Raw genomic sequence first — 140,648 nt, 5'->3', positions numbered from 1 at the left:
GATGGTCTGCCTGATTGATTCTGGCTAGTGTGGAGATCCCGGGGATCCGTGCATTTGTGACCAACATGCTGGCTGTTAAGCAAACCCAGCAGCCGCGATGGTTTCAGCTTTCCTCATTGTTGGTGGAAGAGAGGTGGTTTTGCAAAGTAAGCCAGCTCTGGATCCTATTTACCATACCCTGCCCTGTTGCTCTGGAGCGTGCAAATACTAATAGCCCTGCACTCAGCTCTTCTCTGGGAGCCTGGAGTGCTTCCCTGGCTGCTGGTCCATGCCGCTTGCTCAGGGCACTGTGGCAGAGATGCTGCGGCAGCCCATTCATCTGGAGCATGGTACTCTGAGCTGGCTTGTTCCCCTGTTGCTTCCCCTTTCTCCGCACTGCCAGGCCCCTGCTGTTGGTGGCAGGCTATGCTGCTACGCACATAAGCTCATGAGTGGCTCCAGGTGTTGGGTGCGGGGGCCACGTGCCACTATTCTGAATTTCGATGATCAGACCTAGAGCCTCGGAGCAGGAATCACCTGCCTTCCTAGCCCTAACTCACCCCTTAGCAGCAAGCAGAAATCCACCCGAGGTCTTTCCACCCTCAAATTGCACACGCTAGTCTCAGCTTTTCCACCCCGCCAAGTGAGACAAGGCACCAGTGGTATCTTACTCTCTCATCTCAGCGCAAAGGACATGGCTGCCAAGTGAGATTCGCCTTCAGCCAGGCTGTGGTTGGATACCAGGGTTTTATTCCGCTTTGGCCAGCAAAGGAAAGAGAGAGAAAGTAGAAATCTTGTTGGCTGTCGGGTGTGGGATGGAGCAGCATAAAGAAGGCAGATGGATCTGTTCCCGTGGCTCATCAGTATCTAAAGCTCATGCCTCTGATCTAGTTAGTCTATCAGGTGCATCTTGACCCTGCCTTCTTTTCTTTTAGGGAGGCTGCCGTGAGCATATTAATACCTCGGAGAACACCCCGTGAGCAGGACTCAGGGTAGCTTCTCAGTGCTGCTCCCTGCCCTGGCAAGACAAGGCAGCTCCATATGCCCTGAGCAGTGCCGGACCGCTGGAGTGCATCCGTGAATCCAGCCTTTTTTTCCTGGCTTTGCACATAATTTAAAACTGATGATACAGCTCCAAAGACAATGAATGCAACATCTGCTTCTCAGGGAGCAAAGCTGCAGGACTGAATTTGGTTAGAGATCTCTGGAGCAAATGCTGATCTCTAGCATAGGCTTCTGAGAAGGGTGGAGGCATTGGCTCAAAAAATCGACTCGTCCCTTTGGCAGCCGGCTCGCTGCGGTTTATGCTTAGATCCAGGGCTGGAAGAAGTCACAGCAGAATCAGCAGGAAGCAGGAATGGTTGGGACTAATGTGTCTTTCAAAGTAGGGAGGGTGGCATCAGCTCTAGATCTGGGACCTCGGGTATAGCCATCTCTTGTACTGAAGAATGACGTGGGCATTGTGGTGAAGGCAGGGGAGCCTCACTTTTGCACGTAATATGGAAGTTTTCTTATACAGTCAACTGTATTGGTCTGGGGCTATATGATAGAGCAGGGGCGGGCAATTATTTCGGGTGGAGGGCCACTTACTGAGTTTTGGCAAGCCACCGAGGACTGCATGACAGGCAGCCAGGGCAGATAAATATTAATTTTCTAAATTTTTTAGGGCCCCTGCAGGCTGGAGAGAATGGCCTGGCGGGCCACATCCAGCCCCCGGGCCGCATTTTGCCCACCCCTATGACAGTGTCTTTTGGTTTTATCAAGTTGATATCCAAGTTGCTTTAATAGAAGATCTCAACTCAATAAAACCAGAAGACCCTGTCTATCATTTTTGCACATAATATGCAGGCAGGAGCCTCAAATGGAAGAGAAATTGGACCGGTACTTTTGCAAGCTCCTGCACATTCCCTTAGTTTGATATCCAGGCGGCACTCCTTTGGCGACAAGTTCTCTCCACAGCCCCTGCATTTCCATCCAGAGCCTTCACATCATTCATATCATGAAGGCACTTCGGTTCTCATGTTAATCCCCCTGCTCTGCATGGAATGAGCTTTCAATTATTCTATTAAATAATGTTTTCCAAGAACAATTAAAGGGAGACGCATCTGTTTCAATGCATCTCCCTTGGAATCCCCTGCGAACACTGTGTAAAAGTGCCTGAGAGCTGGCTGTGACTGCAGCCGGTTCGGTAGTGATGGCAGAGTGGTTGTATGAAGTCCCGTTTTTTGCTGAACCCGGAATAGAGACAGGATGGGATACAGTCCCCTTCCAAGCGTGTATTTAAGTGGACTCTGCTTAACAGTTATGAGAGCACTCCAAGTCCATAGCCAATAAAATGAGGGCCCTAAAGTTAGGCTCTAAAATCCACATCTAGCCCTATTAGACACCGTGTGGTCCAGCAAAGCCGGGGCTAGGCTAGGACTCAGGAGACAGGACTTCTTCCCAGCTCTGCCACTGACTTGCCACGCACCCCAAAGCAAATAATTTCTTCTCGGCCTGCCGTTATAACCCTTCCTTCTCCTTGCCTGCTGGGACTGGGAGCTCCTTGGACGTGGACTGTCTTGGGCTCTCTGCGTGCATGCAGCATCACTGTCTTTTCTGGAGCCCTTAAGCATTAGTGGGATTATGCAGAAGTGATCTGATTTTCAAATGTTCTCACCTGCTAAATAACTGTTGGGTTACCAGGCAACTTGTATCTTGATACGGACTTAAAGGTACCTGATTTAAAAAAATCTTAGATATGTTATAGACATGTTTTTCAATGTTACCTTAAAGGGAAAGGCCTCCACATTTATTTTTTTTTTTTTTTGGCTTTGCTCCAGTACTTCCTTCTGAGAATCTGGAGAAAAAAAAAATCTTTTTATTCCTGTTTATATGGGACTATCAATAAATCAAGGCATATTTTCAAGAGAGCTCAAAATGCAGCTCACCTTTTTCAAAATGGTAGCTACTTCATGCGGGTGCCATCATGGGAGGATCTTACCTTCCCCTTATGGGAGAGCTCAGGACGCTTAAAACCCCCCAGGCGTTTTGTTCGTCTGTGCTCCCTCTGCCGTCGGACTCTGCAATGCCGCTCCTTAGCTCTGCCTGAACAGCGCTCTCGATACATCCCTGCCTAGTTGCCTATGTCCATACACGTACACAGAAAGCACTGCCTCCTCTTTAATGTCTGTTCCAAGAGAAAGTGCAATCATAGATCTGAAGTCCTGAAGGGTCCTTTGCCAAGCCCCTAATCTAACCTCCCATCAGACACTGCCTATAGATTTCCCTGAATTAATGCCTCTCCAAACAAAAGCAGATCTTTAAAGGGGGGAAAAAAATCTTCTGCATCCCTCAGTGAGCTGTCCCTGGGGTTAAATTCCCTTCCTGTTAGAAATGTGCCTTTTAGTCTTAAGGCACAAATTTAGTGGAAGAGAACAGAAGATTAGTACTGGAAGGAAGGCTATATTCAAGAAATGGCACAGAAGGAGTTAAAAATCAAGATCCTGCACCATGGTAGCTAATGGGATTATTCTTCACAAATGGAATAATGAAATCTTCAACTGCGCTCATGGACTGCCCACATAAATTTTCCATTACATGCTAATGGAGAAACACATACTCAGTGACAAGCCAAGCTGGAGGGGGGGTTGGGGGTGGAGATTTTAATTTTGATTCATGTCCGATGGGTGCACGATGTAAATGCTGTTGTAGCTGTGTCTGTGCAGAGTAACAAGGTCCACTTGAAAGGTCCCCTCTGCTTCTGCGTTTGGCCTAGCCCCACAAGGCCACGTCATGCTCATGTCAGCATTTAGGGCAGTTGGCACAAGGATTGTATGCGCCTTTCAAGTGACAAGCTCAGCACAGACAGACGTTACAGAAATGCTTTCTTTTGATACATCTTCATCTGGCCCCAGGGATCAGATTTGCACCTGATCGGCCATTTTTTAAGCTGTCTGCAGCCGTGCATTTGTGTTTGGTCACAGCTATAAACTGCTTTCTGTGGCCAGATCAGGTGCAACTTGTCACTTCTGTCTGTGCCCACAATGACCATCACAGGTGGTTGGAGAAGGAGTGATAATGGCCCTTTGAGGCGCCTTGCTGACATAGTATAGGACAGGGGTGGGCAATTATTTTGGGCAGAGGGCCGCTTACTGAGTTTTGGCAAGCCATCAAAGGCTGCATGACAGGCAGCCCAAGGCAGATAAATATTAATTTTCTAAATTTTTAGGGGCCCCGCGGGCTGGATAGAAAGGCCTGGCAGGCCGCATCCGGCCCACAGGCTGCATTTTGCCCACCCCTGGTATAGGAGCTGGTTAGTGGTGAATAAGCTCCAGGCAATCCTCAGATAAGGACCTATTTCTGCTCTTGCATTGGGGTAAATCTGAGGCAAGCTTACTAAAGCCAGTGGAGTTACTCTGGATTTATAGAGGGGTAAATGGCAGAAGGTATTCACCCTAAGAAATGCATGCAGTGAATGTCTAGGCGACTGGAGACCAGGAAAGATGGATAAGCAATTCTTCTGCCTCCAGCCTTTGGCCTCTGAGGCCAAAGGGAACTCTAACTGGAGTGCTGAAGCTGCTTCCCAGTGCACCCGGTCAGCCAGCTGGGTTTGGAGCAGCACAGTGTGTGTTGGTCCATCGAGTCCATCAATTCATATTTCCTGGGCACGATACTGCGCCTCCAGCGGATGCCAATGCAAACAGCAGGAAGACAATAGGGACAAAAAGAAACTGAAGTGAAAGCCTCGTTCCTTTGAAGTTGGAGGCAAAACACCCACAGGTTTCCAGGAGGCCAAGGTTTCCCTCTGCATGGTAAGGACCACGAGGGAGTCTCCTGGAATTGGCACTGGCTTAAAGAAAATAAGAGCCATCTGGCTCAAGGACCAGCCTCGCTTGGGCTGCCTGCACAATACAGCAAGACACATCCACCAGCAGAGAGGGATGGGACTGTGTTGCACAGCTTCCTCTCACCCAAGGTCAGAGATGGCCCAGAGGTGACTCCCATTTGTCCCCCTGTCCTCCGAAGCTCTGGTTCCAGCCCAGCTCCAGGGTTGGAGCCGGCTGGGAACATGCCAGCCATGAAACAGACCCTGAGAGGTGGCGACCCACACACCTCTCCCATCAATAGCCATGGTGCATGGAGGGCTCTCCGGGTATATCAACCTCAGACAGGACAATAAGGGTTAGAAGAAGCTCATTTCCTCCCCTGAAATGTGTGCCAGCCTCAATTCTGTATCAGACTGGCTGAATCCAAACCCAGGGCAAGGGGAAGTGGCTTATTTGTTCTTCTGGGAGGCTTCTTGCAGGACTTTAGGACCAGCCTAGGAAGAAGAGTGAGACTAGAGGAGTGCGGGAGGGTGGGTGAATGTTGCAGAAGACTGGATTGGATGCCGTGGTGCTTGGGGCAATGATGTGCTCCAAGGGCTGGGGCTGTAGAAGGACCTGGCTGGGGGCCAAGTCACCTCTCTGGGACGGTGAGTGGTGGCAAGACCACAAGGAAGCTGCTGAGGTTTGCTGCAAGTAGGGATAAAAATGCATTAAGAGGGAACTGCAGATGTCCCAAACCTCCTGGGATCTGGCCTTGTCACTCCACTAAAACAAAGCCACCGATTCAGCCCTTGCAAAGTGCCCTTAAGAGACGGATTGCTTCACTCAGCGCCATCGCAAGCAGATGCATCCGGCAATAACTTTGCATTCCCCAAGCCCTTCTTTATGCTAATAAGGCAGGGATCTACATAGTAACGTAATTCCTTTGACATATGCGCTGGGCAATCGCTTTTGCTTTCTATTTATGATGCCAAATACTTCCTTGTAAATTAAATGTCTTCGGGGAAATCTTCCTTGTCTCTCTTTTGTCTCCTCTCCTCCAGGCTGAGCTAACCAGGCACTAATGATAGTTTGCAACAAAGCGGCTGTATTTATCATTTGATTACAACTAATGAAAAGGAGGAACCCCCGCCAACAACTAAGAAGGAGTTAACGGAGTTATTTAATGTGACTTCATGTCTTATCAGTAGCTCTTATGAGTCCAGAGTCATTAATCACATCTTCATGACGTTCTCCCTCTCTGTTTTAAAGGGACAGGACAGCTTTCCAAGACTGTCCATATATCTCTCTTTCCATCCCAAAGGTTTTTATGGCCTGAAAACACCAAGAGGTAAACTGTCCACATCAAGTGCTTTGCCTGCTTCTGCAATGCAAGTAGCTCTGCGCCGAGACACAGAAGCTGGCCGATATCACTGCACAACTGTTTAGGACAGGACGTGAAAATCACAAGGAATAATCACATCTTGAGAGAGAGATGAGATGGCCTACCAATTTCTTTAGACCAGTGGTTCTCAGCATTTTTGTAGACCAAAGACACTTCTCCCTAGACTAAAAGCAGCCCTTGGAAAATGGCAGCTTGTAGTTTTCCCTTTTTTTTTTTGACTACAGAAAAACAATAAAGCAATTCTTTTCCTTCAAGACCTCAGGAAAATCACAGCAGGTCAGAATGTTTTTAACACCATATAGATTCCCATTTGAAATCTCTGGGTTTATCTGGTGAATCGTATGTGCCCACCTAGCAGTGCTAACATTGCGTAGCACCCTGTGGCACCCTTGAAAAGTCTCGAGGCACTCCAGGGTGCTATGACATCCTGGTTGATAATCACTGCTTTATGCCATGAAGTTTACAAGGCAAGTGTGCATGCAAAACTGAAGGCAAAGAGAATTCAAAATTAATTCCCGAGCTCATCCACCCAGGACACCGGTGTTCATCTCCATGAGAAGGACAATGACAGTTATTTGCTTGGACTGATTTTTGCTTAATGATGAGGCCTTATTTTGAGTGACTTTTAGTTACTACAAAAAATCTATTACCTTGGTGGGAAATGTGATCTATAGGCAGCCTTTAATGTCTCTCTGAAAGCTAAGGGATGGACACGGGGCTGTTCGTCCTCCTAGAGGGATGTCTTGTTCTCCCTGATGCTAGGCCAAAACTGACCCAGTGCTGGGATTCACTTCAAGACAAACCAACCGTGGCACTTTAATCAATTATATTCGCCTGCCCTACGGGGATGGTAAGAGACACTGGCAATAACTAAGGACAATGACCTCCGTATATTAGACAGGAAAGGCTTGATCCACTGAAGCCCATGATGTTCTCATTAGCTTTAATGGGCTTTGGATCACAGCACACGACCCTGCTCCAACTAAAATCTAGGGCAAAACTCAAGTGTATGATGGAGGATCAAACCCATAACTTAGTCATTTTGGTCAGTAAACACGGTGAGAGCTGGGCGTTAATGAGGGCGTCTCTGCTGCCAGATCTTGTGGTTGTATCTTGAAGTAGGGGGTGGTCTCCAAGCCTTGGCTGCTGGACTCATGTGACTGCCAGACACTCTCCACTTTTATCTTCACATAAGGAACAGTTTTAGCCTGCACGATTACGCAGAGACACTTGAAGATGTGACCCGCATGAGCCATGCCTGAAGGCTCAGGGTCAGAAGGCAGAGGAAGAGCTCAGCATTCATGATTTGCAGGAGCTGACTTGTGGCTTCTAATTGCTTATGGTTTGCAGTCCTGCATCTGAACATGGCTTTCCTTGGGTTTGTTTTAACAGCCACGTCCACGGGCTAGGGATGATGTGGGGGCAGCCCCAGGCATTTGGGATCTAGCCTTGATCAGAAATCTAAGTCACTGGGGTGCAGGAGGGAGACTTGCAGCAATGGAAGTGCAGTCTCAGAGGAGCAGGCAGTGGCCCGGGCTTGTGGAAGGGGGCTGTGCATTCCTGGGAAGTGCCCACTGGAGTGACTAAGAGCTTCTTACTGAAGCAGAGGGGTAACTTTAATTGCTCTGCTCACCTTTCTCCTGTAGGAGCGGTCATTTCTCATGTTATACAGTCAGCCTAACTCATGTCTGTGAATCCCAGCTGCAAGCCTGATGATGATGAGCAAACTTCAAGTCAGTGTCATCTCTCCTTTGCCAAACCCCAGGCGCTGAGCTTGCCCATATCTCCCTTCCCAACTGAGCAAGACTGTCCTCCGCTGCGATGGAGATAGGATTCCTCCTCATCTGCCTCAGGCAGCACTGCGATAGCATTAGCGTGCCATTAAACATTGGCTGTGTTCTGCCCCAGAGGTGGCTGCATTCATGAGCTGGTTTTTGGGCCACTGTGTGAAGCATGTTGAAGGCAGTGAATACAACTCAGCTACCTGGAACAGAGTATCTTATTTGAAAATACATAACATTTCCAAGGCAAAAGAAAACAAACCATCTTTTCCAGCCTCAAGTTGGCCTGTCATAATATATCAAGAACCTTTTTTTGGTATATATATATATATATATATATATATATATATGTATGTGTGTGTGTGTGTGTGTGTGTGTGTGTGTGTATACACATACACACACACACATACATATATATATATATTTACATATACACAAACACATACATATATATACATATATATACACAGAGCTTTATATATATATATATATATATATATATATATATATATATATATATACGCACATAGATAGATAGATAGATAGATAGATAGATAGATAGATAGATAGATAGATAGATAGATAGATAGATAGATAGAAACACAGCTTTATATAGCTCTCTCTATATTGAGATATATATAAGGCTCTGTTTCTATTGTATGTGTTTAAAAATAGAAAACTCTAATTTTATTTTATTTTTTCTGGGGCACCTTTATTCCAGCACTTACAAATCAACGAGCCTGAAAGCTTCACTTAGAGAAAGTGCCTTTGGAAAGTGCCTTTCCTGAGAGATAGGGTCGCCTGAACTCCATTAGGCAGAAGACATTGCATTTTGATTGCTTTTGCCTATTTACTGTGGAGCTGGGAGAAGGAAGATGTGTTGCCGGAGGTTTTGTCTGCAAAATGAAAGCTTCCCTTATAAATAAGAGAATCCCTCTAGCGTCTCCACTTATCCGCTTCTCGCCGGTCCCTGACTTCAGGGCAGAACCGCGGAGCGCAGGCAGCAGGAATGCACGTAATGAAATTCTTGCTGGTAATGGAGTTAATCTGGGCTTATTAGAAGGAGAAAAAAATAAAGAAATGAAATAACAGCGGTACAGGGAGCTCCAGAAAAAGCTTGTTTTGAAAAGCCCTTCAGTAGCTTCCAATTTTGCACCGTCTATTCCCCTTTGTAATTTGACAAGGAAATAACCATGGTGCCTGGAACAAAATGTTTCTTATTCCTTCACACCTGCCAGGGAGATAGCAGAAGACAATGGTACTGGTGATGTATGGCCCTCCAGAGACCACGCATTAATACTTCTCAACCTTTTGCCCAGCCAGGAGGGGAAGACTGTGCCACTGCTAGGAGATTAGTCTCTAGGATGTTGAACTTCATGGTTTTTCTCTGCCAGCTCCCTGAGTAGCCTCAGGCAAGTCACATCAACACTCTGTGCCTCAGTTTCCCCTCTGTGAAGCAGAAATAGCACCTGCACCTCCCTTCCCCTCCAGGGCACCTCAGTATATACTATGAGCTAATATCTAATGGGGACTGAACTCTATATGACATTCAGTTGCCACCTGCAGCCTCTGGGCATTGTGGCGTGGGTCTGCCCCATGCAAAGAGTGCAAGGATACTTTCTCCATCCATTCTCGTTGTGGTGGCATCAAGGCCCCCAGCCAAAAGGTGAGGACTCCATTGTGCAAGGCCCTGTACGGATACATTGCCCTGACGGACACAGCCCCCCGTTGCAGAGAAGGAATTGAGCTTCAAGGTACCTTAAAAAGCTATTAGTAAGGAGGTGAACTTACAGCAAGACACTACCCATGGGCACTAAAGCAGCCTAACTACAAGCCAAAGCCCCGCAGAGACAACACCTGATGTTTGCCCCTGGGAGGGCAGTGACGGCTCTGCTCAACAGCTGGGAAAGCCAGCCTACGGAGATGCAGGCTCTGTTTGCAGAGCAAGCAGACATTTATACACATGTGAATATTGCTCCTAGGACACGACTCCAATGTACGTTTCCAAAGAGCTGTGTGTGTAAGGACGGCAGGAGGTCATCCCAATAAAAGTCAAGAGCAAAGAAAGAGAGATGTGAGGAGGATAAATCTCCGCAGTCTGCTTGTAGACAGCACTTCCTGCCTCTTTGCAATGAGCAGAAGCTGGGGAGCTGATAACTCGGGCAGCGCCAAGCCTCCAGGATTGATCCGTGTCTAGCCCCCCTGCCTGGGCTGGACAATTCAGAACTCAGGGAGAGAGAAGTTGAGGAAAGAGGATGGCGACCAGGTAGCCTTGGAGGGGGCAAGGAGCCATGGAGGATCCTGTTATGTGGCTCCAGCAGCACTGTCAGGGAGCCAGACGGTGTCAACACCCCCAGCACCTCACCAATCCCCTAAGACCCCCCATGAATCTCAGGGGATCTACCAGGTTTAGGAGCGAGTCCTCCGAGGGTGGATGGACAAACTCCCATGAGAGGATGCAAGGCATCCGTTTCTTCTATTCCCTATACTTCTTACCAAAGGAGGGATAGTGCTGGGCCAGTATTGTCCCCTCAACATGCCACGGTATAATGGAAGAGGAGAGCCCAAACTGGCCGATCAGAGGCATCCACGTAGGCACCCCATCCTCTCCTGCCCCCTCTCACTCATCGTGGCTCAGTTGTTCGCAGGTGCAGAATGGAAGCACTTTAGGGTGGCAGGGCCCTCAGGAGGTTGTCAAGGAGCATCCCTGGCTAAAGCACCGGGCCACAGATGGAAGCACCGGAGAGGAAGGAAGGCTCTCCTCCCACGAAGCACAGAGCTCGGAGGATGCCATTATGGGGAGTGCGCGCCTTGGCAGAGCCCAGGGATAACTGCGCCGTTCTTTCTCAAGTCCAAGTGAGCCTCGCCCACCGTGGTACAAATGCAAAATTACGCCGAGAGCAAACTCCAGTTGCTGACTCTAATTACCAGCTTCAGGTGTTGCCTGACACCTCCAGGGAACAGGCTGTGCCTGGGATTTATGATTAGTTCTCCTGGCAGCCGCTCTGGAAAGCCTGATGTCAGGTACTTGACAGAGGAACCTAGCTCATCTCCGAGGCACTAAGCACCATCGGAGGCGGCTGAAGTCAACAGGCACTGTAATAGTCTGAATGTCGCAGCACGGCCCTTCTCCGGCAGTGATTGCATTAGTACAAAAGTTCTCAGGAGGCAGCTGAAGCACCCCAAAGGAGAGGGATGGAGGAGGGAGAGACCTTGCACTCCCTCGCAGAGATTAGATATGGGTACAATGGACAGAGGCTTTTCATTATTGGGCAGAGACAAACAAGCAAGTCCAGTGTAGCCGTAAGCCACACGGCAGAGTTTTCCAATTACCGCTGATAGGCATCCTCCAGAACGAGGCATTATCAAAGGGAAATAATTGCTGTGCCTTTCAAGAGGGCGGGTGAAATGACTTCCTAATGGCATCTGATTTCTGTCTCTTTCTGCTCACGTGGCTCTCATCCAGATGGGAGTTTAGAGCCCCAGAGACATTTTCCAGCGGGGCTTTGAGGGTCTTTTTAGGACTTCTCAGTCCTTGTCTCTGTCAGAGGATGGCTGCCTCCAGATTAGCTCCATTAGGATACTCACTGAGGAATAAATGAGTGTTGCAACAGCCCCGAAAAATGACCATAGTGCAAGCAGCTATCTTGGGAGTCACAGCACCAAATGCTGTGGGTTTGAAAGAGAAGTAGGCACCTCAGTGCCGTGGTGTGCTTGGTTTATTGTCTGTGCTGGGCTGGCAGAGACCAGCACTGGCAAGCTTGAACAACAGCTGGCTCTTTTCATTCTCTCTCTAAGAAGGCTAAGGACAGGCTCATCGCTGCTCAGCCCCAGAGCGATGAGTTAAAAGCCCCCAGAGGTGGTTTTCTGGGGTAAGAATTGCAAACACAGCCATTGAAATCTGCTGACACCATCCACATAGGCCAAGAGATGGCACGCTTACCTTCCTACATAGAGTCTGCGGTCCATGACCACAGCACGATGCCTCTGCGGGACTCTGGAAACGTGCCTGTCCAGGGCAAGCGGGGACCTGAATTCAGCCCTCTCAGCTAGATGGAGCATGATGTTGAAAATGATAATGTGCTCAAACAAGCCAAGCTGTCCTGCCGAGGTTCTCCATCTCTGAGGGGGCCGTACATTTATGATTAGGGAAATTGAGGTACAGCGAGATGAAGTGGCTTGCCCTGAGTCCCATATTCTCACCAGAAACAGCCTCCTTGCTCTCAGGGTCCTGAGGCTGCTTTGCAGGATACCTCTGAAAGACAGCCCATGGGCTCCTTGGGCATGAGGGTCTCCAGTCACTATCAAATCGAGTTTCCAGATTGATCGTAGCCCACGGAAAGGATAAGAGTCGGAAATCTGGGAAGGAAATGCTTGGGAATGACTCTGAACAGTGGATCAAGTCAAGGCTGCAGGCTCCTGGCAGGGCTCTCGGTAGTGACAAACAGCAGTGAATTATAGCACGCAAGGAAGTGCATAGCCATAATAATAGTTAGTGCATCGACACTCCCAGCTTGGCTCTTAATATCTTTAGCGGATGACAAAGGCTGAGTTGAGTCAGAACGAGTCTGGAGTCTGTGTGTGCATGTGTATGTGCAGTGGGGGGGCTTGGGCCTTGCCTTGCACCCTCACATTGCCGCATAGGATAAAGCCCCCTGCCACTACAGCTCAAAGGGGATTCTCCAGCTGGAGGAAACGTGCTGTGCAGATGAGGTGCAGATGCACTCGCGGGGTCAGGAGGATGTCTGCGTAGAGGGGATTTGCACTGTCCTCAGGTCTGGTGAGCCACATCGGTCTGTTCCTTTCGTGAGCACCGTATTCCCTCCAAGAAGTAAGAAAAGCAGTCAATACGTTAATTAAATAAGGGATCCAGTAAACGATCGGATGGGCTCCCCTTGCTAGCAGAAGCAGCTCCGAATCCCAGCCTGCTGATTGGTCACAGGCGTTGCGCAGCGTTGGTTCTCGTCCCTGATTGGAGGAGCGTGGCTCTTAGATTAAGTTTCTAACTATGATTCAGGATGCAGTTTGCTCCTTTCTGCTCTGTTTGTAGCACAAAGGAGTCTTAAACTATAACGAGCTCCTAGAGACTACCCCAGTGCACATAGGGGTCTGGGACATACATTGCAGAAACCAGTTTGACCCAAATCAGTTAAGTCTGATACTACATTCAACCAGAGTTAGCTCAAACCTGTTTCAGCCATTTACAAACTGGTTTGTGTGCACTGAATGTCTGTTCTCTTATAGGTTTAAACCAGTTTCTGATCACTTAAACCAGTTTATGTGTAATGTCTGTCCCTAGCCAAGGTGAACATCACCTGGGAGATAAGCAAAGCCAGAGAGAAATCCTTTAAGACGGTACTCAATGAAGCCTGGGTTGTCTTTTAGGCCGTTTGCCAGCTCCGTTAATTAACAACCGGTGAATCACCTTGAGTTCTAAAAGTGGAGGTGGTTGCAGAAGTGCAAGGTATAATTAATCGCTTGCGCTTTCTTTTGATCTTGTCTGAACAGGCCTCCCTGAGTATTGCCGGCAATGTTTAGCTAGGGATGGGATCTTCAAGGGGAACGAGAACTCTCCTGAAGCTTCACCTAAAGCTCAGTTCCAAATCTCCTTAGAAACTGGGGCTTTTTAGCTCACTTTTAATTTTGTTTTGCATTATTTTCCTATCCTTCCGAGACCACGTGAGGAGGTGGCTTGCTAACCGTTTTTAATTCATTTGGATAGAGGATAATCTAGAATATAGCATAGACAATAAAGGGAATAATTTAAGAAATTGACCTGTCTGACGATTAGTCCTCTGAGCCAGAGCTGAAAATGCTCCAGGCCCAGGAATCCATTAACAATCACCTCCGGGGACAAAGAGTTGTGGCTTTGTCCTCCCGTTGTGCACTGGGACTGACCCTGGGCCTGACCCTGCAGCTGAAAGCAAGCCACCCCCGCAGCACAGCTCCTGCAGAGAGGCTGACAGCGAGCATCACCGCTTGGCCCTGTGCCTTGGCGGCTGGCGTGATGCTATATGGGGATGCCGTCATTCCTAGGACAGCGGGCATTGTCCCGGGAGCCTACGTAATGCTAGGGAATTTTGCAGCCCATACAAGGAGTCAGTCACAGGCCTCTTGCCAGGTGCTGCCCACTGCCTGTTTCCAGTAAGAGAAAGTAAGCATTTTGGACAGCAACAGAGAAGCTCCTTTTTCTTGTGGGAAGAGCCAAGTGCATCCTCAAAGGTGGCTCAGTCCCTGCAGGCTTTCTGTGGTCATCATTGCTTGGCTCTGTGTCATATCTCCCCCCGAGTATGTGAGGGCAGGGAAAACTCTGGCTGCTGGCATGAGCTATAGGGGTATGTCTATAATGCAGTGTTGGGGTTTGGGGTTTTTTTAAGGAATTTTTTTTGTGTTCCAAACCAAATCAGCCAAATTAATTCCAAATCCACGAACCATAGACGGCCCGACTACTGGCAAACATCGTCCACCCCAACCGGTGGCTTCAGATGTTTCCAAATCATTTGGCGGGCATCCTATGTGCAGACCCAAGCCCAGAGGCCTGGGGTTCGGATGCCTCTGGGTTTTGCTTGCCCTCAGCCATATGACCACAGAAGCAAGCTAGGGAAGAGTCTCCCAGTTCCCTGAAGTGGGCATAAAGCTAAGATCTTCCCACTGGAAATGAAAGTGGGAGGGTAACTATACATTACCTCCTCCTGGGTACTAACCCATGCCGGAAGGCTGGTCATTCCCTGTCCCTGGGAAAGCCACCATGGTGATCATGGTATTGCCTTTGCCAGGTACTGCAGTGTGATATAGAGATACCTGAGCTGGCTGGAAGCAGCCTTGCTTGGGTACTAGACGTCGGCTGGCTGCAGCAGGGTAAATTAGCTAGCTTGTTATTTCTACACAACAGCATGGTTTGCTGTGCAGGCAAACCCACGGAGATGGTTTCCAAGTGCAAACAGAACAACAAGGCCCCTAGCTCTAAGTCCTGTGCTTGAAGCCAAATCCCAGGGCTCTTCCTTTTTCCTTAGAGGCTACCAAAGCAGCTTGCAAACACAAGCCACAAAGAAGTTTCCACAGAGGACTGCCTCTGGTTTCAGCACTTTGGCTCAACTGAAATGGGGACATGCTCCAAAAAAGCTATCCTGGCTCTTATGCAGGACAGAAGGCAGGGTCTATTTGCGCCTTTATAGACTAACTAAATGAGAGATGCATGAGCTTTCTTAAGTGGAGGGCTTACTTCATCAGATGCTGCGCAGAGGCTGCTTTCTAAGAGGACAGACTCCAGCGCTTGCTGAGACACAATGCCTGGGGAGTGTTTAGTGTGTTGTGCATGGCTGCCCTGCTGTTTAATAACAACGCTGGCTCTCCGTGTGAATCCCAGGCTGCAGGGACACAACATCAGGCTGGGAGGTTAATGTCTTCTTCCACTCCTCCAAAAACACAGCTGTGCTTCATCAGCAGGGCTCATTATCGGCCACATTGCTCCTCCGTAGCTCTGTATATCCAGGCAGTCCTCTTGTGTGTTTATGCAGCATCGCTTATGCAGCATCTCATGCACAGGGGCAGCCAACTGTGGGAACTGCTGTTGTCCGGACAAGAATATTACAAGTGAGGCCTGGCAAGGTGCTACCCATCCCTGCCATGCATGCTCCCTCGTGGTCATCCTCCCTTCCCTCTTCCATGCTGGCCTCCCTCCCCAGCTAGTGCTGGCATCCACTGAAGGGGTCAGGGCTTTAGATAGCACCAGGTAAAAACTGCAAAAGAGGGCCCGCTCAGCCTGTGATCTGAAACACAAGGAGACGGCAGAGAGAGACATCCATCCATTGTTACCCTGCGGCCCTTTCCCTGGACAAGTCAGCTCTTGGAGCTGATGGGCGTGAGCAACAGGCATGCCAGGGCCCTGGCCCGTGGATGGGTGTGACGCTGTATGAGAATCCAGCTTGGGTCCATGGGGAAGCCACTCGCTGTCCCGGCACTTGAGAAGAGGTGGGATGTGGCAGTGATTAGCTGTCCTAGCTGTGCACCTCCCAGACAGAGAGCTCAGCATCGCAGAACGAACGGCCCAGGCGAGCAGCCAGAGGGGCTCTGTTTCTGCCCCTGCTGGCATCTCAATAGGAAGTCTATGCTGCACTATTTAACCTCCCCAGATCAGGGTCAGGTCTCAGGTCCTGGGCTTGGCTGAGGTCAGAACCTGGCCCCACATCCCTTCAATCATGTCTACATGGTAGAGTTGCTGTGCCAGGCAACAGTGCCCCCGTGCAAATAAAAGCCACAGAGAAGCGTTGCTCTGCACTGACTGCCTCCCAAACTGGAGGGAGCGCAGCATAGTGGGAGGTGGGCTTGTTGTTTTAGACCAGGAGACACACTGCAAAGTAGAGCTGCATCTGCCTCCGGCTCCCTATGAAACCTCACAGTGCACAGGAAGCGAGGGCACGTCTGAGGACGGTCATGTTTTTCAAGAGCACCCATTTCCACGAGACTTTGTGCCCTGTCTCACGGAGATGCTCTTGAACGTTTTACCCAGAGACCTTCCAAGGAGGTTGCTCAAGTGATCTTGAGACTCTCTGCTTGCAGGAAGAAGTGGACGTTAATCCTCCCGGCATCCCTGGAGCTCCCGGAGCAGATTACTATCCCATCCTGTCTAACGAGCTACACAGCAACGTGGTTCACAGCGCGAGGCTGGTCTTGCTTGGGTGACGTGGCACCGGGTCCAGGGCCTTGCTCCCAGGCTGCACCGATATGCTGCGAGGGGCAGGAGTACAGACAGGGGCTGGGAGGTCTGTGCCCCTGTTACATGCTCTAACCCTGGCTCTTTGGCTGACCTGTTTTACCCGGTGGGGCTCACAGAGATTCCCAATGAGTAACATCAGTGAGCTTGTCTCTGCTGTGTCCTATTAGGGAGGAGAGTCGTCTACATCGGTGCATCTGGTCCCACCAGACCCAGGTAGTTCACTTCACACAGTCCCTGCGGGTAAAAGGGAATTCAGTCTCCAGGCCTCTTCATCCCACGGCCTTCAAAGCTTCCAACAGGAGAACGCCTCGAGGCAATGATTGAACAGGACATGGGTCCCGGTCCACTAGGACCACCAGCTCATTTGACCTGAACCAACAGACAGTCAGGACCATGGGCTGCCATGGACCTTGGTGGCCCTCCCAGAACTCGCTGCCAGTCTGCAAAGTGGGGGGCGCTCAGAAATGCAGAGCTGACTTGCTACCCAGGCTCCACCCGCTGCAGGGCAGGTCCTGGGATGCTGTATTCAGCTCTGCTGCATTGTGCCCCTTGGATTTTCTCTGATGTCCCTGCTCCCAGCGAGCTGCTCAGCAAATCTCTGGTGTCTCGAGGCCAGGAGACTGTGTGAGAAGATGACAAGTGAAAGCTGTCAAGAGTTTCCCGCGGGCCCGAGCCCTTTATGGTCCCACCGTGACAGCGCTGAAGGAGACTCTTTGTGACAGGTGGCTGGGGGTGGATTTTTTTCTCCTAGTCTCTATCAGGCCAGCTCAGCACAAAACCAATCATCTCGGGGAAGACCCAGGTCTCTGAACCACAGCTTCCAACAGGCTCTAGTAGCCTAAATTATTTCAGGGGCTATTTAAAGTATAATGTAAGAGCTGAGAGACCTGGAGTGAATGCAGGCTTCTGCCATCACAGGCCCCCTGCCATCACCCAGACCTAGCTGGACCCCAAAGAGCACTTGAACCACCCATGTTACTTGCTATCCTTTGGATTTCAGGATGTCACGGTGTCATCTTTGGTGACCACCCAGCAAACCCTCGTGCTCACAAAACCCTACTAGAAAGGAGAGACTAGTTCAGCCAGGAGCGACTTGCTTGAGATAACTACAGTAACTGGCTGGGCAGTGGGTGTTGGAGCTCCCTCCGAGGAGAAGCAGGAAGGATGGGCAGCACCAGCTCCATTTTTCAGTGCTTTGCTTCAGCCCCAGGCAGCAGGAAACAATGACACTGTCTGGTTTGGCTTCTCTGCTGTTCACTGTCGCCAGCCTCCAGCCTCCTGCTTTCATTGTTTTCCAAGCACCCACTGTCTAGCAAAGGAAACCAAGCCCTGACCACTGAAATGATGAGGAGCAGTAAATATAGAAACAGGGAAACAGGCTTCCTTGCAGACACAGGCCTGCTGCCGGTGAAAACCAGAGGCCTTCTTTCCCTCGTGCATCTGCCCATGTTGCAGGCTCCTTCCCCTTCCTCTTGGTAGCATCAGGACTGACATGGATGGTGGGAATTGTCCCTGCTTTGTGCAGATTGTCGAACCTTGGGATTTGTAGTTACAAAAGAAAGGAAGGAAGTTTTCTCTCCCATCCTGAACTGCTCAGATATGTTTTGGTGGCAGGCACTGCAGTGTTGGATTGTAAGGCATATATTAGTGTATGTGTTACTGGATTAAAATAGCACCCATCAATAGCTGAGTTGAGTAGATATCAGGAAAAACTTGGGCTGGGGATTTTGACTGGGCTGTGCCAATGCTCCTGGCTAGAGGGTCTTGTCTCTCTGCTCAGGGTCAGATTGATCGTTATATTTGGGGTCAGGAAGAAATTGGTTTGATTGGTACAGACAGTGGGGTTTTTGCCTTCCTCTGTAGCCGGGGGGCATGGCCCTCTTCCTTGGATCTCTCTGGAGCATTTTAACAACCCTTGCAACAGCAGGACACTGGCTGCCATTGTCCCCTTGCTTTACCTGTGGCAGATTAGGGTAGTATGCCTTGTGGTTGTGCCAGGGTTAACTGTTAATTTTCCCCCGTGCCAGTAGAGTCACAGGAGAGCTGAACCAAGCCCAGAGATCATTGCGCTGGATCGTTGCACTCCTCAGCCCTCTCCTCCCGCTGTTATGATATTTTGCAAGCCACCGTCCATGTCGGAGACGTCTGAAACCAGATGTCTCGCAGCTTGCTCGGAGACCCATCTCTCACTCCCGTCTCCTGCCATGATGGACAACAGTTTGGTTATCTCTGAAAGCAGGGCAAGGCCTGGTGTGAACGTTATTATGGCCTGAAAGAGCCTCCTGTCTCAGGGGAAGACAACCTCCATTAGCCCCCACTGCAGCCGGCTGGCTCAGAGCAGCCTGCCATTAGTCATCCACAGGCAGCACAAATGTGCTCTCCCAGGGAAATCTTTATCGCTGCTCCTTCATGGCTATTTTGTGCCTGCAAAAAGGAAAAGAGGGCCTTTTTTTCCAGCAGGATAACTAGCATACATTACTTATCCCTCTGCCAGCCCTGGTAGAGACAAGGCATGATGGTGTTGCCATGATGTAGCCAGGTGGCATCAGCCACAGGTAGTGGTACAGTGTTGATCTGGACTAGTAACATCAGTAGATGGTGCTGAGAAGACAAGGTGTTGTCTTAAGACCGATGCACTTTGGGGAAGGGTATATATATATATGCATGTACCCAGTTTCCTTTGCCCCGCCGTCACAGCCAGCTCTCCCGTACAGACTGATGTGACATCTAAAGCAGCTACATTGTGCTGGACTGTAAAGCCCTTCAGGTTGTGGTCATGTTTTACTCTGGGCTTGGGAACATGCTCTGTACTAGCACAGAGCTCTGCAAATGCTTATAAATAATTACAAATGTAAGTGCAGAGCAGCTAAACGTTTAGCAGCTGTGGACTGTCTGAGGGACTGTAAGGATAGGAAGGACTTCCAGGAGTCCTGGACATAGCGCCATCAGCGTCTCTGTCTCCTTTCACCCCAGGATCATGAAGCACGTTGCAACCTGCAGCTAATCCTCGCAACACCCCTGCAATATTGCACCCCCCTTTTGTTACTGAGGAAGTAGGAGGCAGTAAACCGAGCTGTCCGAATGAGGCAGTGGCAAAGCTGAAAGTATAGGCTGCCTGGAAAACAGCAGATATTTCCCAGGAGAAAATTAGAAAGAAAAAAAAAACATTTTTCAGCAAATTGCTCGCCTTTTATTGAAATAATTAACCCTCAGGAAGTTGGTAGCTAATGGAAGTGTACAGGGTGTTGTTGAAGCAAGGGAACATTTTAAAGAAAAGGGCTTTGGGCACCAAGAAAACCATTTTAAAGTGAAAGAGGAGGTCATTTGGAGGGGAAAATGCTTGTGGGAATAGAAGCCAGGAGTCACACTGTCAGCCCCCAGCTCTAACCACTGCACTCCAGGCGCTCTCTCCAGGCTGCTGGATGGTGGCTTGTAAAGAGCCCAGTTACTGCAGCACATACTTTTCCATAGTCACTGGGAGCTTTTCACAGGCAACTGGAAAACTCACGGGATGCTGCTGCTGAGTGTGAGATTCAAAGGCACATTTAAAAATGATGGCCCCGCTCTGGTCTGAGTCCTGCGTGAAGCACAGGTGGTAGCGAGACGGCAGAGAAACAGGCAGCAGATGAAGAGAGCGAGGAAGAGGAAATGGAGACAGGTGGCTGGAACAGCAACTTGACATTAAAACATCCCATAAGCCCAGTGTGAAGTCAGGATTGGCAGCTGCGGGCAGTCTTGGCTTCCAAACACTCCCATTCATTGAAAACGTCTCGCCCACCTCTCTTTGTCTGCTCCTGGAGCCATTCCCACCTAGCAGGTGTTCATGCCAGGAATGATGGAGCTGAGCTCAGACGCCAGGCAGTCCTGCCCTCCTCTCTGAGTCTTTACAAACTCACAGCTCTGTGGACCCAAAGTAAAAGCATGTCTGTGCCAGTGCCTACTGCGAGCTGCTGCGGATGCCCATGAGTACAGAGGGATGCACGAGGGCGTCCTTGCTTTTGTAGCCCAGCCTGGACCAGATGGCTGTCAGTGCTTCCTGACAGGGGCCCCTGTTCCTGGCTAGGCTGCTGGGGAACATTTTGGCAAAAGCAGGCTGCACTGGTCTTCAGCACGTACCTTCCCCTGACCCTGCTGAGCTCCCAGTTTGTTGGGTTGGCCTTCTCCCTTCTTTCTGCTCTCATCAAGGCCTCTTATCCTCCTCCTGCTTATCCCAGTGTGAATTAGGAGTGCCCCCACTGAAGCCAGTGGACTCGCTCCTGGATGCGAAATAGGGGTAAGAGAAGAATTAGCCCCAGGTTTTCTTTCCCTTTCTCCTTGCTTTAGAGTGACTCTGGCCTCTCTTACACCTGCACAAACCAGGAGTAAAGCCTGCGAAATCAATGGAAACGCACTGCAGAACTGCAAAACCAGTGTGAGGCCAGAGACAACTCCAGCGAGTGTCTACACCAGCCTCTGATACGCAGCTAATTAGATTTCCCAGGTTTGGGCTTGCATTAACCAGACAAAGGAACCATTCTTTGCAGCTCAGTGTCTTGCCAAGTTAGGAGCTGTTAATAAACACAGGCTGCTGGCATGTGCGCTGTGTTATGCTCTGGGGATCATCCTGTTAGACACCTCCTCCTTGACATTTGTTAATGGTGCCAAAGACATGCATGCAGTCCAGCTGGATTGATGCAGGCTGAAAGCTATGGCAAAAGGGCTGCCATCCTCTGGAGCAGACAGAAAAAACTTGAGCTTTAGGGCCAGAAGCTCGCCTGGTATAAATCAGTGCAGCTCCAGTGAAGCCAGTCAAAAAGCAGCCCACTTGAAGAGCTACTGCCCGTGTGAACACCTGGCCCCTTTTACCTGTATCAGTCCCTCCACTTGATGTAAAGCTTCATTCAATTTGGTTTGGCAGCTGGAGATAGAGTTAAGCTTTGGGTTTAAATCTGGGACAAGGGGATATAGCTGCAGTCCAGTCTGAGGAGCAAATGCAACCTCGAGAGAATCCAACCAAGAGGCAACTCAACCTTTCTGCACTAGTCATGTCCGTACAACAAAGGACCCCAGTATCCCTGGATGGCCTGGCACCTCCCAGTGTGTCATAGAAGAGTGAACACTGCCCATGGCCTGCCCATGGAAAAAGTGCTACAGAGATGAAAAATATGTTTTTTTTCTATTAAGGTCACAGAAGAGATGTGCAGTTCTACTCCAAGAATGATATCATGAAAGCTGCTTGTGCCAAGGAAATGCATGGCCACTCTTTGAGGAGAATAATGGCCATCCAGAAGAGCTTGAGGTCTTGCTGGAGGACTGTACTGGGGAGTATTGACATTGCGATGGTGCATCTGTTGTGAAGAACAGCTGTTTGGGAATGCAGACAGTTGGGCCTGAGAAAAATGTCTCTTGTCCTTGTGCAGTGCTAATTTTCTTTCATTCTTCTCTCATTCAACCACAAGGCAATGTTTTTGGCACTTCAGGAATGATCCTGTTGACATCTGTAAAGCTGGGAAACGTCACGGTTCAGATTATACCAAACAATGGATAGAATGGGGAAGAATCTGTCCCTTGCTATGGGCGTAGGAGTTGGGAGCAGCATGATGGCTGGAGGGTCAGCTTTCACCCTGGCGTCTCTCCCGGTTCACGTTCATGCCATCATTCTTTCTGCCATCGCAGCATTGAGCCTTTCCCATGCAGAGACTGCTAATGGTGTGATACGTAAGCAATGGGGGTGCGATGGGCAAAAACAGCCCCTGAAGACAAAAGGCACGAGAGCACTGCTGATTTGAGCCCAGGAATCAAGCAGTGACAGACCCATGCAATAGCCCTTTTCGCCAAATCACCAGAAGCTTTTGTGCCCTTTGCAAACCTAAGTACATCGCAGTTGACCTTCTGCCTTCAACCCGGCTGATTGTGAGGAGTCATTTGAATAGGCTTATTCAATCTAGGGTTTTCCAGCCTTTGGAAAGTTTGAAGAAATTCCCAACAATGTTAGTTTGATGAAAGCATAATAATTCGCCATCCTCAATAGTACCACCATCTTGGTGTACAATGTTGCAGTGTGAATCTGAGCTAACGGCAAATCCCATTGTCTCCCTTGTTACAAAAGGTATTGGGATGAATTCATTTGGCCCACTTGGTATCAATACAGTTGTCCTCAGCTGAGCATTGCGTTGACGTTTCAGTCAGCTACAAGGCTAAATGTCTATTATTACCGCGCTCTTTCATTGCTTGTATATGCTACAATGATATATGGTGGTGTTGGTTTTAGTTCCAACTTTCCTCTAAAAGATTGTGACTTTATGAAGGACACACAAAGGCTATGAGATAGCACCATGGGCAATTTTACCCCTCGTACTAGAGCACTGAAGTAGGTAAGAGCCACAAAATAGTCCAGTCTGTATCCCAGGTGGATTATAAAGAAATAGAAATCAAGGGACCAGATTCAGGATCAACGTTTAAAAATACCTTCAGATAGACCCAGAATCTAAATGCAAACTGTATTATGGTTGGAGACTTGCTAGCAACAACCTGGTTTTCTGGGCACTACCATGCAGGGGCTGAGCCACATACACACAAAACTGTAGACATACTATAAATGCAGGCCTGGCTGGCAGCAGTGGTCTAAATACATGGAGAAAATATGGCTTTCAGAAGCAAAACACCATGTTCATATTAATCAATGCTTGCATGTGGCAAAGACAGAATATCTACCTATCTACTTACCTACCGATCTCCCTATTATCTATCCATCAGGTTTGTAGCATGCAACGGGATTTTATTATTGGTGGGAATGAAGAAAGAAAAGCAGTCAGACTCCAGTATAACCCAGATAAACTTGTTGCCCATAGCTTGAATTAAAACCTCTTTGGATCTGAAGACGTCTGACCGACTGACTTCCGCTCCCCATGTCTATTATTTCTCATTTGTGTTGCTGCTTCTGCACGTCTGGGCTCCAGCTGGAGCAGGAAATGGAAGTGCCAAAATATCACAAAGCAGACAGCTTGCGTGGAGGCAGGAAGCACCAGCAATCCCAAGAGTATGTTATGCTCACAACATGTCCATCCTGAGGTCAGAGGGCCTCGGGAGTTCAGGTGATGCTGAGAGGCAGAATGGCCCGGGGTGGAGGGGAAACCTGGCCCTTCAACTTGAAGCAGTTCTACCTCCGTCCATGGTTATAGAGCCCAATTAGCAAAAGGAAGTGGGGAAGAAAGTCCCTTTTCCATGTGCAGCTCCTAGATGTCCAAGACCTGCCTGTCAGAAGGAACTTGGACCCTTGACTCCAGCAACCAGGGACTGCTAAGCTGTGCTGAAACCTCTCTTTCTCACTCTCCCAGACTGGCTTTGGCAGGAAAGTCCCCCTCTGAGCACAACGCACATGAGAGCTACTTTTCCAGAAGATGATGTTTATCCTGGGCTTGAGCTGACTTGGTCCTGTGCTGCCTCGCTATGTCCTGGCAGTCACAGCAAGTCACACTAAGCAGGGTTCCCCATTTACCGCCCTGTATCAGATATGGTGTTTGTGGGTGAGAATCTGTTGATCCCAGCTTGGCCTCATCAGCCATCTGCAGACCCACGGATAAGACAATCATCCTCGACTGCAAGGGATTGCCGAAGAGGAGACCAACGGGCCATGGGGAAGGATCCAGACAATTGTTGGGGTGCATTGCACATGTGAGGGGAGGGTCTGGCAGTCATAAAGCAATATGGAAAAGTCATGAGTCCCGGCAGAAACAGATTGAGCCAGCTGTCACCTCAAATACTGCCTCTCGAGGGCAAGTCACGTGCAGGGGGATGTGAGGGCTCTGCGAAGGGCAGGTTTGCTCTTGGACTGGGTGAGGCCATGGCAGGTGTCAGGGAAGAGCCCTCTCTGCAACGCTCGTCCTGGTTAATATGGACACGGTGCAGTCCCGCGTGGAACGAGGCACTGGAGGGAGGACGTGGGAGCGGTGGGGTTCGTTGGAACAAATCCACCTTGTTCCTGGGATTCACACAGCTCCTATGAAAACCGCTCTCAATTAGACACTAACGAATCTCTGCTGTGGCCCAGGGACCTGTCTTCAAGCGCTTGTCTGCTAACAGCAAACAAGCCGTGGAGCCTCAGAGATTTCTACATGTCCTGTAGAAAGGGAGTGATGCTGCAAGACCCCAGGTTTTGCAGTCTTCCAGTTGCATCCCTCACCAAGGATTTTATCAGCAGACATTTGCAGCAAAACTTCTCTGATGGGCTTCCAGCTCTGGTCTGTAACCTCTGCTGACAATAAAAAAGTGCCTTACACAGAAACTGTTCATGCAAAACAGGAGAGTTGGACCCTTGGGGGGACAGCTGCCGTTGTCTCAGAAGAGTAAGCACATTAGTGCCTGGCTTAGTCCACTGTGAGCAATGAGCTACGGTGTTGGTTGCATTCAATAGTCCAATAACAAAGGCAATGAGAGTTAAAATGATCTAAGGACCAGCACCCGATGGAGCTGGCTAATGAGCCTCTTTGATAACCTTTCTTTTCAGTGCTTGGCTTTGGAATAGATCTGTTACATCTGGCTGCAGTAGCAGTGGGGAATTATGTGGCAGGCACAGTGGGGTATGATACGCAAGACACCTCCCTGCCACCGGTAGATGGTGCCTACTGATATCCTATCAAATATTTACAATGCTCACAGAGCTTGTTAAGCTGACTCTGCTCATGAAGCCAGAAATAACAGAGCGATTGTGAAGCTAAAGTCCATTGGTGCAGCCAGCAAAATGTTCATAATGCCACCTGCAACCCTTACTCTCAAGTAGATGTATTCGGAAAGAATGGGCTGCAGCCTGCTGTAATGGTTCTGGTCACAAAACCCCCAGCTAGGGACCTGCCAGTAATTACCCTATCAGTAATAGGTCTATAAATGAGACAGGGCATGATTCATTCATCTCTCATGCATAGCAGCTTCATCCTGATAGCTGCTCTCTATTGACTTTGAAGATCAGCAATGGAAGGAAAGTCACACCTGGTATTTCAGCATAAAAGATGGAAATGCTTCTCCATCTTGCTTCCGTCTGGTGAGGAAATCACAAAGACCAGGTACAGACATTACACACAAACTGATATAAGTGATTGGAAACTGGTCTAAACCTGGAACAGAATAGAAGGTCGGAGCACAGACTGCTTTAAAATGGCAAAACTTGGTCTAAGATCTGGATGGGTGTAATGTAATATCAGACTTAATTGGTTTAGGTTAGATCAGTCTATTGAACTTCTATATCTGATCAAAGTCTCTAAGGTGGGGTTTGGCTCCACTTAAAGTGAAGGCAAAGTCTAGCCTAGGAAATAGGCAGATTGGAAAGCAGTGCACAGGCCAGTATTACTGTCCTCCAGGCTGCGCTCCAGAGGGAACAGCTTTAACAACAAGGGGGGGAAATGGAGTTTCTTCCCCTGCTCAAGGCCACACAGAGCTTGGAGGCCGATGGGGAATTCTGTGTAGGGAATACGGTGCTCAGGCCTGCCTCCACAGGATGAGGTCTGGAAGGAAATGCTTTTCCATTTCCCCCACAATGCAAGCCCGTGCCATGACTGTTTTCCAGATGTTTTCTTGCTGCCTCTGCATCTCACTCCTGAGCCAGGGATTCTCCTGACAAGCCAACAGTGGCCCTTCAAGAGCCCTGCCTGCAAGCATCACCTCCTGCAGGAAGATGCCTTAAGGTCTCATCCTCTGAGCACCCTCCCTAGGGAACACACCTCAGCAACAGGCACCAAGGGAGAGCACAGGGCAGAGAAAACCCCTGCCTGGGAGAGACCTGCTAAGCTGAACCTGTCAGACTTTCCATGCATGACAGACACACAGAGCAGGAGCTGCGAGCTCCGCCACAACACGGGGCCGACACTGCAGCACTCATTCTGCTCGGAGAGAAAGAAAGAGTGAGCAGAAGGCTAATGGGCTGGCTCTGGCTGGGAGATGCAGTGTCTCACCTACTCCTCTGCACCCCCACATAGTCCTGCTCTGCAGCATCCCAGCTGTCCTGCATTATAGCATTGCTTTCCATGCCTCAGTTTCCCCACCAATGCAATGGGGATGATGCCACTCCCCCTCCTCTGCCTCCCTTAGAGACCTACAGGGGAAAATGGCCATGGATCAGCTCCCTTCAGAAACGAACATGGGGCTTAGGGAGAGCAGAGGATAACACTGCAGAGCTATGCTTTTCATTTGGGGGGGTGTGTGTGTGCGTGCGTGTGTGTGTGTGTGTGTGTGTGTGTGTGAGTGTGAGTGTACCTGCCTCTTCCCTACAGTCTAGCAGAGTACTCAAGTAGCTGAACTGTATCTTGGTAAGCAAGCCAGAGGAATGAGGAACATCAGAGGGAGGCAAGTTGGCTGCAAGCCTGGAAAGCAATATCAGCAGTTTTGTTTTCATGCAAACCCCCCCAACCTCCGTTGAAACCTCCAGCCCTTCCCATTGCCAGGGTCTGATATCCAGTCTGGGGTTTGGGTGCCAGGGAAGTCTGACAAGCTTGTCTCTGTGCAACAGCTTGATGGGGCAGTCTCCAGCGACATATAATCATAGACAACAAGGGCTGGAAGGGACCTCAGGAGGTCACATCAGGTCTAACCCCCTGCTCAAAGCAGGAACAGCCCTGACTACATCATCCCAGCCAGGGCTTTGTCTAGTTGGGTCTTAAAAACTTCCAAGGATGGAGAGTCCACCACCTCTTTGGGTCACCTCTACTACCTTCCTAGTGAAAAAATTCTTCCTAATATCCAACCTAAACTTCCTTGCTGTAGCTTGAGCCCATTGCTCCTTGTTCTGTCATCTGCCCAGCTCCATCCTCTTTTGAACCTTCCTTCAGCCCCATGTCACTGGCACATGTTATATGCATATCACGTTAGGCCTTTAAACTTCAAATGTGGAACAAAACAACTGGCCAGGTGTCCCCTGGGGAACCAGCCAAGCTCTGTGCTGTGGCTCTTGACCAGGGGTGGCTGACAGTGAGAAGATAACTGAGTGCTTCAAAACATGGTTTTCATATCCGCATGAGGAAACTGAGGCAAACATGTTCTGGAATGGGGCAGAGACTCTTTCTACGCAAGAGCCAGGGTGTTTTATAGGTGACTTGGTGATTTTGGGTGCCCAGTGGAAGGCACTTCAAAGGGGTTTGGGTTCGAGAGGAAAGCTGCTCAATGGCTTCTGAAAGCCAGGTCGCTTTACCTTGATCCCTCAGAACTGGCCTCTTCGGGAAGTCTTGGCCAACGCTGAAGGAGGTGTTTCTGAGGTTTCAATGTGCTTCGAGATCCTTTCAAGGGTGCTGTGGGGTCCACACAGTGTTAGCACTGTTAGGTGTGCAACAGGATGCACCAGATAAACCCAGAGATTTCAAGTAGGAATCCAGAACGCTAAAAACATCCTGATCCACTGGGATCTTTCCCAGTTCTTTGCAGCAGACAAATTGCTTTATTATTTTCTGTAGTTCAATAATCACATGGAAACTCAGCACTGACATTTTCCAAGGGATGCCTTGTGTCTATCGAAGGATGCTTTGAATCTGAAAAGGTTGAGAACTGCTGGTCTGGCCCATAGAAGAAAGGGGTCCCAAAATGGTGCCAACTCACTGCTGATGCCTGCCCTCTGTTCCTTGCACCCTCTCAGCATCCTATGGGGGTTAGCACCCCCTCTTTGAAAATTCACCCAGACCTTCCCATCTTATTGGCATGTCCTGCTGGCCTCAAATGCAGCAGCCCCACTGAACCAACATCCAGGGCATTTAAAGAGAAGCAGGAAGGTCTCCTAACTCATGCCTCATTAACCAAATGAGTGGCTCTGTCCTGATTCCAGGATTCCTCGTTCCTGGGGTGGGCAAACCGAAAAGGGCTTTGGGAAGCCAAGGGTCCCAGCTCTATTAACCCTGGGCAACGAATCCCTCTGTGCCTCAGTTTCCCACGGCAATAACAATGCTCCTTTTGTCTTGTCTATTTAGACTATAGGACAGGGATGTGACCAGCCAAGCTCCACAGAAATGGCTCTCAAAGCCTAAAGAACCATATGGCTGGCAAAATGGCCCTTTCCCCTGCAGCCAGGGTTGAGATCAGGGACCAGGTAACACCCCATGAACTGCTGGAAAAGACCAAGCATTCAACTTGTGCTCACAGAAGCAGGTAGGCTTTTTCAAGAAAACTCAGGTCAGGGGGAAGATGCTGAGTTTGCATGGAAGAGTTTTGACCTGGAGGCACAAAGCTCCCTCCTCAGGAAAGGGGCTGAGCTCCTGCCTCAAGCAGAAAATAATCTTCTAACCATTCTCCAGGAGGGCAGGACTCCCTGTCCAGGGGGGTGGAGGATTGCTGGGGTCACAGTGACCCCATGCTCTAGTGCTAGCCAGCTGCTGGGAGCAGGTGAAGCTAGGGCCCTACCACCTCAGGGCATGATAATAATTTAGGACTGGGATAGACTTCTGAAGAGGTGCCTCGGTGTAGTTGCACTTGTCCTCAGAGCAGTTTACTACGGACCACTCTGCTCCCGTTTGGATTCCTTTGCTGCATTTTGGGTGCGTCTACACAAGACACTAGAAGCTCAGTAGGCTAATTTTACTGCGCATTAGCGTGTCACGGCAAAAGCCACGCTGATGCACGAATGCACAACAGAATTAGTCTACTGCATATTAGCATCACATTAAAGATATGTGCTGGTACTACAGTGCAGTAGTGCCGATTACAGCACATTAAGTTAGTGCCTGTTATTACAGGTACTAAACTTAATGTGCTGTAATTACGGCGCATTAATGCACATGTAGACATGCCCTTCGTCTCCGAATTACCTGTAGTGCCTTTCTGGAGGCATGAAAATAACGGGCCTGATTAGGGTCTGGGTGACACTGTCCTCGCTGGAGCTCTCTCTGAGTAGCACGAATCAACACCTTTTAGCCCCTGTTTCCTGCAAGGCTCTGAAATGCCAAGTCCTCAGATTTAAGTTCATTTCCTTCTAAGGAAAGAGCCACATGCAAAATCCAGCCCTGAATGTGATGGGCCTCCATGAGTCTCAGTTATGTCAAAGCCAGATGCACGGCTATAGTCACTGCTGGAGATGCAAAGAGCTTCCAGCCAGGGGTGAGCACGGACTGCCTGACCCAGGCATCATTCCACAGTGTCTGGTCGGGAGGTTAGGTGTGAGCAGCTGAGCCGACTGTCACCCTGCCCAGACAGGCGCTGACCAGCTGGTGTTTCCCTGCTTTGCCTTCTGCTGTGCTCATGCTCTCAGTCAGGTTACATTAGTCATCACGTGCTAGGGGGATGTCTGCTTAAGCACAAGATGAATGGACAGCTTGGCTGAGCCAGGAGGGCAGTAGGACAGTCATCTTTGCAGCCGTGTCTCCCTGCCTTCTTACTGTCCTAGCACAGGGAAAGCACTAGACAGCAATGCCCATGCAACAGAACTGTGTCAGAAGGCTCTGGGGAGCAATGGGCACGACTCCATCCGCTGTTACACCTACTAGCGGGATCTTTACACCACTTACCCCTGTGCAATTGTGAGCAACCTCCTGCCACACCCGAACTCCTTGTTCCCCTTGCGCTGGGCTCAGGGCAGGGGCGAAGCAGGCTTGTGTTCTCAATGCCTCGACTCTTATTTATAGAGCAGTAGTACCAGGCAGCTTTCATCGTGGGCCAGGACCCCAGCATGCTCGGCGCTGCACAAATTCAAGGCCAAGGAGTTGAGCACACTAGCTGTGGCTACAATCCACCTACCTTGTGCTCCCTTAGCAGCAATCAGAGCTTGCCAGAGCATGCTTCTCCCCACGCTACCTGGAGGATCTACTTTCTGGCAGGAATGCTGTGGGGGTATCAGTCTGTGCCAGGAAAAGGTGAAACAGGGGGTTGAAGAAGGGCCTGGAGCAGAGAGGGAGCTAGAAGACAGAGCAGAGTGGTGGGAGAGTGCCAGAGGTCCAGAAACCTACCTAGATTTATCTGGCAGGTGTGATTTTGGGCTGTTATCCAGCTCTTCCTATATGCTTGCAGTTTACAGTGTCTCTTTCTGCTCAACCTCCGCTTACTCCTTGGCAGTTTCTCCGGGTCATTAATCCAAGCCATTGATCACAGAGCATTGAAAGAGCCAGATCCCGTGCCCCTACCTGCCACGCTTCAACCCCACCCAGGGAATTTCCACACAAGAGCAAGGCTGTATCGCTATTGGGAAGAGAGGCACAGGGAGCTGGGTGGGCTCACCCCAACTCATGAGGGAAACTCATGGCCAAGCAGATGGCAACCACATCTCTTATGCCCTGAGCCAGAAGCTAAGTCACATCAGGGTCCTCCCATCTGAGGAGCACTTTGCCAGTAAAAAGTCTATTCTCACTTGGCCCTGGACCATCTTGCAGCATTTCCAAGAAGGAATAATTCCCTATTTCTAGGGCCACACATTCCTAGCATTAACCACTGTTCACCAAGAGATTTTGGCCCGTGATTGAACATGGGAATCCAGCATTTCTAAGTACAGTGGTGAGATGCAATCCAGAGAGGTGCTGAACACCCTCCTCTACCGTAGTAACCCTGCTTTATCGTGGTGACCCGCCACAGGAAAGCTATATGGGGATTACTAACCCTCCAGCGCTTGCATGGCCTCAGGCCTTCCTCACTACGCTCTGCCTTGCAGCTTGTGCCAGGGTTTTATAGCACTCTCCTGCCTCGTGGTGGCACTTGCAGGATTAACTGGTTATTTTCTGCAAAGCTCATAATGTCACTGCTAACTCCATGGCTTCGAGGCTGATGGAACATGGGCTCTTAATGCCACTCAGAAGGATGGAGCAATTAGCAAGGGCAGGCCTGTGATTAACTGTCAGTGGGTGTTTTATAGTAATTAGTTCCCTCTGTAATTATGGTGAAGCCTATTGGTGCACCTCCAGGCTTTTCCAGGGGGGTTCAGAGGAGCTGTAACATCCGCTCCGGCTAAGCGGTGTGTTCTCACCGTTCACTGAAATCACCTCAAATCTGGCAGGAGCTTGGAGACCTCTGTGGGGAGAGCAGACCCTAAGGACCTGTCCCCCTGGCTGGAATAGCCTTGTTTGCAGCTGGAGGCTCCATGCAGTGACATGGGAGGAGAAAGCACATTTAGCTTTGCCAGCGTCGTTGAGCTGATCCACCGCTCTGCTTGCCCACTTGCCAAATCCAGCTGCCCCCGACTGCAGCGCGGTGTTTGGACTCCAACCCGTGATCCAGCTTCAGCCTTCGCAGCTGGTCCCCCTGTTTATAATGGCTGAACCCAATCCCACCATTTCCCACCACTGCTCCCTCTGCCCGGACGCTGGGATTTTTGAAATCATAGGCATGGGTACAGTCTTCTTGATTTGAGCCCTTGCAATGAAAGGGTTAATGCTCGAGGTCCCTCTTGGCTTGGGAGCAGCAGTCTCTCTTCTGAGTTACCCTGCCCAACTTGGGATGAACAGAGCTAACTGCCTCTCTCCGAGCCATAGATAGGGTTTGCTCTGTGCTGTTAATAGGGAACGAGACATCAGCCCCAGGGACAAGCAGCTGCCCGGGAATAGGGAATGTGACACCTCGACCATGAGACCCATTAACTCGGGTCCTCCAGACCTTTGTGGCTGGGGTTGAAAATATCTGTGCCTGACCTAGATGTGAAAATAAATGGAGGCATTGCCCGTGGGAAGCGGGCATCCATGTCGTCATGTGTCCTGAGGTGTGGTTGGTGTGGCTGGGCTCACTTGCTAAACTCAGGGTCTGAGTCCTTCTCCTTCCCTCGCTTGCTCAGAGCATCAGGTCTTGAGTGAGATGGGGAGCGGTTTGTGTGAGTCATTTCCCCAATCTTCTCCCGCTGGGACCAGACACGAATCCCAAGCACGGGCCAGACTCCAGCGGGGCGGATATCTCTCCCGGCTGACTCCCCGCAGCGATGCACCTTTGCCCTTTTGCAGCCCTAGAGAAGACTGTCCCTTTTCATGACTCTCTCAGGGGAGCTCCATGTGGCCCTTTCTTTCCTGATCTTTCTTACCAGGGATGATCGGAGGTACTCTTGGGCAGTGCAGCTGGAGCCGCTGTCCACGGGGAGTAGCTGGTCAGTGCGGGGGATCTCCATTCTCACGGCCTCTTTTCTGTGCAGGGCAAAAACCATGTCTGACCGGAATCAGAAACAATCTGCTCTTTGGGTTCCCAGTTGGGACTCGTCATGCTCCAGCCTCTTCCAGTATTGCACTAAACACTTTCCAGTGTTACACAAGCAGCCCCTAGGAGGATTTTTAAACAGCTCAAACCTTTCCCTGCCTCCCCAGAGCTGCTGGGAATTGGAGGGTGGGAGGGGATGAGTGACATGGAGCAGAGGCTGTTTTGGTTTCACAGTATATTAGCATCCACCCTGCAAACAGGCAGCCACAGAGTTTAAAAAAAGGGCATGAGTTAGAAGGAAATAAATAGCAGCAAACAAGCAGGGCTTCAAAGTGGCCTAAAATTAGGACTGGGGCTGTGAAAAACAAGGTCATGAGCAAGATGGAGATCTGCTACAGCCTGAGGCGTTCCACTTGCCTGCCCCTTGTCCTGTCATCTAACACGCTGGCCCTCCAAGCGTACAGCAGGTACATAAATGTTTGCAAGTGTTAGGACACAAGGCAGACAGGCAGTAAGAAGCCTGCGTGTTCCCATTGACTATGGACCTGCTTGCAGTTGGCCATATGCATGGCTGGTGGCAGGTCCGAAGCCTCAGCCTGGAGGTAGGGATGGTCTCCACATCTGTGTAGGCACAGGGCCTGGTGCAATGAACATCAGGTGATGCTTGAGCCCTGCGGGTGACAATGAACCATTTCATGTCCATCCACAAACTGGATGTGGCTATCTCTGAAGGACCACAGACTGGTTAGGGACCAGTTGGCTTCTGCCTTGTCTCTGAGAGGGGCTTCAGCCTTGCTATGAGTAGAGTTTGCAAGAATGAGCTTCCTAGCCCGGGACCCCGGTCTGCCCAGTGTGTGGTAAGGCAGAACCAGGGAGAGCATTGGTCTTTCCAGTCTCTGCCTTTGGCCCTGATTTTAATGAGCAGTCATGCCTGGTGGGAGCTTTCCATGGCATGGAGCTCTGGACCGGCTCCAAAGATCTGAGCAGCTGTTTCCATAGCACAGGCCAGTGCTGCGGGCCTTTTTCCTCTGTCTCTCGCATACGGCCATGAGTTTGGACACCTCCATCAGCACTTCTAGCCAATGTATTAGAGGGCTTTACATGGTGGTGTGAACTGAAGCTTGGTGTGAGATGATGGCAGCCCCTCACACTTCACTCTTGAGAGATACGTGGACTTGGCATGGGTGAGAGTTGGGGGAGTTCATGAGCTTAACATGCTCATGTAAAGACCTTGCTAAGCCAGAGCCTGGCCTTTCCAGAGCGCTCGGAGCTGGCCCAGCTCTGCTCCAGCTCCTGTCAAGAGTTGGCTCGAATGGGAGGAGAATCAGACAGACACAGTGTCCTTTGCATGTCCCAGCAAGGGGCCAGGTCATCATTGCACTGCAGCCTTATGGCAGCGGCAAGGCCAGCGTGCAGGCACTAGACCCCGGTGTGGGAGCCCTTCTCCTCAAGGGTGATTCACCTCCCCTGGCTCGGCGCTGTCTCCACAGGAGCCCCAGGCATGGTGAGGACCAGGCAGGCTGCACAGGAGCAGCAGGCCAGACGTGGGCTGGGGTGGCGAAGCAGACTGGGGGCTGTGGCCAGAACATACCTGTGTCCTGAAAGTCCAGGCAACCCCTTTGGATCTCCTTAGTCTTCACCAAGGACCATGAGACTCCTGGATAGGACAGGAACCAACAGTGTCCCTCCTGTCCCAGCAATGGGAGGAATCTGCCCCCATGCATTCTGGCTCTTGACCGTTCCTTACCTCCTCCTCCGCTGACCCAGTTACCCTTTCTCCCACGCAGCCAAGCTGTGACAGATGCGCTTTTAGGAGAACACAGCTCCAACCAGTCTGGGAAAATGTGGGATTTATGCAGAGGCACTTGAGGCTTGATAAATATTTACAGCCAGGAGAAACCCTCCAGTAGGAGACAGGGCTCCCATTTCATCGCAGGCAGGCTGGAGGGTCCTGTGCATTGGGCTAAGATGCTCTGTGAAGCTCAGCAGGTAGAGCATGCAAGGCAAGGGGACTTTGCTGGCCACTTTGTCTCAACCAGCATCACTTGTCTGGTAGCTGGAGCAGGATATGGAGAGATTTTTTGTCACTGTCAACACCCTTTTCATTTGGGGCCAAACATGACGACACCGAGCTCCAGAACAAAAGTCTTTTTTCTTTGCAATAGATGGGGATTGTTCTGCCTCTCCCCTCGCGCACCCAGCCTTTCCTTTCTCTCCATGCCTTCGGAATGGCAACTATTTCCCTGCTGCAGCATGGGAGGAGCGGAGCCGGGGGAAGGCCTGATGGCACAGGGATAGCTATCAATGGTAGTGCTTCCTGGCAGGACCCGCCAGCACTTCCCAGAAGAACCCTCTGTCTGCCTGTTTCCAAGACCAGGTGGTTTTGTCTAACAGGATTTCCCAGCTGGGATCCAATCCTTCTCAGCTTTCCTCTTTCCCAGGTCCAGCCTGCCTCCCACCCACCATGATAAGCTGAATAAACTGAAGAGCCCTCACCCTCTGAAACATCCAGGCAGCTTTGATCCCCATCCAGGTCTGAATTTTGCAGCTTGCTCTCATGTATAGGAGAACGCCTTGCTGCTGTGTTGCGCTTGCTGGTGCAAGGGACCCCTCCATGCAGGCAGAACCAAGAAGCCACCGTGTCAGCGGTCAGACTGCCACCGCCCTGGCTAAGGGAGGAATGAGAGAGCTAGCCATGTTAGTCGGACTCCACTCGCAATTAGTAACAGGATCTCGGCGGTGCTGGAGCCAGGCACTAGAGAGAGATTACTGGCCCGCACAGTGCTGTATAAACATTTGTTTGTCTTCCCCGTCGCCTATAAGGAGTGGTATCATTTATTCCTTCCATTGTAGACAGGCAAGATTGGTTGCTTATAGCGCACCTTGTCCCAAGTCTGAAAATGGGGCTGTGGCAGAGCTGAAAGGGGGCCTGAGCCTTCTGCTCCTCGGTCCGAAGCCTTAACCTACTTCTCCCTAACCTGCCACGAGCCGGGTCACGCTGCACTTGTGCCAAGTGCCTGGACTCGTCTCACCTACGCTGCTTTACACACTTCAGCATCTGGGGTTTGGCGCTGCCCTTGGCTAGAGAGCTTTGCTCGGTGAGCCAGTTCGGCTGAGTTCCCGGCGCGGCCGGGAGAAACACAATCAGTGTTGTGGATTGAGCAGCTACAGGCTGGGAAGCATCTGAAACCACAGAGAAGGGGTCTGACGCTCTGGTTCGAGCCCAGCTTTGCTCAAGTTTCATCCCACGGTGCTGACTGCTCACCACTGGCTTTGGCCAGCAATGCGGTCACCTCCCATCTAAACCAGAGCTCCCTGGGGTTAAAGAAAAGCAAACTCTCTGTGCTGGCTTGGCTTTAGAAGGAGACTACGGGGTTCCCAGCAGAGCACCCCAACTTTTTTCCAGCCCAGGCTTTGCTTGTGTGGTTTGTCTTCCCATCTGGACTCTCACCCAGCTGAACTGTGCCCAAAAGACCTTGGTCCCAAAGACCGGAGAAGACCTGCCTTTTTCTAGGCCCCAGGCACATTTGGCATTAACAGCAGGTGTCTCATGGCAGCTCAGCTTTCCACAGGTTCCCCCCAGCATTATCATCAGCCCTTTTCTGGTCTGTCTGCTGCAAGCTCCATTCCTGGCCCACGACATCTAGGATCGCTCCCTCCCACCTCAACTACCTCTGGGGTACGATGCACCCAGAGATGCATCGTGAGCACCAGCCCCATCAGTCAGTGTGTGCACACGGCATATACTCTCCAGGAGTCCTGGCATTACCTCTGAGCTTGGGGGAGGAAAGCCGGGAGGGCAGCACTCCTCATATCAACCAGCCTGAGAAAATACACTGTAAACATCCCAAAAGGTCTGAGCAAGGCCACAGCAATTGTGGCTGGATGCAGAGTCCTCACCCTGCTGACTAGGCAGTGTCCACCCCCCGCTCCCTCCTACGCACCCAGCGTGGCTGGAGCCTTGCTCGGTTTACAGCAGAACGAGCGGTTTGTTCTCCGTCTGTGGGTTTGTGCCCCGTCAGGAGAAGCGGGGGGGTCCCGACTTGGCATCAGAGCAGGAGCCTGAGAACCGCCTGCAAGAGACAGATCCCCAAACTCTCCCCGGGACAGCAAAACCAGGGAAACGGCTCCCAAATTAGGGAACCCACATCCCAAAGCCTGGCTTAGCTGAGGTCACACGTGGCTATGTCCACCCTGGTGCACACGTTTCAAAGCCATAGGCACCCCTAGCCCAACCTGCCTTCCTGGGGTCTCCCACAGCACCAAGGAGAGGGAAAGCTGCAGTGCCCAGGGCTCTCCTCTCCTTCCTAGTGGGACTGCAGGACGCCAGCAGTGACCTACATCACAAAGGCTGATCTCACTCCCATCTGCCCTGCTCCTAACTCTCAGCTGCAAACGAGCAGCTTAGCTCAGCAGCCGCCCATCCAGCGCCGGAGGGGAGCCCACACCACCTCTCCTGGGAGGAATACATGTGCAAATGCATCCTTCCCTTTTCCTGTTTCCACTGAATGGGCTCTAATGAGCATGCAGAGGCACGCCTGTCAATATTTCTGTGCTCCCTGGCCAGCCAGGAGCCCGGCAGGAGTGACGGGTGTCTAAAAATACCATGCACCTGGAAAGGGAGTCGCTTTCCCAGGTTTTTCCCCTCATAAACCAGTCCTGTCCTCTGCTGCGCAGCATGTTCAGCTTCCTCCTGGGCCTAAGAAAGCATCACCCCCCTGCATAGTAGACCCAAGGCCTCCGCTCCAAAGGGAAGGGGAAGGACTGCATGTTCTTTAGCCGAGCTGAGCTATCCCAAGCAGCTGAAGGGATTTAGGAGCCTGTTAAAGGTCCCTGCGGTAAATGTACCGGCCTTTATCTTCCTTCTGACTCTTCTGCTCTGATACAAACAGAGCAGCCGCAACTAGACCAGGAGCTGCCCCCAGCAAGCACCAGTGTGTCCTAGCAGAGCTGCTCTGCCTGCCCTGGCAGAAAGGTTTGGAGGCACAGCAGTGCCCTTTGCAGCCCTAGCCTGGCTTCCCTGTCTTACTATTGCAGGGTCCCCCCCACTATGCTATAACAGCCACTGATGGGTTTTATCCTCCCAGACTCCCTCTGAGGCCGGGAAGTGTTTCCTTCATTTTCCAGAACAGGAACTAAGACAGGAAGCAGCGCTGAGCATTATCTCCATGGCTCAGTGCAGCATGGCATAGCAATACCCATGCCAGCTGTGGGGCTGGAAGCAGGACAGGTGTCCTGGGGCTGAGATAATGAGCCCCAGCTCAGAGGCAGGGTTAATTACCCCAGAGACATGCCTGTGCTGTGCTGGAGCCTCTGCCCGGCGCTGTGAAGATCTTTCCTCTTGCCGAGTGCTAAGACGGCACATAGCACGCTGCATTGTACCGTGTACGCATAGCCTGAGTGACTTCAGTAGGTGACTGAGCTCCGGATCTGAGCCCTGTCCCGCAGACTTTCCTTAATGAGCTGACCATGAGGCATCCGATTTTGACACCCATTCCTGAGTGGAATTGCTCTAAATCAAAGGAGTGAGAAGCCACCAGGTACAGGGCAGGGGAAGAGAGCTCACTCCAGCTGGGGCCTGGGGCTGGAGTATCAGCAAAGCAGAGAGATGCTGCAAAGCTGTTCCTGACGGGGCGGTGCGAGGGAGAAGGGGCTTGCAGCAATGAGGGGGACTGCAGGAAAGGAGTTGGTCCTTCCAGAGTCACTCACCCCCAAGAAGCCCTCAGGAGCACACAGGAGGTTGATGGCTGGATCCCCCCACCTCTCTCTGTGGACAATACCCCGTGCACTCACTACCATTGTGCCCCTTTCTAGACCATGCATTCATTAAAGTGATGTTATCTCCTACCCCTTCCCCGCTGGGCCCTGCTATGTGCCCCCAGCTAGAACAATCCCAAAGGAGAAATGAATACAAAACATCAGCATCAGACTGGCTGACTTTGAGCTTTGCTCAAACCAAGGCCCCTTCAATCCCATGTGGCAGCAGAGAAGATAGGCAAATAAATAGCACAAGGGAGCAGGGATCAAAGATACGCTCTTGGCTCAGACATCCCCTCCCTGGCCCAGTTTGGTCTCATGGCCCCATGGTTGTCCAAGCCCCAGGGGCTGGTGGAGGATGCACTTCCTAGGGTGGGCGGTTTGTTTGTTTGTTTGTGCAGGTTTCAAAAAGCAAAGGGATGATGCCAAGCTGTGCTGGTGAGTCCCATGTCGCCGGGACGGCTGGCCCCATCCCAGCAAAGCCCTTCCAGCCCTTTGGGTAAATATTGAATTTGGCTGAGAGAGATTTCCCAGGTGCATGGTGCTGACATGCTTCCGCAGAGACGGGCCCTTTTCCGAGAGGCTGACAGCACCTCCCGTTAGCCACATATAATGATCAGCTGTGGAGCAGGTCTCCCGGGTCCAGCACAGACTCGCCGGTGGGCTGCAGCTGAGCTCTGGAGGGATTGCCTCTCCTCCCTGAGAGCGGATGTCAGGAGCCCCTGAGGGGCCATTCCCAGTGAATATCACCGTGTCTGTTGGGTCCACCGGGAACGATGCTTGAGTGCTGTCCGTTGGCATCTTTTAATGACGCACGCACAGCATAAATCTACCTTTCTTTTTCCCTTTAAAAGAACTGTAACAATCACACACTCCTTATACAGTCTTGCCTTTTGTACTTGTGTACGTGCAATGAAAATACCAAGTCAGAAATGTTTTTCCAAAGCCATTTGAGTCCTTTTCATGGTTATTTAATGTTCCTGTGGGGATTCTGTACGGGCAAGAGCAGTCCGAGGTCTTTTGCTGCAGTTTTTTTGCTGCAGTTTTTAAGTTATATTTAGGATAAAAGCCGTTTTCCCCCCTACCATTGAACCTGACGATCCGACTTATATGCAGGGTTGATTCATAATTGGAACAATACAGTATCTATGAGCAGAGTACCTCTGTATTCTTGGAGTGAGGATCGAGTGCAGCCTTTGGCTCAGAGGTGGGCAATTATTTTGGGTGGAGGGCCGCTTACTGAGTTTTGGCAAGTCATCGAGGGCCGCATGACAGGCAGCCAGGGGCAGATAAATATTAATTTTCTAATTTTTTTAGAGGCTCCGAGGGCCGGGTAGAATGGCCAGGCCTGCGGGCTGCATTTTGCCCACCCCTGCTTTAGCTCTTCTGCCAACAAAGGTGGTATCCGCTCCAACTATCTATCCCAGGCTGCCCCTTTGCCATAGGCCTTCCCATGAGGGCAGACTGACAACTGGCTTATAACATGCAGCCTAAAATGCTACGACTTCCTAGCTTCCTTCCAGCCCCTGAACCATAATTCCTCTCTCAAAGCCGAGGTCAAGGAAGGGACTCCGCATAGAGGGACCGCATAGTAGGCACAGTCCCTGGCTATCAATGGGAATGATGTCCAAGGAAAAGGTGTGGGACCTCAAAGAAGCAGGACCCATGACTGTTCCTGTTGCCTAGAAAAAACCTCTCTGCTAATTTTCCCTCTCCTGAGGCTCATTCCTCTGCTAGCTCCTCTCTCACATCAAGGACTGGTGGCAAACCAGGGGTCAGGCCTCAGCCAAGTGACCACAGCAGCGTGGAAGTTAGAGACCACACGCGATTGTAGCCATGGCTCTGAAGAACCAGAGCGACGAAAATATGCTGTGGACCGGGACTGATTGATTGACGATGCGGTGAGCATTCAGGCTGTTTTCCCAGAAATTTGAGGACTCAGGAAGCTGATATGAAGCTCTGCCAAGGCCCCGCAGGGGGGATTTTTTCTTCATTGTTCTGTTTCTTGGATGTTGCAGCAGTCACCGACTCAAGAAAGGCAGGAAATGACAAGGGCCCAGTTCCAGGATGCAGCTAAACAGCATGGAGAATGGGGTTGGGGGGTGGAAGCTCCCCCCACTACCCTGATCCTGGTGCTGCCATTTCCCCTGGTCTATTCTACACCATGGTCCTGGGTATGACCATAAACTTCATGCAACTGGAGGGCCTGGTGGCAACATGGTGGGGCTACTCGTGGTGGGGGAACTCCTATAAAATACCACAATATTGCAACCTCCAAAGTAAGGTGAGCATTGGGCACCTCAAAACCCTGGCCTCCACTGCCTTGTGCATTACTCCTTGGTTGGAGGAGACAGAAACATGCCCTTGCTGAGGCATTAGGCAGTCAGCAACTGTTCTTCTCTGTTCCTCTCTGGCAGAAGCTGCAACCATCAAGGCACTGAGCGTCTGGACTCGGTCTGGCCTTTGGTTTCTGCCTCAGTGGTATAAAGGGAGGGTGGTAGGTCTTGGGCAACCTCCACTCCTCCATACTCTCACCTAGGCGTATGTGTCAAAGGTCTCGGTGTAATGGTTGCGGTACATGCCGATTCATCAGGCACCTGACATGGACCCTTATGTGTACACTATGATCCAGAGGATGGATGGTTGCCTACTACTACACCAAAATGAACACACCAAACCTGCAGACTGGGCCCTGAATACAAGAGCATTAATGGCTTAACCATCCTCCCATCAAAGTCTTCCATGGTAGAGGAAGGTGACACCCCATAATGCATGCAATGGGCTGGCAGAAACTCCCTCTGATACCCTGGTACTTGGCAGGTGTCATATGGATTCTGCTCTTTCACTGAGGCTGGGGGTGGTCTTTATCCCAAATGGATGCAGAGAAGAGTTGGAATTGCTGCTAAGAGAGGATTGAAGGTATGGGCTGAGCCTTGGAGGAAGGGCTGGGATAAATATGCTGAGCCTGGTTCTTATGTGCCCTATACCTTGAGTCCTTGACATTGGTGAAAAATGTAGGGCAAAGTGAAGCTTTTTTTGCATTCACTTTGCTTGGATGTACGCACTAGCACAGGGTGAAGGGCAGGTGAGACTCAGAAGGCATGTTGTACTGCTGAGTTATTAAGAACAAGCCCTAATAAGGGGCAGGTTGGGATCCTCGAGAGGGGATGGAATGTGTCTGGAGACTAGGCGGGGAATGTTACACACCCAAATCCCTGCATGCAGGACATGCTGCATCGCCTGGACACGTCCAGCCAACCGACACACACACACGCACTTCCCTCGCACACACACGCTCCTAAACAATGATGTGTCTCACGCACAAGACCTTTTAGATGCTTCCTCCAGCTCAGCATGTCACAAGGCTACCGGACTTGAACTGGCCAAGACCGCATTGTTCAAACGGAAGTTTAGTTTCTCCGATGACCGTGCTTTGGCCAGGAAATGAAATTCTGCTGCGGTGTACTTGAATTTGGCCTTTTCCAGACTGCTGATCTTTGTGAGAAAGCAAGGCCAGTTTCCCAAAGAGCACCAGACCTTGCTTTACTCTGTCCAGAGAGATTCAGGTCCTGGTTAAGATTAGTAGGACCAGAATCTAATCCAAAAACATGAGGCAAGATTCCTGGGAGATCATTTCTGGCATGGAGTAGACTGGCTCATGGAAGATAAAGCATCGGCATCAGGTGACAGACGGCTGCTCTAAGTCCAGGGGAATATAACATCAGTCCAGATATGTGAGCATGAGAAGCTGCATGGATTATAAACCCAAAGCCTGCCCAACCAGTTGCATTGGCCTCGCTGTTGTTGTGGACTTCACCGAAAGCTGCAGCACACTTTGGCAGGAGAGAAAGGAGCCTATTTCAAGATAAACATGTAGAGTACTTTGTTCTTCCAGGGACCTTTCCCCTTCGTCAGCTCAAAATAATTGTTCCCTGGGACAAAGTCCAAGCCCTGAAACTGGAAAAATGCCTGCTCAGAGTTCCTGGCCGAAACCACGGTACCCAGCACGCCCGCAAAGGAATGCGGCTGTTGTTGAGGAAGAGAACTGGAGTTGAAACTGGATTAGAGCTGTTGAGTAGGAGCCAATCTCCCCAAGACGGAGGAAATGCGCATCTCAGGCTAGTGTCCCAGGAATGCAGAGACTACGTTTGTGAGAGGCACATACAAAGGCTTAGCGTCTCCTCATATCTCAGTCTCAGTGAGCAGGAAAGGCGCTGTCAGTCTGGGGCACAAGTAAGGACAGAAGCATCTTGAGGGGGTCAAGTAGCGGGCAGGGAGTCAGGACTCTAATCCTAACTCTGCCACTGATCTGTGCTGTGGACCTGTGGAAGTCACCTAACTCTCTGCCTTGGTTTCCCTATCTGTGAACGATGGTGATGAATCTGATATTACCCATGAGGCTAACACCATCAGGCTGAGCTTTAGGCTACGTACAGTCAGAAAGCCTGAGTCTGAATTGATTTAGTCTTTGTAGGTTAGTCTAAACTGCACAGATTAAATTGAAACAGAAGTGAACAGACTTTTATTAACCTTTTGATTCAAGAAATGCAGCCACATGCCTGCAGTGGCTTAGGCCAGAAGCTGGGGGCCGCTAGAGCAGGCTCTCTGGCTGGGTGTTCACTTCCTCTTCCTGTTGTTCCTGAGGTCTTTGGCATTTGCTGTCCAGCATTACAGCAGCAGGACTCTGCAGGGTTGCTCATCACCTCTTCTTCCTGCTTCCAGGTGCCTCTGGGATTTGTAGTCCACAGCTGCAGCTGGCAGTAAATTTGAATGGGAGAAAGGGTGTTTAACCCCCGTTCCTGGCCCCAGACCCCAGTTGAGGTTTGCCTGGTGAGGGCCAGTCCTGCCCTGCAGACTGGGCTGCATCCCCAGCTAGTCTTGACCCCCTTCAGCCCCTTGTCAGCCAGCTCTCACTGCTCCAGCTAGGGAGCAGAGGGGCAGGGCCAGCCCTGCTCTCTGGAGCAGAAAGTCCAGCACAGCTCAGCCCCAGGCTGCAAAGCATGCTGGGATATCGGGGGACTACGATTTAACTTGAACCAGGAAGGGCTCTGGGACAGAAGTTTCATAAACTGGTCTGACCCAAATCAGTCAAGTCTGATACTACATTCAACCAGGTTTATCTGAAACCAGTTTCGGCCATTTTGAAACTGGTTGATGTGCACTGAACTTATGTTCTGTTACAGGTTTAAACCAGTTTCTGATCACTTAAACCAGTTTATGTGTAACTTCTGTCCCTAGCCCCAGTGATTGGTAAAATGCTTTAACGTCTCCCAAAGTACTTGATATTTTTCTTCTCCTTCCATCAGAAGCCTTGTATTAAACATTCCTCTGGAGAAGGGCTTTCTTCCATCTCAGGCACACATTCACGGTCATGACCATGAATGCCATGTGCCTCCGGAGGCTGGAGGGGCATGGTGACTGCCCGCAGGTGGCAGCGGTGGCAAGTGATGTCAGTGGCGGGGGCCGGCAGTGACCAGCGGTGATTGGGGACCGCCTGCAGACACAGCCAGCAGTGTTGGCAGCGAGGGGGGGCAGCTTTTCACAGGGGTGCACTGCCAATCCCAGGGGGTGCACATGCACCCGCATGCACTGCCTATACATAGCCAATGGTGCATGGCTGCGACTTGGCTTGTGGAATGTCCTCTCCCCCAAGCACCCTGAGGCACTCTCTGTTCCCTGCCCAGATTGAAAGCATCCAACCACTAAAAACCCTTGGAAGTACAGAGGTTTCTTGGCAAGGATTTCCCTCTTGCTTGGAAGTGCTCAAAGCCCCCAGTTGCTCAAGAAGGACAGCCATCCAGCAGGTCTCCCACCCACCTGCAATTGCAGATGAGGGTGAGGTTTGCAGAGGAGCCCAGCTCTCCTCTATATGCAGTAGGAACTGGCAACCTCTGTTTTGCAGACTCAAAGGGTTGTTGCACTGTAAAAAGATGGCCCTATTTCAACCCAGGCATACCCTCCCACCCCCATTTGGATTGGGACCGCTCTGGGAAGTGCTGGCACCATCTGATATAGACTGCAAATCTCTGGGGTGAAATCCCCAGAGCTCAGTGGGTAGATCTGCCAGAGGCATTGAAGGCACTGGGTATTCACCTTGCTGATTCTCGTCTCCAGGAGCCAGGCGAAAGCTTGATGATTTCAGCTTCTATACGCAACAGAGAGAAGCCTCCTGGACCTGAGTGTTTCAAGAAAGAGGGTCCTTAAAAGCCTTGCCCCCCTCTTTGTAATTTAGATGTGGACCCCAATCTTGTCCTATGGGGGCAGTCTTGACTCATGAGGTGTGACCGCTTGAGACCAGCTGTGGTGTGCTCATCTGGCCTGTTTATTCAGGAGTCAATGACTTCCTTGTCCTTCTCATCCTCCTTGGCCAGCGTGTGAGCAGAGCCAGGAGAGCAGGGCTGATGCTGGGATGCCAGAGGCTGCCAGCTCCTCCTTGGCAGTAAAACTGATCTGTGTGGACAACCGCTAGCATCTCCTGTGGGGAATGGGAGACGCCGATCTGCTGTGACAACCTAGCAGCTATTAACTCAGCCTGCTGCCTGCAGAAGCGAGGCCTGCATGGTAATGGGAAGAGATGCTGTCAGCCAAGCTGGACTGTCCCCTAACTACCTGACAAGGAGCCTTTGAATGCCTGATGGGCTTCTTCTTACGTGCTTCTTCTCCTTGGCTCCCCTGCTCAGTCCCCTTCATACTGCTGAGTTGTGCAAAGCATCTACATCCAGTGCAGCTGGTTACACAGACAGGGCCAAACTTCTGCTGGTGCATATGGATGCAGCTTCTGTGCACTTAGGAAGGGCCGAGCAACCCCAGTCATAGATGTCACCATGCTGGGTGCTGTACATACAAGGAATGCACGGAAGTTTTCTGCTCAAAGAGCTTGCAAAGGCAGTCGGCTCCGAACAGAAACCCGGTGCCGGGCATCTCAGCAGCTGTGTGCACCTGGGCCCGGTGGCTGTAATGTGACATCAGATCAGGATCCCCTGCTCCCTGGATCCAACGGGAGTGTTTTACTCTTATCTGAACAGATGCAAACAGAGTCACCAGGGCAGTGGAGAATGATTTGTGATCATTCACAGATGGGCCTGAGCTGAAACCCAAGCGCTGAAGCTCCCTGAACTCGGCCCTCAGCTGTGTTGAAAGTTTTAAAACAAATGCAAAACTTCAGATCCTGCCTCTTCCTGATGCGGTGCTGGTGGGTAGCCTGGGGCACTCTGCACCATTTCCATCTACCTCTGCTCTTTGTTGCCCCTCTCTCACTGCTCTTCAGCCCAGTACAAATGACTCCATTTGTTTGGGCAATTTTAAAGTACTTTAGTTTAAGCCCGGGGCAAAGAAGACAGCAAGCACTGGTCTAGCCTCATGCCTCTGTGTGCGTTTGGTTTCCAGCTGCTGTTCATAGAGTGCTTTGCTGGCCAGCCTGGATCAGAGAGCCCCTGAATTCAAAGACTGATTCTTCCTGACCCCAGCTGTGTCATCGCTTCCAGCCATTGTGAAATCATGTGTTACTACCCTTTGATAACAGCCACGCAAGCATTTATTGCTGGACCATAAATAACCTTATAAAGCATCAGCCCATGCAAAGGGGCCTCACTGGGGGATCTGTTTAAAGGGGTACAATGACTACCAGCGGCTGCGGGCCAGGCTGCAGGAGGACAATAGGGACATTATGGCATTCAAACACAGCTCGCATGCACCCGACAGGGAGGGTTCACAGTCCTCCTTCCTGATGGATGGTCTCCATTAGACACAGAGGCTGCTGCTTGGGTCCCAGGAACAGCCTATTCACATAGGTTAGATTTTCCCAGGACAGAGACAGATGGCTTGATCCATGGGGTTGATTTGGGAGGATGGGACTGTCTGGGTTGGGACAGCTTCACTGCCTGGAAAAGGGGGATGTGCAGATTAAGAGGAATCATTGTCTTGTGTTTTATGGTACTGGACAAGCATTTGCATTGCATGAGACAGATGCTCAGCTGGTGGAAACTGGTGTGTCTGCATTCCCTTCAGTGGCATGATACCAGTTAATGCCAGCCAATGACTTGGTCCTGTGTTTTGTTAGGTATGAGTCTGTCCAGCTGTCTGTCTACCCTGGGATGTTCAGGACTAATGACCAAGCAAAAACAACATTAGAGAAACCAGTCCCCATTGCAATACCTTGCAAATTCTTTGCCAGCCGTGAGCAAGCCAGTTCACCTCCTTGAAGCAATGGCTCTCACACCAAGCCATCTCTCCAGTCCAGCCCTCCCCTGGCTCCAGTTTTGAAATCAGCTAGATTTAATAAAAGCCAAAGCTCTCCCAGCCCAAAGGCAGTTTTGCCTCTGCCGAGCTCTCAGCTGTGGGCTGGGTTTTGGTGAGATGCGGCCCTTCTTGGAGCTCCCTGCTTCATTCTGACATTGAGCCGGGCATCCCAGACCTGATACGGAGGTGGGCGAGCCAGGCACAGAGCCAGTTAACTGCTCTGGGCTGTGTCCTGGGAAGGACAGCTTCTGGGAACGAAGCTCCCCTCCCCAGCCCTACTGCATGTGACACTTTCCTTGTTATCAGCCTCAGGATGTTCTCTTGCTCCAAAGCCTCATTGCAATCACTGAGCTGTTCTTCAACTATTTTGCTCACACGTCCCAGCTCCATCTGTGCATATCTGACCTCATTAAGAACTTGAAAGCAGCAGCCCTTTCTCCAGGAGAATGCATCAAACAGCCCTTTCAATCCCCTCAAACAAAGCATCAGGGCCTGAACACAACTTCTCCCTCCAATGCTGTTTTGGTCCTAAACTAACCCTGGGAAACATCGTTGCTCTGTAGCCAGCTCCTGAGTGGGGTGCAGGGGCCGGCTGCTAGATTGAAATCTCTTTCTTCTTCCCAGCAAAGCAAAGGTGCCTCTGATGGAAGCGGGGGAATTGCTGAATGGTGGATGATTAGCACATGCACAATAAAGGGTGTTTCAAAGAGCTTGTTAGCTGCTAAAATTGGCTGGCATATTAACAGAGATGAAAGATCAGTTTGAAGCACAAGCAGCCCAAATGGGAAATTTGATGCAGTCCAGAGCTGAGAAGCAGGAGCCCGGGGATGGATCCTCTGCTGGTATAACTCCAGTGACCTAAAGTAGAGCTATACTGCTTGAATCCTCCAAAGCTCTTACCCTTGGGTGGTAAATCTGCCTTTTCCATTTATTTATTGGGCAAATCTCTTTTCTCTGGGCCTTACTTAACCCTCTGGAGTTAATTCTCCAGGTAAGCTGATAGCACATTCATCAGCATTTCCTTTTGCTCTGACTTGATTTCATTGTGCAGAGGTCTTGCCACAGCCTTGGGATCACCCATGTCACTCATCACCCAGTCACTGTGTGGTGGGACTGGTTGGCTATCTGGCTTCCTTCTGGAGCTGATGGCTCTGGTGGCTTGGTGGGGATAAGTCAGGGGTCTTGGCCCCATTCTTAGCAGGTAGATGTCCAGATCCCCACCACACGCACACAAAATAACCCTGGCCCTTGGGATTTAGACATAGAAACAGTTTCAGGGACTATGGGTTGGGGCTGTCTTCTGTGTCACCTGTTGTACGGTAACTACCTGCTCACACCACATGGCAAGTAGAAGCTGAACTCTGGAAGATTAGCCCTCGAAGAAAGAGGGGCACAAGACTGCGGTTTGACTTTCACCAACTGCAGGGTAAGAGCAGGCACATGGCCGTTTCCACGGAGCAGCCAGCATGCAGCGGTGAGCCATTCGTGTCTCCTCTCTGGCATCGCTCTTGGTTGCGTGGCAGAGATATGGCAAGCTAAATGCAGGAAAGCTTTGACCCCTACAAGGCTGAGTGAACCCCTGCTTCCCTATCTGTGGTGTAGGGCACCTTTGTGTCCCCATTAGCTCAGCCTGGGGGTGGCTTTAACTTACACTCTGTTACCACAGCTCCCCAAGAAACCGAGAGTAGCCAGACTCCATCCCTGCCCCCCTCTCCAGCCCCCTCTCCTGGGGTTTGGGCACCGGGCTGGTAGGAGGCTGCAGCAACAGCTGTGCATTGGCAGGGACAGACCTCCTAATGCCCTGAACTGGGTTTCACACCTTCAGAAGCCCCTTCATACTGCCGGGGTCATGAAAAAAGGTCCTGAGCACACAGGGAACTGTGAAGCACTGCTCAGAGACCTCCTCCACTCCAGATGCCCCTTGCTGGTCCCTTCCCCCTGCCCCGCTGGCAGGCTCTCTTTGCCTGACAGATCCTCTATGAGAAGGGTGGGGGGCAATGAAGCTGCAACGTGACTGTCTTGCTCTTAGGCTGTGGTCGGGTAGCCTTGTGATTCATGAGAAAGCAGAGGAGGGGAGACAGGACAGGGATAATTAGGTCCATTTCATCTCTGCTCGTCTGCATCCTGATAGCTCGGAGTCACTTTGGTTTCGGGTGCTGGAGTCAGTTTGGTTTTTGGTTTGAAGTCACTTGGCTGTGGGTGCTGTGTGACAGGCTGGTCCCCCTGGGCATTGCTCAAGTGCATGGCATGCCAGTCCAGCATGGTCTGAACAGCAGCGATGCAACCACCAGGCACCAGGGCAGGGAAGGAAGCAGGGCAGGGAAGGATCCACGACATTCATTTCTGCACTCAGTCCTCTCCTGCGTGCCTCTGCATGAAACCCTTTCTCCTCATCCCCAGTCCAGCTGCGTGGCAGGCACATGCCAGGGATGGGAGCTAGGTGCCACAACACTGGCCAGAAGAAGCTTGAGAGAGTCCAGAGAAGAGCCATGCGCATGATCAGGGGTCAGGGAAGCAGACCCTACGATGACAGGCTGAGAGCCCTGGGGCTCTTTAGCCTGGAAAAGCGCAGGCTCAGGGGTGATCTGATGGCCACCTACAAGTTTATCAGGGGTGACCACCAGTATCTGGGGGAACGTTTGTTCACCAGAGCGCCCCAAGGGATGACGAGGACGAATGGTCACAAACTACTACAAGATCATTTCAGGCTGGACATAAGGAAGAATTTCTTTACTGTCCGAGCCCCCAAGGTCTGGAACAGCCTGCCGCCGGAGGTTGTTCAAGTGCCTTCATTGAACACCTTCAAGATGAAACTGGATGCTTATCTTGCTGGGATCCTATGACCCCAGCTGACGTCCTGCCCTTTGGGCGGGGGGCTGGACTCGATGATCTTCCGAGGTCCCTTCCAGCCCTAATGTCTATGAAATCTATGTGTTGATGAGTCAGTCAGAGGTGCTGTTCCTGCAAGATGATGTTAGCGGCTCTCTTTCAGAAGGGCTCTGCCCACTTTGCTGCCGTCAGTACCCCTTGATAGTTACTGCTGAAATAAGAGTGTTTGCCCCAGTGTCCTGGAAATACTTAGCTTGCATAACTGCATTTTCCTGGCCCTGCAGCCTCTTCACTTTGTGTCCTGACTGGGCAGCGCTGCTGAAGAACTGGTGCGCTCCACTCCAAAAGCGAGCGCATTTTGGCACCGGGGGGAGTGATTCCCGGATACAGTTCCCGCTGCCCTGTCAGTGGAAGGCCCTGTCTTGCTGTTTGTACATAGTGATCCCCAGGCACTTTCTGGAGAGGCTGGGGAGACCAGGGAGACCAGCTCCTGAGCTTTGTGCCTTGTAGTTTGTGCCAAAGAAAGATATGAACTGCCTCAGGCCTCGAGGCTGCATGAATTAGAGATGCAGTTAATGCTGAGCAGAAAGCATCGGGTTGGATAGTCAAGCAGTGGAGCTCCTTTGATGCCCATGGGACGTCTCTCATTGATGCCCTCCAGGGATTTGGCCCAGAGATTTTCATGTTAGGAGCAACCTGAAGGAGAGACTGTTTGGGCAGTGACCGGGCAGGGCTGGGCCGGCCGGGAGACCCCCAAGGCCAACCCAGAGATGGCAGGGGAGGATGCTAGTGGTCCAAGGTGTTGACCTCCTCTCACATCTGCATCCAGGCCTGGGCATGAGTTGACGTGATGTCTTTCAAATCAGCGCTCCTTATTCACGGTGCTGCGCGTCAGTCAGATCGCTGGCTGTGTGACAGGCCAGCTGCCCCCCGGGTGGCATGCAGACTCTGAACGCCAGAGCTATCAGGAGGGAAGTCTTTCTCTCCCCACGCTGCCATGCAGGGCTTCTGGGGCTGCAATGCCTCTCTAAGCCTTGGTTAGTGTAATTCCCCTGTCTAAATCCCCAGAAGAGCTTTCATGTCCTTGGGATTAACACACCTGGAACGAAGCTGATAATCACAACAGCGAATGCCAAGGCCGTTGCAGCATATAGCACTAATAGGAGGATCACACGTGTGCCCAAAATGATGCTTGTGGGCAGAAGTTGGCAGGATCAGGCCAATGTCTATGAACTGCCTTATGAAGTCTGGAAATGCAGCCACCTCTAGGGCGGCCTGTAGCAGCCATTTCTGATGGCACTTAGGAACACAGTGTTCACCAGAGGCATTTTTCTAGCTCATTAATCCTCCCTGAGCCGTGCCATGAGAGAGGGAGCAGCCGTTAGAGTCAGCAGACTCAAAAGCAGCTGAGCAAGGAATGTAACCAGATTATGGTGGCTCACCAAGGTGAGGCTGTCCCTGCCGGCCAGGATTGATCTAGTGTAAACAGGCATTAATCTGGAATAACTCTGTTGCTTGCAGTGGGCTCGGTCTGGATTCACACCAGTCCAGCTGAGGGCCAAATCGGACCCTAACCCCACGGAACTGGCCCAGTGGAGTCACTCTGGATTTCCCCCACCCAGTTTGGGCTTAAAAATAAACCCAAATGGCATCCAGACTGACTGGCTTCCAGCCTGTCTTTTCTTGCTTCCCTTCCCTGCTCCCAGCAGGGGTCCTGGCAAGATAAGGATCCTTTCCTGGCAGCAGTGGGAGTCGGAGCGTCACCCGCATTGACAGTTCTGCCTAAAAGGGAAATGAGTCAGGGATGATCAAGGAGCACCCCCACCCCACTGGCCCTTCTCCACCCCAAATCTGAGATGAGATGACAGGACCGTGGCCTCCACACTTTGCTTTGCACAGAGCCCTTCAGCTCTCCTTCGCCGCACACAGACCCTACAGCCCTCCCTCCTGGCAGTGCCCTGGGGCTGCAATGCTGGCACCTCACACAGTCACTGTATCAGGGTGGAGGGACATGTGGGGTTACCTGCTCTGCATCCACTTGACCCTAAGTGTCCAACCTCCAGATGTGCCCCACAGTAACAAAGCACCTGCACAATGCTCTGTAGCAAGGGTGGGGATGCGGGGAAAGGGGCATTTGAGGCAGCTCATCGCAGGGCAGAGAGCTGTGTGTTTGCTTGCCATCTTGGCCATTGCCCCAGGCATTAGACAGCAAGCCTATGGAGACAAGAGACATGCATGAGCCTCTATAGCCTGAGTGAAAAAGCCAGGCTCTGGAACTGGGGCCGTAGCAAGCTGCCTAGCCCAGGGATTTCTAGCAGGGTTCCTGTGAGCCTACTAGCCAGGGCCCTATGGGCTCACGGCCTGAGTATCCCTGCTCTGAGCACCCCCAGCTCCACTGACTTCAGCCTGTGTCACCACCACCTGCTCTCTATCACGACAGAGCACAATGACCAGGCTGCCGGTGACTCCAGCAAGCCCCTGGTTAGTCCTGTACCCTGCCACGAGCAGTCTCAGTGCTTTCACTGGATTCACAGAACAAAACTCCCTGCCCACGTCGGTCAGAGAAGGCAGCTGGCAATGGCCACGGTTGGCTACCAGTGCCACCGTCAGGGCTCAGAGGCCACCTCAAGCAGGGCACCACCAGTCCCGAATTATACGGCTGGGAGTGGGAGCAGGTGTTATGGAGCCTTCCCATTCCCAGATGGGGAGATGATGATTACTGCTGCCTGTGTGAATCAGCCAGTGCCTGAGGCTGAGTCCCCTGTATAGGGTTACCAGGCCCCAGACAGGGCATCAGACAGTCAACAAGGGACGAAGCTCTCCTACCAAACACACCCGCATCGCATTGCTCTGGATGGGGTGAGCAGGATTGTTCCAAAGCCAGAAGTTAAAACCAGTTGCTTGACTCCATGCATTTCCCAAAGGGCTCGGAGTGCCTGGGCCCCGCCTGCCTTTCCACCGCACTGGGGCATTTGCATCCATGGTGCTTTCCACCCTGCGCAGCTCCAGGCTTTCATTCCTGATAGTTTCCCCAGACCCCAGGGGTCAGACACCACATCAAGCTCAGGATACTTTGCTCACAAACCTTCAGAGTTTCTCCAGGTTTCTAAAGTTTCCTTGCCTGCTAGTGAATGTCATCCCTTATTCCAGTCACTCCCCTAGTAAAATGAACCAAGGATCAGTTTCTAGCTGAGTCAGTGGGTGTAATTTTCCTTTTTTTTCCCCTTCATTAATGACTCCTTGGCTCCAGACTGAAGAAGCAGATACTGGATGCTTTTCACACTCTTGTCTATAGGAATTTTATTAGCCGAGCCCTCCCTTCTCGTTGCAGCATGTACTTTGCATTCACCTTCCATATTAAAATGGCCTCTCCTTTGTAACACAACTGACCAATTTGTGCTTATTTATATTCTAGCTGACAGCTGGGCTCCATCATGCTGAGTGCCATAGACACAGAAGTCCCTTCTCCAAGGACTTTGCAGTCTATACAGACAGGATGGACAAGGGCTGGGGAAAGAGCAGGATTGTGGTTGCCGTTTCAGTGTGGGGAAACAGAGGCACAGCAAGATGAAGTGTCTTAACCAAGGTCATGCAGGGAGTCTGTGTCGGAGCTGGGTGTTGAGCTTAGATCTCCTGAGTCCCGGCCCAGTGTCCTCCACCAACACTTCGTATGTGTGCTGCAGACAAGGAGGACAGAGGGAGGATGCTGTTTTAGTCAATGAGGACCTGGGGTGGTTGCTGACCCATGCCCCCTGCTCCATTTGCTCCAGCTGGCAAAGCATTTGAGCCTTTGCTTCAATCTAAGCATGTGAAGTCCATTTGCCAACAGTGGGACTGTTCACATGCTTGAACAGCGCGTATACAAGTATCTTGCTCCAGCCGGGCTTCATGGTGGACAGTCACAAAAGAGGAATATGACTTTGTGCCCTGGGTTGGTACATTTTCATGTCTGCGGCACAGTTGGGAAGCAGGCAAGGTCCAGCTGGGGTTGGTGAGCTGGCTACTGTTTGGGGGTACAATGGCAGGCAGGGGTGTGTGTGTACATGGGGTGTTTGGCCCTGATGCTCCCAGGCAGATGAGGGGCACAGCTGGCAGAGCCATGTAGCACTAGGACCTGGTGGAATATTTGCCCAGCCTCCTCCAAAAGAATTAGCCAACATCACAGGGCACGGGCATGCTCTAGAGGCTTGTGCTTTTCCTTTACTCTGCTCTATACAAGTTTTTTCCCCTGTTTCCTCTGGTCCAACACAGAGGAAAAAGTAACTCAGCCTCAGCATTTCTCTTCCTTTCCTCCTTTCCAGCTGCACCGTGCCAGGGTCTTCCAGGGCCAAAGTTGGCACTACAGGGATCTCTTCTTTAAATCGCTCCAGCTGTAGGCGGACTGCCTGCAGTCCAATCCGCGCTCCAGAGGCAAGTTTAACTTGGGAGCACAGCAGCAGAAGGGGTGTTGCTTGTGCCGCTCCTCCAGCCACTGCTGTCAGGAAGAATTTATGACTTGGAAAGGGGGGGGGGGAAGAAAGAGGGAAATTGCTTCCAGCAGCCAGAGTCTGAAATAGCTCTGTAAAAAATATATAGGGGGTCTGAGCTCAAGGCAGGAGCTGCATGCATAGACACAAGGATCTGGAAGCTGGTGGATCCTTCTATGTACTATGACTGATCTCAAGCCTTTCATCTACCTTCACAGCTCCCAGCTTTCGGATTTAAGGTAGTTTGCCCCCCCCCTCAAGCCAGAGTTTTGCTATGTTTGCCAGGACTGCACTTTCTTTTGCTCTGTGGCTGCAGGTCGCTCGGGGACAGAGTATACCTGAGAAAGGTGAGTGCTTGACAAGCTCAGAAACAGCCTTCAGGCTGGACTGTATTTTATTGCTTGATATGCTTCAGCCCTGCTCCTCTGGCTTTTCAAAGGAGGATTCATGCAATGGTGGTGCTAAGCAGGGCAGGGATGGGCAAGGGTGGGGGGGTGATTATTAACTTCCTGAAACTGCCACAGCATGGAGAAAACTCGGTTGATTTTTAAGCAAAGAAAATGATATTGCTCTGGGGACTGGTTGAGCTGGGTACGCTGCTAAGGAAAGAGATTCCTGGCTGCTTCTTGAAGAAAAGCTTCAGGACATGAAAAAAGAAAGTGAAAAGTGGTTTCTGATACCACACACCTGCTGTGGAGTGCTCCCTGCTGAGGTTTACAGGGGAACAACTGTGTTCTCCCCCTCCCATAAAGTTTTCCTTCTGGGGCAGTGTGAAAGACCCAGGTGGGATGGGGGAAAATGGACTTCAGTGCTGTCACTTTAAGTAAGCGAAGTGGGAAAGAAGAGGTGGCAGGGGGGTATTACAACTGCGTCTCTCCGCAGCCATCAGGAGTGTCCCGCACAGCAGGAACAGGTAATGAGAAATGTTCTGACCACGGCATCGGTTTTGTTCTTGGCTGGGGAAAAGGGGAGAAAAAGTTCAGTTCTTTGGCTGTTGATAGCAGTAGCAGGGACAGGTGGATTTTGCTGGGCTGTCCCTGCGCGAGAGCTGAACTTCTAGCCCACCTGGGTAAGCAACCCTCAGACGCTGCGGTCCTGGGAGGGGGGACATCAGAGGGCAGAGGCCCCATCTCGGCTGAAGTTGAACAGTGCTTTGCTGTTGACTTCAGGAGGCTCCTGACCCAGCAGAGCCCAACTCAAGATCAGGGTCCCAGATGCTTTCTCTCAGTGGGGGGTAATTTGCAGAGCTTAATAAAGATGCCCAAGCAAGCAACACCTGGCATCAGGCCAGGACTTCCTGATGCCCACACAAGCAGCAGTTTTTATTACTGTCAGTCACTCCTACCACACTGGAAATATCCATGATGATCCCCTGAGCAGGTCCAAGCAACACTCAGTGCCCTGAAACATCCAGCAAGGAGTGAGCTGCAGTGCTAGGAGAGGAATGTGCTTTGCACACAGATGCCAAGTTTTATGAGTCGCCTTTTCATTTCTTTGCCTTGCACCTCCCTGAAGCGACTCTGCGGGTAGGAGACAGGCCCCAGGCTTTGCCTTTTGCTCTCTGTGCTTCCCAGCTCCGTGCCTCTGACATTTTCCCTTGGGGGACCTTAAGAAAGGAGCCAGGCTGTGTGCTGGAGGGGCTGCCAGGCCCAGCAGAGATCTCCTCTTGGGTGCTCAGCGATGGGCCGGGGAGAGCTGCTGTGTGAGAGGCAGAGTGTGCTTGGAGGAGCGGCTTTCCCTGCAGCCTGCGAGCGCGGGTTATAATTAAAGTCAACAATACTGGGAAGTTATTGGGTGGCCTGTAGCATTTCCGAGCCTTTGGGACTGATTGCCTCAGTGCATTTGTTCAATTGCCATTGTTTGTGGAGCACTGCAGTTGGCAGGTGGCCTGCTAGATCCTGAGCCCCGGTGTAAATCTGGAGTCTTAGTGCTCTGTAGGGCTGTAGGGGGGAATATTTGGGACCTGATCCATCCTTTGTCTCAGCCCTGGGTAGCTGTTTATAGCAGTGCCCAGGCTTCTGCAATGCTTTACCCCGACTTTGTGCTGGTACAAATGACATCTTGAGGCCGAAAGCCATGCCAGGGCTCGGTTGTACGTGGCTGTGTGTCCCAAGATGGCTTTGAAAACCTGGATGAGGCTGGGAGTGTAAGCAGCCAATGCCAGGCTGTCCGGGGGCAACAGCAGCCGCTGTACCCTACACTTTGGCAGGATGGCAAGTTCAGGGCTGCTCTGTGCCTACCTGCCTTTCTGCACCTAGGTGAGAGCACCTGAGGTCGTGCCATCCATGCAGTGAAGTGGGGCTTCTTCATTCCCGTCAGGTAGCCTGTTAAAAGAGGACATTGCCTGCTAACCCAGGTAGCTGGGGAGGAGATCAAGGGGTGGGGAGGAAGCATGGGGCCAGATGGGTGGAATGTGGTCCCCAAAAGAAGGCTCCGTGATGGGCACTAGACAGGGATGGAGATGACCCCCCAACCCTGTGCAGCAACTGGAACCAAAGGCCACTGCTCTTCTGTGCCTCAGCCAGGCTCCACATTCATACAGAGAGAGCCCAGGGCAGCAAGGCACACTCAAGTCATGTCTGCAAGGTCTTCTCCAGAGCCACGAGAGCAAAAAGTGTATGTTGTGGTCTGAACTCCTGGAGGGATTGCCAGCACGACAGGTTTTCAAGGAAAACCCAATAGGATTGTACAATCCTGTGATGCAGCAACCCCTCGTCGTTCACAAAGAGGTCTGGTGCTTTCTCTGCCTGCGGCCTATATTCCACGTATAACGACTGCCCCTGGATGCAGCCTGCACGGCAGATTAGGTGTCTGCTGTGTGAGCCCTGTGCTTTCTCCCCTGAATATTTCATCCCCTGAGGGAGGTGGTTCCTGCCTTTCTGTCCCGTAGAACAGACTCTCCTCTCTCTCATCTGGAGGGTGGTATTCAGTAGCCCTGGGCTCAGCTGATGGGCAAGGTCCATTTTTTGGGATCTTTTGGTACCTTTGTCTCATGGGAGCCCTTCTCCCTTCAGCTCCCACTATGGCCCCAGGTGGCTGCAGGGAGCCCAGCACTGGCTTTCTTCAGCTGTAGTGCCTAGTGCAGCTCTTTTCTTGTAGGGCAGGCTGGACCGGGGGCTAAGGCATCATCACAAAGCCTGGAGGCAGATCTCTCTTGGAGCTAAAAAGTTCCCTTGACCGGTTCCAAGTCCCCTATCAGTCAAGCAGTATGGCGTGTATTGTGGCAGCAGGAGTCCTGGATATAAGCAGGAGGAAAGCTGCTTTCTCCCAGCTAGATCCCAGCAGCTTTCTGCTCTCCCTTCCAGTCACTTATCTGATGCCCCCTGTAAGTTGTATGGATCACAACACACAACTCGAACGTGCCTCACTAGAGAGAAAGCGTGGCTGTAGGGCACAAAGCTCTTTGCCGTTGGCTCCCAGAGCTCAGGGTCCGTGTACAGCTTGGGCTTGCCAGTGTTAGAGTTACTCTGCATTTGGGGGTCCCTGGCTCCTTTCTGAGGAGCAGCAGCTGGTGTGGGCTGAGGGCGTGCTGGCTGATCTGAACCCAGTGCCCAGATCTTCTGTGGCAGGGCTGGTGCTAGTTCTGCAAAGCGCATTTAACAAAGTTGCTCTGAAGAGGCCGCAGAGAGATGTAGAAAGCAGGCCAGCCCCTCTAGCTGGGCAGCAGAGCATGTGCAGGGCTGGGGTCGAGCTGGGAAGGTTTGATGATGCAGAGGAAGGTTCCTTGAACCTTGATCCTCCTGGAAGCAAGAAATCGCCCCTTTCCATCTTCCCGGGTGGCTGAGTTTTAACATGGCGGCATAATGCAAATTGCTTGGAATAGCGGCCGATACGCAGCAGAAGAATCGGCAAGAGCTTCATCTCCCGAGGCAGAGAAACCGTTAACATAGATGGGGACATGGAGAAACAAAGCGGAAAGCCCGCATGCTCCTAGAAGAATAGCATAGCTCTGCTCCATAAGCAGAAAACCAGGGGAGCGAGGTTTTCTGGTAGCATGGGGGGAACTGAGCATCAGGGAAAGGTGACCCAGGCACAGCATTTGTCTTAATAAAGGGGTGACTCCCTGACTCTCTGCCCTGCAGGGGAGTAAAGTAAATACTGTGCCTGGACCAATATTTGCTCCCAAACATTCAGTGTCTGTAGGCTACTAAATATAACATCCTTCCTGGCCAAGGTAGGTCCTGAAGGACCAGTCAATCAACAAGCTCATTTCCAGCAAGGCACGAGGGGGCTCTCCAGCCTGGGAGGGTGAGGGCATTGTGCCCAGCATCCCGACGTAGGTGTGGGTATCTCACTTTGCACATCTCCCAGCTCTGGCCCTGTCCCTGCCATGCATTAGCTGCGGTGAGGACCTGGGCTCTTTCCTCTGATCATTCTGGGCTGGCCTGTGAAGCAACGAAATGCTCCTAGCAGGGCAGGGCTTTCTCTGGAGCTTGCTGCCTCCTTGCACGTTCCTTGCTCTCCCCATGGGCTCCATGTGCGGTGTGCTTGTTTACCAAAGCATGTTGGCCATCCTCCCTCCCTGCCAGGCCCAGCCGCCCTCACAGCTGCTGGTTGCAACATACAGGGGAAAAAGCAACACCCCTGGGGCTGGGGCTGGAGCTGGGGCATGGAGGAGAGGAAGGGAAACAGATGACTTCATGCAGGGAGACGGCTGTGGGGCTGCCAAGAGCTCTGGTCAGGGCCTGCCAGCTGAGCAGCCCATGCTACCTGCTGAGGCTGGCACGCAGCAGCAGTCCCGAGAGGGGGAAGTGAAGAGCGGTAGCTACAGCTGTGTGACTTGCTCCACACATCTGGACACAGCTGCAGGAGGATGCAAGTTGCTCTGAGCAAACAGAATGAAGGCAGGGCCATCGAGGGGAGAGGGAAGGTGCAACGTGATGGTGCAACTGGTGCCAATGATGCTCGGCCTCTCTTCTGCTGTCCCTCCTGCGGGCATCGATCTGGACACTAGTGGTGCCGGAGTCCCCTTTCTGCTAAATTACAACCTGGTGAAGGCGGATGCTGAATACTAGGTCTTGGGGACCAGGCTGCCCGAGGTGAGGCTCTTCAGGGCAAGATTGCAGCTCATGCTGCTGCTGTCCTTGCTGTAGAGGTCTTGTGTCCTTGGTGTTTGTCAGCCCAGCTCCTTTCATGGAGGTACTCCTGATACTGGAGGCCAGCATGGCTAGTGACCTGAGCTTGGATTTAGGAGACATAAATTATTCCCTCCTCTCCCCTCACCTCTTTCTGAGACTGAGAACCACTGCATTAGAGCTAGGTATTACTAGCCTGCTCTATCCTTCTCCGGCTCATCAAGGAAAAAGCAAGTTATAATGCCCAAGAAATTAATTTTATTGCTCTGTGAGCCTGTCTGCGGCATAGGTGCTGACTTTTATTTTTGCTGAAGGGGGCCCAAAATGATGGACACATGGAAAGCTTTATGCATTACAGGTGATAGCCCTCTTCCTGACGGGGGTCAGGGCCCTTGGGCCCCCACGGACTTGGCATCTCTGGTCTGCATTGCTAAGCAGAGTTGGATGCGAAACACAGTTCATGTTTCCTGAGAAGTTCAGCGATTCTCCGAATTCCACTTTGTTTCAAATTGAGATAAAAAACATGTTAAAAAATGTCAGAATGTTTCCCAAGACAGAAATCCTGCACGGGATTCATGTCAGAAAACAGACATTGTGCTGTTTCCTCTGTTTCCTGCTGTAGTGAACTGCTTCGACCTTTCGGTTTATTCCAGAATTTTTCCTGCCAAAAAATGTCTTCGAAATTTGGCACGGTTCTGCAAAATTTTTCCCATTTAGGTGAAATTGTTTCTATGAGCAAGAAAAAAATGGCGTTTGCCATATATTTCTTTTCTGCCAGCTCTCAGGCTGCAGTGCTGGGGTGTTGTGTGCAGTGTGGGCCAAAAACAGTGTTGGCCTTGGTCACCTAGAGCTGGGAGTGATGAACACACGATCTGAGTTGCTTATTCCCGCCTGTGGTTTAGTCACCGGTATTTGCCTTTGACTTTTTCCATTTTTGGATGGGGTCATAGTGAACTGGAGAGGTGTTGTTTAGCTTCTGATGGCTCATCGCAAGTCTGGTGTGGCTGCGTCATCTTTTGGTTATCTGCTAATCCAGGACAAAGAGTAATTTGTCTGCTCCTGTATCTTAAACTCCAGCCAGGGCCCAGGGTGCAGCTCCCAAGGGAGGGAGCATAAGCAGGTGAGGAGGATCACTGTGAGGACAGGGTGACTGAGGCAAAGGTAAAGTTAACAGGGGAAGAGCTGCGTTTTATTTCCAGTGGCTGGTTTCTAGGTTGCAGAGTAAGCAGGTCCACGCACCTGCTCCCTCTCTCCCCTCCTGAAAAGCACATGCCCTGTCGCTTCTTGACTCCCTGGACACAGTGCAGGGAAATGTTTGATCTAGGTGATACATGCCACACCCCCTGCCTGACGCTCGCACACCTTGATACACTTGCACACACAGCCACCGCCCATGAGCACATGTACTGATGCTGTCAGTGTGTACTCACCTACCCCGCACCTCCAATGCACAGATGGAAACACCCCTGCTGTGAACACACACATGGACCCAGACACACCTGGATATACTCCCTCCTAACACATGTGCACGTGGTGAAACACACAAGCACCATGACCCCCTCCCCACTACCTCATGCACATCCTACCACTCCTGATGCACGTACACATGAAGACAGCTTAATATACCCAGTACCTCCTGCTCTCACCGCACCCTGACACCAGTGTGCACCTTGACACGCTCCTGATGCCACATCCATAGGGTGAAACGGTGAGCTGCCCCCTGCCATCACCAATGCACCCCCTGACAGCTGTCATGCACACCTACATGTGCACCCCCTACATGTACACACATCTGTCATGCACACCTACATGTGCACCCCCTACATGTACACACTACATCTGTCATGCACACCTACATGTGCACCCCTACACGTACACACTACATCTGTCATGCACACCTACATGTGCACCCCCTACATGTACACTCTACATCTGTCATGCACACCTACATGTGCACCCCCCTACACATACACACTAGCTGCAGTGAAGATCAGACAGGATCTCTGAGTCTCTTCCACTCAACCTGAGCAGAGGACCCAGGCCCAGCATTCTCCTTTGCCTGAGCAGAGCTATAGGGTGCCTAAACAGGACCAGGCTGTAGCACCAGCACCAACACCTAGCATCAGAGAGACACCAGGCAGCAGCCAGGCTCAGGGAGGGTGGTGAGGCTGGGACAAGTGGGAGGAAGCAGTAGGACTTTCCTGGAGGGGAAGAAAACCTGCGGGTGCTGGTGTAGGGATTCACAACGTGGAGGAGAGTCCACGTGAGGGTTGGGCCCCGTGGTTGCAGAGGCCTGAAGGTTGGGGCCATCCTTGGCTTGGCCCCCAAGTTCCCTTTGTCCTGCCCTAACCCACCGTGCCCCTCTTTCAGCAGAGGGAGCTATTAGCAAGGGTGACGCCGGGGCACTAACTGCTCCATGCTGCCCCGGGCTCTCCACACTCCTGGGCTCAAGCAGGGTTCGGTCTTCAGATCTGGAGCAAGGCACTGCTCATTCGCCTTCCTGCCTCACCCCAAAGGATTCTCACTGCTCCTCTCTCCGATGCTCGCTCTGCCCTTCCTCCTTTCATGCTGCGTAATGAACGGCAGGACGGTTCTGGCTGAAGTTCTTCCCTCCCCCGTGTCCTGATTTCCCACAGTGGCAGGCCACTGCCCCCACCTTGCACTGTGCAGCCCTCCCTGCTCTTCCATGCCAGGCCCTATTTACACTTCATTCCTGGTCCAATGCTTGGGCTAGACCCACACACAACTCTCTGCCAAGGACTTTCGGACCTGCAGAGCTCCTTGCTGTTGTATCCTTGGACCCTCCTGCTCTAGAGATCAATCTCAGTCCTCCTATTTCCAGTACAGTTTCTTCCACCCTCCCATCTGGCCTGTAGCACTGCGTGCTATTCCAGTCCTTAGTCTCTTATGACAGCAGGCTGCCGGTTGCCTCGGACAGTGCCTGATTCTTCATTGCCAGCTCCCATGATTGTATCGCAAGTTTTGCAACGCATCTCTTTTTTCCCCTTAAAGCTCCAGGTCCTGGAATCCTGTGATCAAGGGAGACCTTCAACTTTCACTGGTGGATGAGGGTGGGGAACAGTCCCCTTTTGGACCTTGCAGTGATAAAAGCTGAAAAACTGTGACCCTACAGCTGCAAAAACCAGGAGGCTGGTGAAAAATGAGCTAAAGTGCTATCATTTTTGCAAATCTCATGATCCCTGAGTCAATCTTGTAGCTTTTTGAGCCTGCCTAATGCTGTCTGAACCCCCTGCCAATTGCAATGCAGCTTTGCTGGGGGATAAACCAAGTCTGCTCTGCCTCTCTTCTGTTCCAGCCCACATCCAGTGATGTGCCAGGTGTTCAGAGAGGAAAGGCTCCTATGTTGTAACATGGCTCATCTTTATACCTCCGAGCCAAAGCATTTTCAGTACATCTCCCGCAGCTTGGAATTGGGAGTTCCCTGAGGATATACACAGCACTTTTTCATAAGGTTATAAAGGCTTTCTTCAATTCTGGCCCAAGCCCCCAGCTAGGAATAAATCAGCCGGCCAAAAAATGCTGCTCTCACAGCAGATTCTCCCATCTATTTCTGTTCCTCCTCCACTTTCCTCAAGATCTTTCACTAAATCATACAGAACAGCAGTCACTTCTCATCTTGAAGGATTTCTTAGGACTTTCCAGAGTGACTGTATGAAAACTAGTACGTTGTCCCCTTTGGGGTGGGGTAAGAAGCAGTTTTTAGGAAAATCGGATACGGGTGGTGTGGCAAAAATTGTCCAGGGGATTTAGGTCAGCAGAACAGGGTGATATTGCAACTTGACTGGTTGTGGATTTTGTGTGGATGACAGAGGGTTCACTATTCAAGTTCTGATTCAAGGCTTATGGCTTGTTAAGGAGACTCCTCCATTCTTGCAGAGAGGGTACCCCATCTTTTATAGGAAGCACCATGGGCTCATTTACCATCCCAAATGATCTGGACTTTGGCCATGCCTCTCCTCTAGAAGACGCGCACTGAGATGCCTCCTACTATCAGGCTGGCCCAGTGGGTCCAGTACAGGTCCAGAATGAAATATCACCCGCCGGCTGAATCGTGAAGCACCGTCCCCCACAGCCAACGTCTCCCCACATTTTCCCCTCCGAGGACAGCACACAAGAAACTGGAGAGCTCCTCCCAGGGGTGACACAGCTCCTGGTTTAGCTGAGCTGAGCTTTGCCCAGTCTACAGCTAGTGGTGTCCTATGGCCACGAGTCACAGCTTCCTTGACAGTGCCAAATAATTGAGGAGAAGTGTAGGTAGAGCCCCAGGCAGGAAGTTTCACTCCAGGCCTGGATATACCTGGAGCTCAGGGGCTTTCTGGATTCACCCCTGTCATAATAGACTACAGACTTGAAGGCATCTCCAAGGACTCTGTCCCCTGGTCCCTCTCGCATCCTAGGGTGGCATCTGGGCAGCGTAGGGCCAGGTGCCTGGGTGCTGGCTGAGGAATCGCTCTGAGCTCAGGGTGCTTGAGAAAGTTCCTCTGTGCAATTCGGAGACTGAGACCAACCACAGCAACGTGGCAGCCCCTGGGCTCCTCCAGCTCTCCCGAGATGTCCTGCCCTTCAGCTCCCAAGAAGACACTGGGTGTAGCCTGTCCCCCTCACTTGGAGTGAGTATAGTAGGAAGCTCAGAGCCTCCCCTTTCTCTGCCTCTAGAGACTGATTTCTCTGTGCTAGTCAGAGATGCCCACCATGGCTGGACTCTGGCCAAGGCCTTTGGACCAAGGCCAGCGCCCACTCTGGAAACCAGCCACCCCTTCTGGGAACCTGGAAGCTATAACTTATCTCCGCTTCTCTCCCCAGTTCCTTTATCTTTGATTATTTTTTCCAAGCCCAGCTTGTTTTTCTGGCCATGAGCAGTATCGGGAAATGAAAGACACTTTCAGTTCTTTGCTCCCTGCTCCCAGCGATGCCTGAGCCCGTTGCTTGCTCCTGACTCTATGGCCTGCTCTATCTTAGGCCAAGACAGTCAGTCTGATAGGCATGGATGTTTCTGTGCCTCCCGGGGTCTGAACAACAGACGGTCTTGGGCTGGCTGGAAACGTTTGCCGTGCCGGAGCGCCGAGAACATTTCCAGCCTCTGGCTGTGGATGGGAGAGCACCAGAAAATGGCTTGAGCGCTGTGCAGCGAGACACGCATCTAAGGGAATAGATGCCATCACTCCCAGGGACTGGTGTTTTGTGATGTGAGCAGACAACCAGGGGCTAGGACTCCTGGGTTTGCTTTCCACTAATTGTCTGTGTGACTCCGTCTCCATGCTTTTGTTTCTCTGCCCATAAAAAGGGAGGATGATGATAATAGTAAATGCCTTGCGTGGGGACTTTGGGGACTCCATCATCTATAAAGGGCCGTGATCAGGGGCAGTCTCTTGTCACGTATTCATGCAGCTCCAAGCACCCTGGAGCCTCTCGGTGCTAGTGAAATAGTGATGCTGACTGCCACTCCCCTGCTGTGTCCTGTTCCCCCCCCTACCCTCCAGCTGTGCAAAATGTGATGGTAAAATGAACTTGGCAGTGAATGCTTGGGAGCAAAACCACAGCCGGGACTCCTCCTTGCTTCTGCTGGGCTCATCAGCAGCGAGTGCTGAAAGGCATCCTGAATCTCGCTGATGGATCTGGAGGCCGTGCACAGCATGCCCGTAAAAGGTCTGGTCCTCGCAAGGCCGGAGCTGGCAGCTGTGATGCACAGGTCTTTGCCAAGAGCAAGAGGGCAAGAGGCTCTCGGCAGGGCTGAGACTGCTCCTGCGCTGTTTAGTGAGCCCCGTGGCCTGGCAGCCTCCTGTGTTAACTTTGCTGCAGGAGGTGTGCCTTGTGGTATGCTATACGTGCACACTAGGTGCTGTGTGTGCATGGATGGTCCTGGTGCTGCCCCTTGGAGCCTGGAAGGTAGCACGGGGCTGTTCTCCGGCATGGCCCAGGCATCAAGGGAGACCAAGCCTCCCATCCCCTTCCTGAGCATGTGATGGGGCCGAGCAGGTACGGCAGCGCACGCACTATGGGAACCCAAGCACTGAGGGGCTGCTGCATTTGCTGGGCCAAGGCTGCAGCTAGACGACTCCAAGCACTTTCAGCAGGCTTTCGGTCAAAACCTCTGGTGGCTCCGATTTGGGGGTAAAACACTGCCGGGTGCTTGGAGGAGAAAATTCGACTTGAACCATCCCAGCACAGCAGCTGTGATGCTGTTAAAAGACACGAGCTCCTCGTGATGACTGAGAGCCCCAGACACGGAGGGGACCCTACTGTGCTAGGTGCTGTACACAACGTTGGTCCCTGCCACAGAGAGGTGATGGCTGAAGGGTCTGAGCACACCGTGGTCTCTACCTGTGCAGACAGACCTGACTTAGCTTTAAATGAGGTGGCGTGGGGCTTCCCCGGGGAATCCTGGGGCAGGGGTTGTGTTGGTTTGAATTGGGTCATGCCATCTCAGTAACATCCCTTTCTCTCGCGCCTGGCCAGGTCCCCAGCCCTTCATTCCAGACTTGGAGGGGGACATCCTCTTCCTGCTGGACAGCTCTGGCAGCGTCTCCTACTACGAGTTCTCCAAGGTCAAGGAGTTCATCAGGGACCTCCTGCGACCCTTCACCTTTGGCCCCCACGACGTCCAGACCAGCATCATCCACATCAGCACGGTGCCCACCATAGAGTTCCCCTTTGACCGATACCTGTCTAGCGAGGCAGTGCAGCAAGCCATCCGAGGCACCCAGCAGCTCATGGGGGACACCAACACGGGCAAAGCGCTCTCCTTCGCCAAGGAGAAGTTCTTCACGGATGAAGCCGGCTCCAGGCCTGACGTGCCCAAGGTGCTGGTGTGGGTGACAGATGGCTTCTCCACTGATGACATCTCCCCCCCCATGCAGCTCCTGAAAGACATGGGGGTCACGGTCTTCATCGTCAGCACGGGGCGGGGGAACTTCCTGGAGCTCTCGGCAGCTGCCAGCCAACCACCTGAGAAGCACCTGCACTTCGTGGATGTGGACGACCTGCCCATCATCACCAAGGAGCTAAGGGATGCCATCACAGGTACCATACTCCAGCAGGGTGGGGGAAGGACATGGCTTTTCAGTGGTGGGTGATCATCGGATGGTTCATAGGGTAGGAGAAGCAAAGGTGCAGGTGCCTCTCAGCATCTCTGTAGACCTCTGGCCCACAATGCCAGGGTTGGGACTCTGGGGAAGCTCCCCTTGCTCCCTCCCTGCACTTTTCTTATGATGAGGTGACTCTTCTGGTGCCAAAGAGACCCCAGAAGAGTTAAACCCATTCAGCAGGTTGTCACGCTTCTCCGTTCCTCAAGGAACGCTTGATTCCAAGGTCTGGCGATGACATTAGTTGGTGCTTGGGCCCAACGAGATAAGGTAATGATGTGGGTGTCAGGCACTGGGGTAGGTTGATTCATTGATTGGCTGAAAGATGACTTACATTGCACCCCTGGGCAGGTTGTCAACAGCACTGATGGAAGCAGGAACTTCTGTATTTTAAAACCAGTCCCTTACTGCTTGAGCTGGTTTGAACTTGTGGCCCAGCCGCCAAAGGGAAGAAGCAGACCACTGCACCATCGTGGTAGTGAAGGTCTAGGTTTTCAAAACTGTCCAGGCTTTTGAAGATGCAGCCTGTCTCCTAGTTGGATATTGTTACCCATGTAAGCACCAAATCAGTGAGATCTGGGTGCTTTGGAGCTTGGGGAAATCCTTCCGGGAACCTATCTGGCCGCACAGAGTCTCTTCCAACCCTGCTTTCCCAAGATCTGCACCATTAGGCCCCTAGCAGCTGTTGTGAACTTGGCTGCAGGTCTCAGCACCGTGTGGGATAGCACATATGCTAGACCACAGCTCCAAGGGACTGGCAGTGCGAGGCTGATGCTCGGCATCTCTATGTGGAGCAGGTCTGAGTCCTCCGCTCTCTGAATTTGCAGAGGTCAGGACAGTAGCATGAATCGGTGGGGGGAGACATCCTGTTGACCACCAACAGCAGCTGTCCAGGCTGTTTGGACATCTGTGTTAATGATCCTGTTTACCTAGACATAGTGTAGACCTCAAGGAGGAAGGGGGACACATAGTTGTCTTCCCCTAGGAGATGGTATCGCCACGGACTGGCAGCTGTAACACGGGAAACAAGCCGGGACGCATTCCCTACTGCAGACTGATGACAGCCTGTGCTTGCACTGTACAGATTTGCTCAGAGAAGCTCAAACAAGTTGTCTGGTGCCTTAGAAACCTGCAAGGCTTTCCAGTGAGTCATCCCAGCTACAGGTTGCCAGGGTCCCAACAGCTCCAACCAAGCATGAAAAATGCATTAAAGGCAAGGCCTCTGCTTCCACCCCCCCTGGGTTAACTGTTAGCCAGGGACTTTGCAGGAGAAGATGAATTGTGAAAATAAAAGGCTGGGGCTTTCAGAGAGACTGTGGATATGAGGTGCCCAAATCCCTTAGAAAGTGGAGATGTGGGGGTATCTACTTCCAGCTCCGAAGGTTCCCTAGACATCAATGTAACCATCTGCTTTTTACGCTTTCATTAAACAACTGTGTCCACATGGTAGGAGATGTAAACCAGGTGTGGCCTACTGCATTACATGTGTACTGGGAGCTAAGGATATCCAGGTTGTGTCCTGCTGCTGCCACAGACTCCCCCCGGGACACTGGCCAAGTCACTTAGCTTCGCTGCCCTGGCCATGTCTATGCTGGTGCCATTGGGTTCATCCGGTGTGTGAAGAGGTGTCCTCTCTGATCACCCAGGAGTGACAGCAAAAGTGTGTTACAGATACAGCACAGCATGCCAGCTGTGTGCCTCAAATAGAAATGCAGCTACATTGGCACTGCATGCCCACTAAAACCCTTTCCCAGTACACTGTACTGGTACAGCTATACTGGCAAACCACGGGTATGGCCTAGATTTCCTTATCTGTAAAGGAGGGATCATACCGGCCCAGGTAATGCCTGTACAGGAGCCCGGAAGCTGGGAAGCACAAAGTATCGCTGCAGGATTCAAATGTGCCTGTGCGTTATCTGGGGTTCATTTGATTTTAAACGGGCAATGCGCAAACACTTCAGCACCTGCTGAATGGCTCACAACTGTCTTAAGGAGGCACCAGGGGCATGAATAGGCTGTGGGTATGCCGTGAAACCAAGGTAGCTGGATAGTGCTGGGCACTGCTGGCCTCTTCACATGCTGCCTAGAGCAAATCTGACCGGGGCTCTGCAACCGTGCACCTCTGCCGGTGTCCATGGAGGGATCGCAGTGCTGCCCTTTAGGCCACTAGTGTCCTCCCAGGAATAATTCCCCAGCATGGTGGTTGCTAGCAGGACCCAGAGCCTAGCAAGAGAAATTCTGATTTGTTTCTCCAGTGCAGTGTTGTAACGTGCTCTGTTAGCCAAGCAGAATGATTTGGAGCCTGATTTGGCTAGCACGGGTCCGGTAAGATGCTTCCTGCCCACACAAGTCAAGGTTTACGTACTGGCACCCAGCCTGCTTTGTTGCAACCGGGGCTAGGAACATTGCTTCGCAGTGGAGACCAAAGGTGATTTAGCTTTTCACCAGCCCCCGCTTGTAAATCATCAAGGAAAGAGACCCAGGCGGCCAAAAGCCACAACTAAGCGGCAGGAGAGCGAATTTCCAAAGCAGCGCAGAACGTCTTGTGCACATTTGCATATCGTTAGCCACACTGCACGTCCCCCTGGCAGCTTTTTATTGCCGTCCACGTGAGTGTTGCCTCCCAACACCTCCAGATTTGTTTGGAAAGCTGAGCCAGTTACTATGGCACTGCGTAGACTTTCCATTCACCTTCCCTGTCTCCGTCTTAGTTGTAAATGAGGCTTTAATTCAGCACTTGGCTCCTGTGGGGCCTGGGGTGGTTGAAGCTGGAGCTGGGCTGGGAGTAGCTAGCTAAGCCTTTCTCCTTTGGAAAGCCAAGCCCAATGGCAGAGTGAGCAGGGACCTCCACCTCCCTTCCCTCTGGAGGAACGTGCCCCAGAATGTGCCAGGTGCTGTACACACGCCCGGACTGTCTCTGTTTCTTTCTGTGCTTTCAACCCTTAGCATATTTGGTTCATGCTTTCCTTTGCATCTATGAGATCCAGAAATGTGTTCGTTTGAGGGCTTTCAATGAAAACTGACTCCAGGAGCTGGGGCCTTTGGAAAAAGAGCCAACACTGATCAAATAGTAGAGCCACCTTTGCCTTCCTTCCCCTGAAGCTGCATGGTCTGTGCCCTGCCTGCCCAGCGGGCATGGGACGGAGGAGCCCAAGCAGGGCCCTGGGCAGGCAGTACGTCCCAAGCACCGCATCCTGTTACCATCGCAAGCCTGTTGGCGTCTTTTGCCACAAGATACTGATTTTAAAGCCTGCTGGTAGATGCACAAATGAGCCTTGTTAGGAAGTTGGCAGATCTCCTCATCCTGCCCAGGCAAGGACTGGCTTTCATCTCTGCGGGCTGCAAAACGCCCTGCCGACGGTCCCTCGTCTCTCCCTGCAGCCCCAGCCTCAGGTGCAAGCCTGAGCTGGGGAACAGCCGATAAAAGGAACAGCTTGCCACACCCCCGCACCCAGACGTTTTCTCCTGTATCTAATCACCATGCGGTGCAGACGCATTTCCTTTGCTCTCAGAGGTTGGAGCAGAGATCTAAGCAGGCAAATAATAAAGCTGAGTTAATAGGGCTGTCTCTGGGAGCCGGGCCAGGTGTTCTGTGCCAAGCCAACATGAAAGCCACCACTGAGAGCGGGAAGAGCCGGGGAGGGGGAAGGGTCTCGGTTTGAAACATAGGGGAGCCCCAACCTCCTGATCTCTACTCCCATCGACTCCTTCAGGGGCTCTCAGCCTCAGTTTTCCCACTTGTAAAATGCTAATGGGTGCATTGCTTGGAGAGCGGCTGGGTGAGCTCAGGGTTGCAAATGGCTTGGCCTGATGTGCTTGCACCAGTGCAGATTGTGAGTCCTCTGGGGTTAGACTCTGCCCTCTGGGGCAGGACGTGTTCACCCCGTACAGCTCCACTCCTGCTCTGTGCAGGGAGCTCAGGGTCAGACTGGTATAGGGGCACAAGGAGCACGCACCCCCTTTGTCCAGAGAGTGCGTGCAGCCTCGCACCCCTGAGCCCTGGATCACACCAGGACAGCACTTCTACCCAGCGGTGGGGCACACAGCAGCCACGCTCCACTCCAGGCTCAGTCCAGCACATCAGGAGACAAAACAAGACCACAGTCCAGATGCTGAGCTGCGGAGAGCAGCTGTGGCTGCTCTGATGTCAGCTAGTCCCGACCTTCCAGGAAAATCTGTTTTGTTTTTTAAAGCCGACTCTTCCCTGAAACCTGGGCAGCCCAAAGGCTGCAGTGCCGAGCAGGAAACATAGCAAAGGTTCATGTCATTCGGACATCATGATTTGTGTGAGCATAGCACCTCGGGGACCCAGCTCGGGACACAGCGTGCTCGGCGCTGCACAAACAGCCCAGCCCCCAGGAGCTGTCAATCTGCCGAAAGGAGAGAAGAGATGGATGCAGGCAGGCTGGGTAGGATGAAGGAATCGCCAAACAGTGCTGGTCAGCACCCTAACCGTGTCAAGCTGTCCCAGGAGCTGTGGGGAGGGTTTGAGGGAGGGCAGGGAGTGAATCGTGTGCCCATGTAAGAAGTGGGTGATGCAGACTGCACGTGGCGAGGCTGGAGAGGAGGACGCGGCAGCGATTGAGATACAAGGTGTTGAGACCTGGCCGTATGCAGAGCCTGACTCTCACTTAAACCTAGGTTTTGGAGGACAGGAGGAGACGTGCCCTGTGGCAATCCTGCAGTAGCACCTGGTGCTGGACAGCCAGGACACTGGACTGGCTGACCCACCGGCCCTTGTTCCTACCCCTGCTGGCTTCAGAGGAGATGCCCTCCCCTTTGCCCAGTGCCAAGGGGCGAGACTGAGCCTCCTGATGCTTCGGCTGCTGATGCCCCTTTCGAGTCAGGCAGACGGCTGAGCTGCTTTAAGACACCTAGGAGACAAGCGTGGGTTTATCCTCCAGGGGAGGGCCCGGTGGGTGTTTCTCAATCGGAGGATTCCTTTGGGGTGACGTGTGGCACGGCGCCAGCTCCAGCTCCTTGCTCGCGGCTGCCCAGGGTCTGCGCTCTGGAGTAGCTGACATCATGCTTTGGCACCTTCTCCTGGGCTGGGCCCTGCAGGATTGTACATGTCCTACAGGGCCCAAGAGAGGCTGGGGGAACTGGGCTTATTTAATCTGGAGACGAGAAGGCTGAGAGGGGATTTAATAGCTGCCTTCAGCTCCCTGCAGGGTGGGTCCAAAGGGGATGGAGCTGGGCTGCTCTCAGAACAAGGAGCAATGGGCTCCAGTTGCAGCAAGGGTGGTTTAAGTTGGATATTAGGAAAAACTTTCTTATGAGGAGGGTGGTGAAGCACTGGAGCAGGTGACCCAGAGAGGTTGTGGACTCTGCATCCTTGGAGGTTTTTAAGACCCAGGTAGGCAAAGCCTTGGTGGGATGATCTAGTTGAGGATGGTCCTGCTTGGAGTGGGGGTTCGGCTACACGTGACCTCCTGAGGTCCCTGCCAACCAAATTTTCGATGGTGCTATGTCCAATAGCGACGGGGAGCGCAGCCAGATGCAGCGCAGGGGCAGGGAGAGCTCAGCCCTCGGCTCCTCGACGGTGTCCCTGGGTGACCAGAGCCATGGGGCAGCCTCCACAGCAGTCCTCAGTAATCAAGAGAAATCATTTCCCCGCCCTCCAATAAGTGTCACCTAGAAATGCGAGAGTGCACCGAGGGAGGGCTGAAGTCAGTCTCCTCCACAACCTGCTTGCAAGAATGGACCGTGACCAGCCAGCATGGTGATGCTGCTCCTTGAGCCCTCCTCCCACCCTTTTCAAAGCACTTTACCTCCGGACCCCAGCTGGAGAAACTGAGGCAGAGAGGGATGCCACTGGGCTGGGCTGCTGGCACAGCAAGTGTTCCTGAGCTGCTGATGAAGAGCAGTTGAGCAAGAGTCCTGCCACTTTGGCTTTGGTCTTCCTGGCACTCAGGAAGTTGCCAGCAGGTCCATGCCACGCAAGTCAGGAGACCATGGCCGAGACACTTGGGCTGGGACAGTCTCCAGGCCTACGTGGTGCCGAGGAAGGGTGTGGAGAGTGGGGATGGCTGGCAACGCGTTTAACAAGAGGCAGCAGGGGCATGGACGACGTGCAATGTCCCTGCCCAGCTGGACGAGCCAAGAAACAGCTCAAAGGAAAAACTGAGGCTGTCTTCTTGGTGGGAGGCAGCTGGCTGGGGCTCCAGCCACATGGAGAAGGAAAGTTGGCTTTCTAGATAATGTACAGAACTGAGGTCCCCCTGGCTCTGTCGGGGATTTGCCGTATGGGTCTGGGCAAGTCACTTGGTTTCCCCACGTCTGAGAGGCCATGGTGGTTTCCGCACGGCACTTTGCCTTGAGGTGGAAGGTGCAATCAATAGGGGATGTCAGGACTCATGCTGGCTTGCTTCCTGCTGATGCTCTCAAAGTGCTTTTAAAAGGCATTCACAAAAGAGGCCTCACAACGCTTCTGCGTGTCTTTGTCCCTTGCCACCCGAGCACTGAGACTAGACCCAGGAATCCTGGCGCAGCATCGCCTGCTGTAAGCGCTCGAGAGTGGGATAGTTAGTGAAGGCTAGGGAAGGAAAATTCTCCTTCACCGGAGCTCCTGCAAGCCTCCCTGGGCTGTCGGGGGAATCTCACGGTGGCTGGCTCTCTCCTGTAATTGTAGAGGTGCAGCCCATAAAGCAGGCTGTGAAGGACTGAGAGGCGTATTAGCTAGATAAACCCAGAGCAAGCCCTGAACAGATAACGGGCATACATTTTTGGCACCATACAGACCAGGAGGGCATCGCCATGGCCAGGAGGGCATCGCCATGATTTTACTTGATTACTGCTGTGGAGGCTGCCCCATGGCTCTGGTCACCCAGGAGGTCATCGCCATGGCCAGGAGGGCATCGTTTCCAGTGGAGAAAGGGCCGAGGGGAGGATGGAAGTTCTCCTGGCTTTTATTTCTGGGTAGCAAAAGTCAGTGCTGTGAAGAGGAGGGGTCCCTGGGCAAGATGTCTGGAGATCAGTGTGCCAGGTCCTGCTTGTATGAAGGGCTCCCAGTGCGTGTCACCCGGGTCAGGGCTTTGGGACTCTCTGGTTTTCTCTGCTGGGGTTGGAGGCTGCATTGCTCAAAGCTGACGGGCAGTAGAGCAGCCTGCCTCCAGGAATAGCCTGGCAGCAGCCCATTAGCAGGGCCCTGTCCAGCCCCACATGCAGCTGTGGTGCAATGTGCCCTTCTACCTCTAACAGGGCTCCAAGCCTCAGGAATCCTGGATGGGAGCCTTGCCAGTCCCCAAGGAAAGGCAATGCCAGGATTCGCTTGGCAGGAGCAAAGAAGAAGCCAGCAGGCTAGATGAACCCTGAGCAAGCCCTGAATGGTTAATGGTCACAAATTCCTGGCACTGTCCAGGCCAGGAGGGCATCACCATGGCATCATTCTCAATGGAGGAAGGGCTAAGGGGAGGATGGAGGTCTCCAGGGCTTTATTTCTGACAAAGGGGGGAACGAGAGAACTCAGGGGTAGATTTCAGTGAAACTCCCAGGATTGCCCTCAGCACAGTGCAGTCGCATGGATGGTGCCAGGGAAGAGGGCTCTTATGCCAGTGCAGGGGGAGATAGTGCATGGAGGGGCTGTGAGGTCTCCCTTGGTGTGGGTCCTTGCAGGAAGAAGCAGCTGCTTGAGAGCAGGGTATTGTCTGGGTGTGCAACACACCATGGGGCCAGGCTTTGCAATGGGGCTCACAGGAGGTGATGGAGGGTTTGGGCAGAAGGGATCCTTAGTGGTGCAGGGACAGGGGTTGCAGCCAGGAGCCTGGGGAGCCTCCAACACCGAATGCCATGGGGCAATGGGGCATGTGTGCAGCCCTGAGAGTGACCTCCATGACTGCCTCCCCTTCCCCAACCGGGCAAGGGCTGTGCTGGGGCAGACGCCTTCTCTCCCAGTTGGCCAATTGGGGTCACCCGCCTGTGGCACTGTGCCTAGAGACAGCTGCCAGCGGGACTGGGTTTTTTGCCCCCCTCTGTTGCTGACTTGCTGTGCACTAGAGGAGCTTCCAGACAGATGCGGTCACCTCCGGCTTGCCTGGGCTGGGCCCAGCACCGGCTGCACGAGGCAGAGAACACGCCCCGTGCAAAGTGAAAGCAGTCGGTCCCGGGTGGACGATGTGGGCAGGGCCGGAGCTGCCCTAGCAGGCAGTATAGGTGCCAGCCTGGGGCGTTAGGTGTGCAGCAATGTTACGGAGCATGAGTGAGGGCAGGGCCAGGAGGCTTGACTCCCCCTTGACTTGCCAAGCGCAGTTCCTGGGTTGCAGGATGCAGCCAAGCCCCACCTGGCAGCCCCACCACCAGCAACTGCCATGAGATGAAGTGTGTGGGTGCTCAGCATGGTTTCCTGTGGGCCAGGGCCCTCTGGCATAGCAGATCACCAGGACAGCTTGCTCTCAGCACAGTGCAGTCGCATGAATGATACGAGAAGCCTTTCCTGAGCCAGGTGGCACCAGCCGAGTGGAGAGGGTGTTGGCTGGTGGGTGCTTGGGTCCTAGCTGTTCTTTGCTCTTCCTGTGCATGCTATCAAATAAGGGCCAGCTGGGAGTGGAGACCATCCCTGCCACCCCACGTATCACATAGTAGAGAGCAGGAGACCATGTAGTCCCGTAGCCAGAGTGCCTCTAGCTGGCGGTCTCCATTGCCCTCTCGTGGAGACACACAGATTTGCCATACACACCCTGACCCATCATTCAGGACACGCTTGCGGCAACAGTGGGGTTTTATTTAGACCTGGTGGGAGTGGTGAAATAATCCACTAGTGTTTCCCTACAAATGTCCGGCCATCACTGCAAGAGTTTGCACCAGCTTCATGTTTTGGAGGCTTTCATTGGCTACTGCAATAGCTAAAGAAAAGGACTGGCATCTGCATACCAGCCCATTGCCTCCATGTGACTTACCCTGCCATGCAGCATTCCTCCTGTGAGCATTTGCTTTGTTGCACCCCAGAAGCAGCTGCATTGAAGTGGGGCAAATGACCCCATGAAAGCGTCCTTTGTAACATGCTTGGGCTTCACTGCAGAGATGCAGTGCGAATTCCAGCTCCTCGGCGGTTGCTAATCATTGCCCAGGGAGCCAGGGATAGCTGTGCTCACCCTCTGGCCCTTGGTGATTTCCTGTCGCTCTTTCTCCCCAGAGGTTATCCGAGCCACACGGCTGCGTGCTGTGGACATCACCTCCAGTAGCTTCCGCCTGATGTGGCCCAAGCTTCTCTCCAGCAGTACCGGCTATTACGTGCTGGAGTACACCCCTACAGACGAACCCAGGAGGAAGCTGATGCAGCAGGTGTCCGGGGACCGCACCAGCCTCCTGTTGAGCGACCTCGCCCCAGAAACCACCTACGAGGTTGTGCTCATCCCCGAGTCCAACACGCACTATATCCCGCCGCAGACCACCAGGGTCACCACTCTGCAAGGTATTATATGAAGCGGGGGGTGCATATTGGGGTTCCTAGGTGCAACCCAGCAAAGCTTAGAGTCCTGCTGTTCTGGGCATCGTCTGGACAGATGACAGCAGTCCCTGGCCTAGACCTTATAGTGTCGGCAGCAGAGTGGAGAAAGCAGGCAGACAAATGCCTGAAGTGGAAGGCCAGCTCTACCAGTTGAGGCTGCAGTAGGTCCAGTGACCTCTCAAACAGGTCCCACCAGCAGCAGAGAGGGACATAGCATCACACAGGTGTGTGTTCAGTATCCAGGCAATTGTCCCCATCGTCCTCCAAGGAGCTGAGGACAGTCTTATGTCCTGCATCACCCAGGCCAGCTGGGAGCAGAGAGCAAGAGCTGGCCCTGTTTGAGGAGGGTAGCGAGGGCTGTGGGTGGCTACTTAGAGCTGTGAAAATCATTGCTTGTTTGGCTTGTCCAGTCATTCCCCCTCCAAAAAAAAATAAATAAAATCAGTGAAATTGGGCACAATGGAAAAACTGATGGGGAACATTGCTTGGGGTCAAAAGAAACTTTTCAGGTTCAAGCATATCTTGTGTGTGTTCTGCCTTCGTGACATGAGACGGCTGGAAAATGTTAATTAAAAACACCAGAGGCGGTTTGCCTTTTTTGACTGTTTTTCCCCAACACGAGCATTTGGGCAGAACTGAGGCGGATCTGCCAAATGTTTTGGGGGTGCCAAGTCTCCATTGTTCTCAAAGGGAAAAATACAGAGTTTCTTCTGGTACATTTTCCCCAGCACTTTTGCAGACAGTGACAGGGGATATACGTGCTCGGAGTCAAGCTGGCAAACACGCCAGGAAGCCAGCTGGGCTCCCAGCATATTACACTGCACTGAATGGAGGAAACTGTTCTGCTCTAACATGTCCAATTGGCTTCCTTTTGCACCTCTCCTGGCAGAGGAAATCAGCCCCACTCGGATTGTCATCTCGGAGTCCATGCCGCACAGCATCCGTGTCAGCTGGTCCCCCACGCCGGACAGCGTGGTCAGCTATCAAGTCCTGTACGGGCCGCTGCCCGGGAATTCGGCCAAGCTTCTGGAGGTGGATGGGAAGCACAACAGCACTGTGTTGGAAAACCTCACGCCCAACACAACCTACTTGGTGACAGTGGCGGCCATCTATAAGTCGGGGAAGGAGAGAGCCCTGTCGGCCAAAGCGTGCACTCAGGAAGGTGAGTGAGCAGTGTCCCTCTTGTCCCAGCTTTGATTCCACATGGGCTCGATCATGTCGCATGTGGCCCCTGATTCCAAATGGTGGCATGAAGTGGCTCCAAACTCCTGTCACCGGTTGTCCAGACCAGTTGCTGCAGATCCCGTCTCCACCTATTTTGAATTCCCCAACCAACAGCTTTGCAGGCAAAATCAGCATCCTGCTGCAAAGTGGAGGTAGGCCATGGGGAAAGGTCTCAATCAAGAGCGCAGCTTAGTCTGCCCTACTGCCAGGATTGGGGTGGGGTCGGGATCTACTGTGATGCCTCTAAAGGAGAGAGGATTGCAGAGTGAAGAGGTGGGAATGGGATCTCATCAGGGGTCTGTCCCACCGCTGTAGTTTGGTGTCCCTTATCTGAGGGCAGTCCCATGTACGATGTCCCCGAAACTTTGCTCATTGTGGGAGATGGTATTCAGCTATAGTCAGAATGATGGAAGAGTGAGGCATTGCAGAGAAGTGAGATGAGTGGTGGGACGTTGGGTTGGAGGGCACCACAGTCCAGCTCCTGACGGGCAAGTGTCCGTGACAACAGAACCACTCTCTTGGGTTCAGCGGAGAAGCTAAGGACTGGCTCAGCCTTGGCGATGAGACTTCCCCCATGCATAACATGGGTGGAGCCCCTGGAAAGGATGGTACAGGGCAAATCTTGTCCTGGTGCTGGCCAGGCTGCCCTGGTTTTGTTGGTAAATAGAGGCATGAGAGCTGTCAACCCTGCAGTCCTCACCAGTGGTGAAAAGTTACTCAGGAAGGAAAATGGAACTAAGAGGGGTAGTTCCCCAGGAGCAAGCCTCAGTAACATGATCTTCTTGCCCTCTCCCATGGTTAGAGGGCTTCAAGGTGAAGCACTTGCGCTTTGAAGACATGGGCCCCAACACCTTGAAGGCATCCTGGGACTCTGCTGATGGGAAAGTCCTTGGCTACCGCGTGAGGTGCCGGCGGCAGACGGGCCCCTCGTCTCTCATCAGCGTCTCGCCTCAGGTCCACAGCGTGCTCTTGACAGACCTGGCCGCAGGCACCACCAACAAAGTGTGTGTGAAACCCGTGTACAAGGACCAGGCGGGGAAGGGGCTGTGCCGCATGGTGCACATGCAGCCTGGTGAGTTGGGGACAGGGCATGGGGAGCTGTGTAGCTTTCTGATGCGCAGACCCGGAGCACCCTTCCCAATATCCAGTGCCGTGGAGTCTCTGCTTGTGGGACCCCATAGGCCACCAGTAACCCAATGTCCAGTGGCTGCTGGCATGCCACAGTCTACGCTGGTGAAAGCCATGACTGCAGTGGGATAGAAGTGGCTGGATTTCATAGGTGCTCAGCACCTACAGCTACCCATTGACTCAGATGGCATCTGCGGTCTAGGGTTTGAGACCCCTTTCAATGACTGATGTTTCAGAGGGTGGGTGCTTTGGACAACCAAGCCTTTTTTGCCCAAAGGTTAAGTCAGTAGTAGCCCCATTGCACATACACTGGCATATCTAGAAGTCACTGATGGTTCAGCATTGAAATCTTCTCCCAGGGTGCAGGGACCTGACCCAGAACTGCCTGAAACCCTTGGGAATGTTTTCACCTGCTCAAGCAGACCCCGTATCTGGCCCTAATACCCACTAAAAGCCTGGGGGCTGGGGTTACAACTGAACTTCACTGCGAAGCAGAGCGGGGCTGCTCTGTAAGGGGCTTGAAGGGAGGACTGGAGACCCAGGGCTTGAGGCAGTGGGAGGGATGTTGGTATAGGGAAAAGCTTGCAGAAGGGGCTGATGGGCTCAGTGTGATGGTAGAGGAGGAGGATCCAAGCCTGAATGGGCAGGAGTGAGTTGGGAAGCATCTGATATGAGATGAGGGGCTGGCATGAGGGTTCTGGCTTTGGGGAAGGATAGGAAAGGGCAGAGGCTGGACATTACCTGCCCAGGCCAGGGCCAGAGATACCCCCAGGTAAGGTCCGTCAGAGCTGCGAACCCTCTACCGCTTTGTCCTTACCAGCCCAGCTGACCTTCTGTCTCATGTCCTTTCCAGCTACAGAAGCACAAGGATACACGCGCAGGCAGAGAGCGTGATGGACCCCGGACTGCACCGTTCCCCTGCAGAGCGAGGGGAAAGGATCAGACAAGAATGACTGTGCATGGTGGAGCCCCACACATCGCTCCCCTCCTGCATTGTCCCTCGAGGTGTGTCAGCCCCCCTAGCTGTAGCCAAGCCCAGCGGGCTCCTGAAACTGTAAAGCACTCCCATACCTTACAAAGCGGCTCGGCAGGACAGAGCAAGCAGGCTGGTGGATGGATTCGAACCATGCAGTGCTCTGGTTAAACAATGTGCTAGCCCCCATCCCCTTTCTTCTGTATGAATTAGCAATGCAAAAGAGAAGCAGGGAATCCTCATTATTGTTCACTTGCTTCCTGGTTTCTATTTATTATCTCTTGTGTCTTCATTATGGTAGAGTATAAGCATGTTCCAGGTTCTATAAGCTAAGACCTGGCCTTTCAGCTCTTGGCATTGGGGTCCAAGATGCCACGAGCTAAATTAGTCTCCAGTATGGAGCTCCACGGATGGGGCTGGAGTGCATCAGGGGCTGAATAGCATCCATAAGCTCAGCAGGTTTGGGGTGCAGGCAGTGTCCTTGTCATGGGAACTAGGATCACACCAGGCAAAATGATGACTGCCACAATAAATAGCTCTTTTTATCCATGCATTACAACAGAGCCCATATTAGCCATCAAATGCAACCACCTCTGGGGTGGAAGGTGGAAAAAACCAGCAATATAACACAGCAGTTCAGAGTGCACAGGGAAAACCCAGCTGAAACCATGAGGTCTTGAGGAAGAGGGAAGAGGAGAAGCAATTGCCCACCCAGGGTTCAGTGGCTGAGTCACTGATCAGTCAACACCTTGACTCTGATGTAATGTGCTGGGGGAGGCGTTACGTCCACAGGTAGTTCAGAGATGGTCCCATGTCTGATTCAGGAGACTGGTGCTCTGCTTGGTGAACGCTGCGGTATGGAGCAGTAGGGTTGTTCCAGGGCAAGGGTGTGGGCAGGGGCCAAACACTGGCAGGGAGGCCTCCATGGTCCCTGCCTGTTGAAGTCTTAGCTTGAGCGCCCATGGATTTGACCACTCCCTTCCATGGATGCCAAGCTTTAGCCCAGGAGATTAAATAAAAATAGAGGACAGCCTTGGATGGTCTGCAGGGTTTTCATTCGAGACCCTTCCCCAGTGCCACAGGCACATGCTGCCTTGTTGCTGCCTTGTCCTGGTCTCCTGCTCTGCTCCACAGCCTGTGCCACATTTAAAAGAGGTGATTATGGAAGCAAAAATCCTAGATCTTTTCTGTGGCCCAGGTCAGTTGCTTTCAGGATGGGGAGGTGTGTTTGGAAGAGGCTGCCAGCAATTATCTAAGTACCTTAGTGCAAAGGCCATTTTATCAGTGCAGGTCCCCCCTCTAAAGCAGAGGGTCATAAGAGGATGTACATACTCCTCTGGTGGCCACGGGCATGCCAATGTGCATATATTCCCCTAGGGATGCTTGCTCCATTGCGTATGTAAAGCTTACTTCACCTTCCTGGGATGCGTTTTAGAGCTGTGCCGTATGTTTGGAAAGACATATGCCCTGCAAACCCTCCCTGGGCCTGATCCTGTTCCATCTGAGTCAGAGAAAGCTTTGCTCTTGATCTGATTGAGTCTTATTTGTGCTGAGCTCTTATGTTGGCTTGTAGGCTTCAACCTCATGCTGACCCTTTGCAGAGAGGCAAATGTCTCTGTTGGTTCCAGTGGAAGAGGTTAAAGGACCCCGGTTTCTCTTTTAGGATGTGCATATTTAATCACAAGTAATGCAGACAGAGGTTCTGCCCGCATCCAGGGAAGGATGCAGCCTCCTGAAGCTTTCATGCTCTGAGATGTAAGAGCATCTTGTTCATTCCTACTGTAAGATGGAGACTGCTTACATTTGCACAACTCCCTAATGTACTAACGTGTTAACATTGCTTCCCCTCCAGTGTAACATGTCCTTTTGAAGGCAGTAAATTAAATATACAACATGAGGGCTGTCGAGTCGGAACGCATCTTTCCTCCTGGATTATAATGCGGGAAATGTATATAAAAACGTGACTTCTGTTCTAATGAGAGATACAGGTAGAAACGCTGGGATTCCTCTGAATTAGAAGGGACTGAAGAATAATCCTTTCCATCCACAACTTTATGGCAGGTAGATGTGGGAACAGTTTACCAAAGGAATATTCAAGATGGAGCGTACTGGAAGGAACCCCTTTCTGTCCACGAAAGTATGTACTAAGTGGGATAAAGTACTATATTAAGATGCCACGTAACTCAGTGTAATTGAGAAAGTATCGTCGGTGAATTTTAAATGGTGTGTATCAGCATAACTTCAGCAGAGCTCCCCCACTTTCCACTAGCTATCTAGCTCCTTAGTTTTCTAAGGGCAGAAGCTGTATATTCTCAAACTTTTGGCCGGGTGCTCACATACCGCACGGAGGGAAGCGTTAGGAATGCCTAGATAAGATTTGTAACGACTTTCAGAATTTATTTCACTGCCACAAGGATCGGTGGTAACGCAGCTTACAAACACTTTCCTGCACATCCTGAATAATAGCTTTGGACATGTTTTTAATCTCTGGGATGTTCCTGCAGATGATATATTGGGGTATGCATATCTTTTAGACAAGGGAGACAAACGGGGATTGAGGCAGTATTCAGCTGTAGCAGTGCCTCCACTTTAAAAGCCTTTGGATCAAATACAGTCAGGTTTGGCTGTCTAGATAAATGGCTATGTGGCCCAAGAGCTGCCAGATTCAGCCATGGTGAGATGGTTAAGTCAAGCTCTGATTAAGGGGGCTAGACAGAAATGTCTTGTAGGGGCAGGTGATTCTGTAGTTGCCCACGTGAGGGTCCTTGAAGCCTCTGGGTTGCCTGCAATTGGAGACTGCATTAGGTGTGCTAGTGCAATCTGACATGGCAGTTTCTATGTCCCTGTGCAATGCAGACACCCCTGCCAGCCTCTGCAAAGACTTTGTGGGTCTTCTGAACAAAGCAAATGCTGCTCCATGAGGAATGAGACTGGAACCTCCCCATTTCATCTGCTGAACAGGTTACGCTTTCTGCAGGGAATAACCAGGCCCCAGCTCCAGATCTTTGCAACAGCGATTCATTCCAGACCCTTCCCCAGTGCCACAGTTGCTGCCTTGTCCTGGTCTCCTGCTCTGCTCCACAGCCTGTGCTACATTTAAAAGAGGTGATTATGGAAGCAAAAATCCTAGATCTTTGCTGAGGGTGGGACGATTCCTTTAGCTCAGAATAAACTGCTGCTTTGGGGCAAATTCTGCTTGCAGCTCTCACCCTAGCACCCCAGGCTCACCTATACTTCAAAGCAAAACTTTATCTGACTTCCATATGTAAGCTATTGTCTCACAGCAGCCAGGAAGTCACATTTGCAAACAGTGACTCTCCCACGGGGATACTGAACTCCCTGAGCCAGGACATTGCGAAGTAGATGCCAGCTCCTTCTGCTGAGTTCAGCCGAGTTATGCTCTTTTCCAGCGAGAAGCATGTAACGTGAAGCGGTGGAGACAAAAGGGTTAAAGGAGGGAGCATCTGTTGTCACTGGTCAGAAGAGAATAGTTTCGTGAGGTATAAGCACTAAGCTGATTCCCACAGGCCAGGGTGGGAAGCGTCCAGCCTGCCGGAAAACATTCTGAGAATAACATTGGGGATGAAAGACTCCCAAAAGCAATGATATTTGGCCAAGACTTGTCCCTTTCCCTTTGTGCTGACTGATATGATGCTGTCTGTCCTCTTGCTGCTGCTAAGGGTGCGTGCAGTACAGCAAAGGGTAATGGCTTGGCAGCAACACTTGCTTGTGATCCTACACAAAGGACGTTATTACAACCTGCCCTTGAAAGTCCTAGGAGGCCTTTACAGTGCCAAGCTGACTTTTCAGGGCTCACAGAAAGAAAACTTTTGCTGTGAGTTACCAGCTGAGCCGGGAAAATCAGCAGGTGCAATGTGAAGGTGATGCCGTAGACTCTGGGCTGTTTGAATGAAACCACTGGGGATGCACGTGGACTGCAGAGTGTGGCTCCATGCCACTGGTCACTGCTGATCATTGCTGCACTTCATGTGGTTGAGTGCAACCTATAAGTGGCTTGTAGGAACAGAGGCGCTGGGTGGGACTTCAAAAGCATCTAGAGGACCCGTGGGGCCATATCCCATGGAAAGTCAGGGAGAGTCAAGTATCTAACTCTTACAGGCTCTTTTAGAGCTCTTTAATGCCTCATCTTTCAAGAACCAGCAAAATCCAGACCACTGGGCTGTTGGTTATTCATGAGGTAGAATCTGTAATATTTATTAATAAACCAAGTTTCTCATTTACACAGAATCTCTATAAAAAGTTGATACAAAGAGAGAACAATTACAATTTAAAAGGTAAGAGCAGGTTTAAAGGCTAGTGAGACTAAAGAGAGAGAACCATTTCTGGTCAAAGAAGCAATGGGCCGCATTTTCAAATAAAGCTGCCTAATGTTAAGCACATACATTACTACTTAGGCAACCGGACGGGTTAGAAAACATTGGCCGATGTATATTTATAGAGACTACCATAACGTCAGTCACCCTTTGGGGTCACCAAAACTCCTCGGTTGAAATCCCACTTCCATGGAGGTCATTTGGAGTTTTGCCGTTCGCATCAGGGGGACCAGGTTTTTATAATCAGTGGCTTCCTTCCTAATGCTTTAGTAAGGAAAATCTTACGTCCCACATATAGGTATGAATCCCTGTATCTCAGACTCTGCGGGACAACCCATCACTCAAATAAGTGACAATAAGGCCTTGGCTGTGTGCAGGCCTCTTCCTCCATCAATCATTCGATAGGATGCTAACTGTTGTCACCCACCCTTTATGAACAAAGTGACCATGGTACAGAAAGACAAAGTGACTTGCTTATGATCACATGGTCAGGAAGTGCTCGGGGTGGGAGAGAAATGAGCTACCTTGATCCTCCATCCCCATGCTCTAGCTGATGAGGTAAGGACATTCACTTTCCCCCATAGCTGCTGTAGCTTTAAAGAGGCTGTTTGTCGGGTAATTTTGTTCACTGTGAGTCTCGTGGGGGGGGGGTTAAGGTTCATCAAACCTGCTAGAAATGCTTGGAGATTTTTTATTTGAATTAAAGTTTAATTTCTTTTGGTTAAGCTCTAAGCTCCCAGCAGCATGATCCTAATGCAGGAGCCCCAGCACGTGAAATGTGAAAAGTAAATCAGGATAAACAGCAAAAGAGTAAATTTAATTCTAAAAAAATGTCAGTTTCTGTAATGGTTCCATTAGGAAAAAAGAAGTGATGTATAATTCAACACGGTATCTTTCCAGACTGCACATGACAGATCAATGCAGCTGAAAATGAATCTGAGTGGGGTTTAACAGGGTAACTATATTCTCAATAGTTCTGTAACTTTCCTGGAGTCTCCAACCGCCTGGTTAAACCCCTGACTTTCCCAGGAGAAGGACACAGTAATAATAGCAGTTACTGATTTTTCAGTTTTCCCATTTGTTTATGTCAGACCAAAATGAGCTGGAGAGAGACTCTGTTGCAACCTTATTTTTTATTTTTGTCTTTTTTTCTTAAGCCCTACTGGCCTTGTGAAATCACCTCCCGTTCCCAGCTCCCCCTCCATAATAATTCAAGTTTTGCCATGAGTGTAGCAAATAAGTTATCAGTGCTGGAGAAATGAAGTGCTCCCTGTATTCCCACTGCGCTTGCTAGCCGTGATCAGTGGCAACAGAGTTTTATTAAAGCAATCAATATGTCCTAAGACCTCCTGATGGAAAATTACAAATGTTAATCAGGGTGCTGCTGTTCAAATAGATTAACTTGCGCTGGTTAGGGAATAGAGATGGCTTGGCCTCGGGGTGTCTCCTCAGAAACTGTGGAAATCATGGGTATTGCAAACTAAAACGTTATACCATTGTTTTGGTTTCCAGAACTGCATGCACTGCACTGTGAGATCCTGCAGTATGGAAATGCTCACACTTAAATGTGACCACTGAAAGCAGCAGAGCTTTAGATCCTCCACTCGTCAGCCGTTAATTACAGAAAGACTTAAAGGCAAAACAAAGCCACCTGCAAAAAAGTCATAGGGACTTCATTAGGGCTGCACTTTGGAGGAAACAATCATTTAAAAGGAGGGAGCCCACAGGCAGGAGGGCTGAATGAATGGTACTGCAATATCTGCAAGCACATTGGAGCCAAGGCATGCTGTACTCTGAACTTGTCATCATCTCTGGCTGTAAGATTTGACAAATGGGGCTTTAGGTCGGCTTCCGATGTCTATGTTATCAGATCAATCTTTCCCATTGCATTGCTGCCCTCTTCCTGTGTTTCCATCCCCATACCCTCCTCCTTGGTTTTTGGGGCGCTGCAAGTAAGCTGAGTAGGGGTGATTTGTACAGGGAAATTCCCTCCTGGGCAGAAAGTGAGCACATAGATCTTTGTTGATCTATAGACAGAGGTAGATAAGAGCATTGGTGATGTAGTTTGCTATCATTCATGCTAACATACCACTTTCAGTATTGAAAACAACAGAGTTCCTCCAAGGATGGAAATGGTCGGTGGATTACTGGGGTGGAAGAACACCCCTTCCTGCCACCTTGTTACCTCTCCTCCAAGCACAGCATGCAAACTTCCTGGAATACGCAACCCCCAAGTCTCTCTTTCGCTGGCATGGGTTAGTGCCAGGGATGTTAGCTCTTATTAGAGAGAAGCCAAGTGTGTGGGTTTCGAATGTTCTTGGAACTCCTTGGATGCTGACTCCAGTTCTCGCCTATAGTTATACATGGACTGCAAGTCCTGGCTGCTCCTCAGCAACTGGTTATTCTTGTGGGCTTCGTAGTGGAACTGGGAGCTTTTCATCTCATACCTAGAGAACAGAAGCGCTGGTACTGAGCAAGCTGAGAAGGGAATAGGAGCCATCAAGAACAGGTAACTCAGAAATGAATCTTCTCCAATCTTTCATTGTCACGTGGAGCCCTCCCCACACCCGCAATTCCTCCAAGCCCGTTCTGAGTCAGGCCAGCAGAGAATTCATACAAGAGGCGTTAACTTTTCTATCTTGGATTGTTTGCCCAGTCTACAAAAGAAGGTCTAACCTCAATGCTAAATATCCATGTGCTGAAAATCATCCCCTCCAGAGCCTGATGTCACACTGATGGAGGCCCTATGACTCCTGGGGTGGGGATAGAGGTGAGTCATTTCAGCTAAGGCTGAGCAGAACTGTAAAAAGTGAACTGCTTTCACTGGTTAAAGAAAGTACACAATGTCTACAAGCAGCCTCAGCACACTCTCCTTCTGCCTTTACTCCCACCAGACTGGAATCTCTTTAGCAAACACTGATTTCCTCCTCTCAGGACTTGCCCTCTTGTGTTTCCCAGGGAGCACAAGATCAAAGTCTCTGGTTGCATTCTGAGAGGTTGATTATTGGTGCCTTGGTTTCTTGGGTTGGAAGCTAGCTTTATACTCCCTCTGCTGGTTAAGCAGCTGCTCCTACAGCAGTAGAATAAAAGCTGGGAGTTACAGTTTTGAGCATATGGTGCCAACAGGCACCTATAAAATGCGCCTGCATTTTGGCTCTCTGCACTGCCCAAAACTTGGCCTTGCATGCACAAGTCTCTTGGCTGCATCTGTATGTGTGCTTTGCAGGTGCGTCCCAGAGGCCAAGTCAGACAGTTCAGTCCTGAGTCAATCAGTGGGACTGCTAAGGATGTGCTGGGTGATGTGTTTTTGGAGCACTGCTGGGAAGCAAGGTTATATATGTAATAGCAGCCAGGGAGACTTAGACCCAAGGGCTCCTCTCTCCCATGCAGAAACCCACTGCAAAGCCCAGACCCTTGACCTGTCTAGCTAGCCAAGGATCAGAACTTACCACTTGGGCTTGGGGCCACGTGTTCGTTCCAACTCCTGCTGCCTCTTCAGCTCCAGTAACCATTCCTCCTCCATACGCAGGCGCTCCAGCCGGAGGCGCGCCAGCTCCTTCTCATACGGGGACATTTCTATCAGGGACCTCCCCACAGCACCTTCTGCAAGAGTCTGCAAAAACCTGATAAACCAGGCCCTTTGGTTTTTCAGTACTGTCTTGTTGCTGGGAAAGTTCAAAGCATCCTCCACGCTACAGCCTACAGTTCTAAAAGTGACTAGTCTGGTTGGTTTTGAGCACTCATCAGGGCTGCTACACCAAAGTGCCTGATATTTCCAAGACTCAGCACCTTCTCAAAACTAGGCCCCTTTCAGGTGTTCCAGACTGTAAAATCTTAACCAAATTGAGTACCCATTTCCCCAGATGAGAGTAAGGAGCAAAACAGAGTGAGGTGGGGGGATATCTGTCTCTTGATGTTGGGGGGCTGTTTGGAAGAGATGGCTGGAAGAATGGCCCCTATCCTGGGCTAGGATTAAAGTTGTGGTGCATTTTCTAGCAGGGAGGTGTATGTTTCTGAGTGATAAAAGACATATCACGTTGGATCTGGTGACTTTTTATTTACATGGCTGTGTGCTAGGTCTCTTGTACACAACACAAGCTTAACTCATAGGAATGTACCCAGTGTAATGCCTTTCTACACTAATACTTGGGCCTCGCTCTAAGGCAATGACATCCTTATAATTACTGCCTCCTACATATAAAGCAAGGAATGTCCACCTTCAGTGACGCAGGTGACAGCATCACATGAGGGGCACTGTTATGTTAAAATCAAAAGTAAAGTTTTGATTTCATCTTCATCTACAAACTACAGGCCTGATTCAAATTTGCTTTAAGTCCATCAATCATCTCCCAGTGGCTTTGGTGAGAGTTGTACCAAGCCCCAAAGTAACCAATCAACACCCTGTATCCTGGGAACATAACCAGTGTGGCACACAATACAGTTATCTAGGCTTATACCAACTGCAGGATGTTCCAACTTCAGTAAGATGTTCTGGGCTTATACCAAAAGGAAGATCCCACAGAAAGCTTCCTTTCCCCCCAGTATGTGGCTTCTTACCTTTCATTGATCTCCTGAGCTGTGGGTGAGGCTATAGCAGCAGAGGACAGACTGTAAGGGCTCCACGAAGAGCTCAGTGCCTTTGTGGGCATCCTGCCCGGAGTGCAGGACCTGGCCGCCAGCGCTCCTGGTTTGTATATTCTGGAGCGGGATTGCCTGGTTGCTGCTGTTTTCTTCCTGCTGCCCCTGGACCTGCTGAAGTGCGGTGCAGGCTGGGCACAGGCATTTGCCTTGGCTGAGTTTGGTCTCCAGATAGGTCTCGGGGACTGTGAGCGAGATCGGAGCCAGCGGGTTCTTTTGGATGCTGGAGAAAATGAATGGGACCGGTTGGTCCTCAAGCGATCAAAGGAGAGAGACCTGCCTCTGTCCAAGGGAGAAGTGACCCTTTCGGGTGAGCGGGCCCTCACTGGGATTTTAGGGGACAACAAGGCCTTGACTCCTATCACGTGAGGAGCACCAAGTTTTGCTGGAAATGGTTCTGCAGATGCTAGATCCACAGACGGCAGACAGTTCCTGCTTGCTATCTCACTCCCGAGGAGCCCTGCCACACGGCTGACTGCTGACGTGGAGAACATTGGAAGGCCTAGGCTCGTAAGTGCTGGATAGTCTCCCAGAGGTCTGACCAAATGCGTTGGCTTTAGAAACCACTCAGACTCATCAGGTTGCTTCAGTGTGTCTCCAGTGTCTGCCTTTGTGTAGGTCCCATTGTGAATCATTGGCCACTTCGGATTAAAGGGACTTGACCCATCTGCAGTGCCAGAATCTAGGGTATAATCTTGATCTGTGTCAAAACTCAGACTGGAGGCCAAACTGTCCACCTGAACTTTAAGTTGCCGTAAACTTTCTTCTAAGTCATCGATGGTGGGACTCTCCCTCGTATAGGGAGAAAAACGAGTTTCTAGGGAGGGAAAAAGTGCAGGTGTTCAGAAAGTGCGCGGAAAAATACTTGTTGATTATTTCTAATTATCAGTTACTATTGGTCGTGTACTATTAGTGGTGTGCAAATGTTAATAGTAATGCTCTGTACTTATATAGCTCTTTCTGATAGGGGCCCTCACAACACTTCACAAACTATAATTCACCATTCCACTGGAAGAGAAGAATTATCCTACAGGTTATGAGTGTTGTTGCACCTGGCTCTATCCTGACAGGCAGGTATTACACAATACATCATAAATATGGCAGTCATGGATGAGTACTGACACCATGAGAATTAACGGAGAAATCTAAATGAGAAGTGAATGTGGTGGCTTGGCATCATTGCCATTTTAAAGCATAATTTCAGGACAACCAAGCTGTGTATTTCACTAGGAGCCTTTATTCCAAAGGATCCCTAACACTTTACGTGCAATGGGACCAATGTAGACCACAGTTACTGCTATGTGTAGCATTTACGACTGTAAGGGTGCATCTACGTGTGCTTTACTGAGGAGTAGATTAATTGGCTCTACAGTAAAGTGTCACAATCTACACATGCGACAGTATTACGGCACAGTACATTAACTCTGTCATAAGATAATACTGTCCGAGACAGAGTAATACTGTCAGAGACAGTACTATCTTAATGGCAGAATAATTTACTGCACTGAAATGCACATGTGGACGCTGACTGCGGGCATAAATTGCACCTGGTCAGCCCAGCTGGGGGCCTGCTCCACCCTGGCTCAAATTGCTGCTGTCCTGGGTGCATGTGTAGATGCTATGCCCAGGAGCAGTTTCCTCTGGCTCAAACGGTGCCGTAGTGTATTGCATCGCATTAACTGCATGTATAGATGCACCCTGAGTGGTACTAGCTTCTCTTTCTGGCAAGCACTAGGCTCAACAGTCAGCATTTGCAGAATCAGCTGTAGGTGCCCATTGCACCACTGAATACAGCCACCTTTGTGTCAGCCTCTTTGGGGTTTGAATGTCATTCCAGAGAACCCAGCCTTGAGTTGTGAACCACTACCAGCACCACCTGCTTCCTGGAAATATACTTATTCTCATAGGTACATAAAAAAGAGAAACTTCAAATAAGTTAACATTATGCTCCAACTTTTAAATCCTCTGGTAAAACAAGCAGGCTTTAGTTTTGGCTTGCAAAGAACTTTATATTTTGTGCATGCCTGTTAACGTCAGATATGTGCAAATGCCACCAATTTTCCTTTCAACATGAATCTTCTACTGCTTGAACAAAATGGACTTTAATCCCCTGACACTTACGCTGTTTGGCACAGTTGGCCTCAATGCACTTATTCCTGATTTTACTCTAAAATAAGAAAGGCAACGTGCCTTTCCTAGATGATAAATCGTGCTATGTAAAAAGACAGTTGCCAAGGCTAAAGCAGTAACTTTACTATGACAATTCATATCTCATCCTACCAATTTCTCCTTTAAATAACGAAGATCCTTCCCAGTCTCTGGGCTGTGTCCAGCTCTTCTGCAGTTCTTGGAGGCTCAGGTGATGAGTAGTGGTGGCTTTCTGCGTGTCGCTAAGGAATTCATTTGGCTTTTCTCTATAAAGGAAAGACGAAGCCTATTAGTGCTGAAAGTTTTTGTTATGCAAAACTCTAGAACTGTTGGTTTAGAGATGATACCTTTTATTAGACCAACTGAGAATTAGACCAAGGTTATTAAACCAACTGAGAAAGGTTTTGTTAAATTTAGTAATATGCTCCATTCGTGTGAGTTATACTGAAACCAAAGGAAAGTGTCCACCAGGATGTGCTAAACTCAGCTATCAAACGTGTTTGCTCCAGGCTCTAGCAATGACAGCCTCCAAAATCCTCCTGCCCCAGAAACAGGTTGCTATGGATGGAAGCCACTGGCTCTGTGGAAACCAAGAGCCAGAAACAGACTTGAATTTTGCCCTGCCGCACCCATGCAAACAGGCAGGGCTTTGCCCAAGTCCGTGGAGCGGGAAGAGTGAAAACCCAGCTCTGAGAGAGCCGGTTCAGGCCTCGTGACACAATCTTGTGCTGCCTTCATTTCTGTGCTCTGTAAATACACTCACGGGCGCAAACGGCGGCTCGTCACGGCTCAGGCACCTGTGTGACGTGCAAGGGGATCAATCCTGTGGGAAGCACAAGGGATGTGACACTGGGGCAGCTTGCAGAGAAGAGGAGGAGCTGCATCGATGCAGTGTGCGGCCGCTGTTACACTGTAAGTGCCGGTTGCACCTCAGCCTGGAGCAAAACCACACCGGCTTTTACCTTGCCCCGCCGGGGGCACAGACTTTACTTGCGCTGCTCCGGGCTCGTGCGCAGGAAACACGTCCAGTGCAACAGCTGCTGCAGGCTCCCAGGCGCAGCTCTGCCATGAATGATGAAGCTGCTACATGCACAGGATTGCCCGTACCCGGAGAGGGGAGGCAAACTGACCCTGGCCCTTCAGTGGGTAGTGGCAGGGTCAGGTGGCAAGTCTCAAATCCCAGATGTTTCCCCCTCCAAACTCATGCTCTCATGCGGGTGCGTGTGTGCGTCGTGTGCACCCAGCTCCCCACTTCCACGGGGCACGGGCAGGGCAAGGAGCCGTATGCCTTGCACACAGCACACACCGATCCCCCCACCCCAGAAACCAGCTGATGGAAATTTGTAGTGCATGTTATATGTGAGAAATACGGTAAGAGAGGTTTCCTTGCTTGGCAACCAGGGTGGGGACTGTATATATGTGAAGAAATACGGTACTTGAGAAAATATGGTAATCGAGGTGCTGGGCGCCGCCTCCTGCAGGGATCTGCGCCTTCCCATTGTATACTGGGGCGTTTATATGCTAAGAAATACGGTACTTGAGGAAAACAGGTAATTGAGAAAATACGGTAATTGAGGTGCCAGGCTTTCCCCCCCCCCCCCCCCCCCCCGCGGGTGATCTGTGCCCCCCATTGTATATGGAAGCGTTTATATGCGAACAAATATGGTACTTCAGCAAATACGGTACTTTAAGAAATACGGTAATTGAAAAAATACGGTAATCGAGGTGCTGCGCTCCCCGCCTCCCCCCCACCCCACGCGGGGATCTGTGGCTTCCCGTTGTATACTGGGGAGTTTATATGCGAAGAAATACGGTACGGGAGGAAATACGGTAATTGGGAAAATACGGTAATCGAGGGGCTGGGGTCCCCACCCGCCGCGCCCCCACAACCCCCTCTCCCCGATCGGTACCTGCCGGGGGCGCCGCGGCCCCGCACGCCCCGAGCCCCGTCCGCCATGTCCGCCCCGCGGCGGCTCCTCCTTAGCGACGCCCCCAACACTCCCGTTGCTAGGGGAAGCACCGCCTCGTTCCACTCTACTTGACCCTCTTCCCCTCCCGTCCGGCAGCCCCCGAGTTCCCGCCCCCTTTTCCTCCGCGCGCCAATCGGAACCCTCCTCCCCGCCCCCCACGGGGCCAGTCCTCAGACTGAGGCAGAGGGAGGGAGGGGGGAGGGTCACCGCGCCGGCCGGAGCCAATCGGCGCTTGGCAGCGTGCGCCGCTTCCGGCGGGGCGCCCCAATGGGCGCTCGCGAGGGGCGGGGCCGCGCCTGCGCAGTAGCAGCGGCGGCAGCGGCGGCGGCTCCGCGTGCGTTCGCTCCCATGTCGTGGCTCTTCGGGCTGAACCGCGGCGGCCCCGCGCCCGGGCCCCCCCTGCCGCCGCCGCCCCCCGCCGACGGGGACCCCCCGCCGCCGCCGCCCCCCAAGGACAAATGGAGCAACTTCGACCCCACCGGGCTGGAGCGCGCCGCCAAGGCGGCCCGGGAGCTCGACGCGTCCCGTGCGTGGGGCCGGGGGGCGGGGGAGGGGCCCATCGGGGCGGCAGAGCGCCCTTGTAACGCTCCCGTCTCTTGCAGGCCACGCGAAAGACGCGCTGAGCCTGGCGCAGATGCAGGAGCAGACGCTGCAGCTGGAGCAGCAGGCCAAAGTCAAGGTGTGTCGGGGTGGGGCAAAGAAATTCCTCCTCGCCCTCGTCTCCCTGCCGGCCCCGCGCGCGGCTGGGGGTCAGGGCTCGTGCTCGCTCCTTGGGGGGATGACAGCAAACAGGAGGGGACTAGGATCTTGGCATGAAATGGAGCCGTGTCCCCTGCAAACGGTCCCTCGGCCGAGCTCAGTTTGCCAGATTTGGCAGCAGGGGAGGGGTGGCTGCATGGGTTGTCATTGCTCCCCCGCTGCCAAATTTCCCACCCCGCGGGGAGCTCAGACAGCTGGATGCCATAGCTCGGTGGGATGGATTTGGTTCATTGGCTGCCAAGCGAGCACCCTTGGACTAGATCGGGGCGGGCAATTATTTCGGGTGGAGGGCCACTTAGTGAGGTTTGGCAAGCCGTGGAGGGCCACATGACGGGCAGCCGGGGGCAGATAAATATTAATTTTCTAATTTTTTGAAGGCCCCACGGGCCGGATAGAGTGGCCTGTGGGGCTGCATTTTGCCCACCCCTGGTCTAGATGATCTGAGATCTCTGCTACGATTCTGTGATTTTTGACTGATACATGGTCTTAGCCGCAGGGACAGTCATTTGTCTTTTCCTAGACTCTTATTTTACTGGTTTTGCATCACTTACCAGTGTACGGGCGTGTGGTTTCAGCTCTTTCAACAGTTACTTTAAAGTAGGAGACAGGCTGGACTTTGAAAAGAATTTATCGAGTCCACGTTTGCTCTCTAGATGTCGCTGCAGATGGTAACTGTAGGTGCTCTTACGGTGGGATATTGCTATGTGATGCGACGTTTATCTACCTGCCTCCTTATAACATAAAATTAATTGCGATGTGAGCCTCTGCTGTAGGAGTGCACGTCTCGGTCTGTTTTTTGCTGCATGTGTGATTGCTCCTGCAAGTTGTACGTTCAGGATGATGATTGTCATTTGCAGCCCTCTGGAGGCTCTTGCATTGAGTTGGCCTTTAACCTCTTTGCCCTCTTGCCGTAGGAATACGAGGCCGCTGTAGAACAGCTGAAGAATGAACAGATCCGGGTGCAAGGAGAGGAGAGGAGAAAGACATTAAATGAAGAAACCAAACAAAATCAAGCGGTGAGGAAACCTGGAGAAGCCGGTTGGCGCTATACCTGGCTGGGTGCACCAGGTCAAAGGGGAGCACGTGGTATTAGACACGAATAGGTTTATTCCATGACACCAGCTCCTCTTGTGCCTGGGACTTGCTACATCTCGTGCATGGATATCCTTGTGCAGAATCAGTCTTGTTCTGATAAGCATTCATTTTAGGCTCGGTGTTTTCAGTTTTTAACAATTTAGTGTGTGTTAACACACACACACACATACCTTCAGGCATGTGTAGTGGCTGCTGCAGGAGCTGGGGGTCATGCTGGTAAGGCTGTTTGGGGAGGGGAGGGTGGGGGGACAGGGCTGGTTGTTCTCAGGACCCTGGTGCTGCTGGCCCTTTGCCCTGCCCAGGTCCCAGCTGAGTCAGGGGCAAACTCCCACAGAGCCTGGTCTGGCCCAGCCTCTGTGGGAGTTTGGCTCCCTGCCCTGGCTGGGACCTGGGCAAAGTGAGTGGCCATGGTACCGGGCTCCCAGCACTACCAGCCCTGCCTTTCCACCCCACTTCCTGGTACAGCCTTACTGGCATGGTTCCCAGCTCCTGCAGCGTGCGTGTGCACATGCATGTGCACAGCACCCCCTGTCCCAAGGTTTTTAGGGTTTTTTTTTCTTTTGTTAGGTAAATTTCAATGATTAGCGATGGAAATTTTCCCATTGATCTGTGGATGTCCAGTAAAATCAATGTTTATCGGTGCCTATCGATAAAAATAGAATCCTGCCAAACCTAATTAATTGCGTGGATGTTTGCAGCAGAGGCTCAAAAAGGCAGGAGAATAGTGCAAGTTGCACCATTCCTGAAGGCTACTGGGAATTGACGCAAAGCATTCTGGGATATATCCTTGCTTGTGGTGGGTGGGGTTATGGACGTAAAAAGGCAATGTTAGTGACGCAATGAATGATCTTTTATCTTTCTCTTCCCGTCCCCCCTTTTCTGAATAAAGAGAGCCCAGTACCAAGACAAGTTGGCACGACAGCGCTATGAAGATCAGTTGCGACAACAGGTAAGATATGCCATGTTCTGAGGTGGCTGTCAGCATGACTTTCCTCCCCCGGGAGTAGCGGTGCCAACCTTGGCCCCATCCTGATAACTGTTTTACTGATGCCAGGCACTTCTGTGTGGTGTTTCCCACTTTTCTGCTCACCCTGTAGGATCCTTGCTTTCCCAGCCTGGTGGATCAAAATGTGTCCCCAACAGGGATAGGCCACATAAGCCAGAAATACATGGGGAATCTTGAGTTTGAGTCTAGAGCTCTTTTTTGGAGAAACCCCACTTTGTTTGAAAGCACTGCTTTCTTGGTGGCCTTTGGGAAGTATAAGTCTGCACATGTACTGGGGTTATAGGAGATCTTCAAACCACTTGGACCAGAGTTGCAGAGTTTTCTGTGCTTTCATTCAAATCTAACACTCCTTCCGGTGTTATCTGTTCTTAGCAACTCCTTAATGAAGAGAACTTGAGGAAACAGGAGGAATCTGTGCAGAAGCAGGAAGCCATGAGGCGAGGTAAGGTCCCGTATCAGTTCCCCAGGGTTAGGAACCCTGTGGTTGTGCTGTGAGTGGGGTGAGGTGCCTTTGGGGCATGCTTGTCCATGCGGGACATGGGGCACTCATGAATGCCGTATCTGCAAGGAGCAGTTAATAAACTCTACCTCTTATGTAATGCCCAGACCTTTTTTGGGGAAAAGCTAAACTGCTATACATGAAGGCACTCTGCTGTGGTCCCTCGTGGCTGGGCACTGCAATACCCCAGCTGCTCTCTTCCTTCGCGATTGAACAGGATTGCAACACACCTGGCATGTGGGCAGGGTTTCACCATTTTCCCCCTTTGTTTCTCTGCTTTTAAAGCCACTGTGGAGCGGGAGATGGAGTTGCGGCATAAGAATGAGATGCTGCGCATCGAGGCAGAGGCCCATGCCCGTGCCAAAGCTGAGCGTGAGAACGCAGATCTCATCCGAGAGCAGATCCGCCTCAAGGCAGCTGAGCATCGCCAGACCGTGCTGGAATCCCTCAAGTATGTGCAAAGCCCCTGTGCGTATCTGGTCACCTCACTGCTTTCTTAGACAGTCCTGTCCCATGGGGCACATGGCAGTCCCCAATGACTTGTTTCCATGAGCTCCAAGGGAAAGGTAGAGTTAGTGCAGGTATTCCCTTCTTTCTCCAGCCCAGTTGGGGGACCAGCCTTTTTGGCAGGCATGCCACAAATTTTCCCTAGTGCCACTCTGATCCTCTGCTCCTGACCTATTTGCTGCTCAGCTTTCTACCCTGGCCCTGTATTTTCTGCCTGGTCTGCTGCTGTTCTTTCTGCTCCTTCCATGATCTGCCACATGCCACACATGCAGACTGTCTGTGCCACAGGTTGGTCACTCCTGCTGTAGCCCATACTGAGGAATGACTGTTTCTTCTCTACCCTGTGTAGCCACAGGAGCAATGAGGCCCATATCATGTGGTTGACTATCAGGACATTTAAGTTCTAGCTTAAGTTTTCCAGCAGGTGTGACCTTAATGTAGTCATTTTAGGGTGAAAGCTTGGCTCTTTGGAATCTTTGGCAAAACTCTCATGGATGCCAATGGAACCAGAGTTCACCTTTCATACCCCTGAATCCATAAAACTACAGTAAATTGTGTCTGTCCTATAATAGAGTGTTGTGAGCTTTTAATTCATTAATTTTTAAGGCCTCTGGGACTCTTGTTGGCTGGAAAGTACTCTAGAATGGCAAAGAAGTGTTATTACCATTCTACACTAATCATGTATCAAAAATAAATGGATGCTGGCTTTGTTCCAGGTGCTCTTCTGGATTTAATCCCAGATCAGCTTTAGACATCAGACAATTATAAATATATTTGCCCTGCCTGGGCATGTTTGGGTTCCCAGGTGAGCTCTCAATTAGCTTTGACTGGTTCTCAGGAAGGTCATTGTGGAGACTGAAATATTCTTGCAAATTGCTTGCTCCTTAAAAATTCCCTCTCTCCTTCCCACCCCCTGCTTATGTTGCTGCCTTCCCCTTGCAGGACAGCTGGTACGTTGTTTGGGGAAGGATTTCGTGCTTTTGTAACGGACTGGGACAAAGTGACAGCCACGGTAAGCTGGGGACATATTTGTCTCTTGGGAAGTGGGTAGTGTTCGTTCCAAATTTATGTTGTGCTTTTTTCCCCGTGGGTGTGTCCACACGTGGGAGTTAGTGCAAAGTGAGCTAGGAAGTGAGTCTTTGTTTGCAAGCTACTGCACACTAACTTCCTGTGCTGACATTCATACTTTTCCACGAGAGTTCAATCCACCAGAGCATTTTTATTTTGGATTAAGTGAGTCTACATGAGGGGTCCTGAATTTTTGCAGCTGACCTTACTGTAGATGAGTCCTTTGTCTTGAAAACATAAAAAGTTCTGGGTGAGACTGACTGACTAAAGGCTGAATCTTTTAACACAGAGGAATACCATTAATTTGATGCTGTGCTTGTGCATTAGCATTCACTTTCTGTTAATTGTAACCTTTCTCTTTCCTCATATGGAGCAGATACAGTGATTTTATTCCCACCCCCCCAGTTCAATTTGTGTGCTTTTCAGCACTCCGTGTGTAATCCGTTTCTCTCTTTCTCTTGATTTCCTTTTCAGCCATTAGGGTCCATTTTTGTCCAACAACCGCTGAAAGAGAAAATCCTTTAAAAAATGAGAAAACATGGCTGGTAGCCAGAAAAAACTGATGGGTGATCAGTGAAACGAACTCCTTTCTCTGAAACGGGATAGGCAACAGGAGGGTTTTTCTTTTAGCTGTTTCTTTAGTTCAAAGCAACAGGGGCATTTTTGTCTTTCACTAACAACAAAGCCTCAGTTTCATCTTATGATGGCAGCCCAGATATCCAAACTTATTTTGACAGAAACAGATTTTAAATTTCACTGTTTTAAGTACTCACTGCTATGGTATTTATGTGAATTTTGGTGGTATCTTGCTCTGGGTTATTTGTAGTAAAAGTTGAGGTCACTTGTTAGGGGGCAAGCTTTGAAACTGTGAAGTCAGTTTTCAAACTATTGCCCTTTCGTGTAGTTTCCAGTGACTCAGACTATAGAGCTTCCACCTTGTCCTCTGAGACTGTTCCACCTTTGAACTGATCTGCTTTCAGCATGGTTCCAATATTCAACCTCAGTTCCACTCCCCTCAGTTTCAGTCTGTTAATAACTAATCGTACCATGCTTGGGAGATGTGATCAGCACATAAATGACAGTGTCCTCTCATTAGGATGCGAATTGGGGAGTAACTGGTGAGGAAAAGGAGGGGTTTCTCTCCTCTGTGTCATACAGTACAAATGGAAATGTTAGACCTTTAAAAAAGTCACTGTTAAGTATCTGCCAACGGCTTTTTTTTGCTCCTCTTCCCCTTCTTTATCATTACTGCCTGATTTTTGCAACCACCCTTTCTCTCCTGAAAAAAAAAATGCTTGCTAGTCTTGTACTGCCCTAGAGAATTTCCTGCCTGCTTCTCACTTCTTCCAGGTGGGTTTAGAAAGTCAGGTGTAGCATAAAACTAGCCAGTGGCCTAATCTGAAACCTGGTGGAGTCTGAATAGGAACATTACTACTGACTTCAGAAGGCTTTGGATCAGTTGGGTCTGTCCAGTACCCAGGAGAATATAATAAGTTGGCTGTTGGAATTGTTTTTTTCGTTTTCCTTCAATGTGTTTCACCCTTCAGAAACAGCCCCTGCGTTAAACTAGGGCTGTATAAGCACAGACATGAATGAACAAGCAGTATGTCTGCAGAAACTCTCAGCCATGAAAATACCAGTGATAGAAACCAGGGTTTCCACCTGTTGGTCTTCATGCACCTTTTATGTGCATCAGTTGCTAGCAGTATAAACTTTTGTCAGCAAGCACTTGTAGATGGGATTAGAGAATAAAGCACACAGCAGGGTTTAGATGGCTTTTGAAATGGGTGCCTCTTCAACAGATGGTGAGTTTGGATAATCAAGGTTTCAGTGCTGCAGTGGTTTTATACATGTCACAGTTGTCTGCAGCTATTCCTCATGGCAGAAGGAAATTCTGATATTAAGCTAAAGTTCCTGCCTCAGTTTCCTCAGGTAATTTTAATTTTAAAAGGTACATAAGAATTGCCATTTACTGGGTCAGACCCTAGGTCCATCTTGCCAAGTATCCTGTATCACACAGTGGCAGAGAATGGATGCTGAAAGAGAGAGGGACCTGGGTATGACCAGAGAACTTAACACATGATGTTCATCTATGTTGTTTCCTAGTCTGTTCAGCCAGAGGTGCTGTGGTGGTTGCAAATGGTCCTTTAGTCCTCGTGCGGTGTAGATGCGTGTGGGGAACGCTAGGTGGCATTGCTGATGCAAACAGCAGAGAACCACCTAAATGCAGCAGTGTTGGCTCAGAAGCAGCTTTATTCCAGCACTGCTGTTGGCATAGCTCTAGTCAGATGTCACACTTCCCCTTTCAGACCTCTCATTTCAGTGATCTTTATTGCTTGGCTGCTGGGGTGAGAGAGGTGTAAAATTGGCAATAAACTCTCAGTCGGGGGAATTGACTTTTTTTCCTTTCAATCTTTGCCCTAAGACTTAACGGCTTCAGCTGTTTGTCATTTAACCCAAATGACTTCTTAACTTTAAAGATTAAAGGAGCAGCTGAGGCTTTTGTTTCTCTGCTGCATGGAGCCATTATGGAAGTAAAAGGGGTTGAGAGATGCTGCAGTTCACCCCCGTCTTCTCTGCTGTGAAGTGCATGTATGTAGCTGTCAGAGGCTGTGTGGCCCTGCAGCCACTATTGTTAGACCCCAGGCTGCAGACCTGCAGAGAAATTGCTTAAGCAGCCTTGTGTTTCTTCAAAGGATCCTTACCACGCAGATTGGAGCTTGTTCTTGCCCGTGTGTAGATGACGTGCATTGCTGCTGCTGTTGATCTTGGAGTCATCTGCTGCAGCTTGCACAGGAGCTGTTTTCAAGAGCTGGGCTGATGTACGCAGTGCATCACAGGGAGGGTTGAGCCCTCGGTGCTGCATGCATGGCAGCTCATTTTGCGAGGGATCTGCATACTCAAGTTCCCAAGGAGACCTCGGCATATCCACACAAATGTATTAATAAGCGGAGTTGGTTTCCTTGCAGCTGTCGTGCAGAGGCAATTAGCACAAGAGCTGTGAAATGAGAAATCCTACATTTATTTTGATGCTCCTCACTTGTTCTGGACTGTCAGGCCTTGATATTGCAGCATTCTGGGAATAGACTAACTTCCCTTGTGCCTCTTGCAGCCTTTGCAGTGCCAAGAAAAAGTCATTAATAGGCCTGATCCAAAGCCCATGGAAATGGTTGGAAAGACTCCTGTTTTCTTCATTATATTTTGCATCAGTTTTCAGCCACTCAGCACGTGGAATTCCTTTGGCTAGTGTGTGTGCCTTAATAGGATCCTGTTGGTCAAACCTTTTGCCCAGATGCCTTTCCTCATGTGTTGAACACCTCGGAGCTGAGTCAGTTTAGTTATTAAAGCTATCACAGGTCCTTTCTGCTGTTTACTTGCCCTGTGCTGAGGCAGGTGACTCTGGGGTTCCGTGCAGTATTACTCTTGTCGTGCTTGGGTGATATTTCCCATGGGAGTGAACAATAGTCTTCACTGATGCATTTACATCTTTGTGCTTGCTGTTTTCATTCTCACCTACACAAACACCCTTTTAACCCCCCCCCCCCCTTTTCTGTTTTAATGTCTTCTCTGGACATTGTAAAAAAGTGAACATTGGACACGGCTGCAGCTTTTTCCTCCCTTAATATCTCTTCAGAGACTTTTGCTTAATGTTATCTGATATCTGGAAGAAATTAACACTGGGGTCCAAGAACTGAGGCTGGACTTGGCTGAGCGGAGGGTTTGCTGTTGCTAAGTGAGTTTGCAGATCTTTTTCTTGCTCCCCCCCACTTTCATTGTGGGCTTGCAAAACCTAACCAATGCATCCATCATGTTATTTATGAAATGCGTCTGGGCTGCGCTGTAGGCAAAGACCCAGTTTTGTGCTAAAACCCACATGCCAGTTTGATTAGGCTGCTGTCCATCTCACATTCTTCTTCTTCCAGACAGCCAGGGCTAAACTGTCACCCAGATTCCATCTCCTTTGCTTGTGGCCTACTTGGAGGCTTTGGGCAAGCTGATTATCAACACACTCTGGCTCTCTGGGAGAAGTTCAAGCCTCAAGGGCTCTCTGCTCAAGAGATCCAGCAGCTATCCTCCCCATCTTAAAATGGGAACTGGGACTGTTGGCAAAGCCACGTTGTCAGGTTCCCCACTTACACAGAGTAAGTGGTGGTAGGGAAATAAGAATGTGTCGCACCTCTATTGTGAGCTTAGGTGCTGCATGCTCACGTGTTTGTGTGCGTGCGCTGGAGGAATTCGATAGCTACCACTTTGTTCTTTTTCTTCCTTCTACATGCATGTTGGCTGGGTTAGTGAATCCTAAAAGTACCAAGTTGCCACGTGGAGCAAGTCTGTTCAGTGACCTAATTTCATAACGAACTGAAAAAGGCATTAATAACCCACTTTCCCTGCCGAGCTTCTTGCTAGGTCTGCTCTTCTTCCTTCCTGGCAGGCAGGTACTGCCTCTGCAGGGAGCAGTCTGGGCCTGTTGGGGACTCTTGCGGACTCTCAGGAGATGCAGCATGAAAGCTAGTTCTAATTTGCCATCTTTAAGCTTCAGCTCTCCAAGGCAACAGCTGTTCTTCGCTCTCCCTCCAGCATGGGCTTGCTGCCTTGCTCAGGGCCGTAATGATATTCAGGAGCCATTATTCTCCCTCCCACTACTGCCTCTGGCCCAGTGGGTCACTGTAGAAGACCACTGTATACCTTATGGAGATGCAGTCAGTCCCTTTAAGCTTGGAGTTTTGCCCCATCTGAAGTCTTTGCTTTGTTCCTGTGCTAATCAAACAGCCCATCTCACTGTGGCAAGAGCTACCTGACTTTGCTATTGCTTTTATGAGTGCGCTCTGAAGGCCTGGTGAAGGAACCCTGCTCTTCATCCTTTTATTTTTGTGCTGAGTGATTCCCAGCCATTTTTCCTCTTCTCCCTCAAAAGCCCTGACAGAAGGGTCTAATAGTTGTAACAGTGCAACTGTAGGGTGCAGCCTGTGGGGAGATTTGTGGAAAGGACACTTGCTGCTTCCAGGGGAACAGGTGGAGGGCTCTTCAAGACTGCTGGCAGCCTCCAGCCCAGGACTGTCCTGGTCCAGCCCCCTTCCTGTGCTCCCTGTGCCACTACATATGTGCACTGTTGCTCAGGATTTTACTCCTTGCTAAACTTGACCTTGAAATGAAATCTGCAGGATAATCTGCCAAAGATAGTCCTAGCTGGAAGCTGTACCTGCTCCTCCTGGATCCTGTGCCTGCCCCTCAGATGTCATATCTGGCTTTCCGTCAGATTTGGATGGAGCTGGAAGCTGATCAAGTCCTCAGGGTCCTTTCTGTTTGAGGGGTTGTGCTCAGTCCTATTTACAGGGTGACAACACGGCGCAACCTGTCCCTATTGTTGTGACATTTTCCTCGTGGCATTATAAACTAAGCAAAATTTCCTTGTGCTTTTTGTTGTTGGGATATTTTTAGTGGCGCAGCCTATTCCAGTGGGCATCTTGCTTTTAAATCCATCGCCACGATCTGTTCCACCCTCCGCTCTGATAGAGGATCCTGCACAGGCGGGTGCTGCAGGCGTGATGCCCAGCTGCACTGGCAGAAGGGAGACACGCTTTGAGTGACTCCCTTTGAAGGCTGTGGGCTGCACCTGGAGCCTTCACAGTGTTTGGAAGCATGAGGCCACAGATCCCTGACCCAGATATTGGCTTCCTGCTTTACAGCAGTCTCTGCCAAGTGACACTCTTGAGCCATGAACTTGGTCAGGTTAGTATGCACCTTTTTTATTTTATCCCTGGTTAAAAAAAGATACCCCCCCCACCTCATTTTCTGCTACTTGAGAAGCAATTATGGCAGCAGGCTTTTGGAGGGGAGGAGGACAGATCATTCTCAGAGCTACCCTGATAGAGCCCGTTGCTTTGAGTCTGCCCGGCTACCCTAGCCTGGGGACACGCAAGCAATTTTCTGTGGGGTAAAAGGATAGAAGCTTTGCCATGTGTCAGCTGCCTTAGAGGAAATGCCCATGTACATGACCTTAGCCTGCAGCAAATAGAAACTGAACTGCAGTCGCCTTCCAGGAGAGGCTAGCATTTTAGTTTCCACTTGTCACAGGGTCAGATGCACTTGGGCAGTTACCATGGGGCAACTGATGTGCAGAAAACCTTGCTTCTTGTTACCCCCCCTGGTAAATTGTTCATCTCTATCCCATTAGGTGCTGGTTTGCTTGCATCTGTGTGGGCCCAGGGCTTCTGCTTGCCGTGGCAATGCAGGGGGCGTTCTTGGAGAGAATTCGCTCTCCTGGCTGTAGCAGGAGTGTCACTCACTGTGGCTTTTGCTGTGGGGTAAGATATCATAGTGGTGAACATCATAGAAGAACCTGAATGGAATTGGTTTGGGACATGCGGCCTCACTGAGGGGTCTCTGTCTCTGGGGGAATTTGGGGTGATGTTTTGAGGCGATATCCGTGGCTTTCCTATTTGACTGTGTGTCCCAGTTGGGCATGTTTGATATCAGTAGTAAAAGTCCCTCTAGTCTGTCTCTGGGTTCTCTGATCTATTTTTTCAGCCTGTAATAGTAAGTTAGGCTGGTTCTGCTGTGCACTAAGTATTAACTGCCATGTGTCGAATCAGCAGATCTACATGCGAGGTCCTGAGCCACGGTCTAGATAAACAGGTTAGTCAATAGGAGCTGGTTGCTGGAAAATGCAGGTTTCTTTTTCCTCTTAGTTTCTTGCCAGTTTTGCTTCCCAGGCCCCCCCCCCGCCCCCCCCCCCGTAAGTTGACAAATTGAATGCTAAGGTCTCCGGACTCTTGGGGAACTAAGTTCATTAATGTTGAGCCCTCCAGGCCTCCATCCATAACCAGGCCTGCTTTGCACAAACTGAAATGGGGGTGAAATTAAATAGATGGTGTCCATTTATTTGTAATTAGAAACTACCTTTAATGTCCTTGAGCATTTGGTTTGACTTTGGCCTAAGTTGGAGGAAAGAAGCCTGTTTTGCTTGCTTTAAAAGTCATTCCTGCTTTTTACTGTAATCTGGCCTGCATTGACATGAATTGCTAGCACCTCCCTGCAACTTATACATGGAGTTTAATTAGTTACCAGTGGTGTCAGGCACCTGGCTGTTTCCTGCTTCCCTTGTGTTCCAGACACCTTTCTCTTAAGGCCTCCAGACCTTTAAAGAAAAGATGACCAAGTATGAAAGTACAGTATGTAAGTGCAACAGATCTTTCACTTGCGTAGCACCTTCTGTCCAAAAGCAGTTTGCAGTCTGTGAGTACAGACAAGTGGTGAGCTATTAGTTTTCAGTCTCTGTGCAGTCATGGAGGGGGAAGGGAGATGGGCCAGGATGCAGAGCCAAATACTTATCCTTCCATACAGGGCCTGGGGAACTGCCCTGACATGGGAAAAGGCGATTTGAATCTTCCAAATTCCGTTAACCAGGCACAGGCCACAGCAGATATGTCACCTTTGTGGAGAGATGGGCATTTCTGATCACTGCAGATGCCATGTGAATGCCCGTCTCAGTTCCCCCCGTTTTAAAAGGAGGGTGCTCGGCACCATCGCTGAGGGCTTGAGCATTGAGCAGTGGCAGGGAGAGTTCTTTGCAAGTTGGCAGACTGGAGATGCCTCTGAACAAATCCCTACTGGCAGCCCCCCCCCCCCCCCCCCCCCCCCCCCCCCCCCCCGTGCCCTGTCAGCATTTCCGCTCGCTGTAATTAGAGGAGGGTAGGATTTGAATGGAGCGAACAACTACATATGTCATGACAGATGGAATTGAGGACAGAGCAATTGCTGGGGCTTAGGCTGCCGTGCCATGAACCTTTTGTTATGAGACGCACTCTGGGTCCTTGGGAATACGAATTAAGAAGGAAGGCCCACACATGCTGCAGATTTGTTCGAAGCCTTGCTGCCTAATCCTTCTCATTTTGAGGCATTACTCATAGCCGACCATGGAAAGTTGCCTATAGTGTTGTCGGAGAGGTGCCTTGCCTTACTCTGACAAAGCAGTTCATGCACAGAAGCTGGGGGCGGGGTGGTTTAATATAGGACACGGTGACTGCTGACCTGTGCACTAGCAGGTAACCCCAAGGCAGGTCTTGGGTCTCTCTGCACAGTTTCATTGATGGGCACGTCTTGTGCGAATTCCTGGGTGTGTGGTTATATTCCTCCCCCCCCGCTCAGGTGCTTTGCCTGCCCCCACCTCCATCGAGCTTCCTTGTCTCTGCAGCAGGAAGCCTAGTCTTTGTTCTCACTGTATCGGTTATCTGCTCACTTCTATCTCCTAATTAACATGCAGCTCAGGACCCACCTCTGCTATTGCAGTTCCTCATTCTGATGTTGTTCTCAAGGCCACCTGTATCTTCCATGCTCACCTTCCCAGGGTTGTAATGCTGTGCACCGTGACGTGGCTGTAGCAGGGGTGTGGTATGACACTGGGTTTTCTAGAGCTGCACAGGGATTTAGGTGGTCACGCTTTCCCTCTCTCATAATCTTTTTGGAGGAGGTGGGATAGGTACATTGGATATGTTTCCTTCCCAGAATTCACCCCCTGCCCTTCCTCCCCACACTCATTTTTATACTTGCCTGTACCAGGCCTTCTCTTTTTAAACAGTGGTTTAGTGTTAAATGCAGAATCTCCTATAAAGCAGGCCTGACTTTGCTGCATGTCTTTGCATATGGACTATTACCCTCCCTCCCACCTTCTGTACTGCAGGTGCCATTTCAAGGATGCTATAATGCCCTCTTTCTGTAGGTTTTGCATTGGTTAAATTTGCAGCTAAGCTCTGTTTGGCCTCTACAATAGATCTTGATTAAACCAATCTCCGTTAGCTGGACTTTCAGCAAGAGGAGACAGCTAATCTGAATCCACCTGTATGCAGACCGAAACGAATTGTATGTCACCAGCGTTACTGTGGCTGCAATTACAGTGGTACCAAGACTGCTAGAGGAAATGTATAGAAAACTCCCAGTCATGGATCTTGAAATAGCAGCATGGCATATTCCTGTCCAGCTCATCTGCAAGATTCCTAGGCTTGTCAGTGTGGAGGAAGCACACACGCATTATAACCTGTCTGTCATCTGATAACCTCAACCCTGCATTTTTGCGTATTGACTTAAGCTTCTATTTGACCTAAAGAGAAGACAAACCCTGGCAGACTCTCCATATGCCTGAAGAAGGGCATCTGTGCCCGAAAGCTTGCAAAGAACAAGTTTTCCAACTATTCACTTGGTCTAATAAAAGATATCACATTTACCCAAATAACTGTGTCTGCACGCACTGGTTAGACGGGCAGCTACCCAGCGGACCAGAGTCGGTTTTTGGTGTCACATGGTCTAGAACCAAGATCAGTCTTCTCTGTTCTGAACTGACAGCTGCAGAAGGGCATGTCTGTAGCCCTGGCAATTGGTTAGAGCAGGGCTGTAGCAGGGACATGTACAAAGTTGTTTGGATGGAGCGCTGGTGGTGACACAGTCCGAGCCTGGCTGTCCTCATTCCTCTCAAATGCTGTAGTTAGGGTGCGGTGGGCAGCAGTCCTTGAGAAGCAACAGATGTGGTGATCTCGTGAGTCCCTTCACAGGTCCAGCACGTGCCTTTGGGAAGCAGATCCCAAAGATGAGCACCGAGTGACAGGGCTCCATCTATTATTTATGTAGGCTTTCATTTAAAAAAAAAAAAAAAAAGTGAACAGGTGCTTACTCGATGAGAACTGATGTTTTCTGTCCTATTTAAAACAAGAACATTATAAAAGTTTCAGTTAAACGTTGCAGTGTCACCATGATCTAGAAAACCCCATTATTTTGAATAGTTTTTTCCCGGTGTCCATCAGTCACAATGAATATTGTCTTGATTTTCCTAAGTGCTGCTCCCACTCTGAATCATCGAATCAGCATGGTATGGTGTTGGCTCCACAGTGTTAGACTGTTCTGTGCCAATACAGAGTGCTCTGCTAATGCTGTTGCATGGTATTGCAGTACTGTTTTCATAAAGGGTGATACAGGCTTATTGGACTGAATAGCTCACTGATAAGCAGCACTGCCCAGTAACACTGACGTGAGTGGATGTTACTGCTCTGATAGTTCTCAAACCAGCGGTCATGGCTTTTGCAGTTTTGGGAACTCAGACAGCGAGCGTGGAAGGGGAGACGTGTGCAGAGCCAGTGCAGGTCTAACTATGTGCCTGAGCAGTGCAGGTAACAAAAGAGCCATGCTGCTGATGTTAAGGACACGAAATGTTCTTCAGCTTTTGGGCCAGTAAGAAGGCAAAACCTATGGATCCACAGAGCAGGAAACAAACCTAGGATTCCCTCCCAAGTAGGCACTGCTGCTTGTCACATGCATGCAACACGTCGGCGTATGAGGATGCCTCTGATTTAAATGCATCCCTTGTCTTTCTCACATGGCTTTTTATTGGCCTGTCTGTTGAGATGCTATTAATGTGATTAGTGACAGTGCATGCTCAGGACAGTGAGCCAGCCTTGGTTGTAAACCCTGACATTAATCTTTGCTTTTACAGTGCTATTAACGTCCCACATGTAATGCTTTTACAGGCCCCTTCCAGCTGGCAGCAGTCAGGGGCTTCAGCTGCTACTGAATTTATACGTACTATAGATGAGGAGTTTGGCATTGCCGGGGAGGAACCTTTCAGACAACATTTGCAGGAATTGCCCATGCTCACCGAGCTCTCTCTCCATCCCCTTCTTGCCTCTTTCATTTTGGGATGGTCTTTCCGGACATACTTCAGGGTATCTTCACCTAGGAGCCTCTGCCCTTGAGCCCCTTACAGCAAGACATCACACATTCTCTTAACATCTTCCTCCAGCAAGTGTTGTCTTGGGCTTGGTGGGCTGCGGGAGCCGTGCCAACACTGAGATGTATGTGAGTTTGAGTGTAAAGAGCTTGCCCAAAGTAGGCTTAAAAGTAACTCATGTCGTGTTATAACACTGTCGCGATCTGAAGTTTGGGAAGCCAGAGCTTGCTCATAAAAGATATGGTTTCCCTCTGAAATCAGAGGTCACGAGACACTTACTGGCATTACAGTTGTCCAGTTGTGGTTACTTCTGTTTTCCTAACCTTTCCCTTGCAGCATGGGTTGGATTTGTTGTTCACTTTCTATCCTATGCTCGTGTTCAGTGTTGCTGAGCACTGATATCCCCCTTCCAGATACCCTTCAGGAGGAGACTGGTTCAGTGGTGGTTGTATGTGGCAGTGGGGATGGCTTTTTGACCGCTTCAAAGGGGCCCTGCCTTTGCAGAGGGCATTTCCTCAAAGCCAGGCATTCAGGGGTAGCAGTCACTTGAAACATCTCAGTCGTGTCCCTGGTGAAGCAGCTCGAAAGAGTCCGTTGGTTAGACGATGGCTGTTCAAATATTTGACCATACTCCCCCATCCCACTGGGGCTGAAATGAGGACTTCGGTGGTGCTGGATCTTCCAGATTTGCTTAAATAAGCATGTGACTTCAGAAACCTTTCCAGAGGTCGCCATGTGAGGCTGGAGCCCTGTCTGCATATCCCCAGCACCTCTCCCTCGTGGTACCCCTCAGTGCCGGTGCTATGGAAAATCTCCTGTTCAGAGCATTTTGCCACTTTGCTGCATGGGGGCTTCCTCTGCTGGCAATTTCACTTGACAGTTATTGCTTCCTAAGTGAGCTCTGCAGGACAGCGGAAGAGATGTTGATGAAAGTCTATTTACAGGCTGCTTGTCAAGGCAGGTGCTGGCAGTGGTAGAAAGGCCCACGGGCAGTTCACCTTATTGACTTCAGTGTTCTTGACAGCCTTGCTGCTGGGACCAGCAATTAAAGCAGACTTCCTTGAGAGGGAATCAAGCCATGCCAGATGAGAGATCACTGTGGTGGGGAGGCAGGAGGGGATGCAGGCACCATTTCCTTTGCTGGTGAAATGTAAGGTACTAAAGCCTTAAATGCCCTGTCTCTGGGGGCTGTGGGTCACGTGTAGGCATTATCCATAAAGTCTGTGGTGAGAGAACAGTTCAGAATATTATTTTTCTGTAGTCAAAAATCAAGTGAAACTCAGAGCTGACATTTTTCAAGGGGTGCCTTGAGTCTGTTGGGGTGGGGAGTGACTTGAGTCTAAAAAAAGGTTGAGAACCACTGATATTAAACCTCTGCCAGTAGCGGTGAAGGAGATTTCCTGCCAGTTGCCCCCAAAGGCAAAGTCTCAGAGCATCACAGGCTTTAGTACTTGCCTGCCCCCATGTATTTGGAAAACCCTGAGCACAGTCTAAATCCCCCTGACTTGATAGCAGCCTCCTGCCTTGGAGTACTATGTTCAGTTTTGGGCACAACATTTCAAGAGGGATGTGGACAACCTCAAGAGGGGCAGAGGAGGCCCATTCCTATGGTTAGGGGCCTGCAGGCAAAGCCCTATGAGGAGAGATTGAGGGGCCTGGATCTCTTCAGCCTCCGCAAGAGAAGGCTGAAGATCTTGTGGCTGTTTGCAAATTCATTGTGGGGGGTGGGGCAGCAAGGAATAGGAGATGCTCTGTTTACCAGGGCACCCCTTGGAGTAACTAGGAACAATGGCCACAAACTGACGGAGAGCAGATTTAGGCATTGGTGACACAGAGGCTGCACGCGGGTGCATGTGCACCCCCTGAGATTGGCCATGTACCCCCTGGAAGCCCTAGCTACAAAACTGGAAGTGCTGGCAGAAGCGCACTTCCAGTTTTGCCACTGGTGATTCTGGCCTCGGCAATCGGCTGCTGAGGGACATCCACCCCCCCACCCCCAACGGCGTTCTGGTGCCCCCCAGACTCGGGAGGCACCAGTCACCCCATGGATTTAGGTTAGACATCAGGAAAAACTTCTATACGGTAAGGGTTGCCAAAATCTGGAATGGGCTCCCAAGGAAGGTAGTGCTCCTCTCCTGCCTTGGGGGTCTTTAAAAGGAAACTAGACAGGCACTTGGCTGGGGGCATCTGACCCCAGCGCTCTTTCCTGCCCAGGGCAGGGGGTCGAACTCAATGATCTGCTAAGGTCCCTTCCGACCCTAACATCTGTGAATCTATGCCAGAAGCATGCAGCTGATGGCATTCTCTTGCGGAAGCAGCTCAACAGACCCCTCCTGTCTCTTCCAGGTGGCAGGCCTGACGCTGCTGGCCGTGGGCGTTTACTCTGCCAAGAATGCTACAGGGGTTGCAGGGCGATACATAGAAGCACGTCTGGGGAAGCCTTCCCTGGTGAGAGAGACCTCCCGTATCACGGTGCTGGAGTCACTGAAACACCCTATCAAGGTAAATGCCGCTGTTACTTTGGGTTGCTGCTAGCTGGGGATGCAGAACATGATGCTGTGCTTATGCATGGCCTTTATGGTGTTTATTTACCCTGTCTCTGGAAGCCGTGTTCATATGGGCTCAGAGTGTGTTTCTTGGAAGGGAATGGGGAAGCCATATGAACTCATGATTTCTGATCCATGCTATAAAGACTGACAGGTGTTGGGACTGCCAGGGCATATTAACTTCACTCTGTCTCTAATTCTGTTACGAGTCTTTTGCCCAGGCTAACTGCTGATAAGGTCTGGGGGTGGCCTCTGCCTGTCACTCATGGGATTTGTTCTCCCCAGGTGGGTAAGCGTCTTACCAGCAAAGCTCAAGATGCTCTTGAAGGAGTCGTTCTCAGTGTAAGTACCTGCTTCTGCACTCTCAAACCTTCATGGCTCTTGCATAACCAGTCATCAAAGTTCTTGCCTTGCTTTCGCTTTCAATTGAGTTACAGTTCAGTCACGCTAAAAATGCCGCCCCTTGGGGCACTGGGAGTGTAAATACGCTCCCGTGTTCAGTGTGGCACACATTAAACACGCTAGTAACCTTTGATCCTTTGGCCCAAAGCCCTTGGAAGTCTTAATTCAGCACTTCCTTTGCCATGATTTTTTTCCTCTAGCAGCATGCTAATGGGGCTGTATACACTGTCAGAGTTTCACTTGTCCTCTCTAATCTGTGAAATATTAGCACTCTCATATCCATTTTCAGGGCCGGAGAACCAAAGAATATATGTGCTAGACTTGAAACACCTTGTGGATGGCTATCAACCTGCTAATTAGCTCTGACTCTGCACTTTTGCTACTGAATTAAGTTCCTTAATACTGGGTGAATTAAAAGGCTTTTTAGGGCCTGTTAGAAAAATATGCCTTGGTAGGAATAGTTACCCTGGGCATCTTTGCAAGTATATGAATATGTATAGGCATGAGTTCATTTCTCCCTGCAGTGGAAGACTTATTACTACCAATATTTGTTTCTAATTTGGCCTGTTACCTACCCTAAGAGAGGAGACTTTTAGGACATCCAAGAGAAGGTGGTTATTTAGTCCATAAATTGATAATAGCTAATAGCTTTGTTCCCTGGTTGTGGCTTGAGCTGCAATAATTACAACCAAGTCATGGCTTGAAATGCAGCATATCCTGAAGCAGAACAGGGCACAATTCCACTCCAAGCCAGCGAGCTGCAGGAGTTTAGGCTGGGAGATTGAGTCCTGAGACTCCAGCTTTCTCTGACAGCACAGATCACCCTCTCCTTCTATCAACGCATGAAGCTTAGACATGCCCCAGCATCCTTCAACTTGATGTCCGTTTCCTAAACCTTGCATTTTTCTTGCAGCCAAAACTGGAGGCCCGTGTGAGAGACATTGCCATAGCAACGAGGAATACGAAAAAGAACAAAAGTCTCTACAGGAATATCCTTATGTATGGCCCACCCGGTACAGGGAAAACACTCTTTGCCAAGGTAAAAACTCTGCCAGAATTCTGACAGACTGGCTGTTCTAGCTTTCAAGATCTTGAGAGAGATGATTTTATGTTTGTGGACAGATTGAGACATTCACCAAGCCGGGCACAGGCAGCGGCAGGCTAATTGACTACGAGCATTTGACCATCAGGCAGAGAGGACATGCTTAATTCAGAGGCTCATTCCATTACTCCACAGCCTTTGCTAGAAGAGTTTGGGCAAGGGCAGAGGGGGAGGATGTTAGTACAGCACTGGTCCCTTGAGGCTCTGGTTGTGCTTCAGGCCCTATTGCATTGTACAGACATGTAGGAAAACCCACCCCTGCTTTGGACAGCTTACAGCCTTGACAGATAAGGTGGGCAGTGAGTGGGTGAATGGGCTATCGCAGTCGAGTGAAAGGTGGCATCCAGACCTGCAGGAAGTCTAAGGCAGGGTTCTGTTCCCCTTGATGTGCTGACATGGCAGCTCTTCCAGCCACAGAAGTGGCTATTTTGGGCACTTCTGAACAGTTTGGGATTCCATTATCTCTTCAGCAGGGATGCGTAACCATCCAGTGGGCTACTTTGTGTACGTGAGGTTGCACACTGGCTGAGCAGGCATGCACTTCTGTGCATGTGTACCAGAAGAAACCAGGACTGGGGGCCTTGTAGCAGGAAGCAAAAGAGCCTAGTTTTAGGTCCCCCAAACCCAGAGGAGGCCTGAACCTGCAGCTCTCCCACTTCTCAGCACAGTCCTCAAACCCCTGTGCTACAGGTGTAGGCATGCATTATTCAGTCCCCTCTCCAGCACACCTCTTGAAGCTGGGCAATTTCACTATGAGAGTAGTGCAGAGGGGAAGTTTGTACCCCTTTAGGAGGAAGGATCTAGGCTAGAACTCAGGTCTGCACCTTCCTAGGAAAACAGTCATCTCATTGAGCCACACACCCTCCCAGTTGTATTAGGCCAGAAGAAAGAGAGCATTTCTCTTGCTTGGCTGCCCATGGGGCCAGCTTTAAAGGAAGGGCTGGAAGTGGTCCTGGTTAGTGCACCATCTCTGGCGTGGTGGCTTGAGTGCTGTGCTTGGGAGATCAGAGAGATGCAGGTTCAAACCTCATGGTCTCCTGGTTCCCTGAGCACTGAATGAGCTCACTCTGCTGCTGATGGATTTAGTAATAATTAGTTTAATTTTTCAGCTGCCAAGTGATTTGTAAGTTTCCGCCTCACTATCTTCCCTAGAGAGGCTCCAGTATCACCGGCCACAGACACCGGCTGCTGTTGAGCATGGTCCCTTTCCTTCCTCACTCTGCAAGTTCTACTATGGAACAAGGAAGCTTTAGTCACCGCTCACTCCCTCTTCCATCTTTTTTTTTTTCCCCAGAAATTAGCCATGCATTCAGGCATGGATTATGCCATCATGACCGGTGGCGATGTCGCCCCTATGGGGCGGGAAGGAGTTACTGCCATGCACAAGCTCTTTGACTGGGCCAACACGAGTAGGAGAGGGTAAGTTGATGTTCTTCCGGCACCTGAGCTTTGCTTTGGCCTTTACCCTTTCTTAGGAGACCCAGAGCAAGGGTGCATCTATTAACCTGGTGCTTGCAAATCAAACACCCCCAAGTAGAAGAGTGGTTACTGTACCCATTGGTCACTGCAATTAAATTGACATTAGCCAATTCTGAGAGACAGCCAAGCCAAGCAGGCTTCCCAGTTCTTCCACTCAGGTTTTGTTCACTTGTGTTGTTGAGATCCTGCTGCTTGCCTGCTTCTCCCATGAGCCTCCCAGCAAGAAGAGGAGATTCAAAACCTCTTTTTTTCCCCAATCCAGTGGTGAAACCATTTAGAAGCATGGGAATCCATTGAGAAGCCAAAGGCACCGCTTCCTAGAGAGCAGTCCCTTCATTCTGGCTAAAGCCTAGCTCCCTTTTCTGGGGAAGGAGCATAGCTAGGCTCTTTGGCCTGACACAAGATGTCTGCTGCAGCCCAAAGGAAGTTCTGAGGCTAGTTAGCAAACCAGCTTCATTTTTCTCTTGGGCACCTTCTCTGCTCCCAGGCAGATTGCAATCCAGCACAGGGCTGGGAGCCATCTCGTTTTGTTCCCGTCCTATTTTGCGGTGTGTAGGAGACGGCTAATTGATGATTTATGTGAAGTCTGATTGGTTCGGACAGACCTTCTCTTGCAGTGTCTGTATCGATACTTGGCTGCATTCATCACCAAAATGTTTCTATTTCCCCTAAATATAAATTTTTTACAACTTATAGAATAAACTTCTTGGGGATTAAGTTGATGGCCTAAGTTGTTTTTTGGGACTGGAAAGAGAAAAGCCTGAGGAATGTGGGTGAACTGAAACAAAATGGACTGGCCTAGCTGTGCCTGGCTTGCTGGGGAATGGTCTTCCGAGAGCAACACACTTCATAGCACTGCTCAAGCCAAGACCCCTGGTCCCATTTCAACTTCTGTGCAGTCAAACTTGTGTTTGACGCACATCGGCACAGCTGCATCCCTACAAGTAAAGAATGAGGGCTACAGTTGCGTGTTGGTTCTCATCAGTACACTTTTCTGTAGTCCCACACAAAGTTTTATACAGCATCTGTTTCTGAAGGGGGGGCCCAACAAGTGACACCCTTTGCTTCTGAGTTGCAATTCAGCTGTTCTGTGCTGAGCTGCTGAAATCTGGGCAGTAGCGGTAGAAGCGTCTCTCGCTAAGGGCGCTTTTTGTAGAGGCAGAGAGCAGCCAAAAACGCTGCCAGCAACACTAAAGCAGAGTAAAAGATTACGAGCTGTGCTTGGATCACTTGAAAGGCAAGCCGTAGCTATGAAGTTAGATGGGAACGCGATACAAATTGTTGCAGCTGTTAAGTGACTCGGCCTCTTTTATTGATACACATCTTCATACCCTCTCTCTCGGGACCAACACTAGTCTGGCGTTACCAGAGCATTTATTTTTTCTGAATTATTCATTGACTTGATGCAGAGAAACGAATGAATAAATAATAAAACCGTTATTTCCACCAGAGTGCTGAAATAAATAAAACTAATAAAGCAAGTGGTGGGGAAAACGTGGTCGGTGAGAGGGGAGCAGTTTTATTCTGTGGTTATTGTCAGGCTTTCATATCCATGGAAGAACAGCAGGCTCAGCCTGGAGTACGCAAGCCACGGCATATTGGCCCCAAGGTCTGCTGTGTGAGAACAGCTTTGGGGGCCTTTACATTTGTGAAACTTCTGGATTGGGGACCAGATTTCACCCAGGCAGCCACCCTTTCTAATGCACACCCATGGGGGTTTCAGCTCCAAAATCTCTGCTGTGTCCGATACGGGCAGAATGGTGTCGGCCCCCATAGGTCTTGCCCATTCCCCTTGCTGTGTCTGCCTCCTCTTGACTCTCCTTGCTTTGATCTCCCCCTGTCGCAGCCTTTTGCTGTTCGTGGATGAAGCAGATGCGTTTCTGAGGAAAAGGGCAACGGTAAGTACTCCTTCCGCGGGTGCCGCGGGGTCGGTCGCTCAGCCAGAAGCATTCTCGTTTAGCCTGATTAGTTAGCCTCAATGGGCGAGAGATTGGACCTGGCAGCTGCCCTACTGCTCACATAATTAAGTGACTCTGAGAGGAGAAATTAGCTTCTTGCAGCTGCATGGGCAAGCACTGCTCAGAACTGACTGTGGGTCAGCGGGGGGGTTGTTCCCTCCTCTAGACTAAGGTGGGTGGCACAGATTGCCTGCTATGGAGGGCTTACAGGTGGCTGGCCCAGCTGAGAGACTAATAGGCCATGCGGCAGCCCCAGGCCCTGCAGGTTTGCTTTCTTCTGACAGCCAGGCAGCTTGGGCTGCTGGTGTATTTGGGTGGTGTTTCCACGCCACTAGCAAAGCTGTGCCAGGAAATAAAAAAGCCTGAATTGAGCCATGTGTTTCAAAACAAATGTCTGTGCTATGCATTGATCCGAGACGCTGTGCTGTCTATTTAAAGAGCAGACACACATTTATAGAGGCAGGCATAGCTTTCTCTTCCCTGTTAGTCTTTTCCCCCCGTCTGACAAGAAACACCAAATTCTATATCTTTGCAGGTCAAGCTAGCTACCCCTGAGGTCCTTTCCAGCCCTGTGGCTTCAGGACTGTAACGACCTAACTAGAAAGTGCATGATTCTCTGTGGAGGTGTTTATGCAGCTGAGGGATAAAGGCCTGATGTAGTAGTCAGGCTGTATTGCTGATCTGTCGAGTGACCTTGGGCAGGCCACTGCATCTTGCTGTACCTCAGTTTCCCTTCCCTTTGTGCTGTGTACATAGGCGGTGAGCTCTTTTGAATGCTCTGTTTCCAAAACGCCACCCCGAATGGAACCCCTGTCCCTGACAGGGTCTCTGAATCTTACCTGAATGTGAGTGCTGGAGTAGTAGAAGGTAGTGTTAATATTTCTATTGGTTGCAGCCTGGCCCTGGTCACCAGGCAGCTGATCCTCTCCCATCTTTACCTTTGCAGGAGAAAATCAGTGAAGATCTAAGAGCCACATTGAATGCATTCCTGCACCGGACTGGGCAGCATAGCAACAAGTAAGGGCACTCGCTCTGCAGGCCAGGAGCTCTCATCTGCTTGCAGCAGCAGAAAGCTCTTGTGTCGGCTAGCTGGGGCAAGGACATGGAAATTGAAGGGTTTTATTCTCCCTCTCTCCCATTATGGAGTTTGCAAAAGCCCCATGCTGAGTTATCTGACCATCACGTTAGCATTTCCCCACTGCAGAGAACTGCTTAGCTCAGTGGGGATCATTTCCCTGTAATCATAATTGCCCTTAAATGCAGCCATTTTTCCCTTTAAACTCCTGTTGCAGTCTTCACCAAAGCTGCCTAATATTGAAACAACTCCTATTGCAAAGGAGCCAAATCAAAAATAGCCGTTTCCTTCTCCAGTGACAGGAAGCCAGTCCCCAGTGATTAAAACCCAATAATGAGCACAGGTAGCAGAATCCACATTGCTCTAGTAGCCTCATGTCCCTGTGACCGTACTGCATTCCTCTCAGTACATGCCTGGGACTTGGCATCCAGAAGCATTACAGCCTGAAAAGTGAACTGTGATATACATTGGTAAACCCTTAAATTGTATTACTACATGGGACACTGGAGGTCAAGACATGACACCTAAGTGTTTCATGCTTTTGAGCAAGGTCCCACACCTCAGTTTCACTATCTGTAAGTTAAAGGAAGAGTTTTGGACCCTCCTTTTTGGAGGAACCCTGAAAAAGCTGTACATGCACAAAGAACTAAGCACAATGAGTATTTAGTATTACACCTTGCTTACGCTTCTTCAGTATCTGCAGCATTTCCCAGACCAAGGAGGCAGCAACAAATAAGTAGATACAGAGGGTAATGCTCTTAGAGGCACAGTGACAAAGGTTCAAAGGATGGCAGTGGTATAAAAGCGTTAAGCTACAGGTAACCTTCAGCCTGCACCCTACCATCTAGGCAGTCTGTGCTCAGATGCCCCGGTGTCCTGCAGTAATGAGCAGAGCTGTAACGGAAGAGTGTTGGTAGTTCGCTCTTTCCTCCAAGCAGGAGATGGCTCTGCAGGCCTTAGGCCACAGGGTCTGTAGACAAATGGAAGCAGTGCTCTTTGTCCAGCATCGCTCAAACTTTGCAAGCTAGAGCCAAATGGGGAACAACACAGGGCCAGTCCCTTGCTCTAACACCCTCCTTGAGCTGCCCTAGCCCATGTCTGGGGCTGCACATGCCAGTACTGGCTGGTACCCTTGTGCCAATCCCCCAAGGCAGTTCCTTGTTCTGATGCACACGTAATGATGCTTGGGACTTTTGCATGGGGCCATTCTAAGCAAATGAATGTGTCTTATTTTTTCATGCACTGCTTAACTTAAAGAACTTCTTACAGCCATGTTCTGTCAGGAAAGGGCATTTCCCACAGTAATAAATGAGGATATATTTGGGTAAAGGTAATAGCACATGTAAATCCACCAGCAGCAGTGGTACCCTGAAGGAGTACTGTGACATGGTAGTACTGACATGGCAGAGAATTGCTACTGCCCATAACAAGTGCTACAATTTACATAGCCAGGTGTGGCTTCCCCAATTCACTTAGCAAAGACCCTCAGTGTTGATTGTCCCAGGACAGGTCCAAAGACTTCTCACAGCTCTGGTCTTATGAGCACTTACCCTTCTCCTTCTCCCGAAGAAGAGGCCAGTCCTATATGACAGAGGTACATGTTGAACCTTTGTCTCAAGAAGCCTATCTGTGCTTTAGCCCTTCTCCAAATCCTGCCTGTATAGTGCCTCAGAGGAAAGGCCTCGTCAACAAAAAGAAATATAATCACGTCTCTGATTTTTTGGGACTGGGGAAGTGAAGGCGAAGACCACAGCCCCAGTAGACCTGGATTTAAACAGATGGCAAGATTGTCACCATCCCAAGAGCCTCTTAAAATTTCAAATTCCAATGCTCCATTAAGCTGGTAGCATCAGTTATTACATCAGAGCAAAGCTGACTTGGGGAAAGAGCAGTATTACAGAGCAAAAAAAAAAGGAAAGGAGTAAGACGGCAAGAGGTGTTAGATGGAGCAGCACCTGGGGTAGTAGAGCATGGAGTGGCCCAGTTGGCCTTTTCACCTGTGTCCTGGCTGGTGAGCAAGAGCAGGCGGCTTCTTACAAGCCTTTCATATAGAGAGAAACTTGCCAGCCATTCCCCAGCTTTGAATCGAAAGCAATTGACCTGGTGCTTTCAGCCTCCCTGCTGTTAAATGTTTCCCTCGTTTAAGGGGAATGAGTGCTGCTGAGAGTTGCTGCCTTCCAGCCCTCCAGGCCCATGTCCTCTCCCCAGAACAGACCTCACCCTCATGGCCCCAGCAGCAAAGGATTCAATCATGCCACTGGCTTTCCATGCTGTGGTCATGAACCCTTTGGATTTAGTTAGGCTACCAAGGGCCTGTTTGTGTGGTGAGCCTGGGAGTGCTGCCAAGAGCAAGCAGGGGCTACTTCTCTCTAGCTGTCTTAGGCTCAGCATGGAGACAATGAAGATGTGCTCCATGGCGAGGTGAATTTAAGGCTGGGTGCCCCTTCACCCATCTAGAGGTATGGGTAATTGGCCTTTAGCCAGGCTGGATCAGGCTGACATCAGAGCGGTCCGTCGTGATGGCTCACGTAGGAATTCTCATGCTCCAGCCAGCTGCTTCTGTGCTTGATAGCACAAGCCTCTATTTCCAGCCCCAGTCTGTCACCTGGGAAGTACTATGTATGCCACTTTCTGCATCACACGTACATTTCCATTGCTGGATCACATCAGTGGGGTGAGATCCACAGCTTATTCAGTGTACGCCAGGATGCTTCTAACCAGCTACGGTGTCAGACTGTGACAGATGGTCTTAATTTAGGCTCCATTGCAAAGTTGTGTGAGTCGTTTTATAATAAAGCCACGAGTGGTGGCTGTGTAGGGCTCTGTGGGCCACAGCAGCCAGGGCTCTCTGCTTTGGATCTTCACGGTACCTATCCTCAATACCTCTTCCCCAGGTTCATGCTTGTTTTAGCGAGTAACCAGCCAGAGCAGTTTGACTGGGCCATCAACGACCGGATAGATGAGATGGTGAATTTTGACCTGCCACAGCTAGAAGAGCGGGAGCGGCTTGTCAGGATGTATTTTGATAAGCACGTCCTGAAGCCAGCCACTGAGGGAAAACAGTAAGTATCCCATCATCAGGAGGGTGGTTGCCCCTGGGTTTTGCCCTTCCTGTCTGACCCCTGTGTTTATTCTGGTAACTGGAGACCACAGCTTTCTCCTTCTCAGCCTGGAGTTTTTGTATTGCCTTGAAGAATTGCGGTGAGTCTCCAGGCTCCAATTTGAATTAAGTGTTGCAGAACAGCACCGTGCACCCCAAACATTCTCTTCTCTGGTTCACAGTTAACCACTGCTGAATTCCCAGCACTTGCCCTAACATCTCCCACTTCAATCTTTTTGCCATGCTTAGGGTCACTGACCCACTGACTTGAATGAAGTAGGGCTCAGAGCAAGTTGACAGCCTGGAACCAAACCCAGGCGTCTGGATATTTAATGCTCTGCTCAGACTCCTACCGTGTCGCACTGTGTGACAATCTATACGTTCAGCTATCTTGTCCTTCTATCCGTCAGTCCACAGATGGCTGCAGAGTCAGCCTCCCTAGCAAATGCCCCTTCTTTATGTTGCATATAAAACTCTGGAACACTTGGTGTGGACCTCATGAAGGGAAGCAGAATGGAGCCGACAAGTGCGGGGGATACTAATTAACGAGAGTTTTTGGCAGGGCCATTTTGCTCTTTTGTTCCCTAACTTCCGAAAGGGAGCTGCTGTGAAGAGGTAAAATGGCTCACGTGGTGGTTGTTGAGCAGTGGGTTGATGCCTCAATCTCTTTTCAGTCTGCTCCTGACACTTTTGCTGGGATACCAAGACCTGGGTTCAGGAAAGTTGGGTGGTCTTAACCATCACTCAGCAGGAGTTGAAGTTGGGTCAGAACTGCCCCACTGCCTTTGGCAGCCTGGCACAAGTTGCTCTGGCCAGCAATACCCCACATGCAAGACTTGAGGCTTGTCTCAATTGGAACCCCCGGCGGCAACAGAGATGGAGGTGGCAAAAGCTGCCTTCTCTTGTCATAGCTGTGTTCAGTCATGGGCATGGGGAGGCTGTCATAGACCTTCCATAGCTGAGGGTGTCCCCTCTTCACATCCCTGCTTGAAGTAGCAAGGCCAGCAAAGCTCTGTTGAGTAGATCAAACCTTACAAGACCCCTCCAGAGGGCAAGTTGCCGAGCCTTGCCTTTCATTGTGTTGTAGATGCATTTACTTTTAACACAATAGCATCAATTACGTGTTAGGTGAGTGGTTATCTGAGTGTTGGGACAATGTCTTTCCTTATCCCCTTGTTCTAACGCAGCCTCCTGTTCGGGGCTGTCATCCCCTTTTCTGTCACAGAAACGCTCCATGCCTGCATTCAACCATGTTGCTCCTTCTTACCCAGCCTAGCTTTTCAGCAAGCTGCAACACTGACTTATTTCTGCTCCCATTCAGCAGAAGCAGAGTCCTTTGGAAACTCCCACCCCTGGTATCCCCATTCCCCTCCCAGCGTGGATACACAGGCATTAACGTGGCTGTTTCTGTCCTCAGGCGGTTGAAGCTGGCCCAGTTTGACTATGGGAAGAAGTGCTCGGATATTGCCAAGCTGACAGAGGGCATGTCTGGGCGAGAGATCTCACAGCTGGCTGTGGCATGGCAGGTAGGTTGGCTTCACTGGTGCTCTCATAGCTCAAGTGAACAGTAGGTTTAACTGGGGAGTAGTATGATCTCAAATCCATCGTGTCATGAAAACCAAGGCTGCGCCTAACCAGCCTCGCTAAAATGCAGCCAGTTCTAGGGTGGAGGACTGCAGCCATCTGGTCCCTGGGCACTGGTGGGAGGGGGTCTTCCTAACAAGCCACTTCTCTCATCACAGCTGTTCTCCTCCTGCACTTGCTCAGACCTTTTTATCCCTCTTCCCATGTCCTGAAACGCTTGTTTGGGGAAGCGATTGACAGACTCTCCAGGATGGCTACAGAGAGCTGATAGCACCTGGGACTAGTTTTGCATGCCTTGGATATGGGAGAAAGAACCTGAAGTCAGACCTCCAGAGCAGCCTTCCCTTATGCAAGGCAGGGGGACAAGGACCAAAGGGGCAGGTCTGGCAGGATGTTGAACTGGGGATATCAGAGGGCTTCAAGCCATCAACCTAATGCCCAGTGGCAGTCAGTAAAACAGACCAAATACTGCTGCATGTAGCTAGCCAGAGCCCAGATCAGATCATTGTGGCTGGTGGTTCACGGGATACAGGCTGCTACTTGGAGTGCACTGAGCAAATGGAAGACACAGGCAGTGAGGAGGGCACAGTGGTCTGTGGTTTTGAAATGTTGAGCTCATGAGGAGCTAGCAGGCAAGCAGTGTGTCTGTGTGTTCAGACATTTGTGCCTCGGGGTTGGGGAGTGGGGGCGGCGGTAGCGGTTCAAGTAGTTTTGGGATGAATTGACTTTGACATGAGTGTTTCTGCATTTTTTGACATTTGAAGAGCAGCATAGCCGCCAGCTCTCGGTAAAGCCAGCTGAATGTTTGAGCCAGCCCAGCCAAGCTTTGACGTGTGTGCTTGGTGGATTGTCATGCCTTGTTCTGAACCAAGGTCTGCTCCACTTCAGCGGGATAGAGGTTCTCTCCAAAATACTCACAGTGGTCTGACACTGCATGACAGCTGTGTTTCTGCATGGTCCCAGCTATGGCTTGGGCTTATCTAGGATTTCTCTCTAACACTCCTTGTAAAAGATGAATGTTGTGGGGGGCTGGGATGTATCGGCATTAAGAAGAGATGCCAGAGCTGTGTTTTGCTTTAATTGGATCTCCTTGTTGATGTGAGCTGGAAACTCGGGCCTTGAGATCAGTGTTTCTGGAAGGAGGGACTTCATAGCCTCACATGCAGCTTGGTTGTGTTGGTACTGCGATACCTCTTCACAGCACGGTGGCCTATCCATTTAAGAGTGGCGTGAACGTCCTCAGCTTTCCTTCCGTAGCTCTAGCCTGGGACCAGACCTGTCCCTGAGACCGCCTCAGAAGACCAAGCGCATGTACTGCCTGCTTTACCTTCTCACCCTCTCCGTCCTCTCCATCCGAGCCCAGGCTTGTATTACATTTCTGGCTGATGAAAAGAGCAGCCCCACACGGGCTTGGCACCAGCTTTATTCCTTCCTCTCATTTTGCCTTCATGAAAGGAGGGCTTGCAGAATTGCTTGTCTCATTAAAACTTCATTCATCAGCAGCAGCGGTAACATATGCTGAGGTGATGGCGTAAAGCTTGTTGCATTTGAACACTCAGAATTCAGCTTCCTTGACCTTCCATTGGGTTGTAAATCACAATGGTCAAAGCACAAGAGGCTGTTCCTTTCCTACAGCACTGAAACCTCTGCTTTGGGGCAAAGCCCATCTCTGTTGGATTAAAGAAATCTTTCTGAGCTAGGGCAGGCTGCTGGAAGAGAGAGCAGAACTGGGTATTCACATCTGGTCTTCCTGACAAGCAGAATGCCATAGCTGTTGCAATTAATAAGAAGCTTATGCTGCTGGAGGATTGGTTAGATACTAAATGAACACAATTGAATAGTTTAGCTAATTTTTTGACAAGAATCCAATGTATATTCATCTCAACTTCACTAGAATCACTACACAGAATTAAGTGTTGTGACAAAAGGCAGAATTTGGTTCTTAAATATGCAGTGTATGACTTTAAAGTTACCAACAAAAAGCTATGCAGTGTCTCTCCAGTTACCTGTTCAGGCTGTATATGCCCTGTGGAAATGCTCTTCTATAGAGAATAAGATCCTGTAGTCATGTATCTGTTCTAGATGCCTTTAAAGCACTTGCAGGGGTGTAGGTTGTACTTTAAAGCACTTGTGCATTTGTAGTGTGGTGGAAATTGCAACCAGACCTGTTTTTGCTGCATATCAAAGTGTGAATGTTTTGAATGTTCTTTTCTTGTTTTTTGATGCTAAAGACTTTGCATGCCGACAGGATCTTTGTTCTCAGGAGTATCTGCTTAGGCTGAAATCCCAGTCCAGCATTCCACGGCATGCATGAAGTCAGCAAAGGAGGTTATAACTTTGGGTTGAAAATTAACATTTTGGACCCGTGTATTCTTTTTTTTTTTTTTTTTTATGTGCATGTGACGCGAGAACAAAGGACCTCTACTAAACCGTTCCAGAGTAATCTACTTGTGCATTGCCTGGAACACCAGTTACTTGTGAAAGGTACTTTTGAGGCGAGTTGGAAATCTTGTGACAGTTTAAATGGTCACAGCTTGTTCTAACCAGCTTATCAATCCATGCGTCTCAGAGTATGGCTGAAAATGAAAACCAGTGCCTTATTCCTAAGAATGCGAGAACATCACTAACATTACTTTTTTCTCTGATATTGTGTGTGTTCTCAGCTAAAGAAGCACTGAGAGGTGTGTTTTTTGTGTTATAATTGGAGATAACCTTGATAATTTGATCTGTCCTCCCGATCCTTTGACAGGCTATTTGCTTTGCATTGAATCTTAAAGAGGTGCTGTTTGCCATCAGCTTCCTGAAGAGTGCACAATGGACTCAGAGGCCTTTTTAATGTTATGCTGAAAGGAAATCCTCTGGTTGTAGGTTTAGAGCCAAAGGTATGTATTGTTACTGTAAAGGAGTAGACAGCATGAGCCCTAGAAAGGGTTGGCTTGTTAGAGGAATATCTAAGGAGGGAATATTTATACTTCCCAGGCCAAATCCATCAGTGTAGCTGTTGCTGCATGTCTGACTTGCACACAATATTTTTGCAGCTACAGATTGAGTAATAGCATAGGCGATTTAAGCAGGTATTTTATTTATTATACAATGGAGCTACTGAAACCCAAGAGCCAAGTGACTTACCCAGGGTCATATAACAGATCAACAAAAGATGGGGAAAAGTATCCTGGTCTTCTGACTCCCACGCCCTCTACTCATATGCACAGTGCAGTCTTTTGGACTAACATATTTTGAAAGAGGCTTGTGATTCATGGCTAGTAGATTGAGCACTGAACAGAGTCTAGGGGGCCTGGCTTCTGTTCCCACTTGGTAAACAGGAGCAAGACACTTGGCCTCCCTGCCTCAGTTTCCCCAAGTGTAAAATGGGGTTCATAATACTGACCTTTTTCATAAAGCACTTTGAAATTGTAATCGAAAGGCATTGTGTAAAAGCTGGGCATTGATTACCCTGCAGAAGTCAGGTGTGAAATGTAATCTTGTCCGTCAGAAAATCAATCTCCTCTTGTTCATTTAACCCTTCAGTCCATCCTTTGTTCAACCTGTATTCATTAATCCTAGTGGGCTCCCCTGCACCTCTGTGGCTGGCAGGCAGGCAGGCAGGGACTGACCTTTATCTTTCTGGCTGGGATTATGAGTGTCCGGTGAAATTGCCCCACAATTCTTTGCCTGAACAAGCTGGCTGTGCTTTATCCCCAGTGTGTGTGTGTGTGTGTGTGTGTGTGTATATGTGTGTATATATATATATATATGTGTGTGTGTGTGTGTGTGTATTTGTTTTCATGGCAGCTCAGAATGTGTGCTACCACTCCCCATGTTCAAGGTCACAGATAAGGAATTCTGTCTGCAAAATGTCACGCTTCCAGTTTTTTAATAACTTTGCAAAAAAAAAATCAGCTGAACTGGATACACTCCTCACCTCCTGGCATTGTCTAACTTGTTTTTATTTCAAAAGAAAATAAGCACAAATTAGCTCTCAAAAGCGGAGTTTGGAGTAGTATGTCTGTCGGCTTCCTAAGCTAAAGTCGGAGGGCCCCAGGGCGGGAATTCCTAGGCAGGCACTGGGTGCAGGGGAAACATTTGGAGGAGCATTATCAGAAATATGACTATGAAACCATGGTGTGAGCATGCATGTTGGGGATGTTGTATGGCTCAGTTGCCATCCATTTTGGAGCCTTCTCCTTTCCAGCTGCTTGCATTTGCACATAGTCTGACGCTGGGCCTAGCAGTCTTTCCCCATAACCAGTCTGTTGCGTGGTCAGACTCAGACCCCTTGCAGAATCGACTTCATCGCCTTCTGGACCATCGCACAGTGCTCTTCTCTTGTTTCCACCTGGCCTGGCTGGGGAAGCTGGCAAAGCTGCAAATCAGGGATGGGTGAAGTCCCCCACCCTGCTTGCTTCAACATGGCGTTGCCTCCCCATAGCTAGTTACCAACAGTGGCTTTGTACAGAAACAAGAACGTGGCTCTTCCTTCTGAGCAAACAACAATTGGCAGTAAACTGGCAATTTTCTTAGTAAGATTGGAGAGCAAAGTCTGCCAATCGACCTGCTGCTGCCATTGTAATCGAAGCTCTTCTATCTCCCGGGCTCTCCCCCAGCCTCAGGATTCAGGTGCGCAGCTGATTGTTACAAACCATCAGTTTTGGCATCACTGGTCCTTTGTCATTTTTCATTTTCTATGAAGGTTTCCCATAGAGAGGAGCCTCCTACAGCTGGCTGCGGGTCTTTTTGGGAGCTGCCAGCCAACAGTGTAAGTAGGTTGGTTTGTCGATAGTTGGCTGCAGCTGCAGTTTCATATTGTTGGAGAAGAGTGAAGTGAATGCAGAGTGTTTCACTCGTTTCCTTCCTGTGTCAGGCAGGTTGGGTCCACACTCGTACTTGCCAGAAGAACTGTTTTGAAGGGCATCCCCTAGCCCTATGCGGCTCCTTGTAATCCAGAGTCTCTCTCAGGAGCTGCAGCTCCAGTTTCCTGCTCATCACCAAGCCCTGCCTAATAGAGCGTCCACACGCATGGTGCCCTGCCGGCCAGGAGCACCGCGTGTTTCAGACTCTAGGAAGGTTTTTGCATCTAATCCATTTAAAGTGTGAGAGAGCATCTTCTCTCCTCGGCATTCCTGCCATGAGGAGTTTGCAGGAGATACCATGGTATTGTTGCGCATGTGTAGTGGTTCATCGGGGCTACCAAGTGTTTCCACGTAGCATTTCAGGTGTAGTTTGATTGCAGGTGAGCTTGTCTTTTTCAGACTTGAGTTGCAGGTGATCACTCTGTGTTATGGCTCAACAAGGGGGTGGGGGGCTGATTTTTTTGTTCCCAAAAGGTCACAGAATTGCATCCGTCTTGTGGGCCACATTTCCTAAGATAGTCTAGCCTGGCTAACCAAATGTCAGGGATGGGAGCACGAACTTCAACCCCCAGCCTTAAAAACCAGCTCCAGCATGTTATGTACATCTGGGGTAGCTGGGGCTGCTTCTCTGGCTTGAACAAAAACTGGTTAGCAGGATTCTTGCTTTTGCTTTCTGATAATACACCCAAGCTGTAATTTCACAGGAGGTTAAAAATAATCGAATGCGATACCTGTAACAAATTGTCTCCAGAATGATGAACAGCAAGGAATCGCGGGGCAATCCAATACATTTCAGATGGCTAAGAGAGCTTAAAATGGGGATGTGGCATTTTCTATCCAAAATCAGGGACTATACACCCAAATTGAATTTACTGCAAGGGCAGAGTTCTTGTTTGTTCACCAAGGGATAAACAGTTTCATCGATTCAGTCTAAGCGAGTTTGCCCGCACGTGGACTTTGCTCTAATGCCAGTAATTTATTTCACTCCTAGTCAAGGCATCTCCCTTTGGCGATGGAACAAATTTACCAGAAACAATTGGCAAAAATTGAGCCAAGTCATCATGTGCCTGGAGTGTTAGTTTTCTAAAGTATGTACAGGACTCGTCAGGACACCTCCCTGTTGCTCTGAGAGTGCGATTGGGATTTTTTTTTCTCTTTTTTTGGTTGCCTGCTTGCTGTCCATGAGACCCAACTGCCAGGATGTCATCACCCAACAACTTCTATAAAAGACCAGAGTCAGATTGCAAAAGTCAACCAGATCTTCCACTTGACTGTCTTCCTCAGAAGACTAGGATGGGGTTTGCAATGCAGTCACAGTGTGTAGCTCTCCCTGGCGAGCATGCTTTGCTCCAGGGAGGTCTCTGAGGTGGGTTGAATCTGTAGCAGCTAGTGTATTGAGGTTTTGAATCAACCGTACAGGCAGTGCAGCATCCTGTGCTTGTTTTGATATTAAAATCTATTTTGCTTTTGTATTTCTGTGCCTATACTTGCAGGCTTTGGTAGTCTTGGACGTTTGCAGACTGCCAGCGCAGCACAGAGCTGGGGAAGTTTGGGGTGAGGAAGAAACCAGCAGTAGTTTGCCAGTGCAGGCTTCTAACATCTAGAAAAGCCTAGGAGTGGTTTTGGGTTTGTGGTCGAGTGATTTGTGGTTCGGTCGTTAGCTGGGTGGGCAGTCAGGCGTCAGAAGTGAAACCCACTGAGATGCACAGGGCAGCGTTTGTGCATCGCTGAGCTCTTGGATCTGTTGAGTCTCCCACAGTTTTAAGACCTGCTTCCAGAAGGGCTCTGGATTTTTTATTTCTGTAATAAAAGCAGAGACCTTGTAATCTATCACGCCCTGCTCACGTCTTTGCAGAGAGCGCCGTCTTTGCCGGACAGGGATCACATGCTTTCTTGAGTCGTCATCAGCTAGTCATTTAGGGGGAGGTGTTATTGAGATAAATGCTATCGCTTTTCCCCAGCGCTGCCACCCCTGCACCCTGTCAGCCTTGAGCCTCAATGTGGAGAGTGGACAGTGAATTATAAATTGGATGTGGAAGCTGAGCACCTGAGATGGCTTTATTAGCCCCCCCCCCCCCCCCCCCCCCGGCTGCTTTATTACCTCTTCTAAATCATCACAGGCCCCCTCCATCCCCAAAGTCAGTTAATTAACAAGGTATCTGGTCATTCAGTGAGAAGGGCTGTAGGGACTCCTTAACGAGCCATGCACTGTGCTCCAGGGGGCTCTTTGAGGAGATTCTTGCAGTGCCCCCCACTAGCTCAGCTTTCCTGTACGAGCATCACGGCTGAAACATGAGCGGCAGCAGCACGAACACCACTTCCCTTTTCCCCATGCCCCACAGGCAGTAAATCAGCTCCTGTAGTTTGTTTTCATGCTTTGCTCCCTCCGTCGGCCACCTGAACCCAAGGTCGTTGTGTTAGACTAGTTGCTGGCACCGTGCTCGAAAGCCCTTGCAATGGTCTTGCAACTGTCTTATGGACCTTCCAGCGCAGACACCCCCTCCCTGCCCCATCCTGCACAGTGAAGAAGCAGGTGAAGTTCTAGTGTTTCCCAGGAGTGACATTTATATGGCAGCTTACATACGAGAGATTAGTGCCTAGTTAAAAGGGGGAGGACATGACCTGAAGTTATTAGGAGTGGGCCCATTGTATTAGGGGGAGGTAAGAGTCCTTCCCCTGTTCTTCTGGTAAATCAGGCAGACTTGGCTCCTCTTATCAACCAAGAAGAGATCCTAGGCACCACTGTTGGCTTGGGCAGAGTAGGGAGAGGCAGGGAGCTGTGTGGGTCCACTGTAGACCTGGGATAGACAGCTGAGGGTCAGGAAGCAGCTAGTCTAATCGGAGGAAGAGCTGACACGTTCCAGGGATCCCAAGCATGGTGTAATTCAGAGCCAGCATCGTGCGTTGCTCGAGGAGCATAGCAGCACGATGGCTGGAGGATGCAGCCTGGCTGGAATTGCACATCGCAAGGAGCTTGCATGGCCTCATGCCCTGCTTAGGCCTAGGAAGGGATCCAGGTGCTTTTTGTGCACAGCACCAAGGCTAAAGGAAGGAAGGTGGCTTGTTTCCACCTTTGGATGTATAAAGAAAAACGATCCGGTTGCTGAGCAAAGAATGACTTGTTTTTTGCAGGGGCTGCTCCACCACGCTTTTCCCCTGTTGCCATGTAGCCGGTGAGCGCTTTAGTGGATTTCTTTGATAATATTTTAGGAAGAAGGATTCAGTTTGGTCAGCTCAGTGGCGGCACTCTGAATCCAGGAAGCCAGTCGCAGTCTGCTGCAGTGGGCTTGCTCTGTGATGTTGCAACATCAAAAATTGATTTTTTTTTTTCCCCATTTTTTTTAACCTGCCTTAGCAACCATATAAACCCTTTCAGAGCTCGTGCCTTTCACTCCTGCTGAGAGCCACTTGTTCCCGCTGCCTTTTAACCTGTAGATAGCGTTTCTACCTCGGCATCCACTTGAACACATTAGCTGGACTCGGAAGCGACTGCTCCTGGGTGCTGTTGACACCGTCTCCTCTGTGCGTTTTCTCTGTATTGGGATGCAGTAAATCACTTTGCTGGGTAAATGTTTTGTTTCTATTGTGGCATCTCTCTTCCTGCTACAGAACACAGACAAACCTGAGAGCTTGGCTTCCGGGAGGATGCTTTGCTAGCGAAGAGCGCACGAGTGCCAGGTAGAGCTGGCTTTACGGGAACATCTAAACTTCTGTCCAGCAGTGTTAAATGCGTTGGACTGTGACTGTTACCATCCCAGCCAGAAAGTGGAGCCGGGTCTGCTTGTGGGAGCCAGTAATTGGTGTATAGCTGTGATTTGCAACCAGGAGGCCACAAAATACTTTTAAGGGTACCATGGGGTGCAAACACATAGACATGATGGATAAGATAAACCCAGAGATTTCAAATAGGAATCCATAGCATCATAAACATTATGCCCTGCTGTGGACTCTCTGAGTTCTTTGCAACTGAAAAATTGCTTTAGTATTTTTTTCTGTAGTCAAAAGTGAGTGAAAGCTCAGAGCTGGCATTTGGGGAGGGTAGTGCGCTTCAGTGTGCAAAGGTTGAGAATCACTGATGTATAGTGACTGCTGAGCAGGGATCCAGGTTGGGAAATGGAGAAAGACACGGATTTCCCTCTTTGCCCAAGGGAAGTGTAGGGGTTTTTCATTTTAACAGAGAAACCCACAAATTTTGCAGCTTTGCACCAAGCTCTCTACTGGCTCGCAGAGTTCCCACCTGCAAAGGGCGGGGGGCAGGGAGCGAGAGGAGGGCTGTCGGGCAAGGGGCCCCAGGCAGCCTGGAGAGCAGCGGGGTGGGCAGGGGGCACGTCGCCAGAGCAGTGCAGAGCTCTCAGCAGCAAGGAGCTTCCCTGCACAGCCCTGCTGTGACCTGCAGGGCCGGGTTGCACCCACTGAGCTGTGGAGGCCCTGGGGGAGGGCAGCAGGGCAGGAGCCCAAGCTGGCAGCACGCAGGTTGTGCCCCCCATCCTATGCACAGATCTGGGGGACATGGGTCCCCCATGTCCCCTTGGGGGAGTGCACACTGTGGCAGGGAGCTGGCCCCACTCCAAGTCTGCAGCTCTGCGCTCCACTTCACTGCAGCACCTGCTGTCTCCTGCGGGCAGTAGCCGGGGCTTGGGCGCTGCTGTGGGGAGCAGGGAGCTGCGGACCCTGGCCCTGTAGCTCTGGCAGCTGGGAGCCCCCTCCAACAGGGCTAGGCGGGGGACCAGAGGCCTGTGGGTGGGGGGCGAGGGGCACCAGCAGGGCCAGGGGGCTGTGGCTTGGAAGTGAGGGGCCTGGGCCTGCATTCTGCAAGTGAAGCGGGCAGGGAGAGCTCTGATTTCCCATGATGATAAACCCAAAATCGAATACCAGAATGTATAGGTATTTAGAATTAATTTTATTACAGAGATTGAGGCACGGGTAGGCTTCCAAATTGCTTTAAAATTGTAAATATATCAAAACATTGTGTTCAGCTGATATCTAGATCTATATATAGATATAGATCCATATATATTAGTGGCGTTTCATTTTTATCATGGAATTTAGGATTTTAATCAGAAAATTTGCAGTTTTTTATAAGGGAAAACCAAGATCCCAGGTGATGAGCTTGGGTGTATATTACAAGATGTGCCCAACACCTCTGGTAGCAGGTGCTCAGCTGAGATTAGGGCCATGTTACGCTGCTCCTACAGCGTAGATCATTTCTGAAGAGCATGCAGCCCAAATGCAACCAGAGAGTGGCACCATGACACCTTTCCCAGTGCTGTAAGCTGTTTCCTGGCCACCAGGTCCAGGCTGAGAGCACTTGCCTCGAAGCCCTAGAGCAACAGTTCTGTGGAGGGGCCAAGTGAACTTTTATTTGTGCGGCGTTTCTTCCTTTGATTGAGAAGAGAAACCCTTTACCAGCGCATAAAGGCCAAGGCAGCAGGCGTTTCCTGTAACAAAGCTGCAGCTAATAGCCCTCTGCTTTTCCTCAGGCTGTCAATGCTCAGAACCCATCATTAATCCCTGGGAATGACCTCCCCCTCCATCATTTGTTCCTGAAGTGATCTTGAACTAATGTGCACCAGGAGGGGAGCTACAGTAACTTTATTTCCTTAATGCTGTTACTCTAATTACATCCTTAAAAAGCATGTGGCCGCAACAGCACAATTAAAGCAAGTGTCTATAAAAGGACAGCAGGTAGGGCAGGAGGTTGCAATGCTCATCTGCTGACGTTACAGCATGCGAGAGCTTGGGAAACTCCATCAAAGAATAAGCAGGTTGCAGATTCAACACCAGCCCTCCTGGGACAGACGGAGGTCACAGTGGGGCGTGGGGTATCTGCTCCGTGGCATCCCAGCACACATGTTGCCTCCCCCAGTGGCCAGATGGGAGCTCAGCTTCCAAGAGACGGCTGGGTGCTCTGTGCATGAGCAGAGCTGGAAAAAGAAGGAGGATTTTTTTTTTTTGCCCTGAGCTTTGCACTTTACTACATTCCTGAGCTGGGCTATTGAGTCTTTTCTTCCGCAAACCCCCACTATAGGATCTTGCGACTCCTTATTCGATCTGTGCATCTGTAAAAGGGTTCATTAAGCAATTTTCTGTAGCTAGGAGCTGTACTTTACAAAGCTGCCTTTATTCCAGGCTCTGCTGTTGACTTGTGACCTTGAGGAAGGTACTTGAGCTCTGCCTCTTTTCCCATTTCAGAGGTATTTGTCTGTTTTTGTCTATCCCTGGGTGAACACAGCTGTCTAAGTAGCTATCATTACTGTACTTGGAGCTAGTGTTTCAGCTGCAGACTGTAGTAGGCCCTAAGCTGTTTGGAGATGATATAGTTCGGCATTTGCTTGCATATGGTTGACCAGAGTCCGGGTAAGAAAAGCAGCAGCACAGGAAATGAGCAGGCGAGAGAATGTCATAGGTGAGAAGAATTTAAAAGGTAGGAGAGAGAGAGGTCAAAGGTAGTCTGCTAACAGTCACTTAAAGTGCATTTAGTGGGTTTATGCCAGATAGAACTGGTTTAGAACAAGGCATAGCTTAAATGAGGGCTGAAATTAGACCCATTAATATCAATAGTGAGAGAAACCCACTAGACACCATTATGTATTTTCTACCCATACTTACCCAGTTTTTGAAGTCAAACTATGTAATCAAGCTTAAAAAATCCAGCTCTTCTAAACCGGCTGATATATATGTAAAATTAGCTAGTGTCGTTGTATTGGATCTGTATCCGCACTGACGTGGGAGCTCATTGGATTATCAGTTGCAGCTGGAATAATGCGTTTTCCTGCAAAGGAAGGGCTCAGCTTTGTGTAGCGCAGCCGTAAATCAGGTCTCGGTCGTGCAGATAAAATTACCTGACCCAAACACTGCGTCAGGATCAGATGTCAGCCCTCCGGCAGCCTCGAGCCTTGGCTGCGTGTGCAGATAGGCCATGTGGGACACAACGGATGTTCCCGTTCCTTGGCAAAGGCGCCCCTTTCCTGAGCTCCTGGGGATTAGGCCACTTGCAGCCAGCTCTAGGCATGGCTTTGCTTGAAGGTTTTACATTGTAGAGGCTTCTTGGTGCTGCAGGGGGTGTTTTTTGATAGCTGTGCATGAGGGTTTGAAGTGGAGATTGTGGTGCCGGTGGCTGGACTCAATGGCCCTGGTGGCTCCTTCCCAGCTTTGTAGCCCTTCACACATTTGCATTGTTGCCGCCTTACTCACCCCTTTGTGACTGAATTCAAGTGCTGCGTGTTCAGGATCAGGTTGGAGCCACGGGACCTGCTGTAGCCTGAAACCTAGAGCACCAGGAAAAGGCATCCAACAAGGCTGCAGGCAGAAAATCACCCCGTAGGAGCCACGTGTTTGTGGGATGCTCTAGTTCAGTCATTTCACTCCCGAAACCTGAATTCCTATTGAATTCCCCAGGCTCAGGCACCCGCGGGAGGGGCTGGGCAGTCCCACCGGTTCTCTCCTCCTCCAAAACCCCTGGATAAGTTCTCAGTGCTGACACTGGGGAATACTATGGGGTTTCTTCCCTAGAAGTTGTAGACCAGGCTAATCCAAAGTGGGAGTGGGCACGGGGGGAATAAACACGGGAAGCCACAACGTCATCCTTCCACCTTCCTTTTCTAATCACAGCTACACGGTAAAGCTGGTAAACAGATGCGGTAAGCCAGGTGCTCTTTAAAAAGCCCTGAAAGCAGCCTTGAAGCAATTGTCTGGAGGTATTTTAAGCTTCCCTGTCTTGTCTAGATGAGCCTGTCATGACGGCTCCCAAAATCAAATGTGTCTGAAGACTTCAGACAACAGTCACAGAATTTTCCCCCTTTGCAGTGGTGGATGGCGCCAGAACAAAGTACTGAATGGGAGTCATTCATCTGCCACCTTGTCTCTGGCTGCATTGCATTATGCCCCTGATGCGATTCAAAGTGAATCCCCGAAGTGCAAAGCTTAATTGCAACTTGCCAGTCACTTAATTTGTTTCAGGTTCATGTATATATTTTCTTAATTAGTTTTTTCTCCAACAGTCATTTGCTGCGTTGCCGGCTGCAATCATTAAAGCTCCTTACGGGTGTTTCAGACAGAACAAAACGATGGGCAGCATCTGGACAGCAGCATTTCCTCTCTAAAGGAGCAAAAGAGTAGGTTTAAGCAATGCCCAATGCTTCAGTCCACAGGGTCTGTCCTCTGCCTGCCCAAGGCGGACAGAGGCCATGGTGTAACCAATTTCCTTTCTTAATTCCCAGGGATTTGACCCCCCTGAAGCATGCACAGCTTTAGGCAGCTGTCCCAGTTTTTAAAATCAGCAGCAGCTCTGAAAAACTGCAGACAGAAAACACATCCTATTACAGAGCTGTCCCAAAGGCATCTGACTGGGGCTGCACTGAGCTAACAGGTGAGGGGCTGGAGCTGCTGGGCTTCCATAGATGAGGTCTAGACAGGGTGTCTGCAGGGCAGATCACACCAGTGCGTACCTAGACCTTCCACCCCGGCCATGCCCCTCAGTGCAGGGCAGCAGCAAACCCTGCTATTCCACTCCCACAAGTCTGCAGTGCAGCATAGGTCTCCCCTGTGGGGCTGGAGCCCCCACACCTCTGCACATGCACCTCCGTGTTAGCTTGCTTGACCCCCTCCATCCTGTAATGGGGTAGCAGAAGTGTGCACAAACCCAGGGTTGCGTGTTCCACCCAGGGAAGCAGGGCTGGACCCCATCGAGCTCCCGCCCTAATTAAGACACGATCCAGGGTCTGCAGCGGCAAGGGATGCTATGGGTTTGAATCTCCTGTTTGAAGTCCAGGCAAATGGCTGCAAGGGTCTGATCCCTGTGTAGGCTGGGTTCAGAATCAATCGCTGCTAATGGAAATCCACTGTGGGTTCATTGCTTGTTGTTAGCTTGGCCCCATTCCTCAAGTTTCTCTGATCCTGGATAATCAGCAGATAGAGCCTGTAACACAGCCAGCAGTCGGCATCATGGAAATAGACTTCCAGGCTCAGACAGAAGGTAGTTGGGCTTCCCCTTTCTCTGTAGGGCATGGTCCTTTACCTGGGATCTCTCAAGTATACCTATTTACAACCTTTTATAGAAGCAGGACATTGGCTGCCGTGGTCCCCCTGCTCTACCTGCGGCAGGTTAGGGAGGGTGTTATATCTCGTGTCAGGCTTGCCAGTAGTTTTTCCAAGATGGTGGATTGTCTGGGATGGTTTGGATAGGGATGATCCTGCCACAGGCAGGGAGTTGGACTCGGTGTCCCCTGGAGGTCCCTTCCACCCCTGCTTCTGCATGATTCTCCTTCTCTCTGGCCCTTCCTCTGCTGACCTGGCCAGGACTCCATTGGTTTCCATGCCTAGAATCGTCTTAGCTACTTCCAGCGTTACCCAAACTCCTGACTTCTATGGCTCCAGTGCAAACCCACTGCCGTGCCGCCTTTGCCGCTCCTCTGGAACAACAGCCAAGGAAATGCACATTGATTGCTAGCACTACCCGCTGCCCACCTCTTGCAAGAGTCCCACGCCATCCCCACGAGAGAGACCTGCTCTTTTGTCCTAGAGCTGGGATTGCCTCCTAGATGGAGACGGGATGCAGCGAACATTTCTTTCATTTTGTGCCCTTCTCTTCCTCTGACTTGTGTGACCTTTCCCTCTGTGTGAAATGCTTGTCTTCGGTAGGGGGGGAGGCTGTAAAGTGCTGGGCGCTGGAGGGCGGGAGAGAGGTGCGAGATGTTTTTGAAGCAAGCTGGGCTGTGAAGTAGCGGCGCTGGTAAACATCACTCCAAGGCTACCGCTGAGCTTATCGGCTTCTCTTCCTGCGGGTGGAGGTGGGGGCACCAGATGGGTATCATGGAGGGGGTTCGTGCCTAGCTCTGTAGCCGCTCCCTGGCAAAAGGGAGGGGGAACCATTGATTTTTGCCTCTGAACAGCTCCAGGGCCAAGTCCAATTTCTCCAGCTTGACCAAGTGCAGGGCAGCAAATGGGTTAAAATTTGTCCGTGCCGGAGCCCAGCGTATGAATACAAATGAAGCCAGGCGTTGGTTTTCAGTACGTAAGCTGCTCCCCGAAGGCGCCGCTGCTTTCCCCCATTTGCTTTCCTGACAGCCAGGGCCTCGGGCTTGCTATTTATAGAAAGTCATTGAGAAAATCAGCAGAGCGTGAACTGCGCCGCTTCGGCTGGAGCCTCCACAATGGGATTGATGGGCTCTGCAGCGCGGGGAAGCAGCGGATGCCGCTGGCCTGCTCAGCCCAGGGGCGTGCACGCGTCACGCTCACTCCATTTTAAATGCCTGAGCTCCCTCCCCGCCAGCTTGTGCCAAGAGAAGTCAGGCAGACAAAGGGGGTAGCCGCTTTGGAGAGCTCTGGCAGGCCAGATGAGCCTTCAGCAGAGGGATGCTCGGGCTGGATCTCAAGCCTATCCACAGCCTAGATTTCACAGCAGGGTGGGACAGGTGGGGGCACGATGCTGTAAACTGGTCATGAGTATTTATGGTGGATGGCCGGTCATCAGGGGATGCGGCAGGGCAGCCATCCCAGATTTGGGGCTTGAATCTGTAGGACCAGCTTACAGCATCCATGCCCTGTCGTCCTGTGTCGGGGTGCTCCGGCCCGAGTGCCCTCCCAGGGCCTGCGGGCCAATTGCAGACAGCTGCTTAGGTGTCCCTGGGTTTGCGCAAGATGAATGGGCCATGGAGGGGAGGCTGGCAGTGCTCGGTGCTTGGTTTTGCTGGGGGTGGGTGGGCACTCATTCCCCAACTGCCCCCAAGAGCTGGATCAGGAGCTGCTGTCTTCTCAGAGCAGCGAGGTTGAGGTGGAGGCTGATCTCTCCCTAGGAGGCTTTAAAGGCAAAGCAGCGTGGGTTTCACAGCCGGGATGCACCACAGCCTTGAGCAAGGGATCAAAGAGCCGCCCAGAAGGGAGGGATGCAGAAGGCGGTGGTCTGGCCCCCTTTGAGCCCCCCTGCCTTTGGGAAGGGTTGGGTTGGTGGGAGGATCCTTGCCAGAGGAAATCTCTCAAAAGCCTGCTGCAGCTGGGGCTTAGCCAGGACCCAGCTGCAGCAGCATTGCAAAACTGCAGACGGACCAGCCCCGGACTCAACACTGCGAAGGCTATAGGTGTCCATGGGCAATGCGGCACTGCCGGAAAGGTGACCCTTTTGTTCTCCCCCATTTTGGTAACTCCCCATAGCAAAGACTTGCAGTGAACTGGGGGGAAGCGCTATGCGTGTAAAAGCATTTGTGCATTCCAGTGCTGCTTTGTGATCGAACACTTTTTTTGTCACAGAGCAGAGGGCTGTAGCTTCTCCTGTGAGCGTGCATCGGAAGTGCAGGGCTTGTCTAGCCTGCTTTTCCTGGAAGTGCTCTAGTGTCTGGGTCACGGTGGAGTTAGTTGGGTGGTTGGGGTAATGCACAGTACAAGGCTTGAGCAGGCAGAAAGCATCTCTAGCAAGGCTGCTCCAGCCCTGAAGGTGAGGGATGTGGCTGTGAACCCAGATGTTTAAAGGGGAGCTCCCCAGCACTCCTGGGGAAAGCTGTGCACTCCCGGTACATCTCCAAGTCCGCCGGGAAGGGCAGGGAATTGAGATGTGGGGCTCCATGCGGTGCCAAAGAAAGTGCAGGGGATTGAAGCTGGTCACAGTCTCCTCCACACTGGGGGCTTGCTCTGATCTCAGCAATCTGCTGCAGCCGCCTCCGAGCAACACCCACGCAGAGGTGGACAGGGCTGCTCTGCTCCAGCCCTTATGCTGGTAGCCCGAGGGCTGCAGCCAGAGCTGCGCGGCTGCCCAGAGCAAGGGGACCAGTCCCCGCTCCATGTGCTGCTGCTACAGGCGCCCCGTTCCTAACCACCAGTCTTCTCTTCCCCTCTGCAGGCCGCAGCGTATGCATCGGAGGACGGGGTCCTCAGCGAGGCCATGATCGATGCCCGCGTGGCGGACGCTGTGCAGCAGCACAAGCAGAAGATGGAGTGGCTGAAAGCAGAGGCTGCAGAAATGGGCAAGCAGCCCGGCAAGGACCGGCTGATGCCTTTCCCCACGGGGACCTCTGTGTGAGAAGCGGCCTGCAGGCCCCAGACTCACACGCATGGGGTGGGTGGAGGCCCGGCCCAGAGGCCTGCTGGGTGCGCGTGTCCCTGGAATCATGTCAGGGTGAGGGGCGGCCATCGCTGCTGGAGGGGGCACCGCCTGCCTCCCCCCTCACAGTTTTATACCTCGACGTAGCACCGGAGATTATGGTGGTTTGGACAAGGCCAGTGCCTCCCATTAAAGGAGCCCCCTGCCAAAGCGCCGTCGCCCGACTTGTGCCTCTCTGCCGCCACTTGCTTGGAGACCCAAGGTCGGACCCCAGTGCCCCAAATTACTCCCACCCTCCAGTGGGGCTCGGGGCAGGTTTGGGAGCAGCTTGGGAGTGAGGGTGGCATGGCTGTGGCCCATGGGCTTGGGGCTCCAGGGCTGCCAGCCTGGCATGCTCACAGGGATGACACTCGCCCGTGTGCCAGAGCCACTCTGGGGCCATGGCGTGGCAGGATGGGGAGTGCCAAAGCAAGGGGGTCTGATGCACAGGAGGACAGGAGCAGGGGCAGGAGCTGCTAGAAACCATTGGGAGGTTTTCTTTAATGGTGGGAAGAAAAACCCGAGTTCGTCCTGGTGAGGGGAGAACGGCAGGCGCTCCCTTCTGTGGGCTGGGCCCCAAGGGGCTGAAGTTGGTTGCGCCGAGCGGGGTTTGCTCGGGCAGTGGAGCATGCGCAGAGCAGGGGTCTGCTGGCAAATGTAGGGCTGGTCCCAGACAGAGCACCCTTGCACCCCGAGCGCTCTGCCCCGGCCTGAGCTGCCCAAGGGCAGGGGTAGTATTTCCAGCCGTGGCTCTTGGTTCATTTCCCCAAGTGGCCGCACAGCCCTGGTGCAGACAGGCTTTTAGGACTGCGCCTCCCTAGCAGTGATGTTTCTTCTGTTTGTTCATGTGGCCACTGGGCTCTTCCCTCCTTCCCAGGGTGAATCCAACAGCTGCAAGCTCCCATTTGAAGGGAGCAGGGTCATCAAGACACTGCAGTGGAGGTGGCCTCCTCCAGCAGAGAGTGTGGGTACCAGCCAGCGCTGCTGCTGCCTCTTTAAACCAGGCCTTTAAGGAATCCATCTTGGAAGCCTGTGCTGAGCTCCCAGCCTCCAGGAGCTGTGATTTCATGCCCCACTGCCTGCTGAATAGCTGTGCCAGTTGCCGTCACCGCTGCTGTTAATCAGGCTAGAACGTAGGCGTGGGGGGAAATGAAGTGGGGGGATGCTGGGTTGCATTCACTGCCCAGCGGCGGTTTAGAGCCAAGACCTCTTCGCCTTCCCCAGCCTCAGCCTGCCCCGTCTTTGAGTTTAGCTTGCTGTCAGCTTCGGGAATAACTGATGCCCGGGGAGGAGGCAGCAGCAGCTGCCTGGCAGTGTAACACCGTGCGGGTCTGAGCTGGCCTCGAAGGGGTGAGGTGACCTCCCCTCTGCGACACGGTGTGAGCGATGAGCTAGCGGCACTTTGTTAACACAGGTTATTCTACTGGAGAGCGACACTGGACGCAGACGGATCCAGGGCCATCCATCACGCCGGGGCAGCGCAATGAAGTGTCCGTGCATGCGAGCATTGGAGCTGAGAGACAGATTTATAATGTGGTCGTTTATCTCTTCCCCCACTCTCTCTGCCAGCCTTTACAGTGTTTGCTTTTGAACAGCAGCTGGAGGGAGAAGAGATCCATCAGGAGGGAGCCAGAGATGTCCACGGGCTGTGTCTAACCCAGGCTTGCCTAGATCATGTGACTGTTGGGCGGTGGAGATGCCTTACAAGAGCCAGTCGCTGGATGGGGCAGGAGATGGTATACGCTTCTCTCTTCCCTCAACTAGAGAATAGTCGTGCTGAGAGGGCCTTTTCTGCCTGGCTCTGTCTCTAAGCCCCTCAGCCAAGAGACCAAGGCTGGCGTAGGTCCCGCTTCCCCTCTGCTGTAGTTAAGGCTGCAGTCCTTGGGCGTGGGGCTTTGCTCCGTACTGCCCAGGCCATAGCCGTGCAGGGACTGACATGGCCTTGGACAGAATAACTGGGCTTACGGGCCCCTTGGCTTCCTCATGTTTCTGCTTTAGGGCAGGTAAAGGTCAGGGCCTGCCTGCACGGTGGGACACCAGGGAAGTAGCTACGTCCATGCAACGCCCCGTGTCCATGCGTTGGTTGGCCTGCTTTGAGCCTGGGCATGCATGGGTGACTCTTCCTTTGGGCTGAGGTTACCCGTGTCCTGGCTATTCTCTCCACCAGCCTCTAGCGAAGCAAGATGCAGCTATGCTGGGCAGAGCGCTCCATCCAGCCAAGACCGGCTCCCAGCCAAGGCCCGGGATTCATCGCCCTCCCAAAACTGCAGTTTTCATCTTGCCTCGCTGTGCATCCTGCATGTGAAATGCCCCACTCTGCACAGCCCATGCCCCCCTGGACTGGCACGTAGCAAGACCTAGAGCCAGGCCCCAATGCATCTCAGCTACAAGGGGAGTGCTGCCTGCTCCACTGACTGCCTCCGTGAGCCAGATGCCCTCTGCCACTGCGTTGGAAGCCAAGTCTCAGCCCCTGCAGCCTCCGGCAAACGTGAGTGATGGGGTGGGAGCAGTTCTTGCCGGTCCCTTCAGATCTGCATCATAGATTCATAGATGTTAGGGTCGGAAGAGACCTCAATAGATGATCGAGTCCGACCCCCTGCATAGGCAGGAAAGAGTGCTGGGTCTAGATGACCCCAGCTAGATGCTCATCTAACCTCTTCTTGAAGACCCCCAGGGTAGGGGAGAGCACCACCTCCCTTGGGAGCCCGTTCCAGACCTTGGCCACTCGAACTGTGAAGAAGTTCTTCCTAATGTCCAGTCTAAATCTGCTCTCTGCTAGCTTGTGGCCATT

General features: G+C 50.9%; 3 protein-coding genes across 5 annotated transcripts; 2 read left to right on the top strand and 1 right to left on the bottom strand.

Moving 5' to 3' along the window:
• Positions 1 to 53,934: 53,934 nt before the first annotated feature.
• VWA1 (von Willebrand factor A domain containing 1) lies at positions 53,935 to 80,850 on the top strand. 2 transcript variants are annotated; one of them, XM_019493925.2, is made up of 6 exons: positions 53,935 to 54,352; positions 65,558 to 66,121; positions 75,314 to 75,592; positions 76,518 to 76,790; positions 77,655 to 77,924; positions 78,834 to 80,850. In XM_019493925.2, exons 1-6 carry the CDS (start codon positions 54,280 to 54,282, stop codon positions 78,872 to 78,874), a joined length of 1,500 nt encoding a protein of 499 aa, XP_019349470.1. In that variant the 5' UTR covers positions 53,935 to 54,279; the 3' UTR covers positions 78,875 to 80,850. The 2 variants fall into 2 exon arrangements, with proteins under 2 accessions (XP_019349470.1, XP_019349469.1); XM_019493924.2 differs by lacking the exon at positions 53,935 to 54,352 and adding an exon at positions 54,653 to 54,918.
• A 2,284-nt stretch (positions 80,851 to 83,134) lies between these two features.
• Positions 83,135 to 92,089, bottom strand: LOC102561618 (uncharacterized). 2 transcript variants are annotated; one of them, XM_019493926.2, is made up of 5 exons: positions 91,984 to 92,089; positions 90,206 to 90,339; positions 87,845 to 88,742; positions 86,737 to 86,910; positions 83,135 to 85,765 (listed from the first exon to the last, which is right to left on the bottom strand). In XM_019493926.2, exons 1-5 carry the CDS (start codon positions 92,028 to 92,030, stop codon positions 85,735 to 85,737), a joined length of 1,284 nt encoding a protein of 427 aa, XP_019349471.1. In that variant the 5' UTR covers positions 92,031 to 92,089; the 3' UTR covers positions 83,135 to 85,734. The 2 variants fall into 2 exon arrangements, with proteins under 2 accessions (XP_019349471.1, XP_014465576.1); XM_014610090.3 differs by having other exon boundaries at positions 83,135 to 85,734; positions 91,984 to 92,088.
• A 297-nt stretch (positions 92,090 to 92,386) lies between these two features.
• On the top strand, positions 92,387 to 138,029 carry LOC102561386 (ATPase family AAA domain-containing protein 3). The gene is made up of 16 exons (XM_006263005.4): positions 92,387 to 92,569; positions 92,646 to 92,722; positions 93,717 to 93,818; positions 94,787 to 94,846; positions 95,276 to 95,345; positions 95,688 to 95,853; positions 96,852 to 96,921; positions 110,038 to 110,193; positions 110,523 to 110,579; positions 111,553 to 111,678; positions 113,036 to 113,160; positions 115,067 to 115,118; positions 116,125 to 116,195; positions 119,148 to 119,315; positions 120,771 to 120,879; positions 137,618 to 138,029. The coding sequence occupies exons 1-16, from the start codon at positions 92,392 to 92,394 to the stop codon at positions 137,795 to 137,797; spliced, it is 1,767 nt and encodes a 588-aa protein (XP_006263067.2). The 5' UTR covers positions 92,387 to 92,391; the 3' UTR covers positions 137,798 to 138,029.
• The last annotated feature ends 2,619 nt before the right edge of the window (positions 138,030 to 140,648 follow it).

This window comes from Alligator mississippiensis, chromosome 13 (genome assembly GCF_030867095.1).
Source record: "Alligator mississippiensis isolate rAllMis1 chromosome 13, rAllMis1, whole genome shotgun sequence".
NCBI classification, from domain to species: Eukaryota; Metazoa; Chordata; order Crocodylia; family Alligatoridae; genus Alligator; species Alligator mississippiensis.
The sequence above is the reverse complement of the archived record's forward strand: the minus strand, read 5'-3'. Positions and strand labels throughout refer to the sequence as shown.

What these genes read in the sequence shown, in the direction of transcription:
- LOC102561618 (XM_014610090.3), bottom strand. Translation starts at nt 92,030, where the DNA reads ATGGCGGACGGGGCTCGGGGCGTGCGGGGCCGCGGCGCCCCCGGCAG. An exon ending in GCTCAGGAGATCAATGAAAG is followed by an intron (nt 86,911 to 87,844) that starts GTAAGAAGCCAC and finishes CTGGTTTATCAG; the next exon opens with GTTTTTGCAGACTCTTGCAG. An exon ending in CGTGGCCCCAAGCCCAAGTG is followed by an intron (nt 85,735 to 86,736) that starts GTAAGTTCTGAT and finishes TCTGTTCTCTAG; the next exon opens with GTATGAGATGAAAAGCTCCC.
- VWA1 (XM_019493924.2), top strand. Translation starts at nt 54,804, where the DNA reads ATGGACTTCAGTGCTGTCACTTTAAGTAAGCGAAGTGGGAAAGAAGAG. An exon ending in GCTAAGGGATGCCATCACAG is followed by an intron (nt 66,122 to 75,313) that starts GTACCATACTCC and finishes CTTTCTCCCCAG; the next exon opens with AGGTTATCCGAGCCACACGG. An exon ending in CAAAGCGTGCACTCAGGAAG is followed by an intron (nt 76,791 to 77,654) that starts GTGAGTGAGCAG and finishes TCCCATGGTTAG; the next exon opens with AGGGCTTCAAGGTGAAGCAC.
- LOC102561386 (XM_006263005.4), top strand. Translation starts at nt 92,392, where the DNA reads ATGTCGTGGCTCTTCGGGCTGAACCGCGGCGGCCCCGCGCCCGGGCCC. An exon ending in CACTGAAACACCCTATCAAG is followed by an intron (nt 110,194 to 110,522) that starts GTAAATGCCGCT and finishes TGTTCTCCCCAG; the next exon opens with GTGGGTAAGCGTCTTACCAG. An exon ending in GCCAACACGAGTAGGAGAGG is followed by an intron (nt 113,161 to 115,066) that starts GTAAGTTGATGT and finishes CCCCTGTCGCAG; the next exon opens with CCTTTTGCTGTTCGTGGATG.